The sequence below is a fragment of the Cetorhinus maximus genome, chromosome 12 (assembly GCF_964194155.1).
Source record: "Cetorhinus maximus chromosome 12, sCetMax3.hap1.1, whole genome shotgun sequence".
In the NCBI taxonomy this organism is placed as follows: Eukaryota; Metazoa; Chordata; class Chondrichthyes; order Lamniformes; family Cetorhinidae; genus Cetorhinus; species Cetorhinus maximus.
Genome location: NC_135890.1, coordinates 33,503,519 through 33,647,697, shown reverse-complemented (window position 1 = coordinate 33,647,697; position 144,179 = coordinate 33,503,519).

Sequence of the window (144,179 nt, the reverse complement as noted above, 5' to 3'; positions counted from 1 at the left end):
ATGCTGCAGTCATAATATCCTATTATCCATTTTGAAGATTAATCCACATATTGTTGCAAATAACAACTGGTAAAATGTTAGCTAAACTTCCAATAGAATTCCATTTTTATACTGAATTTATGTTATGACAGGATAGTCTTTAATCTTTCCAGAATTCACATTGAGTGACATTTCATCTCAAATTACTGTACATTTTTACTAAACAGGGTTAATTCCAACAACATAAAAATTTGAAACATGGGGATGGCTGACCAGGAGTTGCCTCTCTTCGCACCATATAATGTGCAAACATATTACCATCCCGCAAGGATATGGAAATGTTGAAAAAGCTCAGATGGCACAGCCCAAGCAGGTTGCAATGAGAACAGTATTATCCAGAGAGTGTTTAGAATATGGAACTTGCTATCACAAGGAGTAGCATAGCATAGATGCATTTAAGGGGATGCTAGATAAGGATGAGAGAGAAAGGATGAGAATATTATGCTGATAGGGTTTAATGAAGATGCTCATGTTGAGCATAAACACTGGCTTGGAACTGTTGGGCCAAATGGTTTGCTTCCATGCTGTTCATTCAATGTAGTCTATATTGGTTAGAGGTATTTGTTGCTGGAGATATTAACTATTGTCTCTAATCTACTCTCTATGCACTGTGTTGCCATGTTACTATAGCTGAAGAGGAAAGGTTAGTGCCTACATGTAATAAAAACTCAGTACATTTGGTTTTGAGCACTGATTGATTTGATTATGCTGCCCTTTAATTTGCCTCTGCTTTAGCAGTTTGATGCCAGCTGTCTTCTGAAACCTCACTCTTGCTTGGCACTGCTTTCATTAGACTAATGTTACAGCCTAAAAAGTTGTCTATGTGACTGATTTCCTTTTTCCCTTTCAGCTATCTTATTTCCACTAAGTCTCTTGGGCTGGACAACCTTTCTTAGAAAGCTACAGTCTCACACAAAAGTTGCTTGGCGTGTGGCAAAGAAAAGCAAACAAGTCGAGTTTCAGGAGCGAGGGATCCTGTGAAAATGACTCATTGTAAGAAATAAAATACCCCTAAGCGGATGTCTTGAACTTTCACTGCATACTACAGCACGTGGGGCTTCCAGGCATCTAGTAACGCACCATGGCAACAGCACATGTTTGTCCACACTACCCAATGTTGTTACATGCTGTGTCACCATGAGTACCCATGTTAAATTGTTTTCAAAGCTTGAAATAACACTTTCTACCATTTTCATGAGATAAATTGAATGTAGCATATTTGGTTCATAAAGAAAAATCAATTACTGATCTTTTACTATAGATGTGGGTTGATCACTGCTGTGCTGTTTACAGCACTACATGAAACTTTAGCACAAGCATCCCAGTAGCACATTTGCTCACAGGATCTCACAAGAGCATCCTTGCTCACAACAGCTGCCAGCTTTCAATACAGTTAAAAAAAAACTATTTAAAAATAATTTTCTAACTGAAACCCTTTGCAAGAATAGAATATCTACAACCAATGGATTCATTTGGAGATTCATCCGAGACTCCTGGATAAGGGAAAAGATTACCCGACACGCCCCATCACAATTCAGCCCAAAAGCAATATGATATTCAGGGCAGGCCACCTGTTTATCTGTTGCTATGGTTTAAAATACAGGCAAGTGACCCATTTATAGGATTAGCATAACGTTAGTGTGATATGTCTTTCCTTTTGCTTTTACAGTGGCTGTTCAGATGAACAAAATTATATTTCAATCATAATTCTTCAATTAAAAATCAGTATCAAAGACATTATCAGGACAATATAGCTTTGTCATCTGTCGGCTCAATTTTTCCAATGTCCATTTGTCTCCCATCCTGCTATCCTTTTCTTATTACACACAGTAAGACCCACCAAATGATCCCTTCCATCCTTTCTATTTCCTAAATTGAATATAGAATCTTTTCCTTCAGCTTAATTGCCCATGATTTTCTGCACATCACACACCATACTTGCTCCCCACCCCCCACACCTCATGGTGAGTGACAGTATCTTCAGTCTATCCTAATGTCTGGAATTCCCTGCCTGAGTCCACATATCTCTAGCTTTAAATCCTGCTGCGGCCATGAAGGACACAGAATTCGATATTGCTTCTCCTGTTTTTGTGCGCACATCAAGTCTGCAACATACTTCATTCGAATGTTGATATAGTTGCTATGATGACAAAGCTGTAAAAACTGCCGCCTTAGGCTGCGGGCTCCCCTGAATTGTTCAAAGAGCTGACTACTTGTTCCATGGTTAACTGCAGTGTTGTAACGATCCACGCCAGGACCCCTTACCACTTGGAAATGGATTTGTCCATAATCTGTGCCAGCATGCAGAGGCAACTCAGTGCACCTAGAAGTTCCTGGCATATAACCGTCAGTCTTCTTCTACATACTCGTCCAACAATGTCATGAGCATTCTCCTATGCAGCAGATGTATGCACTCTCTCCAGTGATCTGCTTCTTGGATTGTCCAATCACCCTGCCCTTCGTCCACTGCATTACTGCTTGGTGAATCTCCCTGGCCCCCCTCCTCTCACTCTGAATTGTACAAGGTGTCAGTATCTGAGCTTGTGCCTTCAAGGATAAGGTCAAGTGGTGCTTTGGTTGCATTGTGCTGCCCTCCTCTTCCTTTGATCACGTAAGGCCCTTTACAGCTTTCGCACCTGAAATGGAAGAGATGGATAGTTAATATCAAGCGTAAGCAAGAGATAGATGAATGGCTGCTGAAAGCAGCTGTCCTAGGTGATGCCGACTGTGTATGGTGATATTGGATAGGAAGAGAATGAGACAATAAGGTGCACAAAAACCCCGAGGGGAGGTGTCCTCCAGTCTGACCAGAGGCCGTGGGCCTGACTTACCCCTGTCCACAATGTCCATGATCTCCTTCTTGAGTGGGGACATGACATGTAAGTAGACTCACTCTCCTGTGAGAGACTACTCAATTTTATTATGCATCAGCCTACCCTGCAAGGAAGAAGGGAATGTGTTAGCATTAGCACAGGGAATGTTTATGTCATGTTCAAGTGATGAGGATGTTATGTGAAAAGTGGCAGAGCTGTGGCAAAGTGGGCAAAGAAATAATGAACAGAGTCACAGATGTGGAGTGCATGCGTAGTAACAGAAGCAGGTAGCGGAGTGAAGTTTGATGCAGTGATTTTAGGTAATTGAATGGAACCATGAGAGGGAAAGCTTGTGAGTAGTGGGGCTACTGGTTGTGGTGTAAAAATGAGAGAATAATGTGAGATCTGAATTAGGAATCTTAGCAATCCTGCTCAGGTGATTAATCTTCTGTCAGCATCATAGCCATGTCTTGGGTGCAACGTTTCTGGCAGTGACCTCCTCTGTCACATCATGCTACCGCTGCCTGGCCACTTGTCTGAAGACTATTTGTCCCTCCCCATCAGGAACAGCAAATCACTCCTCCAGTTGATTACCTCAACCAAGACCACCAGTGCAACATCTGAGAGTCTGGGGGCCCTTCTAGCAGTTGTTTTACATATGGCTGGAAAAATCCACAGTAGATTCCAGTGTTTGGGAGGCAAAGTGCAGCTCTCTTTTACAAGGTGCAGGCAGCCTTTATCATGGTCAGGTCATTTTTTGGATGCCAATTATGTGACCTGCCAATGAATGGCACTGGTAAAGCTGACAGTTTGCCTATTCAGTGTAAATGAGGCACAGGATTCAATTTCTCTACTTAATAGCACCCATGTGTTGAGGTGCACCCTGCAAGTGCAGTGTCGATGCAGTGCCCAGAAAATGATACAGGCCAATTTCTGCCCCACCTTTTTAACAACATTTTTGGTCACCCCTCTTAAGTTTCCCATTGTGTCCCATTATTCATTCATTTATGGCTTTCACCATCCCAAGTTTTGAAATTAAAGCCCATATTGCCTATGATTTTCTGGATATCAAAATTATTGGCCAGGCTATTGTGGATGACACATGAATGAAATATCTAATACACACCAATAGTGGATGATGTTCCTTGTCAGTTATGTACACTCATAAAATTACGCCCTTTATAGCTGGAATAAAATTCCACGTGTGATGTATAAGCACTGGGAAGATTTTAACAATGTTTTAAAACTGTCCCTAATTGGTGAGATTGTGATTATTGAGGTAATGTGCTTTGTCAGGGATCTGTATTAATACCCTATGTTTTTTTCGGAGGGGGGATATTGCTTACAAAGTTAGTGTTTCCAATTAAAGCTTCTGTCAGATGATGGTGTACGTTTACATTCAACAAGGGGTCTCTATTAAAAGCCAATTCAATTCACTGCACATGACATCAAGAAACAGCTGAGTTCACTGGGTACAGCAAAGGCTGTGCGCCCAAAAGCAACTCGGCTGTAGTGTTGAAATGTGCTCCAGAACTAGTCGCACTAGCTAAGCTGTTCCAGTACAGCTACAGCACTGGTATCTACCCAACTAAGGGGAAAGTGCCTAGGTATGTCCCATCCACAGAAACTAGGAAATATGGAACCTGGCAAGTTACAGCCCTATCAGGCTACACCCAGAAGCTGGGAATTCTGCAGTGATTAATTCACCATCTACAAGGCTCAAGTCATCGTTGTGATGGAATATTGTCCACTTGCCTGAATGAGTACAGCTGCAACAACAGTCAAGAAGCTCAATACCATTCAGGACAAAGCAGCCCACTTGATGAGCATCCCATCTGTCACCTTGAATACTCAATTCCTACACGACCAGCACACCATGGCAGCAACGGGTACTGTCTACAAGATGCACTTCAGCAACTTGGCAGGGCTCATTCAACAGCATCTTCTAAACCTGCAACCTTTACCACTTAAAAGAACAAGAGCGGCAGGTGCATGGGAACACCACCACCCCCAAATTTCCCTCCAAGTCACACATGATCCTGACTTGGAACTATGTCACCATTCATTCAATGATCCTGGGTCAGAATCCTGGAACTCCCTCCCTAACAGCACTGTGGATGTACCTACACCACATGGTACTGCAGCGATTCAAGAAGGCGACTCATGACCAACTTCTTAATGGCAATTAAGAATTGGCAATAAATGCTGGGCTTGCCAGCGACACTCACATCTAATGGACAACCTAAAGAAAATCAGCAGCAAAGTGATAAAAGGGGTAGTTAACAATGCACAACAGGCATTTGCTCACCAATAACATACTCATCAAAATTGCTTTGCTCCAGATCTTATTGCAGCCTTGGTCTGAACATAGGCACACGAGGTGAATTCCAAAAGTGAGGCAAGAGTGACTGCCCTTGACATCAATGCAGCATTTGACTGAGTGAGACACCAAGGAACCCTTGTAAAATTGAAGTCAATCAGCATCAAGGGCTCTAGTGGCTGGAATCATGTCTGATACAAAAGAAAATCATGTGATTGTTCAAAGCCAATCATCTCAACTCCTGGATATTGCTGTAGGAGTTATTTCGGGCAGTATCCTAAGCACAGCCATTTTCGGCTGCCTCATACATAACCTTCTATTTGTTATAAGGTCTATGGGGCTATTTGCTGATGATTCGTGTCATTGATACCAAGTATGGGGTGAGGACCTTAGAGGGTAGTTACACTCCCGGTTAAGAGTCTTACACTACAGAAGTTGCAAAGTGAGATCAAGTTGTCCATAGGAAGCTTCAGACTTATTAACTGCAGGATATGGTGAATAGAATTTTATGAGAGACAGCAGTGAGACAGACATTATTGGGCCAAGATCTGATGGATTAGGAATAGGGAGGTAAGAAGCTTTCCATGTTCACTAGAGTAACTTCACTGGCAGATATAAGGATTAAAAGCAATGGTTGGCCAGGTGGTCAAGAATTCCGCAGCACTGTTCCAGTTGACAGATTAATAAGGGTTGCTTTTCTGATTTTCTGTACACAAGCATTGAAGGGATGAACAGAAAATCAAGTAGGAATTCTGTCGGGATAAAAACAGAAAATCTTTAAAATACTCAGCAGATCAGACACCTTTGGTGTTAAATTTCAGGCTGATGACCTTTCATCAGAACCTCTGCGCCACCCCCCCCCCCTCCCCCCCCAACCCAGATGTTGAACTCCACTTGGAGGAAGCACTAAGAGTGGCAAGGGCGCAGAGTGTACTCTGGGTGGGGGATGTCAATGTCCATTACCAAGAGTGGTTTGGTAGCACCACCACATTACAATCTGGCCAAGTCCTAAAGGAACATACCTGCTAGACTGGGTCTGCGGCAGGTGGTGAGGGAACCAACAAGATGGACAAGCATACTTGATCTCACCCTCACCAATCTGCCTGCCACAGATGCATCTGTCCATGACAGTATCCGTAGAAGTGACCACTGCACAGTCCTTGTGGAGATGAAGTCCCGCCTTCAAAATGAGGATACCCTCCATCATGTTGTATGGCACTACCACCATGACAAATGAGATAGATTTCGAACAGCATCCATGAGATGCTGTGGGGCCATCAGCAGCAGCAGAATTGTACTCAACCACAATCTGTAACCTAATGGCCTGGCATATCCCCCACTCTACCATTACCACCAAGCCAGGCATCAACCTTGGCTCAATGAAGAGTGCAGGAGGGCATGCCAGGAGCAGCACCAGCCATACCTGAAAATGAGGTGTCAACCTTGGGATACTACAACACAGGACTATTTGCATGCCAAAAAACATAAGCAGCAAATGATAGACAGAGCTAAGCGATTCCACAACCAGCGGATCAGATCTAAGCTCTGCAATCCTGCCACATCCAGTTGTGAATGGTGGTGGACAATTAAACAACTCGCTGGAGGAGGAGGCTCCACAAAAATCCCCATCCTCGATGAGGGAGGAGCCTGAACTTAAGAGCAAAAGATAAGGCTAAAGCATTCGCAACAATCTTCAGCCAGGAGTGCCGAATAGATGATCCATCTCATCCAGAGAACCCTACCATCACAGATGTCAGTCATTAGCCAATTTGATTCGCTCCACAAGAAATGGCTGAAGGCACTGGATACTGCAAAGGCTATGAGCCTTGACAATATTCCGGCAATAGTACTGAAGATTTGTGCTCCAGGACTTGCCATGCCCCTAGCCAAGCTGTTCTAGTCCAGCTACAATGCCGACATCTACCTGGCTATGTGGGAAATTGCCCAGGTATGTCCTGTACACAAAAAGCAGGACCAATGAAACCTGGCTGAATACTGACCTATCAGTCTACTCTCAATCATCAGTAAAAGGGTCATCAACAATGCTATCAAGCGGCACTTGCTTAGCAATAACCTGCTCACTGACACTCAGTTTGGGCTCCGCCAGGGTCACTCAGTTTCTGACCTCATTACAGCCTTGAGTCAAACATGGACAAAAGAGCTGAACTCCAGAGGTGAGGTGAGGTTGAGTGCCCCTGAAATTAAGGCAGCATATGACTGAGTGTGGCATCAAGGAGCCCTAGCAAAACGGAGGTCAATGGGGATCAGAGGGAAAACTGTCTTCTGATTGGAGTCATGCCTAGCACAAAGGAAGATAGTTGTAGTTGTTGGAGGCCAATCAACTCAGTTCCAGGACATCGTTGCAGGAGTTCCTCAGGATAGTGTCCTCAGCCCAACCACCTTCAGCTGCTTCACCAATGACCATCCTTCCATCGCTGATGATTGCACAATGTCCTGCACCATTCACAACTCCTCAGATACTGAAGCAGACTATGTCCAAATGCAGCAAGACCTGGATATTATCCAGGCTTGGGCTCACAATTGGCAAGTAACATTCTCACCACACAAGTGCTAGGCAATTAGCATCTCCAACAAGAGAGAATCTAGCCACCGCCCCTTGGCATTCAATGGACTTGCCATCACTGAATCCCCCACTATCAACATCCTGGGGGTTACCATTGACCAGAAACTGAACTGGATTAGCCATATAAATACTGTGCCTACAAGAACAGTTCAGAGGCTAGGAATCCTGCGGTGAGTAACTCACCTCCTAATCCCCCAAAGCCTGTTCACGATCCACAAAGCACAAGTCAGGAGTGTGGTGGAATATTCTCCACTTGCCTGGCTGAGTGCAGCTCCGACTCAAGAAGCTTGACACCATTCAGGACAAAGGAGCCCACTTGATTGGCATCCCTTCCACAAATATTCACTCCCTCCACCACTGATGAAAAGTAGTGGCAGTGTATACCATCTGCAAGATGCGCTGAAGAAACACACCAAAGCTCCATAGGCAGCACCTTCAAAACCTACGACCACTACCATCTAGCAGGACAAGGGCAGGAGATATATGGAACAACACCACCTGCAAGTTCCCCTCCAAGCCTCACATCATCCTGACTTGGAAATATACTTCCTTTCCCTCACTGTCGCTGGATCAAAATCCTGGAACTCCCTCCCTAACCATACTGTGGGCGTACCTACACCACAGGGACTGCAGCGGTTCAAGAAGGCAACTCAACCCCACCTTCTCAAGGGCAATTAGGGATGGGCAATAAATGCTGGCCCAGCCAGAGATGCCCACATCCCATAAATGAATAAAAAAATAAAATCTGTTGAGATTTATAGTATTTTCTGTTTTAATTTCAGATTTCCAACATCTGCAGTATTTTGGTTTATCATTAAGAATTCTGTAGGTGTGATTGTCACTGGCTTTGGAAAATTTCCCAGCAGAATACGCTCACAATGTGTACAGTAGCCTTATCAAAGCCATGGTTTAAATGTAATTTATTGTAAGTAGCTGTCAGCCATAGTTGCCCATGTTTTTCAATGGATATATCAAGCTATTAGTGTTTTGCTTTCTGTGGCATGAGTTTTATGCTTTTATTTGGCCCTTGTTACACTTCTTAAACTTTTTCCCATTGGTTTTGCCACCCGCTTATTGCTGCCAGCTGCATTTTTCAGGACTAAAACCGAATATCTGAGATTGGGTTTCCTCTTGTACTCGAGAGATTTGAAGGAGGCAGCGGGATTTCTGAGGGGCATTCAAATACTTACAGGCATCCTCCCCCCCCTTACACCAGAAACCAAGTGAGTACACTAACAAAGAAAGAATCTTCCCACATTCTCAGGTCATCCCAAAGCACATTATGGTGAGTGGAGTGCTTTTGAAGCTCAGTCAATGTTATGTGGCAACCAATTTGCACACAGCAAAGTCCCACTAACCGAGTGAAATACTGAATGAAATTTTCAAGAGGGAGGCAATAGCTAATCTAATATCTCAATTTCTCCTTCAATATCCCACTCAACAACAGAAAGAAGCAAAGTGTTGACAGTGAAATGTTCTATTGCTTCACTCCCTAACCTCTGTTTTCCTCCCCATGCCACATTAGGACTTCCCCATTGGATGGCATGGATTTCACGGCAGGCTTCCTCTTGGTGATGTGAATCTCGGTGCCTAGCATGCATATATCAGATGAAGCTGACCAAGGGAAAAACAAAACTACATAAATGAAGAAATAAAATGCAACAATATAAGGTGGAAAGAAATAAACCCATGCAGATAAAGGAAAGATCAATAAAATTAGCATGAATAATATGAAGGCATAGGCTGACCTCAATAAATAATGTTTTTGGACCAGTAATTAAGCAAAGAGAAATGCTTGAAGATAAATGTTTCACCTCTCCAGCTATCTTACTTTTCAACAAAGATTGCTGTGAGGTGTTCTTGCACAGTTTGGTGTGATCGTGACTTACAGTACATCACACACCATTTGGAGAGAGTGATAGACAGTGTAGGAGAGAGGTAGCAAGTACCATTAGTGGGTGTGTGGTGTTGCGATGACAGGATAAAGAAACAAATGGGCCAGAGAACAAGCTGTAGGGAAAACAGACTGCAAAATATAAAACACAACTATTTAATCATACATTAGAGGCACTGGGGAAAATTGACTTGTTCTGGCACCTGGGCATACTGGCTTGCCTGAGTGAAACACATAAGAAAATCATGTTGGGAAGAATAACACACCCAAAAGGGTGTTTTTGATTTTGACCTTTGATTTGACCCTTGATTCATGGATGGCAAAGCTGGAGGACTTAAAGCATTCAATCCACCACCCCTGCCACCCAAAATCTTCCCATACTGTTCAGTTTTCCATTATGCTGGGAACCCAATCCAAAATGCTCAAGCACAAGAAAATTGTTGTCTTCGTCAAAAAGTACTGACAAACAATCGGTTAGAAAGGGAAATGATCCATTTTGACAAGATAATTATGGATGAGGAAAATCATTTGGCCTTTTTTAGTTCATACATTTAGACGCAAGCTAGAAGCCACTCTTTGTAGTATTCAATTACTTCTTGAATGATTGCAGGGTTTTGCCTCCACTAAACTTCTAGGAAGTCCATTCTAGGTGTTGATCACTCTCTATGTGGAGGATTTTATAAGTTCAAAAATTATACCTCTTACTGGTTTGAATCTCGTGCCCTAATTCCACCATCTAGTTTAAAATAATATTTCAAATTTACTGTTATTATTAAATCATTTTCTTAGATATTTCCCTTTCAGACTGAAAAGCCCAGGTTTTGCCAGCTTTTTATCATAACTCCAATCCCTGTTACTAGGAAATGGATTTTCGCAGCCCATTTGGGATCAGAATGGAGGCAGACAGCCTAAAAATTGGTGGCGACATCACACAGCTGGATGTCCCACCACCATTTCCGGCATCCCGGATTTTCCCAAGAGTAGAGGGGAACATGGGCTTCTGACTCACCCATGATCCTAGGCAGGCCAATTAAAGTAGTTAAAGGTTTGTTAAAAGACCAACTCTGCAAATGTTTTGTATCTTCCCAGGGGCAACCTGTGTTCAGCAGCTGACTGAATCTGATCAGCTGCAGGTAGGTCAGGGGTGAGATACAGAGGTGAGAAAATTTTAAAAAGGTAAGCGCACACACTTATCATAGGCTAAAGGGATTATTCTCTTGAGGTAAGAGTTGCAGTATCCCTAACAGGTCATGGGAGCAGTAAGCATTAATAACTTTGCCAGTTCAGGGAGTTGTCACGCTCCTGGCATTGCGTGGGCTTCGGAGCAGTAGGCAAGGCTGTTTGGACTCCATCTGAGCATTAGAAAGGGATCATCTGGTAGTACATGCTCCACCCTCAGAAAGCAAGGCCATTGGAGATGAGCAGCAGCCTGCACAGGAAGGTCGGAGCATTGGGCACCAGGATGCCAGGTGAGAGGGAGGAGGGGCATGAAGGAGAAGGAGACGCTGCCCACAGCACAGGAACTACAAGCAAAGGTGAAGAGACTTGAACATGACGTGGCAAAAGAGATTAGAACTCCCTAGCAAATGATCACAGATATCTGTGTCCTTGTCAGTTTGGAACTCTGCAGTATCTCACAAGCAGCTGCACACCGGTTCATCATCCAGGTTACAGATGCCTTTTTCAACAAGGCTGGACAATACATCAGATTTACATCTGATGGGGCACTTCAGGCTTAGCGGGCACTGTGTTCAGTGCTTAGACTGGTCAGATGGTGCCTTGCAATATCCTTCTGTAAGGGGCTCAGTCATTATGGTGCTCTTCTGAGCTTTCCATAACATGGCCGTCTTGAGAGGTGTGGGCCTTAAGGATGGTGAGGCTCTGGAAGGGGAAAACTCATTGGGAGAGGATCAGGAGGAAGAATTGGAGGCAGAGGGAGATAACGCTGACAGAGAGGTGCCCCTGCTGCATGATGAGGTAGCCTTCTCTTGCCACCTTTCAGGAAGAGGACCGCCCTCCTCTTCCTCATGAGTGCCGGTCCTCCGGCTGCTCTGTGATATCTCACTTTCCTGCGGTGAAGCGGCGGGCATTGGCACAACTTCTCTCCCTCAGGAAAACCAGCGACCTCAGTGTTAGTTGCCTTGGATGTCTGAAACCGACCTCCATTCCTGTCCCAATAGCTTTAATTGGACAGGAAACTGTCTCCATATCAATTAAGGACTCGCCCCGGAGAATATCCAAACTCTAGCCAGATTCCCACCGGAGGCAGGTTTCTGAGATTGAAACAGACCCAGCTCCCGTTTCCAACCTCCTGAACAAAAATCTGGTCCTAGTGCTCAGCTTCATGGCTCCTCCCTGTGCAGCCTCCCATGCTTCAATATCTCTTTTTTTGCTTCAGCCACCAGAACTAGTCACAGTATTCAAGTGTTATCTGACCAGAGCACTAAACGCTTGGATGAGGATTTCTACTATTCAACTCCTTTAGAAACAGAGGAACAGCAGTAGTCCATTCCAACCCCAAAAGCCGTATGCTATTCAATTATGTCACGGCTGATCTATATCTCAATTTCATTTAACTGTATGGTTCATAACCCTTATTACCCTCACCTAACTAAACTCTATCATTCTCACTCTTGAAATTTTTATCTGGCCTCAACAGATTTTTGGGGGATAAAAACAGAAAATGCTGCAAAGCTCAGCAGACCTGGCAGCCTCTGCCGGGAAAGAAACCGAGTTAACGTTTCGAGTCTGTACAATTCTTCTTCAGAGCTTCTCTTCTGTTTCTCTTTCTACAGATGCTGCCAGGCCTGCTAAGTTTTACCAGCTTTTCCCATTTTTATTTCAGACTTCCAGCATCCGCAGTATTTTGCTTTTATTTTAGTTTAGATCTTTGGGGAGAAGAGAGTCCCAATGTTCACTACCCTTTGTGTGAAGGAGTGCTTTCTGATATCACCCCTGAAATGCCCAGCTGTAATTTTAAGGTTAGGCTTCCTTGTTCTTGACTCTTCCACCAGAGGAAAGTTTCCCTCTATCTAACATTATCAAATCCTTTAATCATCATAACCACTTCAATTAGACCACCCCTTAATCTTCGATACTCAAAGGAATTCAAGCTTAGCAAATTGTCCTCATAATTTAACCCTTTATTCCCCCATATTATTCTGGTTTCAGTTCTATTGTTCAACATAATACACTGTATTTGTTGATTGTTGCTCTGAAATTTTGGACATGTTTCTAATCAAGTCCGTGAAGGCCGCTTAGTCTGTTTTAGTTTCGGCTTTTCATCATACCGATGATGCACGATTTGAGATTTTGGCTCATTTGTTTGAAAACAAAAGCCGGGATTTTCCAGCACTGCTACAACGGGTTCCCCCACGGTGGATACAGTGAGCCATTCAAATGTCCCTTGACTGCGGCGAACCGGAAATTCCTGCTGGGGGAGGGGCCAGGAAATTCCGGCCAAAGACTTTTTTTCAGAAAGAAAGCGCCTCTTTAAGTGGCACAGCATGGATTCATAATCTCTTCCACATCTTCCCTGTGGCAGTCACCCATTAGGTGTCCTGATTTTGTTTCAAATTCTTGATGACCCAAGTTTTATTCTAAGCCATACTGAAAACAAAGAAAGTCCCGAGCAAGAACTTTATATGAAAAAAAATGGCATGAATATCATTTGATTTCTGCCTAGGTTCCTTACTACCCACACCTAACCTTCTTTCCTGCACCATTTTCTTCTCTTACCTATTTAACAGAATATTAACAGAGATATTTCTCAGAGCAGAGACAAGGTGCTATAAATATCAAAATCTTCCATTCTTTCCTTTCAGGCATCCAGTCCAGGCCAGCACGTTACCTTCAGCTATTATATATGGTTCTGATGACCTTTTTTCTACCGAAGACAGGGAAACATTAGGGGCCAGAATGTGATGCCAATCTTAACTTACAGTTGTGGCTTTGTTAACTGCTTCAGGCTAGAATAGAATCAAAGTGGAATCATAAAGCGTACACCACCAGCACATCAATGCTAAATGATACATCCTTAACAATAAATACACAGAACTACTTCCAAATTGAAGTAGAAATGTTTAATTTTATGAAAATAATTTTGACTGTTTCCTGTCTGCTGCAGTCAAGGCTTTTCAGCATTTAAAACAGTTTTAATACTTTTAAAGTTCTTTTTAAGAATAGTGTTGACTTCTAAAGTTCATGCACTTTCATACTAGTGGTCTGCATTAGGATATCTATCAATAATTGATGGAAATCCAAAGGATGCGTACACAATGGTGTCAAAAAAAAGTTTCAATATGTTGGTCATTGTATTAATCAAGATAGGCGTCAGGCATCATGGCGGGCTGGGAGGGCAGGTAAATATGACGAGAAGGCCAAAAATCAGTTTTTTGCCGTTGTGAAACCAGTTTACGATCATCTACTCCACCCGTCAATGGCAGGTTGCACTTCCCAAAGCTGCACGTCAGGAATGTCATTTTAATACATTTGCATCTAATTATAAGCCCTGCTTACCTGAGTCGTCCCTCCACATCAAACCTACCGCCCACATCAGCGTGACTTCAGAACGGCATGCTTCACGACTGCCTTTAAAATGTGTGCACCCAGCAGCCTAAACTTCGAGGGGAACTGGGAGGTGAGTGCACACAACCTTGTGCAGCGCTCGCGAGCATCACCCATAGGATATCAAGGAAAAGAGGCTGCGCACTTGCTGGGGGCACAGGCAAGCCACTTTTTCCCAGCTGGCTTTCAGTCCAGTGCTAGAGCAAGGGCTCCAGTGCAGTTCAGACTGGGGGAGGTGGGGTTTGGGAGTCAAGGCAGCACAGACAGACTGAAGGAAATACTCAAGAACATGCTGGGGGGTGGGGGGTGATGAGGGAAGTGGCCACGCTCTTGGAAAAGCTTGTCAAAAGTGAGCATTCTTCCACAGCTGAGACCGTTCAGCAGCAGCTCCATTGACATGCTTGGAGTCAGGTAACTTTTCTGCCCACTCAAGCAATGCAAAAGCATGAAAGTGCCACCAAATGCTCCAGAACTTTTTACCCCTCAGGTGCAGACTGCAAATTAATGTGTGTTTTAGGGGGCAGCAGAGCAATTAGCTGACTGGGCAAGATGTACAATCCGTTTGTGAAAGGTGGCCATGGCGCAGTCACTGGTGGAGGTGCACACAGCCCCTTGCAATGTCTTTATTAAGGTGTGGACCAGTATCCATTATGGTTCAAGTTAACAGCGCAGACTTGCAGTGCGTGTTAGGAGAATTCCTGTGCCTGAGCTGAGAGCACAGCATGCAGTCCAATGGCCGAAGCTGCTGCCAAGTGGTCAAGTGGAGTGGGGCGGAGGTGGGTGGGGCTTTGGACAGCCAATGAGCGCACTACACACTGGCCATCCAAGCAGTGTCCAGCACTCTCCTGCATGTGTGAAGGGGCCTTCAGACTTAACCAAGAGAGGTCCTGAGTACATCCATGCTAGCCCACACGTCTCTCGCTTTGATCCTACAGGAGGAGAACATCAGGATCAAGGAGCTTGGTGATTTAGTGGTATGCCTCATGGCTTACAGAGATCAGAGAAGAAGAAGGAGAGAGCGGCAGAATTGGCTGCCTTGCAAAGGGAGGAGCACCTCCCTCAAGATGAGGGGGGGGCAGCAGAGCCTGTTGCGCATGGAGCAGAAAATCTACAGTCAGCCATCGCTTGTATGTGTCCCACTTGACCCGGGGTCTACAGGCATTGCCTGTCATTCCTGCAGATGACTGAGAACCAGTGTCACCGAAGACTGCGCATGTCTAGGGTACTGATCGGTCACATATGCTGCCTGCAGCAGGATTTGGAGCCCTGGGGTCATGGAAGGCATCCACTGCCACCAGCTGTGAAAATGACCACGGCGCTCAATTTTTACACCAGTGGCTCCTTCCAGGGCTCCACAGGTGACCTGTGTGGGATCTTGCAAGCCTTCATGCACAAATGTATCCAGGTACTCATGGACGCCATCTTCGCGAAGGCACAAAACTTTGTACTTTTCGCCTGGTAGCATGAATGCAGGAAGCAAGAGCGCTGGGATTTGCACAGATCTCAGGTTTTCCACAAGTGCAGGGTGCCATTGACTGTACTCATGTGGTGCATAGATCTCAATGCCAACAAGCAGTCAACCACAAGGGCTTCCACTCTCTGAATGTTCAGCTGTTGTGCGACCACTGCAAACACAACCTGCAGGCCTGCGTTTGATCCCAGGGATCGTCCAAGACTCCTACGTCCTTAGCAGGTCTCAGATCCCTGACATCTTCCAGAGTCCACAGAGGCTGCAGGGATGGCTCCTGGAGGTCAAGGGCTACCCACAGAGGACATGGCTGATGACACCAATGCGGTGGCCTCAGACTGCAGCAGAGCGACAGTACAACGAGGCTCATGCCGCGACCTGGACTTTGGCGGAGCAAACGATAGGTGTTTTGAGAATGAGGTTCTGGGTGCTTCAACAGGTCTGGTGGAGCGCTGCAATACAATCCCCAGAGGGTGTCGCACATCATCATTGCATACTGCGTGCTCCACAATCTGGTGCTGCAAAGTGGGGGGAGGGCCTGGCTGAGAAGGAGATGAAGGAGCTGCTCATATTCTCCTATGAGGAAGGCATTGAAGGGGATGATAATGATGAGGTCCTTGAAGGTAAGGATGCCAGCGATGAGGCCATTGCACTGGCCAGACAAGGCAGGCACGCTCGGGAGGCCCTCATAGCCGCAAGATTCATGGAGGATGATGATGAGATGCAGCGAGGATAGTCCTGACATCCTCACCTTGCATCTCTGAACGTTTGACTCCTATGTGGCTGATGGCAGCGCACATACCCTGAGTGCTCAGGCTCTTGTCATGGAGACGGAACGGATGCCCTAATAGTTGCTAGGGTGCAGGAGGATGATGATGATATGCAGTGAATATTTGCCTCTGTGAATGTCTGACTCCTAACTGGCTGAGGACAGCTCATTTGCAGTCTGTGATCAGGGTCATATCATGGAGACGCAGCCATGAAACTTTAAATGCACCTGATCCTTTGTCAGCTTTCAGCACCTGACCCCTTCAGGAGCACCGCGTCACCAGTCACAGATGCTGATGAGATGGGGGCCAGTCCCACCTCAAATGTGCTGAGAGCACACAGAGAGAATGACAGAACTCTGTGATGCCTGCCCACGACATTCTGGCAACTATGACCAGCACTGTCAAGGTGCAGGCATAGTAATATGTCCAGAGAATGTGAGGCCGGACCATCGCTTTGATCTGAAATTTACACACTGCACAGGGAAGAGGCCCTGGACTGAGACACCCGCATTTATCTTGTGCAGGAACCAAAGTTTCACTTCTGAGTGACACAAACACTGCTCATCATAACAGTGAGCCATAGGCAAGGAGATATTCTTGGGACTTCATTTACAATAGTGAACATGAAGCATAAGTGATTAACACCCATGCCCAGGCTGTGCAACTACACCTTCTTAACCTTCCTAACCCTGCCACTATATCTTGGTGCTTCCCTGTCATCCACAGAGGTGATGGAGGCAGCCTGCTGACTGCTACGCCCTGTCTGTGATGACTTTGGTGGGCATCCTAAAGAGGACCAAGACCTGGAGGACCCCGGCCTGCTTTTGGGGTCCTGCTGTGTGGCAGTGGCACTTCCTTGACTTGTGGAGCTGGAGCTACTGGGGTCACAGGAAGACGGGATTCGGATGGGCCAGACGCTCCCCGAGTCACCTGGATGGATGGTCTCGGGGTGTGCATCTGCTGATCCTCCTCCCTATGGGTGCACAGGGGCCCTGGCTGACTCCTTGAGGAGAAGGGGAAGTGGGAGTGAGATCAAGCTGCCCTGCATGCCTCTCGCATTGACAATGCTGGAGGCCAGCTATGGCCTCAGTGATGGTGTTCAGCCCATGCAACAGTTCAGGAGTGACGTCCTGAACCAAGGTCTACATGGCAAGGGCCATCCTACCAGTCTTGACCTATTAGAAAATCACTGTTAGAGACATTGAAAGGCAGGTGCTGAACCAAAAGCTCTGGAAGACCACCTTATATCATCAACAAGAACTGAAAGGAATTTGGAAGACATCGTCCAAAATCAACCCATCAAATCCTGTACTCAGGAATTAATGCTATTGAACTGTTTTATCCCATCCTTAAAATCAATGTTTTTGTGTGTCTTATATGTCTTGTGTGAGTGTAGGGATTTAAGAAATGAGTAGAGTTTAAGTTATAGTGTTAGAAATTAGCAGTTTGTTGTTCTTTCTTTTGCCACTGGTTAACAATGGTTTGTTCAACAAATAGTTATTTACTTATTAAGTTTACAAACCTGGTGCTCACATTCTGTTAACCTAAGTTAAACATTTAGGTAAAATTGGGACAGTCTAATGATTTGGTTAAGCTTTTTCACATTTGTCACGGCTCAGGGAACAGTGGGGCTTGATATTACAGTGCACTATCCCCAGTGCGTCATGACAATGGTTGTCTGATGGATGTTGTACTGCTGGATCCTCATGTGGTGGAGCACCACCGACCTCACCGTTAGCACAGGAACAGTCCAGATCATCACCGCCCAACTGGATGACACTATTTTCAAAGTCTGTGAGGACCTTGACATTGGGCATTTCTCCACCAGTCTGCGACCTCTCCCTTTTGTTGTGTAGCAGCTTGTCCTGCATGAATACAGATGGAGAGAGGGAAAGCAGGATGCCTGCCAGGCCAGATGATAAGGATGCCTGGCACGTGTGGGTGGTGAGTGGTGCCATGGATGGGATGAGGATACGATCTGCAGGGCAGATGAAGGTATGTGTGAGAGTTTGAATGGTGATGTGTCTTGAACTGGCAATGAGTGAGATCCCTGTGGATGTGTGATGCGATTGTGAGTGTGTGAGTTGAGAGTGATGAAAAGAGTGACTTAACATGGTGGAACAGAAGAGGTCATTCATCCTCTTTTGGCACTTGGTGGCTGTCTGGTTTTGCAGGGCATTGGCGTTGACCACCATTGCCACCACCTCCCATGCTGGATGGTGACCTTGCTTGCTCCTCTTCACCAGAGCAGGAGTGGAGGACTTCACGGCAGCCCTCCACTGCATCCAGTAGGCGACCGAGGGAGGCATCACTAAATTTGGGGGCAGCATGTTTCCTCCTTTTGCAGCAGCTTCCAATGCCTTGGAGAGTGCTAGCTCTATGCAGGGGCACACCTTAAATATAATGCCCGGATTAATGAAGGCCTGAGGTGACAGCGAGGCAGGAAAATCAGAGGCCACCACGTCAGCGATCCAGCTTGTTTCCCGGGAATGCATTATTAATGAGCTGGGAATGGGACGATATGTCATACGTCATGAAAATCCACCGTTGCAGCCAGCGGGTAAAATGTCCTTTTTCCTGCCTGAATTTAATACACTTAATCAAATACACTTTGTGAAAATCTGGGACAGTTCCTCCCAAGGGGCAGGATTTTTAGATCGATGGGTCCTCAGTGGCCGGGGAACAGACTGCCGACTGCGATCGGCCGCCGACTGCAATTTCACTCTGGCCGGCCAATTAGTGAAGGGCACACTGAAATGTTCAGCGCTGCTGAGGCGGGGGTGGGAGGAGGGCGAGCGCTCAAGCCAGTGCAGGCACGGGGGAGCACGAAATGAAAGCTCCTTGAAGGCAGAGAGCTGCCTCAGGGAATCCAAAAGCTATAAATAAAGATTTTGAAGTGCTAAAAAAAATGTCCATGCATCAGAATCAGTCACCTGTGCACTTATGGATAATGAAAATTCTGTCCAAACATTGTTACATATTTAAAATTAATATCGGAAACCTCACCCGCCCTTGGATGAGGTTTCCTCAAAAAGGCAAAGGCCACTTGGCTGATCCATTCGCCCGCCAACCGTAACATTGGACAGGCAACAAAAAATCTCCATCAATTACAACGCTGATGGCCTTAATGGGCCTCTTAATTGTCAGCGGGCGCACTGCCGACTCTCGTGCATGCCCACCAACCGAAATATCGCACGAGTGCACGATGACGTTGGGATGCTCGCCCAACATCATCACGCGCTATTTCACACTCGAGTGGTTGGGCGTGCGCCTGCACACCAAGCTAAAGGTTCTGCCCAAGGAATTTTCACATGCTAAAAAAATAAAGAGAAATGGTACTTTACACCTATCAGGTTGTGTCTCAGTCAGGAGCATGTGGGTTGAACTTCCTTTTACTCTATCTCAAGAAAAGTATGAACGCAATACACTGCGGCACCAGCGCCACCATTTGCTATTGTCCAAAACACCTTTGTAGCACCCTTTGGATGAGAATACTAATTTAAGACCAACTATATTTGAGAAATTACTTCAGAAAATATTGGAAGCAATTCCCCCTCCAGTTGAATGTCGTAAAGCAGTGATCCCAATCATGGAATTACATTCACATACAAAATCAACATTATAATTGAATCATTGCAATTATGACTGTTTCCTTGCACGGAAACAAGATTGCACATTGGAACTGATCCATTATATATGCATATATATAATATTTATACATATGTGTGTATATATACATATTTTGCTCTGTGTCTCCTGCCAACATAAGTTGCCCGCAAAGATGGCCACCATCTGAACTTGTGCAATGACCCATGCATGCACAGAAAACCAACGATGTCAGCCTGATTAAAAACATTTGGAGAGTAAAACCACACATTTCATCGGCAAGAAAAAATCTGTGGTTTTACTCTCCAAACCACACATTTCAGCGGCAAGAAGAAATGTGTGGAAGTTATTCTGTGGCAAGAATGAATGTTTGCAAGTTAGAACCACTGCGCAGGGGATTTATTGTGCATTGTAAGGGAACAACCATAGGAATATGAATAGGCTTTCATTCATTTATATGTTTCAGTGCTATAAGCACTTTTGAGGCTGTAATGAATAAAAGGTGCTTACATATGATCCAAGTGTCAAAAGCGCTAAAGATTTAAATCCTCCCATGACTTCCACCTGAATTGGCAGCATTAAATATGGAAAGGTGTCTGATAGGAAATTGGTGAAGGGGTTACAGATCATTTGTGTGTTTATTTAACAGGGTAAATGGGCCAGAGGTGTGGCCTTGTTTTTCTCTATACAAGTATCCCACTGAGTTTGGGGGAGTTCTGATCACCTTCACTTGCAATGGTGTCACAGAGTGAAGCAATACAACTGCGCATGCATCGCGTTAGCAGCAAACGCAGTCATTTATGTCTTATGTGTGTGTGTAAAATTATAAAAGCTGCTACTACAGTTAACCATGTCCAGCCCATCCTCCGCGCATCTGCCCTCACACCTTCCTCTCCCTCCCAGAACCAAGATAGGGTCCTCCTTGTCCTCACTTATCACCCCACCAGCCTCCGCATTCAATGGATCATCCTCCGCCATTTCTACCAACTCCAGCATGATGCCACCACCAAACACATCTTCCCTTCACGCCCCTGATGGCATTCCGCAGGGATCGTTCCCTCCGGGACACCCTGATCCACTCCTCCTGGTCTACACCTCAACCCCTCCCACAGCACCTTCCCATGCAACCACAGAAGGTGCAACACCTGCCCCTTTACTTCCCCCATCCTCACCGTCCAAGGGCCCAAGCACTCCTTTCAAGTGAAGCAGCATTTCACTTGCACTCCTTCAATTTAGTCTACTGCATTTGCTGCTCCCAATGTGGTCTCCTCTACATTGGAGAGACCAAACGCAGACTGGGTGACCATTTTGCGGAACACCTTCGGTCTGTCCGCAAGCATGACCCAGACCTCCCTGTCGCTTGCCATTTCAACACACCACTCTGCTCTCATGCCCACATGTCATTCTTGGCCTGTTGCAATGTTCCAGCGAAGCTCAACGCAAACTGGAGGAACAGCACCTCATCTTCCGACTAGGCACTTTACAGCCTTCCGGACTTAATATTGAGTTCAACAACTTCAGATCATGAGCTCTCTCCTCCATCCCCACCCCCTTTCCGATGCCCCCTTTTCCAATAATTTATAATTTTTTATTTTATATATATTTTTCTTTTCCCACCTATTTCCATTATTTTTAAATGTATTTCCATCCATTGTTTTATCTCTACCTTTTAGCTTATTTCAATCCCTTCCCCCCACCCCACCCCCACTAGAGCTATCTGTACCTTGCTCATCCTGCTTTCTACCCTTAATGTCATCATTAGCACATTCCTTAGATAATATCACCACTGTCAACACCCTTTGTCTTTTTGTCTATGACATCTTTGGCAATCTCTTCTTTGCCTCCACCTATCACTGGCCCTCTGTTCAGCTCTACCTGTCCCACCCCCCTCAACCAGCTTATATTTCACCTAATTTCTATATTTCTTAGTTCTGATGAAGAGTCATACGGACTCAAAACGTTAACAGTGTTCCTCTCCGCAGATGCTGTCAGACCTGCTGAGTTTTTCCAGCTATTTTTGTTTTTGTTTCAGATTTCCAGCATCCGCAGTATTTTGCTTTTACTCCAGTTAAATGTTCACAGAATTATGGAGTTTACGATTTTGCTGATGTGCTGCAACTTTTCACATTGTACAGCCAGATTTGTTGTATATAATTGGTATATATTCTTAAATACTATTAGGATCACAAGTATTTCATAACTTCATCTAAGTTCAGCATAGCTTCCTGGGTTAAACCATAGTCCCGAGAGAATAGAGATCCCTGCTCATTAGAGAAACAGACAGGATTTGTTTCAAACTGTATTAAATAACCAGGTGCTAATTGTTCAGATGCATAGATCACAATATGTTCAACCAGAACTTTAATTTGACAATCTTGCCTGCACAATAATCTACTATACTACACTATGAAGTGTTTGAAATAGGCATGCTTCGTTCTTCAAAAGTCCACTATTCTGACATAAGATACAGTAATGTTATCATTAAACCATTAACAGATGAGACAAAAGCAGGCATGAGTCAATATAAATGGTTAAAGAACTTAACATAGCGGAACTTTTGATCTGCTAAGCCTTTTTCAAGCATGCAGCCTTTTCTTATGCATTAAATGTCTATTCTGTTGGCCAGTCAGATTGACTGATTACAGTGAATTATCCACTAATGTATAGCAATTTAATTAGCATAAAAATGCACTTCACTCAGTGAAATATATATTTTAAGATCTGGTAACTTTTCAAGTAGCATGTCACTATGAAGATGTGTCTGTCAATGCTGATTAGCTTGCACAAAGCACTGGTCAACCAACCCCCCACCCATCACCAAAGCAATCCCCTTGCCCCTTGCCTTGAATATAGTGTACAGTTCTGGATACCATACTGTTGGGATGGTGTTAGTTGCAGAACATGTCTGTTAAAGAAATCTTTGTAGTCTTCTGTATGTTGACAGCAAGTCTTCATTGACTATTTGTAACTCCATACAACTATACAGTAAAGGCTACAGGTATTGCGTTATCTCTATCCTAGGCCTTATCACGTCTCTGGCCAACACCACACTGACCCTAGGTCTAGGTCATATACCTTCTTACATCACCGTGTGGGCGGTAATGTACTCAGTCCCACATTAACCCTGTATGTACCAGACCCTTGTACTACACCACCCCCAAAGTCTTTATCCCATAGATATAGAGTTACTTTGGTTTACTTCAAATCTTACATTGTTATGCATTTACCTTATTGTTACAAATTTAATGCTATTCTAATATTATTGCTATTACAATATTAGCATTAACTACATTCTCACTACCCCATCTCCCCCCTTCAAGTCCTTGAAGTTAGAGGTTCAGGCAGTCTTGAGGTCTTATAATCTTTCCACATCTCGCTTGCTGCTCTGTTAGGAGAGCAGCAGTCTCTATTTGTTCTGGTTCTTGTTGTTGACTTGGAGGTTGGACTGACATTTGGGTTAGCTTTCATCCTTTTCTTCCATTGCTTTATGTTGACCCATGCCTGGTCGGTCTGGCTGTTATGTCAATGTATGTTTGCTGTTGATCTTAATCATTTCTTGCGGGGTGGATGGAGATAGTATTCATCTCCTTGACTGCTTTCTCCTCTTTTTCTGTGTGGACCGTCGAAGAGTGTTCCTGTGGTGAGAAGAAAATTTAATGGTACGCTCACCTCTGCCTTCAGCTGTTGATGTACACCAGCTCAAAGATCTGTTTGCTGCCGTTCCTCAGTGGTTTGAGAATCACACCAATAACCAGGAGTCAGACTTCCCCTGCTCCATAAAGTGGAGTGTCTTGTTAAAAGCCAGAGACCTTTGAGTCAGGGTTCCCTGACTGACAGAATTGTCACACTGGCACCTGAACCTAATTTAAAATTTGTTAGATGACCATTTACCACGATTCCAAAATGAAGAACCTTAATCTTTGACCTCAACCTAGAAGCATGGCGTGTCTCTTCTGAGATTTTGGTTTACACTTGTGGATTACCTTTGGGCTGAGTGACGCTGAGGTTTTGACTTGCACAGTTTACCATAGTGTCCCTGTCTGTTGCAGTGGAAGCATTGGGCTGTACTCGCAGGATACTGATCTCTCCTATGAGGGCGTTTCGCACCCCAGCTCTGGCAAGGCCATTCTCTGGCCAGTTTGGGAATTGCTTTCCCTGACTTGAATTGTCCCTGTGTCTTTGTGACCTGATGAGCTGCACTGAAGGTTGGCTTCTGCCTCATGTTGTATTCTCTCCCCGTAGGATTCTCCTGTGTTGCTGGCATGACTCAGACCGTCTAAATAACTGGATTAACTTGTCTTGAGTAAGATAGCCTCTAGTTTGCCGGTCTGCAGAACTTTTGCTGAAGTCTGTAGCAACGCTATCCCGTAAAAATATTTCCCTCCAAAAACTCAAATTTTGTAGGCGGTCTGGGCCTTTGGTGAGTCCCAGTAGAGTTGGAAGTGTGGAACTGTGATCCATGTTGAAGATTTTAAAAGTGTGGGTACAGCTTTAAGCGTCAAGGCTTCCAAGGTGACGTCGTCGTTCACTGCAGAACAATGGATTTCCCACGCTTACTGGTTTTGACAGTCTTCACAAAATGGCGGCAGAGCACTTCAGGAAGAAGAATCCTCAACAATGGCTGCATGGGTCAGCTGGCTGCCAACTCGACTTAACCGGCAATGTAATGTTGCAAGTAACGGAGTGCTTAAAAGAACCGCAGGCTTGCTGTTTAAGGAATCAAATGGTTGCGAGGTTCCCAAGAGTTGAGTAAATTAATTATTAATTTGATTTTTTTCTGTTCAACTCGGAGGCCGTGTGTTGAGGCTCAGAGTCGGGGAATCAGGATTAGCGACAGGTTTTGTTCAATCGCTGCTTGTGGCTGTGTTAGTAAAAGGGCTGCTCAGGACCGACTGCAGCCTGGGAGTGAAAATGATTTAGCTCACCCTTGCAGACTATGAATTCTGCTTGCTGAAGCTGGACTTCCAAGGGAGATTCATGGAGTCAGCTGCTTAAGTAAAACTTCTGCCTTTTAGCTTCCTGGCTCTTCTCTCTGCAGCTTTGCCTGGAGAACTTTCTCAGCGTCTGTAGCTTCAGTTGGGAGCTTCTTTCAGTTCAGAATTCATTGAAGATGTCATTTTTCTTAGTCTTTCATCATTTTGTGAGGATGAGGGGTTTTGATCCCGGAGCTACCACCATGTTGAGATGATGTTGGTTTCAGGATGTGTCTGTTAAAGAAGTCTTTGTAATGTTCTGTATGTTAACAGCAAGTCTTTATTTACTACTTGTAACTATATACAACTATATTGAACTGCAAGGGCAATGAAGACTTTTCAATGAAAGTCTGATCTAAGACAGAAGACTGAAGAGAATCAACCTTTGGGTCCTCTAGAAGAACTCAGCAGACTCTGGAGAACTTGTTGCTCCCTCGAAGGACTCCAAGAAGAAGTTTCAGAAGAGCAATGATCTCCAATTCCAGGGGAGACTATCACAGATGCATCATCCACTGCTGTAACAAAGACTGAAAAGGCATTGAAGACCTGAGATTTCAATGAATGTAGGCCACAAAGGAAAAAAATGACCAACTTCCTGTAAGACTGTCAGGAAAAAAAGAAGAGACAATTTCCCAATGATATTTCAGGAGGCCCGTCTACTTTCTGTAGGCCGTGGTAAGAGAGCCACATTTCTCTTTGTACGAAGTTGCTCTACTATGGGCAATGGGAAGAATTGCTTAGGCTATGGAGACAAGACAGCCTCATCTCTGTAGTGAGATGTATTTCCTGTAGACAATCAACTCTGGGACATATATTGCTGTACAGGATCCTGCAGCTTCAGAAGTGATAAAGATTCTGCTGCTGCTTCTGTGCTGACCTCCAGCTCTGAAGGGAAGAAGACTTTCAGCAGGAACTGAAGTATGGGTGCCAGTTGACTTTCACCCTTGGCAGGTACCAAGTCTTTAGCAGTGTGATCCTCTATGGATTCTGACCTGGACTCAGGCAAAATATCCTCTGTGGAACACTCTACACGGACAACAGGTGATAAGGTAGGCAATGCTTTGGTAGATGCAATGGAACTAAGCTCAGAATGCTGCTCAGCCACCAAAAACACAACTGAAACTTCAAAAAAGACAACAGTGACTTCATAAGGTGCATCCATCAACTGAAAAGGTGAATCATTCTCTGGGATCCTAATGTCTAAGAGATCACTCAGCACTGCAAGAGATTCTGCCTTATCACTCTCTAGGAAGAGCTAATTCAGGTCCAGCAGGTCTTCCTCGGGATGGTCACCATCTGCTGTAGTGCCTTCTGCATCTGCCATCTCTGACCTTGCTTCATGAAGAACTGAAAGATTCATAACTTCAGTCTCTGCCCCAGGTCTAGTGGATGGTGTCTCTGTGAAAGAAAGGAACTTACTGCTGAGTGTATAAACTTACATAGCCCCTGAAGGCTGAATTTCCACGGCTTCTAAATAAAAGGTTGAAGGTTGTTGCATGAAAGACAGTAAGTCATTCAAATGATGACTGCCATCTGTTTTTTTTAGGGTTCCTAGAAGTAAGCCAACGACGCCACTCAGTAGGGATGTAGATTGATTGTTAAGAACATAGAGAGAATCAATGACCTGTCACCTCTTGTAGCTAAGAGGAGCAATAATACTGCCTTTGATTGGAAGGTCTCTGTTGCCTGGACCTTGTAACTTGATGTCTGATGGATGAAGGATCATTAGCTGAAGCCAGTCAAGGTCATCTGCTAAGATGCTAACAGCAGCCCCAGTATCAATTGGAAAAGTAGTATTGAAGCCTTGAGCTTGGACTGTACCTGACCAATAGTTTGGATTAAGACTATCTACTTCCTATCTGTATTCTGTAATATCATCTTCTTCTTGACTTTCCATTTCTTGGAAGGAAGGTGTTTCATAAATACTTGCTGGTCTTCAATTTTGAATATAATTACTGGATTTGCAGCTCCTAATGCCCATTTCAGGCCTTTGTCCAGTTTGTACCTAGAATTTCTTTAACAACAGCATGCCCAACAAATTGTACTGTGTGCTTTGCTGCTCCATTTGAAGCAGGATGATATGGTGGAACTTTAGTGTGTTTTACCCAGTTCATTCTCAAGAAATTTGAAACATTTTCTGATCAAAACTGTGGTTCATTGTCAGAAAAATGTCCTCTGGGAACCCATAAGCAGCAAAATATTCAGTTTTCCAATTGTTGTTCAATTCATCAGAAACCCCTGAAGCCAGTTGGAATGTTTACCCATCACAATGAATAGTTGATGCCCTTCAGATTCTGCAAAATCTATGTGCGTCCTCTGCCACACTCTAGCTGGCAATTTCTAAGGTTGCAAAGGTACTGATGGTGGCTTCTTTTTACTGCTTGACATGCTCCACACTGTTTCACTGATGAGATGGTGGCATAGTGGTAATGTCACTGGACTTATAATCCAGATGCCCAAACTAATGTTCCGAGGACAAGGGTTCAAATCTCACCATAGCATCTGGTGGAATTTAAATTCAGATTAATAACCTGGAATTGAAAAATTAGTCTCAGTAATGGTGACCATGAAACCATTATTGATTGCCTTAAAAACCAATCTGGTTCACTAATGTCCTTTGGAGAAGGAAATCTGCTGTCCTTACCTGGTCTGGCCAACATGTGACTCCAGACCTACAGCGATGTGGTTGACTCTTAATTACCTTCAGAAATGGTGTGGCAAGCCACTCAGTTCAAGGACAATTAGGGATGGGCAACAAATGCCAGCCTTTGTCAGTGATGCCTCATCTCAATGAAGAATAAATGAAAAAAAAAACTGTCTTCTATGTCCTTATTTAACTCTGGCCACAAAAGATAGCTTATTGCCAAGCTCATCCCTAAGTTTTGATCATGTAAATCACATTGTAACTGCCATCTGTACCTTGCGGGAATTACAACCCTAGCTTCCCAAATAACAAAACATTTATCAACTGACAACTCATTCTAACACATAAAAAATGGCCTGATTCCTAAATTCAGCATCTGTGTTGGCCAGTCATTTGCGATACAGCCTTAAACCTTGCCAATACAGGGTCCCTGTGAGTTGTTCTACCAATGTCATCTGTTGTGACTGGCACATAATCTACATGTGAAAAGAAAAATACATCTTCCCTGTTGAGCTCAACCTCTGATGGGGATGGTAATCTAGACATTGCATCTGCATTAGAATGATCTTCCGATCATCTGTACAACGTCGTACTGAGAAGCAGGCAAAATCAAAGCCCGCTTCTGCATTTGGGCTGCAGCTAAAGTGGGTACTGGAGACTTTGGATTCAAAATAGTCACCAGTGGCTTATGATCAGTTTTGATCGTGAAACTAGGACCATACAAGTATTTACGAAATCATCATACGCCAAAAGTCAAAGCCAATACTTCACATTCTGAGCATAGTTTCACTCACTGGCACTAAGGGTGCATGAGACAAATGCATTTGGTCTCTCCTCACCATTATTGATCACATGAGAGATCACAGCACCTACTCCATATGGAGAAGTATCACATGCTGGCTTAATCTTTTTGACACATTGTAATGTACAAACATTGTACCACGTACCAATTGACTTTTACACAACTTGAGTGCTTTGTCACACTCCTTTGTCCAATTCCATGGAATACTCATCCTCAGGATTTCATTCAATGGGTGCAATAAGGTTGCCAAATTTGCTATGAATTTACCGTAGTAATTCACTAGGCCCTAAAAAGATCTGAGCTCAAAGATATTCTGAGAACGTGGCACATTTCTGATTGTTTGAACTTTACTCTTGGTAGGATGTAACCCACCCTTGTCTATCTTGTGACACAAATACTCTACAGAGTTTTGAAATATTTCACATTCATGTGCCTTCACCCAAATTCCATGCTTTTCCAAACGTTAGGATACCTTTCTCAGTCTGTCATCATGGTCCTGCCTGTCTAGGGCTGAAATATCTAAATAGCACACTACTCCCTCAATTCTTTGCAAAATTTGGTTCATTACCCCTTGAAGGCTTGTAAGAGCTGAAGAAGCACCGAATGTCAGCTTATGTGAAACTGAAATAAACCCATGTAGTGTATTAATAAACAAATATGACTTAGGATCATCGTCTAATTCAAGTTGCAGATGGACATTTCTCAGATATAATTTTGAAAAAGTCTGGCCTCCTGACAACATTGTGAATACATCCTTCACATTTGGCAAAGTATCGGGTGGATCAGATTCTGGTACCTGGTTTACGGTTACCTTATAATTCCCACATATTCTTACACTACCATCTGATTTTGGTACTACCACTATGGCAGTAGCCCAATTATTCTATTCTATCTGAGAAATAATGTTTTCAATCTCAAATCTTTTCAGTTCTTGCTCTATTTTCTCCTGTAGAGCATAGGGCACTGGGCGAGTATCATCTCTAATATGTTAGTTGAGGGTTTCAGTTGTCTCAGGTTGAAAGGATTGCCATCTGTTCTAAATTGGATGCATATTCCATCAACATTCCTATCAAATGCTCCAGAAAGCATGGCAGCAAAGAATATACTGAAGATCATTGGGGCCATGACACACCCATGCTTCACACCATTGGTTACATCAAAGGAGTCAGTGTATACGCTACATTTAGCGGCTTTGGCCATAATTCCATCATGAAACTGCTGTATCAGATTTACAGCTCTAACAGGACATCCAAGTTTGGCTTGGACTTTCCATCAGGCCTCACTATTTTCTGTATCAGGTCAACGACGGCACAGTAGAATCCCATCTTTCGTTTGCGGCATTTTTCTTGTATTTGCCAAAGGATGAGGATCACGTCGTAAATGCCTCTGCCTTTTCTGAACTCACTTTGATTTTCTGGCAGTGCACGTTCTGCCATGAGGCTTACCAGCCTGTTAAGTAGAACTTTTGCTAGAATCACATGCGGTACAATTTATCAACAGCAAAGATTTCATTTGAATTCTTGCTTCTTTCAAAGCAACCATATGTTTAAATTATCAAGTACACTGGCCTGACATCATAACCAGTAGACCACTGAGGTCATAACCTGAACGCTCATAATCAGTAGACCGCTGAGGTCATAACCTGAACGCTCAAATTCAAACAACATCCTCAACTGACATTCCAACATATTTTCCTTGTGGAACTATGCAGGAACTTAATGGAAAATAGGGATAGGTAGCAAGATAAATTCAGACTTCTAATTTACATCGTATTTACAGGACAGAAACTGAACAGGCCATTCGGTCCAACTAGTTTATGCCCCACATGAGCCTTCTCCCACCCTGCTGCATCTAACTCTATCAGTATTTTCTTTCATTTCTTTCTCTTTTATGTACTTATCCAACTTCTCCTTAAATGCATCTATGCAATTTTCCTCAACTACTGTACTTCTCATGATAGCAAGTTCATTCAGATTTACATTTAGATCTGGCTGATAAAGGAAGAAGAAGCCCTGGTTGAGATACTTGGAAGCATAATATATTAAGCACCAGGGAATTAAAAACACACCCACTTCTGGATTGAAAGGTTTGCCAATCTTGAGGAAGTGCTGCTGACATTGCCCTTCCTCCATTTGCAGATCTAAATGTCCCATTGTCCAGAATTCCAGCAGTTTCACAAAACCAGATCTTCATTGGCTTTGAATTCTTCTTTCATATTAGGCACTTACGCTGGTACACTAAATCTGCAGAGTAGTTCTGCACATGTTTGCATCTGGATGCAAGTGCGTAGGCTCAGTGAAACAGACCTGTGCAAATTCAAAGGTCATGCTGTTTCTACAAATTTGAATTGGCAAGTGAATTTTGCATGCAGTTCAATCAGGAGAAATAGGAAAGGCTAAATGAAAAGTTCAGCCTGTAAATAAAGTGTTGCTGTCATGAGATCGCCTTCCCTCTCCTCTCAACTCCATTTCCAAAACACACGGAAAGGCCGAAAGCACAAATCCATATTTTAAAAAAAGGCCTATCCAGGACAAACATCACCTTCTCCTCATTTAGCTTGGATTAGACGAATACATTCCCCCCTGAGAATCACTGGATTGACATGTACTTCACTATCCCAAAGGTAGCATGCATTAACATGCCCTTTACTAATCTAATACACATCTAATACTGGGCCTTACATCAGAGCATGCATTAATATCTATATTTTCTTCATGAAGTAATTACAAGAGGCCTTTAACATTGGCTCAGTTATAAAAGAGAAGCACGTGGAAGTTGCGTAACTGTGTTTATACACCATTCTCCCTAGGCCTTATCTCAAGTGTTAAAGTATTTTAAGGGCTAACCTCATTCAATCATGAGGGAATTAAACCCTCACTATCTATTGCTATTCAAGTAAAAACCCGACAGGATTTCACATAAGTAAAACCAACATTAGACCAGCAAGGATTGCATACCTAATTCTTACTAGCTTAGGTCAGCAGTAGTGGATCTGTGGATCTCCCTCCTATAGGCCAAGAGGGACAGGACACAGATGTTTACTTTTCTGGTAATTAGTTTTGAATTTGTAGTCCTTTGAGAGTAAAGACATAGTATATTGCGATTAAATTACTTTCCTTATTAGAATACTTGCTATTCAACATGTATTTAGTAAAAAGTTGTTAAGGCTTTTTCTTAAATCTGATATAGAGTCTGATAGGCTTTAGGGATTAAAACTTAGATTTGTGCACTCATCCACAGATACAGACTCACTAGACCTTTATTATTCATGTTGCCTTGCGTCAAAGCCACTTTTGGTAAGTGAAGCTTCTCTTATCCTGGTATTATTGTCTAATTTAAAGTTTGCATCCTTAATGTAATCAGAGCTATTCTAGCCTCATAAAACTGGCTTCAAATTTCAAAACTACATGTGTCATGAATCTAAGTAGTTGTCATGGCTACCAAAAATGGTATCTATGCATGGAGTGCAGCTGGTACAGGTTTTCTATTTTTTTTAATCCTTTGCTGCTTATGCCAAGTTGACATTTGTTGCGAAGGCTTCCGCAGATAGATTTGCACTTACTCTGGGGCAGCCCTGTCAGCTAAAAATTGCCCATGTAAACAGAAACTCTTTCAGGGTAAAACCTGAGTCAGCAGCTGGTGAGCAGCAAGGCTTACATAGGCCTAGAGTTAAAAGTGACAGACAAGCCCCCAAATCCCAGGCAGGGTGATCCCATGACAAGCTTAAAGTCATTGGACTGCAAAACTGAACTTGCAAGAAAAGTAATCTCCCCCATAAAAAAGTAATCCGCTATCAGTTTGAATCATTTTGTGAATTTGTTGTATTAGAAGAGAGAAAAAGGAACATTTATTTTCAATTAAGTTCTTTTCCTTCATATTATTAAAAGCTGTAATTGGGCTGTAAGATAGCATTAAAAAATCAATACAACTAAGGGCAGAGTTTTTTTTGGAGGTGACGGGGAGTTTCAGCCATCGGCTGGAGAGCCAGCAAGAGACCTGCATTGCCTCCTTTGGGGAAGCCCCACCTAATTATGAGCCAATGATCAGGCAATTAACAGGCCACTGGTGGGCCTTCCATGGAAGCAGGACCTTGGGCGGCAAGCCTACCCACCAGAGCTACCGGTCAATCTGAGGCTGGCAGCTCTTTTGCTCAGCGCTGCTAACAGGGGACAGTGGCTATTACCAGAATGACAGCTACCAGAGGCCCAGCATTGTGGAGCAAAGCAAGCCAGAGATAAATGATGGCGGGAGGGGTTTCACAGGATGGGGTTGCGAGGGAAGGGGATGTAGGGGGATGTAGTTCGCAGCAAGGGCAGTGGATGACTCTTAGCAGTGCCCTCCCCTCCCCCCAGCGATGCCAGGGAACATTGCCCAGGGATCACAAGAAACCGGTACAATTTTTCTTGTCTGCTTCCTGCAGACCCGCCTGCTGCTGGAATAATATCAGCAGTGGTGGGATGAGGCGCTTAAGTGAGCATTAATTACCCACTTAAGGGCCTCAATTGGCAGCAGGGCAGGAGGGCCATTCATGGGCCTTTTCTGCTATGGGCTTAATCAGAGTGAAGGCAAGAAGGTGGTGGAGTCTCCACCTACCACCATCCCTCTCACCATGGCAAATTATGAAATAAAAATACCTACCACCATCCCACCTGATCAAATGTCCTCCCCACCTCCAAACTCACCATAGGAAGGGAATAAAATGCCACCCTAAATATATGGAACATTGCAGAGGTGGAAAAATAGCCAACATATGTACTGTATAAACTACCTAACGATTAAGCTGAAAGAGATTGGCTAGCGTTAATAGCTATGGAGCAGCAAGCAAAGAGCAAAAAGAATGCTGAACCATATTGTTGTCAGTAGGGTATTAGACATAGGATGCCAGGCTGAAACTGTAGAGATCTTTGATCCAGACAATGCCTTATCAAATGTTAATCACTGGGATTCAAGGGTAATCCAAGCCCTAAAGGACAGAGAAGAGCTACGGGGCTGACCTCTTATGTCAGAAAATTGAGTTATGATGACAGACAGGAAAATCTTCATCTCTTTAACTTTGAAAAGAGACAGCTGAGAGGGGATTTCATAAGATAGTTCAGGATATAGAAAAGGTAAATCCAGAGCACTACTTCAAGGTAAACCTTCGCAGTGGGATCGGGAGGCATATGTTCAAACTAGTGAAAGGTAAAAATAGCACCAATCTTAGAAATGCTTCATGCAAAGAATACGGATTGGAGTTTGAATAGTATTTTTGTGGGTTTCTTTATTCACGCATGAAATAGGAGCATTGCTAGCAAAGCCAGCATTTATTGCACATCTCTAATTCTCCTCGAGAAGGCCATGGTGAGCTGTATTCTTGACAAATTGATGGTTTGCTAGGCCATTAACGAGAGCAGTCAAAAGCTAACCACATTCCTGTGGGTCTGGACTCTTATGTAGGTCCGGTAAGAGTGGCAGATTTCCTTTCCTAAAGGATATTAGTGAATTAGATGGATTTTATGAAAATCTTGTAGTTACAATGGTCACCACCACTGATACAATCCTTTTATTCCAAGTTTATTTAATTAACTGAATTTAAATTCCCCTGCTCCTATGGTGGGATTTGAACTCAAGTCAGCAGATTTAGTTCAGTCCCCTAGACTATTAGCCCAGTCATATTACCACTTTGCTACTGTTTCCAATAAATTGGAGGTGAAAGCTATGGAGTCCTTTAAGAGATGGCTTATGAGGCTGTGGGCTTTATGACACAGATGAGGCAAGATGGGCTGAATGGCTTTTCTGATCTGTTTGGTTTGTGATCTTGTGACCAGAGAAAGCTGGGAAACTTTACACATTACCTTCAAATGTTCAAATGAAATGAAACCTAAAATGTATAATTCATGTAATTGTGCACTTATGTTTAGTTGGCATTTTTCAGCCGTTGTATTTCTTAACATTGCCTATACAGGAAGATATGTGATGTAGAGTACCAGTGCACTGTGCTTCAGCAAAATTATTTACTTCCAGAAGCATTCTGAGTCACGTTTGTGGGAAAATTTATATCATTAATGACAGCTTCTGAGTTTTTTGTGAGTTCCTATGTATTTATGTATTTATAAAGAGGCCGCTGAAGTCTGCATACATTCTTTTTCCAGGGTGCTTAGAAAACCCCTAAATGAGTGAATAGAAATTCCCATCAAATTCAGCTGTCAATACCTTAATTTCTTCATGCAGGCAAAAGAAAAATCCCTTTCAGATTAACTATGAAGCATTGTATAAAAACGAATCAACCGTTGAACATTTTGGTTATAAGTAATGGTCAAATGTAGATGCTACAAATTTAATCACAAAAAATAGCTCTAGAGAAATAAATATAGGCTAGGAAATTTCCCATGGCCTTCCTCATGGTGAATCAGAGGATTTGCTGTTTTGCAACAATCACAGAAATTGTCTTATGCAGGGAATAACATTGGGCCTTGGATTTACAGTGACTGAGTAAATCAAATTCCATTTTTAATAAATGGTATTCTGCAGCTTTTACTAGTGCCTTGGGGATTCAATTCCACAACTTTGTTCATTATTTTGTGGAAACCCTACATACATGTAAGTGCAAGTGGAAAAAAATCTCAGGAAACAGTTCACACCCCAAGGGCCAGTTCATGTCCTATCTCTGAGGTCCCTCATGGTTGTTCAGTGGGTTGGGGCATATTATGTGCCATTGATGTCATGCTACAGAAAACAGTGCAGAGATTTTTATGTCACAGCTGAAAATACCATCTCCACAAAATACATTGAGAATTAAACAGAAAGCAGGTGGAAATTTTGTTTCTCAGTGACATTGCTGGAACCAAAAGTTAATATGTTGATACATAAGAAAATTAAGAAAACAGGTGGTATTTATTGCAATGAAGTTGGAGTAAGGGAGTAAGGAAGTCTTGCTGCAATAAGGAGTTAGTGAGACCACAACTGGAGTACTATGTACAGTTTGGTCCCCTTACCTAAGGAAAGATATACTAGCCTTAGAGGGAGTGCAATGAAAGTTCACTAGATTGATGAATCCTGTGAGGCAAGTTTGAATAGAATGGGCCTATATTATCTGCAGTTTAGAAGAATGAGAGGTGATCTCATCAAAATGCATAAAATTCTTAGAGGGTTTGACAGGGCAGATGCTCTGAGAGTCTAGGACTAGGGGTTGGCCATTTAGGGCTGAGATGAGATTTCCTTACTCAAAATGTCATGAATCTTTGGAATTCTCTACCTCAGAATTCTCCACTATAGGTGCTCAGTCATTGAGCATATTCAAAACTGAGATGGATAGATTTTTGGGCACTAAATGATCAAGGGATATGAGGAAAACATGGGAAAGGAGAGTTGTGGTAGAAGTTCTTGCTGAATGATAGAGCATGTTTGAGGGGCTGAATGGCCTACCCCTGTTTTTATTTCTTATGCTATGTTCTAACATATTCCACACATACAACAATAACAACTTATATTTATATAGCACCTTTAACGTAATGAAACATCCCAAGGCGTTTCACAGGAGCATTATAAAACAAAGTATGACACCAAGCCACATAAGGAGATATTAGGACAGATGTCCAAAAGCCTGGTCAAAGAGGTCAATTTTAAGAAGTGTCTTAGAAGAGGAAAATGAGGTAGAGAGGTGGGGAGGTGGAACCGGGATTCCAGAGTTTAGGGCCCAGACAACTGAAGGCACGGCCACCAATGATGGAGTAATTATAATTGGAAATGCACAAGAGGCCAGAATTAGGGGAGCGCAGATATCTCAGAGGGTTATGGGGTTGGAAGACATTAATTCAGTTATAATTTAAAAATAAAATTTCTTTGTCAGCTTTTCACATTTGATTACTTACCTACATGTAACACAAATGGAATAAATAATCCAGTAGTAAAATGTTAGTTGGACTTTAACACTGAATACAATAGCAATCAGGTTACTCTATGTGTGTTTTTTAACTTGTGTATTAACTTAGTTTTCAAATACCCTTTCTTTATACCATCAATTGAATTATATAATTTTGAAATAATACAAGGAGCTGCATCTTCCGGTCGGTGAGCGGGGGGACGGGGCCCGCTTGCCGACATGTAAAATGACGCGGGGTGAAGTCGGGTGTGTGTCCCGACGTCACCCAGCGTCATTTGGATTTTCAGTTTGACGGGCACTCAGCCGACTTGGCTGCATGCCCGCTGAACTGTCAACGGCCACTTAAGGCCTTTAAAAAAGTAATTAAGCTAATTAAAGGACGTGCCCGTCCAACTTTAAGGTTGGCGGGCAGACGAGGAGGCCAGGCGGCCTTTAGAAACAACATGAAACCTCATCCACGGGCGGGATGAGGTTTCATTAGGGCTTTAAAATGTTTATGAAATGTTGAAATAAAAGAAATTGACATGTCCCCTCATGTGACAGTGTCATTAACTCACCAGACATGAGGACCTAAACCAGTCAATTAAAATGGTCCATTCAAATAGTGCCAAAGCAACATTGTACAATTTCACATCAATGTGCACATATTTAACCACCAATGATTATAATAATTTATGCTTGTAGTGTACTCATATGTACCATTGTGCATTGATTTAGTATTTCTCGTATGAAGAACAGCATCTCAGAGTGTAAAAGTTTTAAAAGAATGGTATGTGACCATTAGAGCTAGAAATCCATCTCAGGCATGATGCAAAACAGAGATGTTTGATCAGCTGCCCCTTCTACACAGCGCTTGATATTTAATTCAATTGATTTCAATGGAGCTGAATATTAGGCACTATGTATACTAGGTGGCCGATCCAATAATGCCTGTTTTGTGCAACTGCCCAAAGTGAACTTCTAGACCAATGAGTGTAAGTTGGAAACATCAACTGCTGGGGCTGAATTTTCTGCCAGGCAAGTTGTTTCTAACCACAGCACAGAAACATAGAAAATAGGAGCAGGAGTAGGCCATTTGGCCCTTCAAGCCTGCTCCACCATTCATTATGATCCAGCTCAATAGCCTGCTCCCGCTTTCTCCTCATATCCTTTGACCCCTTTCGCCCCAAGAGCTATATCTAACTCCATCTTGAAAACAAACAATGTTTTGCCCTCAACTACTTTCTGTGGGAGTGAATTCCATAGGCTCACCACTCTCTGGGTGAAGAAATTTATCCTCATCTCAGTCCTAAATGGTCTACCCCGTATCCTCAGGCTGTGACCCCTGGTTCTGGACTCCTCCACCTTTGGGAACATCCTTTCTGCATCTACCCTGTCTAGTCCTGTTAGAATTTTATAGGTTTCTATGAGATCCCCCCTCATTCTTCTGAACTCCAGCGAATATAATCCTAAATGACTTAATCTCTCCTTATATGTCAGTCCCACCATCCCAGGAATCAGTCGGGTAAATCTTTGATGCACTCCCTCTATAGCAAGAACATCCTTCCTCAGATAAAGAGATCAAAACTGCACACAATATTCCAAGTGTGGTCTCACCAATGCCCTGTATAATTGCAGCAAGTCGTCCCTGCTCCTGTACTCGAATCCTCTCGCTATGAAGGCCAACATACCATTTGCCTTCTTTACTGCCTGCTGCACCTGTGTGCTTACCTTCAGCGACTGGTGCACGAGGATACCCAGGTCTCGTTGCACATTCCCCTCTCTCAATTTATAGCCATTTATACATATACCATGTTGGCAATGTTGTGCTTACTGTCAATGTCTCACTGCCCAGAAAATATGTAGGGCCTTCTCAACTATAACAGAAACGATAACTTGCATTTGAAGTGGGAAAATGTTGCAAGTCACCTCACAGGAGAATAATTGGACAAAGGTTGGCACCCAGCCAAAGAAGGAATTATTAGGAGGGGTGACTAAAAGCTTGGCCAAAGTTATAGGCTTTAAGGAGAATCGTAACTGATTAGATTAACTGTGAAAAGGGGAATTTAGGGAGGGAATTCCCAAGAAAGCACAATCACCCATGGTGATGTTGTGATCCTCTGGCTACAATTAGATAGTGAAGAGTGGAGCCAAGTGTAGCAGTTCCACTCAGCTGGTCGACAGCATTACATTGGAGGGGGATTCATTGTGAACCTTGTCAAAAGTTGCAGAGAGGTTGAAAAATATGTCAAATGTCATTTGCGACTTTGCTGAAGGCTGCTTCACACAGAAGGATCCCACCACTGCTGACCAGGGATAACACAAAGCATTGGAGTGAACCATTCATGACAGCAACACAAGGATAGAAGCCACTATTAAAGAGGCAGCAGGACACTAAAAATCTTATGCTGGGGCTCATGACTGAGAGACAGAAGAAGGGGTGCGCCATACATAGGCCCCCGCTTCCTCCAAAGTCAAACACTTTCTACCACTGCCAAAGGTTCTACTATCACCGTGTCTTCTTGTGGACCCTAGGGTCAGCAGTGGTTGAGGCATGTTATGACCTCTGTAGAGACTGATAACTTTCAAAAAGAAATCTGAACTTCTAGTTAATAACTGAAAGGGTGACACAGCAAGATTTCATGTTTTAAGACTTTTAGTGTAACAAAAGACTAAAATCACTATTGAATAAACAGCAACTGTGTTGCCAATTTATACTTTAAACCATAAAACAGAACATCCTACTTTTCCTTTTAGCACAACCAAAACACCCTTTACAGGTATACTTTACATCTGTTAAGTAGACATTAAATTCTCCAAGAACCAGTCGAAGGTAATTCTTAGCCCCTTAGAGTTTACTTCTATTCTTTTCCTTTCTCAGCCTGGGGACTTTTAATCTTAGAACTGTCTTTCACAGTGAGGTTACCCCCTGCCCCCCGCCACCACCCCCCCCCCCCACCCCCTCCTCACCCCCCCACCTAGTGATTCTTCATCTAGCGCAAGCTAGGCAAATCTTCTAGCCTTGTTTTAACTCCACATAAGTTTGATCTTTTCAATCTGAGTGTGAGCTCCCACCTGTATTACTGCATCTTTCTGCCTCCAGCTGCTCTTCCTCTCCCAGGTCCTGGCAGACTAGCCTTGTCTGTGAGTTTTAAAATTATAATAAATGTTTCCACTTTCAAAACCCATCTCTGTAGCAATGTGAATTATGTGGACCCCATGTTTAGGTAGAAGTGCTGAACAGCTATCCATGAGAACCCAACTCTTTTTTATCTTAGAAGTAAATGGATAGTTTAAAGCATGACTATTTACAACCCAATATTCTCAATATTCTTCTGGAACTTCGGAGACTCTCAGTCTTTCCAGTGTAAACATGCAGACTGCTGCCATTGTCTCCAAGTGTAAACACCTTGCATCTTCTTCCCAGCAAAGCCATCTGTCCCCCTTTTATCCCTAACAATTAAACCACCCAGGCTTGCTGTCAGGAAGACTGCAGAACAGGTCATATGACCCACTCTATTTTACCTTAAATTAAAGAAACAGTCCCAAACATAATAATTTTATAAACCTCATAATTGTAACAGGCAAGAGTCTACCTGGGTTCCCATCCTTAACCAGAAGATATTTCTATCCAATTTCAGGCAGCAATGCAGAGAAAAATAATGTTTACATGTGATGAGCACAGTGGGAAAATTTCCTGCCGCTGTAATTTCACATGGGTTCTGCTAATTTCCCACTATAATTCTGACAGAAGCCTCAAGAAAATGGGGGAGAGCAAGTTGTGTCATGTTCCAAGCACTGGATTGAAGTTCCATCCCTTACAAGGGTCAGGAATGAAGATTCCCTAGGCTGCAAGGCTATGTGTTCCATAGGTGCGGTAGCAACCAATATGGCAAGTGAAGTGAGGTGAAAAAAGCAAGCCTGGATCCCTGAAGGATAACATTTTTAAAAAAAATCCAGGCAGGCCAGTGCTCAGCGAATGTGAGTGACTGACCATTGCATTTGGGCAGAGGGCTGTCCTGGGGTTACCACCTCAACAAGAATGCTAAAGGTTGGAGTTTCTGGCAGCCTATGGCAAGTGGATATCACAGATGTATTTGAAGTAGTTCTTGTGCTTGCTTGTACCATGTTCCCAGGGTTTCTGCAAACTCTGGCCAGGTCAGAGCTGGGGAAAGCACCAGTGCATGCAATCCTCGTATAACCTTCGTAAATATGACTCAAGTAAATTTGGGGACCTTCTGTTCTCAATTTTGTAGCAAAATTACGGTTCTAAAAGAATAGATTTATAATTTTACCAAGAACAGTTATCAGAGAAAATAATGTTTATAATGTTGTAAACATATAGAGACCAGACGAAATCTTCCTAGACTGTGTCATAATACATGAGTGACATGGTTAGTCATATATTATTTGGTTGATTTGGCCTGTTGTGCAAATCTTGTATCCAGGGAATGATAAACTAAAATCTGTTGTTTAAGCCCTCCCTATTTATTGTTAATTAGAGGTAATGCACACATTTTAAAAATAGGTCCTTACAACTCCTGCTGGAGAAATGTATGTATGGTTTTGTGACATTTAACTTCTTTATAAATCAATTCCTAATTTATTGTCAATTTCCATAGAAATAGTGATTAAAACTCGAGATGCTCGTCCAGGATTCTGCTGATTGATACATTGGTCCAATTTAGCATAGGCTGAATTTTAAAGGTGCATTGGGAAATACCAGAAGGTAAAGGAATCAATTCTTATTGGAGCTGATGAGTTTTTAGATTGTTTCTGAATCTGACCAACGTTAGCAAAGAATTTCCGATTAAAGTTAATGAAATTGGTGATGATAGGTACAACTTGCGGTTGGTGCAATTACTTCATACTTCTTGTGCATATGTCTGTAGTATTCTGTGCACAAATGGAAATTGCCCACTTCAACCAGCTGTAGATAAACACTGTGTGCTGGGGATGTCCCAGACCCTTAACTCGATGTAAAAAAAATTATATGCAAATCAAGGGAAACTGAAGGATTGATGCTACATTCTGGAGCCCTATTAAAAAACTGAAAGAAACATTATCATTGAAAGGAACTAGAAACAAAATCTCTTTCTGTTATCAAAATGCAGAAGTTAATTCAGAGTTGAACTATCTGTATTACATCAGCGGGCTGTTTTGCCATCTGTCGCAGAACAATGGAGATTTTTTAAAAAAAATGTCAAACACTAAATAAGGATTGAAGGGTAAATTTTCTTAGCAGGTTACCTGACTTCCAGGTCATAACTTTGGCATAACCCTTCAAAAATTCCCTGAACCACCAATTAGGGTTTCCGACAGTTATGGCAGGTGACTGGGAGAACTCTCATTCAGGGAGATATATTAAACTTGATCAATCTAGTCACATCAGTACAGTGACATATTTCACACTGTCCACCTAAATTACATAATGGAAAGAATTACCAGAAACAAATAGGGTTAATAGAGGAAAACTATTTCGGCTGGCTGGGGAGTCAACAACAAGAGGGCATAGTCTAAATATCACTGCCAGACCTTTGAGGAGTGAAGTTAGGAAACTGTTCTACACACAAAGGGCGGCAGAAGTTTGGAACTCTTCCACAACTGACAATTGATGCAGTGTCAATTGTTAATTTTAAACCTGAGATTGATGGATTTTTGTCATCCAAAGATAAAAGGAATATGGGGAAATAGACATGGGTATGTGGAGTTAGGTTGTAAATAAACCATGATCTCATTGAATGGCACAACAGGCTTGAACAGGCTAAATGGCCTACTCCTGTTCCTGTGTTCCTAAGATCCTAAAGGTTGATTTTTCCTCATCAGCAGATTTACCCAGAAATGCTCTATAATTGTTTATGCCCACTTAAGAGCTTCATTCTACTGCCACTGGTATTAATCAAATGGTGGGAAGAGGGCTTGCCATGTGGAGAGCACAACAAGCAAACCCTGGTGTGTTTACTTGCGAGCTCCCGGGGTTCCTCGTTCGAAGGCAATCAGTGCCTGATCAAGGGGCCTGGCATTGGGAAGTAGGAGGGCATGCTGAGAGCCATCCCCTGTCCTTGCTGCTGACTCCCTTTACTCCTCTCCCACCGATCCCCTTCCTGCAATCATTCACCTGTGCCTGTGGCCCTCCTCGATCCTCAACCTTGGGTGGGTGTCATACTGGCAGCAGCCACTATCTCTCGGTGGCATTGCCGAGTATAGAAAAATCTGCTATTCTGTTTGGCCAGCAGCTCTAGAGAGGCAGGACTTCTGTCCCTGGAGTCCTTGCTCCTGAGGGAAGTCCCGCCACTGGCGCATCAAGTGCCTGAGTGGCAGAAGACATGGTGGACCACACCGTAAAGAGCGAAACGAGGGTCTAACTGGCTCTCCAGCCAGCGGTCGAGACCTATACCACCTCCATAAGATTCTGAAGTGCATCTTGTGCCACTGAAGCACTTAACAGATCGGCAACATGCCTTCCCCCCAGGATCAGAGACCCCAGGGGCAGAAGTCCTGCCCACCGAGAGCTGCCAGCCAATCAGAGGCCAACAGCTCTTCCATACTTTGGGGAAGGAAATCTGCTCTGGTCTGGCCTACATGTGACTCCAGAACCACAGCAATGCAGTTGACTCTTAAATGCTCTCTGAACAAGGGCAATTAAGGATGGGCAATAAATGCTGGCCTAGCCAGCGACGCTCTCATCCCATGAACAAATAAGAAAAAAGATGGTGGCTCCTGTCGGTACTACACCCACCCAAGGCCTCGGATTAAAGAGGGTCCCAGGCGCAGGTGAGTGATGTTGGGAAGGGGAGTCGCAAATTAGAAGTCGTGGAGGAGAGGGGGTCAGCAGCAGGGATGGCTTTCAGGGGACAACCTGTTCCCAATGCCTGGTACCTTGATCAGGCGCTGAGTGCCTTTAACCAAGGGACACCCACACCCCCCATCCCAGGACCCCACAAATAAACACAGCCAAGGTTAACTTGTCGTACTCACTGCATGGTGAGTCCCCTGCTTGACACTGGATTAATACCAGTGACGGGGGGAAGGGGAGGTGGGTTTAGGCCCTTAAGTAGGTATTAATTGCCCACTTAAGGACCTCAATTGGTGGTGGGGCAGGAAGGCTGTCCAGAGGCCTTCCTGCCATGGACTTAATCAGGGTGGACAGATGGGGAGATGGCAGGGTCTTCACCCGTCACAATACCGGCCAATTAAATACCCCCTGCCACCAAACTCACCACAGCGGGGCAATGGTGGATTAAAGTTAGTGATGCCCTGTGTGCAGCTTCATTTTCAGGGCCCCCCACCTTGGGATCCAGCCAAGAAAAAGAACATTCTCTCTTATCTCCCCTCCCACCCCATTTTTTATTCTTTACAAATGTTGTAGTGCACTTATGTCGGTAACTTGGCATTTACACTCAGGAGAGGCTAGTGGCTGTGATGTTTTAACTTATCACATATGCAAGCCATCAGGGAAAGAATATTCAATCCAGTTTGCTTGCGTAAAGTAGGGCAGTTGAAAGATACAGAAAGAAAAGGGTTAACTTCCACTATGTCGTAAATCGTGAATTGCGGATTTTCTACTCCCTGATAAACTGGATCAAATTGTCGCCAAATACAGGACAATCATAATTCAACAAAATAATTCCAACAGACACACGATGTATGATTATTAAAAGTGTTTCTTGTAAAATGCAGGTGAATGGTACACATGGAAGAGGCGGTGTGAGTTCCAACAACTCAATTATCCTTTCAGAGAACAACAGTGGCTGGATGGACTGAATGGCCTCCTCCAGTACTCTGTAACCATCCAATAACTGGCCGATCGATTAAAAAAAACAAACCCGAGCAAGGGAATTTAAATGTTGGAGAAGTAACAACCACCATAAAAATGTCTTAAAAGGAATTGTTAGCGGATTATTAAAGGTTTAATTCTAACTAAATTGTCAAGTAGCGCCTGCCTCCTTTCCTACTTCAGCTGAATGGCTGTTTAGTGTGTTGGCAGCTTTGGAGTTTGGCGTGCGGATCCCATCTTGTCAGTGAGCAGGGGGGAGGGGGTCCTAGGGCCTTGGGGGGGAGGGGAGTCCTATGGCCTTGAGAGGGGGGGAAGGGTCTTGGGACTGTTGATGGGGGGGGAGGGTCCCAGGGCCTTGAGGGGGGGTTCCCCAGGCATTTGGGGGTGGGGGGGGAAGGATTGGGTGGGGGGGGTCCTGGGCCTTGCGGGGAGGGGAGTGGGGTACAGACTGATTGTGGCAAAGTTGTTGTAAAGCTGAGAGGAGCGGATGGTGGCCATTTCCCGCTTGCGCTCAGCGAACGCCCAACGTCTTCAGTGCTCGTGCTCCTTCTCACCCTGTGACTTCGCTCCCCCTCCCCCGGACCACGTGCTGCACTCGCAAGGATCCGACCCGTGCGTGTGCACAAACACACACCTAGAAACGTTTTGCAACACAAAAAGGGGCAATCTCAGACCATGCCCAACTCACATTCCACTGTCTATCTTTGTAAAGTAAACCAGTTAATGTCATCTTGACTTAGACCATCACTCCCTTGCGCACGCATTATGCAGCAGACAAAGTGATTTTGCTTTTTCGTTGGCAGGCTGCACTCCATTTGTTGGATTTGTCCTGCATTTTGGGTCCCCCATGTCATTTGGGAGCCCTGTGCCACCGCACGGTTTGTTTCACAGCAAAATCTGCCATAGCGGAGAGGGTACAAAGATTCCACCCTTCAAAATTTTCAACACAGCAATGAAAAATGTTTTAAACAAGATGAACTGAAATGCTTGAAAAACTATTTGTATATATTTTAAACCTACGCTAACAATGCAGATCGATAGTAGGGATTTCTTCACTGATCATTTTTGAACAAGGTGTCCAAATTTAAAAATAAACATTTTGTGGGTAGTACAAAAAGCATCATAGTTCCTTAGGCCTTCAAGGAATTATTGTGCCATCCTCCTGGTTTCCCAGTACATAATGTTACTGTTAAATTTGCACAAGTGTTAGGAATATTGACAGACATCAGTTCCAGAACACATGAAATATGTTCTATTTTGTCCAGCCTTGTGGTAATTTTAAACTTCCTTTGTGATGAAAACCTGTGTTGCTGGCACTTGCTGTGCGTCAGACAATTGCTGCAATGGAAGATGAGGAAACATTTCACAAAAGGTTTCGGGGAAGAGGCAGGGGTGGGAGAAGCTGTAAGTCACCTGACTCTTGCATAAGAGAAACCTATTTTTTCACCGGATACAAATGAAAACAGGAAGTTTTCCATTGAGAAAGCTGAAGGCAGCTTCAGCAACAAGTTGTTCTTCTTTTAACCTCCTGTAAATGAGGTCACATTAACCAGAAAGTTAACAGTCGTAGTAAATAATTGGCAAAACGTTGTTTGAAACTAAGGTCAGATTTTCAAAAGAGAACTGGGGCAATCAGACAGCACACTGGAACTCAGACACACTGCACAATGGAGAGATTCTCCTTTCCCCATTCACAATCTGAATTGTGTTGCTGTCGGGAAACTTTGATTACAACCGAGTTGTTTCTTCAGAAGAAGGGAAGGTTAATCAGAGAGTGAATTACCCCGGAACATTCCTCTGTGCTATCAGACAACCGCATATATGACTGCTAGAGAATGGGAAGGTATAACGCGAAGGGGAATCCACAAAGTGTACAGGTTGTGCTTGGCCCCAGAAGACATTAATATAAAAATAAAGGAAATTTTCAAAGAAAAAAATTCTAAAAGACAGAGATGAATAAAATTGCAATTATGATTGACAATACTATCAAGAGGGTTGCGTTTGCTGCTAATGCAGAACATGCACAGCTGTACCGCTTCACTCAGTGATATCATTGCGAGCAAACAGAGATCAGAACTCTGCTCACCACCCACCCCAACCTCAGTGTGATATTTATCCTCTCCATTTAGTTTCTCATTTTTTTTAGGGTTTTGGAACCAGAAAGGGCTATTTAATGCAGAACAAAATACAATACGCAGAGCGGAATTTTACGCCGGCGCCATTTTACAAAGTCGATGGACTTTTGAAAGGCTTGCCGCATTTTAAGGCCCTGCCCCTGCCACAACGGTGCAGTAAAACTCTGCCACCATTTTTGCCTACATAATTTCCTTTAGCTTTATCTTTTCCTATTCAAACAAGCGAGCATGTAGGTTGAGGCTGGAGACTTCAAACTCCATTTAAAATACAATACAGCAGATTTTCATATTCCTGTATCCGAAGCTATGGAAACAGCTGGAGACACCCACAAAGATTAAATATGGGTTGGGAAATTGGCTGGCTACCCTTATGGGTATGTGATCCTCCTCACCTGATTTTTTCTCAATGCTTTGTACCTGGATGATTCAATGTGCCCAAGTTAGGAACAAAAAAAATCCGCACCGATTTTTAAAAAAATTCAATGAGAATACCAAATACATAGATCATGTTTAATTAAACCTCAAATTCCGAATGGCAATAAATTTCTGCATATGTTTTCCATTGTCAGCAAGATTCAGCTTTAGGTTTTCTGCGCATGCACGGACAAGTGCACACATGCAGATGCGTGTCGGCCGCCATCTTGCGTTGGCAAGAGACAAAGTGTATCGAGCAAGCACTTAATGCTGTTTGTATGAAATCTATTATCTGACCATTTAGTAGTTGTATTCAAAAGAGAATTGTATATATACTTTAAAGCAGAAACACTTGTCAGGTTATGATGAAAGAGCAGAGGAGTTGAACCAATTGGATAACACTTTCAAGGGGCCAACACAGGCACAGTGGGCTGAATGGCACCCCCCTCTGTGTGGTAAGGTTCTATGCTGTTACGTTATTATCCTGTTTAAAATAAATTGTTTAATGCCTGTATCAAGGTAACAGACAGAGGAATATCATCCATAGTACTTGCCTGCTAATATCACCAACAGTAATTGCAGGGCTCATGAGCCCAATCATTTTGCATTCGACCAAACCAAGTTTATGTAATTCTTCAAAAATGCAACAGTAAAAACAATGATTTGCATTTATGCTGAATTAAGTTATAGCAGTTTATATAATTAGATGTAAATAGAACATGCTGCAGGATCTCTATCATTTGCTTTATAAGCAATAAATTGATACAGTGAGTAGAATATTCTAGACATGGGGTTTTAAACAGCTTCAATATTATTGGGTACGCACACCATAAACATTTGTGTCCTGTCATGATAATTCAGAGACTGTTAGAGTAAAGGGGATACACAATTTTACTAAGTAAATTTTGTAGATAAAAATGTCAGAAAAGATGCTCCTGTAAACTGAAGCAATTTATAGATCAGTGAACTGAAATGTTCTATCAAGTTGATATATAAAACATAATTTCATTATGGCTTTTAAATAATTGATCTGTGACATATCTAATTAATTCTCTGCTTCTTTTTGGCAGTGATTTATAAGACTAGTTGCTTATCTTTTTCCCAGTATCCTTCATGCATTGTTAGATCATTAATCTGCCACAACTATATAAGTGTACTCACATTCTCAAACACATGTTGTGCTGTATTTAAACCATAATTTTTTAGTGTACTTAACATTTGTTCTACTTATTCAAGTTATTAAATGTCACGCTATCACTCTTATCCACTTTTCCTGTCAGATGATGCATTGCAGAAAATAACTCTGCTTCACTTTCTCTTCCTGTCATATGATACCATCCAACAAGCAAACAATGTCCATAGTGATTCAAATATTGTGAAAACCAGACTTGAGAATTGTTATATAGTTGATCTTCAGACAACTTTTCTTAGTGGAAACATTTAACTTTATTTACAAAACAGCAGCAGCAACTACACGTGTGCATCAAAGTCCATAACCAAAGAACAGAATCTCCTAGAGATCCCCCGTGCTGCTAACACATTGGTTTACACAGATGATGTGATCTTACAACACAGGATTATTCTTAAAGCTATATCTTACCTTTATCCAAACTTTAATTGCTACATTCCTCCCCCTTTAACTTTTCTGTACATTTTGTATTTACAAGGATATTTATCTCATGACATTACACAGGTCATGAAATTATAAGTTCAGTCTTTCAGGTAGTTTCCTGATCATGTGGAACATCATAGATCCACGACTTCCGAGTCTATCATGAAGTATCGCCCATGCACATATTGGTGGAATTTTTTTACACCAAAAATAATCGCCAGACCTTCCTTTTCGATCTGAGAATGTCCATTTTCAATAGTGGTAAGTGTCCTGGATACATAGCCTATCAGCCTCTCTTGTGCTGTCGTCCATTTTGTGAGATAGTACCACTCCCATTCCATAGGGGGACGCATCGCAGGTTAGCACCAATTCCTTCGTCTGGTCATAATCCACTAACAAATTTGAAGAGTGTAAGAGCTGTTTGACTTTCATGAAGGTTTCTTTTTGGGGTGCCTCCTGAAACCAATGCTGTTTTTTTCTTAGCAGTGAATTTAGAGGGGTTAGAACTGTGAATAAATTTGGCTGAAATCACCCATCATAACTTATCATCGCTAAAAATGATTTAAGTCCAGAGGTGTTCTTAGGTGCAGGTGCCTCTCTTATTGCTTTAATCTTCTCTTCAACAGGTTGTAACCCTTGGGTATCCACCCGGTGGCCCAAATAAATGACTTAATTTGCTTGAAAAGTGCATTTTTCCTTCTTCAGGCGCATTCCTGCTTCTAAAAAATCCTTTCAGGACTTCCTCTACATTAGCCAAGTGTTCCTTTTCTGTGATTCCAGTTATCAGTACATCGTCTAGGTAGACCACAACATGAGGTAGTCCCTGTAGTAAGCTCTTCATTGTCCTCTGAAATATGGGACAGGTTGAGGAAACACCGAACGGCAGGCGTGTATATCGGTATAACCCTTTGTGGGTATTTATGGTTACAAATTCCCAGGAGGCATCATCCACCTCCAGTTGCTGATATGCGTGATTCATGCCAACCTTTGTATACGTTGCCCCTCCTGCTAGTTTGGCATATGGGTCTTCAGTCTTGGGACTAGCATAACTGTCCAATTTGGCTGCTCTGTTGACCATTAGTTTATAGTCCCCACAGATCCAGATGGTCTGATACAGTTTTAGGACAGACATTATGGGTGCTGCCCACTCTTGAGAACTGAACCGCTTTTATGACACCCAGCCTCTCTAGCTGGTTCAACTCAGTGTCAATCTTCTCCCTCAGGATGTATGGGCACTGGTCTTGCTTTCAAAAGGGAGGGGTTGCTTCTGGGTCCACGTATATCTTGGCCTGTAGGCCTTGAATTTTTCCCAGTTCATCCTTGAAGATGGTGTCATTTTTTTTTAGCAGCTCTGGCAGTCCACCTGCTCACAACCGGAAGATTACGGACCAATTTAGTTTAATATCCTTTAACCATTCACACCCTCAAAGGCTTGGCCCTTCATCTTCCACCACCATCACTGGTAGCTGTGCCAATTGGTATCAATAATGACCAGTTGCTCTGGTGTTACCTTTTACTTGGATTTCTTCACCTGTATACGTTTTCAGATGTTTGTTCCAAATTTATTTGTTGATTACCTTTATTTGAATATCTGAAAAAGTGTGTTCTCCTATTACAGTGGTAGAAGCACTCGTGTCTACTTCCATTTTTAATGATTTACCATCCGCTTGCACTGTAACAAATATTAGCTCTGTCTTCTCAACTTTCATGTTGAATAATGAATAAATGTCAGAAATGTCAGAATTATTTCTGGCTCTTCTACACTATAGACTTCATTGGACTTCATCTGCTGTTTGGAGGCCTGTTTAAATCTTGCTTTGCACTGTCTCATTATGTGTCCACTTCTGTGTCAAAAATAACATTCTATTTTTTTAAAATTGCAATCGCTAGATGAATGATTGTTTTCACATCGATAAAAGTAGTTTCTGATTTAGTTGCTAAGCTGTTTCCTCTCTTCGTTGGTTAGCAGGGGCTGTTTCCCACTTTGCAGCGGAGTCCCGGCTTTTCGGGCCAATTTCGGCTGACTGTTCCCGCCCAACTAGGTGAATGGCACCATTTTGCGCCCCTTGAATTGCTCGTGAATCCCTTTCGGCACTTTCCATTGCCAGCCTATTTCTAACACTTTCTTAAAATCAAGATTTACTTCGGCCAGCAGTCTTCACTGAATAGTATCTTCATGTATGCTATATACTAAATGATCCCTGAGTTTCAAAGTTTCACTGAAATCACAATATGCCATTAATTGTTTTAATTTTGCCACATAGGTAACAATGCTCTCCCCTGGGGCTCTAATCTGTGAATTGAACCTGAACCTCTGCATTGTGACTGAGGGCTTGGGTTGAAAATGTCCCTTAACGAGGTCTACTAATTCACTGAAAGTCTTCAAATCAGGGGCACTGGGGGCCATCAAGCTTCAAATTAAACTGTAGGTCTTGCTCCCACAAATACTTAGGAGGATTGCTCTCCTCTTTCCTTCCCCTTTGATTTCATTTGCTTGAAAGAAAGACACAAGATGTTCTATATTGAGACCAATCATCTGTGGCTGGCTCACAGGGATCAATTCTGCCAAACTGTCGCATTTCAGATGAGCATATCTTCTTTTATTTTTAACAAACTTAGATACTCACAATCACTGGGCGAGGTACAGCACCGATTCTGATTTATCCTTGTCGCCAGTTTGTTATAGAGTTGAACTTCAGGCAACTTTTCTTAGTGGAAACATTTAACTTTATTTACAAGACAGCAGCAACTACACGTGTGAATCAAACTCCATAACTAAAGAAGAACCCTCTCCAAGAGGTTCCCCGTGCTGCTAACACATTGGTTTACACAGATCATGTGATCTTACAATACAGGGTTATTCTTAAAGCTACAGCCCTACGTTTATCCAAACCATATTTACTATTAGAATAAAAGCTATTGTCAGCCATGTTGTAGGAGGGAAATTTAACATGAGCATGTCAAGCACATGGTGCATTCTGCTTATAATGTTTCAATGAGGAAGCTCACCAAGTCAATAACAGAAGAAAATGACTTCCGTACTGAAACAACAATTGCTTAATTAGCTATAAAAAAAAGTTACATCCCCTATATATTCCCTGTTCATCACACTGCTCTGTCACTCATGATCAGCTTTCTGTGTCACAAATAAAAGTACAGTATAAAAAGTCAAAAATGCTAATTACTGAAAGCAAGGTGTCTAACATGTAGCCTTAAAGAGACACATACACTGGTATAATGTATGGCTTAGAGGAGAGTCCCAACATTGTAACTGGTGTGTTTGCACAGAGAAAAATTCACCATGTGGATTCATAGCAGACAGCCATTATTGAGCAGCTTTATTTGCAATCCCCAATAGAAGAACACTGAGCCTGAAATTCTGAATCCTCTGCCTTCGGGTCATGGCACTAACTCTACCATAAATTGTAGGATTGCTCTGTTTAAACACTGAGTTGTGCCTGCAGGCTGTGTAATCTAGTCTACACCGTCATTATTGTACAGCCTAAGGGGACATTTTAACTGTCGCCGAAAGTGTAAAGGAGATCAGCCATCTGTAGAGTAAAGGGCTAACATCAGAAGCACATCATGCTGATGTAATGATGCTATAACATCACATGATTGAGTAACAGAGAGCTGGAGGGCTGAGAAGTTCCAATCTCGTACAGAGTTCCCAATATGTACATAGTAGCTGTAAATGAAGAGTAATGGTTTTTCCAAACTACAGTCTCGAACAGCTTACTTTGGAAGGACAGACAAGCCCCAACGAATCCCATCTAGACCTGGAACATATGATGAAACATGGTGGCAGCAGACAGTGTGCAAAAGAGCCAGAAAACTTTAAGAAGCAGCTACAGACTTGGCAAGTCAAGAAATCCTTGAAAGTGGAATGAAAGGAACAGATTCAAGACTCACCAAAAAGTTGGAGCATCGCAGGTGAAGCAGGTGCAAGCTGAGACACAGACCCAGGGCCTGGACAGCAGTGAGCACAGACCTGAAGCAACAAGCAGCACAGTGAAGCAGCAACAAACCAATGCTCCATAGGAGCATGGAATCCATACTACCACTCCCAGAACCATTTCAGAATTCTGAAGGGTTTCAACAGGCCCAGAATGGGGTTAACTGGAAAAAGACGTTCACAAGATATAGAACTGTTTCTGGATTACACAAAAAAAATCAAAAAGACCAGGTCAGCACAATACTTTATGCAGTTAGATCTATTGCTCATAACATGATAGAAAGGCAGGGGGTTGATGAGACTTCTTACGAAGAAATCCTGAAAGCATTTGTTTCATATTTCAGTATCTACAGAAACTTAATTATAGAAAGGACAACATTTAATAAGAGAAAGCAAAGCCCAGGTGAAAGCATGGATTCATTCACCAACAATCTATAAATTCCAGGGAACTGCGATAATGGAATCCTAAGGGATGAACTGATTTGTGATAGAATCGTAGTTGGGGCCCTAGATGAAGCATTATCAGATCTCTTACAGACAAGGGATGATTTAGCACATGTGCAAACTGCGAGGCAAACTAAGCTTAGAAAACTAAATCGGCGTTTGCTCACGGAGAAGGTGAGGTCCCGTGGAGAAGATTAAGTGAGACCATTCAGTTTGTAGGCCATAAGAGAGAAACTGTGCCTAAGCCTAAGCCTGCCAAAACAGAATAAAGTGCATCAACTACCATCTTGAAATGTCATAAGTGTGGCGGGAACAAACCGCATAAGCAAGAAGAATATCAAGCAAGGGGTGCAGTATACCACAACTGTGGAAAAATAGGCCACTTCAAAACTTTCTGTCACTTGAAAATGCTGACAACTGGTAAAAGGAGGGAGAAAATATGAAAGCAAAGCCACATACAAGAAATGGAAGAAACACAGAAAAAAGGAAGTCACCTTCCTAGGAGAGGTAAATAATACTGAAAACAAATACTAGAGCATTAAACTTGAAGAGGATGGACACCTCGCACAGTTTAAATTAGACATAGGAGCAGGAGTTTCTGTTTTATCAGACAAAGTCAAATGACTCAAGTAGATAACATTGCAACCCTATCACATTACAGGGTCCTGGTGGGAGTACAATGAAAGTAAAAGGCCAACTCACGGCAAAGTCGAAGTATAAAGATAGAGAAATTTTCAACCCTCTCTCTGCATTCAAAATCAAGGATGCTGTCTACTAAGCAGAAAGGCATGCTTAAAATTGAAGCTAATCTATAACATGGATGAAGTTGCTGATGAGCATTACAGCAGTACATTCAGGAATGAATTTCCAAAATTATTTACAGGCCTAGAGAGACTAAAGACAGAGTACCATATCACCCTACGAGCTAATGCTAAAACAATTTGCTTTTTACACTGAGGAAAGTCCCTCACCCACTCTTGGACAAAGTCAAGGGTGAAATTGAGAAGATGCAACAGAAAGGTTGCATCGCCGGTCACCATGGCACAAAATGGTCTTCAGGGATGGTCAGAGTCCCAAAGCAAGGTGGCTCTATAAGTATCTGCAAGGATTTAATGCGACTAAACAAATCAGTGGAACGTGAGACCCATCTGATGGCCTCAGTGGATGACAAACTAGCCAAACTAGCCATGAGTACTCTATTTACCAAATTGGATGCAAACAATGGATTTTTGCAGTTTCCTCTGGACAAAGAATCCAGATTGCTAACCACACATATAACACCATCTGCTCGTTATTATTTCAATAGGTTACCATTTGAAATTGTGTCTGCTCCAGAAATTTTACAGAGAACAATGGTTGAAATTTTCCCTGAATTGTACAAAGTGCGATGGTGGACATCAAAAAAAGGCGTTTTTCCTGCCAGCCGCAAGGGTGGTTTTTGCGCTGCATCATCCGCTTCCCGCTTCATTAATTATGCAGTCGCATGAAACACGCTGTATTGCTGGTGGGTGGCCTTGGGATCATCTGCCACGCCATTACCTCACTGTTTCCTCACTCCAGGCGCCATATCTAAACTGCAGCTGGGCACATAGTTCTCAATGCTTGCAGCCCAGGACTGCTCCAGTGAAGGCATGGCTTTGAAAGCCAAGAAGAGTTCAGTGACCCGTCACTGGAATACTTTTTGGAGCCTCATTGTGACAACCTCTAACTCCGCCTGACCGCAGAAGGCCCAGCAATCTCACCACTCTGGCTTGGGAAGTGGTGGCAGTGGTCAGTGCCAACACTGCACATGAGAGGTTGGCCATCCAGTGCAGAAAAAGGATGAATGATCTCATCCGTGGCACCAAGGTAAGTTATCCATCTCATCAGTCTAAACTCACACATGCACGAGTCCATCACACATTCACTGGCATCTCACTCACTGCCAGCTCAAGGGATACCACCAGTCATTCTCTCACACACCCCCTCGCAGCTCTATCCGGCCTCAGCTTCTCTGGAGACTGCCTCTTCAACCCTCACCACCTTGAGGCCACTTGCGCAGATCAACATGTGCCCCCACCACACCTTGGGAGACCACACCCCCCCGACCTTCTCCAGTACAGCCCTCACCATGCAGCCTCTTCCCTTGCCTGAGACCACTTCTACCCCTTCCCCAGGCAAGCTGTGTAGCCTACAGCTGTTGAAAAGCCACCCCTGCCTTACCACTGGTCTGATAGGTAGAGACTTGCCCGTGAGCCCCCTAATAGCGAAGCCTGGCACTGATGACTGCAAGTGCTGCCCGAAGCGAGGTAGGCAAACAAACCTCAAAGTCCCGGGCAAAGTGCAGCTGCACGTCACTTATGTACAGTTGTGCAACATGTCGCCGTGATGAGTTCATGATCCAGTGTGGGGGGATGATTCTGGCAAGCAGGACTTATTATGAGATTCTAATGCACTGAAATTAGCTTCTCGATGTGCGCCAATGATGAGTGGAGTGGATGATCACAAACTGGTTTTATGATGACGAGAAGCCGATTTTTGCCATCTTCTGATATGTTCCGCTCCCAACGGCTATGACGCCTGCTGCAAACGGGAACAGAAAATCCTGGCTAATATCTCAAGCCCTAGAAGGCATGGAAGGAGTAATATGCCATATGGACAACATACTTGTACATGGTTCAATGAGAGAAGAGCATGACCGTAGAGTTAGAGCAGTCCTGAGAGTCTTACAGGATACAGGCCTAACGTTGAATGAAAAATGTGAGTTCACCAACCCTATAATCAAATTTCTAAGTCACATAGTACAAGCCACTGGAATCATAGTTTATCCACAAAAAGCAAAAGAAATCAGAATTTCCACAACCTAGAAACATTACTGAGCTTCAGAGATTCCTTGGGATGGTCAACCAAGGAGGCAAGTTCCTACCAAATTGGAAAAAGTCAATGAGTCTTTGACACAGCTGTTGAGACAGGGTCAACAGTGGTACTGGAACGTGGAGCAGCAAAATGCTTTTGAAAAGGTTAAACAGCTGTAAATCTCCTCAGAAATTTTCGCACATTATGACCCATATATACCAAGCATAGTAACAGCAGATGTATTTTCAACAGGTCTTGGGGTAGTATTGTTCTAAATGCAGAGAGATGGCAAGCATAGACCAGTTTACAAACCTCAAGGCCATTATCAGAAACAGAACAAAGATACACCGCAATCAAAAAAGAAGTGTGGACATGTGGAAAATTCTCAGACTACATTATGGGATCGTGGTTCAAAATTGAAACAAACCATAAACCACTAGTCACTCTTCTCAACATGAAAGTAAACAGCCAAGAGCAAAAAGAACAGCTATCACTTTTTGCTTTTCCATCAAGGCCATGGGAGCACCTGAGAATGGACTTATTTATTTTTTAGGGAAAGACATTCCTTATTGCTATTGATTTCTGCTCAAAGTGGATTGAAGCAAACAGATTGCATAGCATCACAGTGGAAGCAGTCATTCAAGCACTAAGAAAATTTATGCACCACATTGCATTCTGGACATAGAAGTGTCAGACAATGTGCTGCAATTTGCTAATGAGCTACTCCAAAGTTTTGCAAAGGAAAATGGATTTATTCATGTAACCAGTTCACCTCATTATCCTTTAGCAAATGGAGAAGCTGAGAGAGGTGTACAAACCAAAGATTTGCTGAAGAAGAATGAAGACCATAATCTAGCTGTTCTGAATTACTGAACCTCACCACTACTAAATCGTTTCTCAGCAGTAGAGATATTGATGGGAAGAAGATTGAGAAAACAACTTCCATCTCTGTCACACAAACTTAAACCCAATATCACCACAAATGACCACGAGAGGGTAAAACAGCGTGAGGAAGAACAGAGAGACAAATAGGCTTGAAACTTTAACCACAGGAACAGAGCACTTGAGTTACCGGTGCTGAAGCCCAGGGAGAGAGTATGCGTATGAGACCAACAAAGAGAAAGTACAATCATCAAAAGAACTCCACAACTGAGATCGTACAAGATTGAGACAGACCAGGGTACCAAATGGAGTAACCACAGCTCCTAGATATCCTTGAAAAGAAAGTCAGTAGAAACTTGGGCTTAGAACTCAGATCCTGAAGAGAAAGAAGAAGAAGTAAGACAAAGTTCTACAGTCCCCCAGAGAAGAACACTCACACCAACAGAAGGGAGAGTACAAAATATCCTCAACCTTAGAAAGAGATAAGAACAAAATCAGGTAGATTGATCACGGCACCTCAGAGGCTATCCAGTTGCAATCTGAGACTTTGGGAGGAGATGTAGAACAGTGTAACTATGTCATAGAGTCATAGACGTCTACAGCACAGAAAAAGGCCCTTCAGCCCATCAAGTCTGAGGCAGTCAAGCAAGTACCTAACTATGCTAATCCTATTTTCCAGCACTAGGCCCATAGCCTTGTATGCCATGGCATCACAAGTGCACATCCAAATACTACTTAAATGTTATGAGGGTTTCTGCCTGTACCACCCGCTCAGGCAGTGAGTTCCAAGTTCCCACCGCCCTCTGGGTGAAAAAGTTCTTCCTCACATTTCCTCTAAACCTCCTGCCCCTTACCTTAAATCTATGCCCCCTGGTTATTGATCCCTCCACCAAGGGGAAAAGTCCCTTCCTGTCTACCCTTTCTATGCCCCTCATAATTTTATACACCTCAATCATGTCCCCCCTCATTCTCCTCTGCTCCAGAGAAAATAACCCCAGACTATCCAGTCTCTCCTCATAACTAAATCTCACCAGTCCAGGCAACATCCTGGTAAATCTCCTCTGCACTCTCGCTAGTGTAATTACATCCTTCCTATAATGTGGATTCCAGAACTGCACGCAATACTCTAGCTGTGGCCTAACCAGCATTTTATACAGTTCCAGCATAACCTCCCTGCTGTTATATTCTATGTCTCGGCTAATAAAGGCAAGTATCTCATATGCCGCCTTAACCACCTTATCTACTTGTCCTGCTACCTTAAGGGACCGGTGGGCATGCACACCAAGGTCCCTCTGATCCTCGTTCCTTCCCAGGGTCCTACCATTCATCGTGTATTCCTGTGTCTTGTTCATCCTGCCCAAGTGCATCAACTCACATTTATCCAGATTAAATTCCATTTGCCACTAATCAGCCCATCTGACCAGCCCGTCAACATCCCCCTGTAATCTAAGGCTATCCTCCTCACTATTTACCACCCTACCAATTTTTGTGTCATCCGCGAACATACTGATCAACCCTCCTGCATTCAAGTCTAAATCATTTATCTATACCACAAACAGCAAGGGACCCAACACCGATCCCTGTGGAACCCCACTGGACACAGGCATCCAGTCACAAAAACACCCCTCGACCATCACCCTCTGCCTCCTGCCACTCAACCAATTCTGGATCCAATTTGCCAAATTGCCTTGGATCCCGTGGGCTCTTACCTTCGTTATCAGTCTCCCATGTGGGACCTTATTAAAAGCCTTGCTGAAGTCCAAGTAGACTATGTCAAATGCATTGCCCTCATCTACACACCTGGTCACCTCTTCGAAAAATTCAATCAAATCGGTCAGATATGACCTCCCCTTAACAAAACCATGCTGACTGTCCTTGATTAATCCCTGCCCCTCCAAGTGTAGATTAATTCTGTCCCTCAGAATTATTTCCAATAGTTTCCCCACCACTGAGATTAGACTGGCCTGTAGTTCCCTGGTTTATCCCTTCTTCCGTTCTTGAATAATGGTACCACATTGGTTGTCCTCCAGTCCTCTGGCACCTCTCTTGTGGCCAGAGAGGTATTGAAAATTATTGCCAGCGCCTCTGTTATCTCCTCCCTCGCCTCACTCAACAGCCTGGGATACATTTTATCTGGGCCTGGAGATTTAACTACTTTTAAGCCTGCCAGACCACTTAGAACCTCTTCCCTTTCTATGCTAATTTCTTGAATTATATCACAGTCCTTCTGCCTGATTTCCATACCCATGTCGTCCCTCTCACTTGTGAACACCGACACAAAGTATTCATTTAGAACCCTACCTATGTCTTCCGGCTCCATACACAAATTACCACTATGGTTCTTAATGGGCCTTACTCTTTCCCTAGTTATCCTCTTACTCTGAATGTACTTGTAAAATAACATTGGATTTTCCTTTATTTTATCTACCAATGTTTTTTCATGCCCCCTTTTTGCTCTCCTAATTTCCTTTTTAAATTCTCCCCTACACATCCTATACTCCGCTAGGGCTTCTGCTGTTTTGAGCCCTCGGCATCTGTTATAAGCCTCCCTTCTTCTCTTTATCCAATCCTTTATATCTCTTGACATCCAGGATTCCCTGGTCCCACCCTTTATCTTTACTGGAATATATTGGTCCTGTACTCTCCCTTTTTCCTTCTTGAATGAGTCCCACTGCTCTGACACAGATGTCTAAAAGTATCTGCTCCCAGTCCACTCTGCCCAAATCATATCTGATATTATTAAAATTGGTCTTCCCCCAATTTAGAACTCTGATTTCTGGCCCATCTTTGTCCTTTTCCATAACCGCCTTGAATCTAACGGAGTTATGATCACTATTTGCAAAATGCTCCCCCTCTGATACCTCTACCACCTGGTCGGCTTCATTCCCTAAAATTAAGTCCAAGACTCTCTTGTAGGACCTGCTACATACTGGCTTTAAAAGCTCTCCTGGGTGCATTTTAAGAATTCCACTCCCTCTAAACCTATCACACTATGACTAACCCGGTTAATGTTGAGGAAGTTGAAATCTCCCACTTTTACTACCCTATTATTTTTACACTTCTCTGGAATTTTTCTACATACTTGCCCTTCTATTTCTTTCTGACTGTTTGGGCACCTATCGTACACTCCCAGCAATGTGATTGCACTTTTTTTGTTTTTAAGTTCTACCCATGTGGCTTCATTTGAGGAGACATTTAAGATGTCATCCCTCCTTACTGCTGTAATTGATTCCTTGATCAATATTGCAATACCCCCTCCTCTTTTACCTCCTTCCCTGTCTCGCTTGAAGACCCTATATCCAGGAATATTGAGCTGCCAATCCTGCCCCTCTCTCAACCATGTCTCTGTGACAGCAATGACATCATACTTCCATGTGTTAATTTGTGCTCTCAACTCATCTGCCTTATTCGTCAGACTTCTTGCATTAAAATAAATACCATCCAACCTTGCCAAACTCCCTTGTGCCTTAACTGGCCTATCATTTCTATACCTTTCAGACTCACTTGCTCTCTCTTCTAATTTTGGCTGTGCATCTCCCCCTGTTGAACCTCCTCTCAGGATCCCATCCCCTTGCCAAGTTAGTTTAAACCCTCCCCAATAGCACTAGCAAACCTCCCCACAAGGATGTTGGTCCCATTCCGGTTCAGGTGCAACCAGTCTGCCTTGTACAGGTCCCACCGCCCCTAGAAATGATCCCAATGTCCCAGAAATCTAAAGCCCTCCCTCCTGCACCATCTCTCCAGCCATGCATTCATCTGGACTAACCTCCTAGTTCTATACTCACTAGCGTGTGGCACCGGGAGTAATCCAGAGATTACTACCTTTGAGGTCCTGTTTTTTAATCTGCTTCCTAGCTCCCTAAATTCTGCTTGCAGGACCTCATCCCTCTTTCCACCCACGTTGTTGGTACCAATATATACCACGATCTCTGTCTGTTTGCCCTCCCCTTTTAGAATGACCTGCAGCTGTTCAGTGACATTCTTGACCCTGGCACCAGGGAGGCAACATACCATCCTGGCGTCACATCTACGGCCACAGAAACACCTGTCTGTTTCCCTTGCTATCAAGTCTCCTACCACTATTGCTCCTCCACTCTATTTCCTCCCCACCCTGTGCAGCTGAGCCACTCGCAGTGCCATGAGCGTGGCTGCACTCCCCAGAGAAACCGTCACTCTCACCATTTTCCAACACAGAAAAATGGTTCTCGAGCGAGATGCACCCTGGGGATTTCCTGACTACCTGCCTGACGTCTTTCTTCTGACTGATGGTCACCCATTCATTCTCCATAAGCTGTGGGGTGATCGCGTCTAAAAACGTGCTATCCACGAAATTCTCAGCCTTGTGGATGCACCTCAGTGCCTCCAGCTGCTGCTCAAGCTCCAAAACCCAGAGCTCAAGTAACTGCAGCTGGCGGCACTTCCTGCACACGTAGTCGGTCAGAGCACAAGGAGTGTCTAGGACTTCCCACATGTTGCAGGCGGTACATAACACAAGACTGGGTTGCCCTGCCATGCCTCTAGTTGAAAAAAAAAACCTTACTTTGTGTTAAGTACAGTAAAAAAAAAGCGTTAAATGTACTTTATGTACTTTAAATAAAAACTAGAACTCTTGCCCTTCCTTAACTTAATCTATTTTAAACTGGATAAAAAAACTGGAGAAAAACACTCACCCACTACTCAGCTCTCACCTTTGTGCTGACGTCACTTTTTGAATCTTCACCGGACTCACGCTGGTTCTGATCTCTCCCCAACTCTCTCGCACTGTCTTGTGATGTCACTCTTGTTATTTTCAACAAGAACTGACTGCAGGACACTCTTCCCAGGCTGCTTCACCGCGATGCTGACTGCAGGGCACTCTTCCCAGGCTGCTTCACCGTGATGCTGACTGCAGGGCACTCTTCCCAGACTGCTTCACTGCAATGCTGACTGCAGGACACTCTTCCCAGACTACTTCACCGCGATGCTGACTGCAGGACACTCTTCCTTATGATGGGGGTAAAGGCTTGCAGGGAGATGTAGAGTAAAGAGGTAACATCAGAAGCAGATGATGCTAATATAATAATGATGTAATATAACATGACTGAGTAACAGAAATCTGGAGGAAGGAGAAGTTTCAACCTCATGCAGAGTTCCCATTATGTACATAATAGCTGTAAATAAAGAGTAATGGTTTTAACAATCTCGAGCAGCTTACTTTGGGATAATAGACAAGCCCCGAAGAACCACATGTAGATCCCAAACACACAACAAAACGCCATCCATTACATAACTCTCTCAACTTTTGCTTCCATTGAAGTTGCATCTACTTGATACTACGAAGTCTGCACTTCAATCTTCTTGGGCAGAATTTTGCCCTTGTCGGGCGGGCTCAGCGGGGATGGACAGGGGCAGTCAGGAAGCCAACTGTCACCTGTGATCAAGGCCGGAAGGCGATTTCATGCTGGCGGGCCAACTAAGGCCCACCCAGCGTGAAACACGAGTGGAAGCGCTCAGCACTGCCTGTGCGGGTGGGGGCGGGGCGGGAGTGCGAGCGGGGCAAGCACGAACTTTGCGCATGCGCGTGAGTGTGCGCTTGATAATCTCCCTAAGGCACAGAGCTGCTTCAGGGAGATGAAGAGTTCTGAAAAAAAGAAATATAAAATGCTATAAAACATGTCCCCTCATGTGACTCTGTCACATGAGCAGGGACATGTCATTAATTAATTTTTAAAATTTTTATTTTATTTTATTTTTATTTGCTTTAGGAAACCTCATCCCGCCCGTAGATGAGATTTCCTGAAAAGTGCAAAGTCCGCCTGGCCTTCTCGCCTGCCCGCCATCCATATGGTTGGACGGGCAGCAAAAACTTTCTTTTAATAACCTTGTTAATGGCTTTACTAGGACTTTTAATTGTTGGCAGGTGCGCGCCCGCCGATCGAAATATCATGCGACTGTGGGTTGATGTTGGGACTCTCGCCCGATGTCAACGTGCATCATTTATGCTCGAGCGGGTCAGGCACGCCCCCACCCGCAGAGGTAACAATTTTGCCTCTAGAGTTGGGCTTCCCATGAAATTGAAATTGAAAATGAAATTGCAAATTCTTCCTCTGTTTCCTCCTTGAATTATTCTTGTGCAGTTATGATTTGAATCATCCAGGTCAGCTAGCTAGCATTGAATCTGTTACTGTAAACTTTTTCCTAATTATTTGCAGCTGCCCTAACCTTCTCCTGCAAACTTCAGCCAGAATTGCTATGTTAAAGGCTGCACACTAACTTCCAAGCACAGGATTAAGGCTAAAGATCCTTCAGTGGAAATGCAAATGAGTTGATCCGGGAACTTATGACTGATTTACCTCTGAAGAACATCAGTTGGTGCAACATTGGCACAAATCCGGTACAATTCATTGTGTGGCATGTAAGAATGTTAGAATGTATGTAGCCTCTTATTTAAACTGACGAGTCATACTTTTAAAGTGGAACAAAGTCAGGATTCTTAACTATAGCAAATAGCAATTAAACTCTTAAAATTTTCCCCAGTATTCATTTAACGATTGGAATTTTCCAAGCCTTTTGGAAATGCGCTGGGAGGTGAAAAATCTGGCAAAACGGCACAAGAAGGTGTTGGGGCATGCCCGACTTCTTTCCACCACCATGCCATATTCCAGTGGCAGGAATGTTGACAGCTTGGGTGCCTACTGGGTGGCCAATTAGGACTGCTGCCTTCCTCTGCATGCATTTTCCCCAGGCTGGGTGGACACCCCTCTGCATGGGGAGACAGCCGGGTGAAACCTGCTGCCTGTCACCAGCATTCCCCAACACCACTTACCCTTCTGCAAGGGTGCTGCGCCTTTACCTGGTGCTTGTCTGGTGTGATTGTTTCTTGCCACTTCTCAGCCCAAGCCTGAACATTGTACGGGTCTTGCTGCATGTGGGCACAGACTGCTTCAGTATCTGAGTAATTGTCAATGGTACTAAACACCTTGCAATCATCAATCACTGTCCCCACTTTTATTGCAGGGTTCTGGCCAAGAGGACACTGTGATGGGACGTTGCAGGTGAATAGGAAGTTGGTGTATGGTGGAGCAATGTTGGTGAATGTCGTCCTAAGGAACCCAGAGTCTGCATAGTGCTCATGTGTAACCTGTCCAGTGCCTTTTCCCTGCTTCCCCCTCCTCCTTCCTCTACACAGAGCTTCCCCACTCCACACTTTCTCTTGCACCTGACACCACGACTATAGCCCCCATAACAAGACAGGTCACCAAATCCTGTGTCCTCCCTGTAAGAAAGAAGCAACAACCCTTGCCAAACCCAGCAACCTACCACAGCACCTCCAGAAACACTCCACAGTACTTCCACAAACTTTGCAATAGCAGAAATTAGTCAAATTACCGTACCTGTAAGTTGGTGTCTGAACATTTAAATAATGCTAGTGGGTGTATCTCTTGCAGCTGAACGCTTGTTCTTTGGTGAGCGACAAGGAAATGTAGTGAGTGGACCTGCCCAGTCTAATTTGGGAATTTGTGGGCCAAATTAGCCAGAACGGCTGTTTGACAGTATTATCTGATCTATTTGGAAACTTCCAGTCCACACATGGCTGCTTGTGTGAGCACACTTCCCAAACTGAGGTGAACCATGCAGCTCTGCTGGAAGGGACTGGGAGTGCTGCATTCTCCACTCAGAGAACCTGGGGCCTCACACTACAGAGTCAAATTTCCAGCCCAGAATGTCTACGTAACCCTTGCAATCCAACTTCTGAGAAAAAAAAGAGAATGCCAGATATTTCATTCTGGGCTCTTACTTGTAGCCAAAAGAGGGATGAAATCTGCACTGTTAAACTCAAAATGATCTTGGGAGCAGCTGCCAAAGTACAAAGAAAGACTTAAGGTTGGATTTTCTCTTGCAATCGTGGCCAAAATCACATGGAATATTTGGCAGAACATGAGGTAAAATTAGGTAGTGAGGCCTATTGCTCCATTCCCACCTGAGTCAATTTTCCATTCGCCTGTAAGACACACCTTTCCACCTGCTACGTGCGAATGCCTTGGGTGGGCAGATACAAGGGCCACAGGCCCTAGCATATGTTCCTCCAAAAGCCCCTCTTCCTTTTAGCAAGGAATACTTGCTAAAATATGGCAGTAGACATGGATATCAGAAAAAATGACTTGTATTGTAGGCGCTGGAGTTGGTTACAAACATAGGGATGTTTGTAGGGGCTAGGGGAGGTTGCAGAGATAGGGAGGTTGTAGGGGCTGGAGGAGATGACAGAGATAGACAGTTGTAGGGTCTGGAGGATGTTACAGACATAGGGATAGGGGCTGGAAGAGGTGACAGAGATAAGAAGAGTTGTAGAGACTGGAGTAGATTACAGGGATAGGGAGGGTTGTAGAGGCTGGAGGAGATTACAGAGATAGGGAGAGTTGTAGGGGCTGGAGGAGGTTACAACGATAGTGAGGGTTGTAAGGATATCAGAAATAATGACTTGTATTTCTGGAAATGGAAGGGCAGGACCTCGTAAAGGCTGCTTCTTCCTCAAAATTGACTCCCAGATCTTACCTTGGTAGGCCACAATTTCTGCCACAACACACAAAGCCAAGTGTTTTCTTCACCTACAGGGCTTTTGGTTCCTTGCCGTTCCTTCTAGCACTCCAGTAGCAGTTTCTTTGTTTTTACAGAGATTTTGGCTCCTCTGGAAATAAATGACCCTTAAGCCAGGAAAATAGATCAGGGGTCAGCTGTCATGTGCAGCAAACAGAAGTACCGCTCCACTGTGATGCCACTACAAAGAAGATTGATTTATTGAAACATGTAAGATCCTGAGGGGACTTGACAGAGTGGATGTGGAGAGGATGTTTCCTCTTGTGGGAGAATCTAGAACTAAGGGCCACTGTTTACAAATAAGGAGTCACCCATTGGAGCCATAGATGAGGTAAAGATTTTCTCTCAGAGGATTGAGAGGTTTTGGAATTCTCTTCTTCAAAAGCTGGTTGAAGCAGAGTTTTGGAATATCTTTAAGACAGAGGTAGATAGATGCTAGTTAAGAAAGGGGGTGAAAGATCATTGGGGGGTAGGCAGGAATGTGAAGTTGATGTTAAAATTAGATCAGCCATGATCTTGTTGAATGGTGGAGCAGGCTTGAGGGGCCGAGTGGCCTACTCCTGCTCCTAATTTGTATGTTTGTATGTTCATACATATGTTTGTATGTAAAAAAAATCCAAACCCTTAATCTCAAATTGGTCTCAGGATGACACCACTTAACGATTAAGCATTGGTACAAAATGGCGCATTTCTGAAATTACCTGGCTTCCCACTGATTGAACGCAATGTACTGTTTTCTGTACCTAATTGACTGCCAACATTAATCACTCTTACACCAAATGTGTGCAAGCTTCATTTAAATGCTCAATTTTATGCAAATATGATTATAATGAATTCCTTCATGAAACACTAATTTTCCTTGCAGTAGTTCTACTCACCTCACCTATATTGCAATGGGTGTGAAAATCCAGTCACATGCTGTTCTGTCAGGAAGTGCTTCCTTAAAGGTGAACCACTTTATCTTGGTTACAGTCAACAAAATTGAAAATAATTGACAGATCTTTGAGTGTTCCTCTCTCTGATTATTGTGGGGGGAAAGCAAAAAAGAATGAAAGAAAAGCTGCAAGGGAGATTCACTTGCAGAAGAGGCAGATTGACAGTAGTTCACCTTTAAGGAAGCACTTCCTGGCAGAACAGCATGCGACTGTTTTTTCATACCTGTGGTAAAGTGGAGGGCTATGTACCTTTAAGAGAATGTAGTTAATTGACCACGTGACTGCATTGACCAATCGCTTTACAGCATGGGCCGCTTTGGTAACTGTAAGCCTAGAGCTGGAGGTGTTTGACGAAGCACACATGGTGTTAGTTCTCTGAACTTAGTTCCAATAAACCACCAGTGTTTGTTCAGTTAATCGGTCTCTATGCCTATATTGTTTCAAGCACCAACTAATATATTAATATCAAGGGAGCAGATAGCGTTCGCCAGACAAAGCAAACCTGGTAACCAAAAACATAAAAATACCCATTGCAATATAGGCGAGGTGAGTGCACGGTGCAACATCTGCATGGAAAATTAGTATTTCTTGAGGGAATTAATTTGTACCCACTGAGTGTGGATATGGATGCAGGTGCATTTTACCTGGAGACAAAATACCTCCATAGGCTCAAGCTCACCGTGGAGACAATAAGGAAGATGTGACAGTCACCTGCAAGCAATCTCAATCAGAAGGTCTAGCTAGATCACCACTGAACTTTTATAGAGCTAGCTCCTTCCAGGAGAAATCAACAATTTAAGTTAATATGCAATAGTGCATCAAGTAAAGTCACTAGTGTTTTATTCCTGGGAAGGAATAGGGTTAGGAACATAACAGCATAGGAAAAAGAGTAAGTCATTTAGTCCTGAGTGAGTACGTTCCACCATTCAAAGAAATCATGGCTGATCTGTGACCTAATTCTACATACACGCCTTTGCCCTATTTCCCTGGATATCAACGTTTTAATTAGTTTTTTGTTGGAAAAGCAACAGCAGAATCTTGTTATTCTTTTGAAGATGTAAGTTGTAGCAGTGAAGAGTACTGTACAGTAATATGACCTTGCATGCCAAACAAAAAGGTTATCAGAGTGCTTTACATGGGGCAGTGGTCAAAACACTTTGCATAATGCATATTCTGCATCTTTACTTGATATAAGGGATATTGTAGGTGGTTTTCAGCTCAGCAAACTGTTCCCTCATCTGCTCACATGTTCTCTGGGTGTTAGAGACAGCGTTTGTTCTTTCTGTCACCTCCTTTCACACGTTCTGTATCTACTGTAGGAAGCATGCATTGAATACCAAACACCATACTCCTCTTCTGACCACTTGCTGCAGCATCACCTCCAGTGCTGAATTTGTGATGTGGGATGTTTTTTGTGAGTGCCGTTGCATAAATTTAGTAGAAATGGTTTTCAGACTGCCCACAGTCCTGTGCTGGTCTTTAAATTGCTGCAGTAGCACAGGAAATTCTGCTTCCATAATGTCTGGAATAACAATCAACCCTGGAGATTTTGACAGGAACTATCATGTGGAGCATATGAGAGGGTGTGCTATTTCCGCTGTCAGAGGACCAACAATGTAAAACGCATCCTCTCGTTGCCTTAAAGCATTGACCAATTTCATGAACTCCACTTTCGCAGAAGAATAATACATTGTACATTACATGATATCCTGGCCTGGTCCTTTATGACTTACCATAAATATACCATAGGGGTTCTGTTCATTAATTATAAAAATAATGGGGTTGATTACAACAAGATAGTCCTATCACCACTGTTAAACTTTTCAAACATTCCTTTCACATATATCTTAAGTCCCACAAAGATACAATTTTGTTGTCATCACTCTCATGCATTTGGTACTGTCCATTTCTTGTTCAGTAGAGGACAGCCAGTCCATAGCCAGGTTTCACCAAATTTCAGCATTTTACAAGTTCATTCACTATTTTTTCTTAAATGAAATGGACTCCTTATTAATAAATGTTAAGCATTTTCTTTTGCCCTTGTAGTCCCAATAGATTATTTTCCTATTGACTGACGTTATATTGAGTTTCCAATTTAAATTATACTTGTGAAATAAGAAAAGACCATTCAGTCCATTAAACCTAATTCCCTTATTCAACAGGTACAATTTGCTCAATCATGGATTCTGTCCAACCCTTTCAATCACCTGATGTAGGCAACTAACTGTGGGTAAATATCCAAATGTAAATATCTAAATATCCTTCTAGCCGATTTGAGCGGTTTTCCTTTTTATAAATATCTTCAGTGGAATGAAAAGGGAGAAATTGAGGATCAATTTTACATTTTGTTTACTGGTTCCATTAATCACCACCTGAAGCTCTACTCTCTAAGTGCTGGCTGTAGGCAAATAAAGAACCTCAAACACTCAAAGTCGATTGTACCTGGTTTTGACACATTGCCTGTAGCATCACCATCACTTTAGAAGGTAAGTACTGCTCAATTGTTCAGACCTTACCTTCAAACTTAAGCAGTCAGGTCCCCACTCCCGGTTCCTGTATCTCCCACCCCATTGCTCCTCATCCCATGACCAGCCCTCAGGCAACTAAACATGAACCCAGGCAATAGTTTTTTCATTGCTAGCATGTTACAATTCAACAAAACAAGAACTCATTGGTCCAGTTTTGCAGCCAGTGCCGAAAAACTATTTGCCGCTGACCTTGAAGAAAGTTGCCCACAAAGATCTAGTGATCTCTATAGCATGAGTTTCACTTTTTCCAACATAAATTTAATTCCACCATCAGCATTTTGGGCACGATTCGAAAAGACTCACATTAAGGGAAGATTTAAGAGCATGTAACTGGCATTTTTATGTTAGGTTATCAGGGCAGTCGGAAGTGCAGCCTACTGAAGTCAAGTCTGATCACCTTGGGTCTGCAGGAAACCAGGTTGCATGAATTTATTATATAACTACTACTTTTTTTCTGTGTGAATAATAAACTTGCATTGGGCAACACTCTCGAGTCTGAAACTTGAGGATTCATTCACGGGATGTGGCCGTCACTGGCTAGGCCAGCATGTATTGCCCATTCCTAATTATTCTTGGGAACGTGGTGATGAGCTGCCTTCTTGAACCGCTGCAGTCCATGTGTTGTTGGAACACCCAAAGTGCTGTTAGGAAAGGAGTGCCAGGATTTTGACCCAGTGACAGTGAAGGAACGGTGTTATATTCCCAAGTCAGGATGGTGAGTGACTTGGAGGGGAAATTTCAGGTGGTGGTGTTCCCATGTGTCTGCTGCCCTTGTCCTTCTAGATGGTAGTGGTCGTGGATTTGGATGGTGCCTAAGGAACATTGGTGAGTTCCTGCAGTGCATCTTGTAGATGGTACACACTGCTGTCATTGTGCGTCAGTCATGGAGAAAGTGCATGTTTGTGGAAGGGGTGCCAATCAAGCAGGCTGCTTTGTCCTGGATGGTGTCAATATCCGGGATGGTGTCAAGTTTCTTGAGTGTTGTTGGAGCTGCACTCATCCAGGCAAGTGAAAAATAATCCATCACACTCCAGACTTTTGCCTTGCAGGTGGTGGACATGCTTTGGGGAGTCAGCAAGTGAGTTACTCACAGCAGGATTCCTAACCTCTAACCTGCTCTTGCAGCTACAGTATTTATATGGCTAGTCCAGTTCAGTTTCTGGTCAATGGTAACCCCCAGGATGTTGATAGTGGGGAATTCAGTGATGGTATTACCATTGAATGTCAAGGGGTGATGGTAAGATTCTCTCTTTTTGGAGATGGTCATTGCCTGGCACTTGTGTGGCACGAATGTTAGTTGCCACTTGTCAGCCAAGCCTGGATATTGTCCAGGTCTTGCTGCATTTGGATACAGACTGCTTCAGTATCTGAGGAGTCCTGAATGGTGCTGAACATTGTGCAATCATCAATGAACATCCCCACTTCTGACCTTATGATGGAAGGAAGGTCATTGATGAAGCAGCAGAAGGTGGCTGGGCTGAGGACACTATGCTGAGGAACTCCTGCAGTGATGTCCTGAAACTGAGATGATTGACCTCCAACACCAGACCCATCTTCCTTTGTGCTACATATTATTCCAACCAGCAGTTTTCCCCCTGATTCCCATTGACTCCAGTTTTGCTAGGGCTCCTTGATGCCATATTCGGTCAAATGCTGCCTTGATGTCAAGGGCAGTCATTCTCACCTCACTTCTGGAGTTCAGTTATTTTGTCCATGTTTAAACTAAAGCTATAATGAGGTCAGGAGCTGAGTGGCCCTGGCCAGCCCCAAAATGAGTGTCAATGAGCAGGTTATTACTAAACAAGTGCCGCTTGATAGCACTGTTGATGATTCCTTTCATCACTTTACTGATGATCGAGAGTAGGCTGATGGGGCGGTAATTGGCCATGTTGGATTTGTCCTGCTATTTGTGTACAGGACATATTTGGGCAATTTTCCACATAACCGGGTATATGCCAGTGTTGTAGCTGTAGTGGAACAGCTTGGCTATGGGTGCGGCAAGTTCTGGAGCAGAAGTCTTCAGTACTATTGTTGGAATATTGTCAGAGTCAATAGATTTTGTGGTATCCAATACCTTCAGCCATTTCTTGATATCACGCGAAGTGAATCAAACTGGCTAAAGACTAGCATCTGTGATGCACCTCTGGAGGAGGCCGAGATGGATCATCTACTTGGCACTTCTGGCTGAATATTGTTGCAAATGCTTCAGCCTTATCTTTTGCACTGATGTGCTGGGCTCCTCCATCATTGAGGATGGGGATATTTGTGGAGGCTCCTCCTCCAGTGAGTTGTTTAATTTTTCACTATTGTTTCCGACTGGAAGTGGCAGGACTGCAGAGCTTAGATCTGATCCGTTCATTGTGGGATTGCTTAGCTCTGTCTATCACTTGCTGCTTATGATATTTGGCAAGCAAGTAGTCCTGTGTTGTAGTCCTGGGTTGACACTTCATTTTTAGGTATGCCTGCTGTTGCTCCTGGCAGGCCCTCCTGCACTTTTCATTGGACCAGGGTTGATCCCCCAGCTTGGTGGTAATGGCAGAGTGGGGGATATGCCAGGCCATGAGGTTACAGATTGTGGTTGAGTACAATTCTGCTGCTGCTGGTGGCCCACAGCACTTCATTGTTGCCTAGTCTTGAGTTTCTAGATCTGTTTGAAATCTATCCCATTTAGCAGGGTGGTAGTGCCACACAACATGATGGATGATATCCTCAATGTGAAGGCAGGTCCTAGTCTCCAGAAGGACTGCACGTTGGTCACTCCTACTGATACTGTTATGGACAGATGCATCTGCAGTGGACAGGTTGGTGAGAATGAGATCAAGTATGTTTTTCCCTCTTGTTGATTCCCTCACCACCTGCTGCAGTCCAGCAGCTATGTCTTTTACAAATCAGTTCAGTCAGTGGTGATGCCACTACTGGAGATGGACATTCTGCACCCTTTCTGCCTTCAGTGCTCCCTCCAAGTGGTGTTCAACCTGGAGGAGTACCGACTCATAAAAGTTCATCACTATAGAGACCCTCACAGTCATTGGCAGTACGCTACTCTCCCTGCTCTGAAGTTGCAGTTTTGGCTGCAGCAAAGTAGCAGATTTTAGTGAGAATGTCCTTATTGAAGCAATGATCTCAAAAATGGTTCCTTGCTGGGGTAGACATAGGAGAATTTGCTCTCTGAACATCCTGGAAAGATATGGCCATCTGGTGAGAGCCCTTTCTCCCACCTTATCCTCCCTCTCCCAGCAGCTTGTCCTGCTCTGCATTGCCTCTGCTCATTCTCCTGTCATGCTGTATTCTAACATGCACCCATGTTGATAGGAAGCAGTTTGTGGGGTGTTATGCTACATGTGTACATATGAATTAGGAGCAGGAGTAGGCCACTCAGCCCCTCTAGCCTGCTCCTCCATTTAATAAGATCATGGCTGATCTGATTGTAACCTCAACCCCACATTTCCACCTACCCCCTATAAACTTTCACCCCCTTGCTTACCAAGAATCCAGCTACCTCTGCCTTAAAATTATTCAAAGACTCTGCTTCCACTGCCTTTAGAAGAAGAAAGTTCCAAAGTCTCACGACCCTCTGAAAGAAAAAAATTTCCTCATCACTGTATTAAATGGACGTCCCCTTATTTTTAAACAGAGACCCCTATTTCTAGATTCTCCCACAAGAGGAAACAACTTCTTCACATCCACCTTGTCAAGACCCCTCAGGATTTTACATGTTTCAATCAAGTCGCCTCTTACTCTTCTAATCTCCAGGGAATACAAGCCTAGCCTGTCTAACCTTTCCTCATAAGGCAATCTGCCCATTCCAGGTATTAGTCTAGTAAACCTTCTCTGAACTGCTTCCAATGCAATTCCATCCCTCCTTAAATAAGGAGACCAATACTGTACACAGTACTCCAGATGTGGTCTCACCAATGCCATATATAATTGTAGCATAACCTCCCTACTTTTGTATACACTTCTCCTTGCAATAAATGATAACATTCTATTAGCTTTCCTAATTACTTGCTGTATTTGCATACTAACCTTTTGTGGTTCTTGTTCTTCTTCCCTTCAATATAAACATGCCAATCATACACAAAGATTCGTAAAACAATCCAATAATGTGGGCTCTTTCTTTGAAGGTAAGCTTTTTTATTCTTTCATGGGATGTAGGCATCACTGGCTAGGCCAGCATATATTGCTCATTCCTAATTGCCCTTGAGAAGGTGGTGGTGAGACACCATATACATGCAGATAGAGTTAACTGGGAGAGTAAGTATAATACATCTGATTCCTACTCCTGCTGCTCACCGAATGACTATAAGTCATGGGAATACATAAGTCATGCTTACACATCACATCATAACAAGATAGGTAATGATTGACAGCAATTGAAATATGCACCCTTAAAGGTAAATGCACATCATATCACCACATGCAGAGTCTCCATGTAGGCCGAAGTCTTTCAACACCTGCCAGGCTGATCCCTGTAGACTTTAGCAATTTTAAACAACTCTGGGAAATACCAAAAACTTCCATAAACACTGCAAGATCCAGCAGAAATCAACCAGCAGCTAACCTGAAACTAGCGATTATACCTTAATATTCCACTGGTTAGGGGGCCTTTCCTTCTGCTGAACACATGTTCAGCTGTGTGAGGTTAAGACAGGGTATTAACTGGAGCTTAGAGCTCCAAAATGGTGGCATTAGCTGATTGGCACCATGATCTGACGCTCACTGCATATGTTCCAACGCCCTCACCAAAATGGCATCCAACGTGGCTCACTTTAGAAGCGTGCTTGTGTGTTGACGTCTTCTTGAGGATAAATGGCACTCATGATGCCAAAAAAGCTGGGAACGAAGGAGCCAAATTTCATGACAGCTATTTTTTAATTGTGGTTTATGGAATTTAAGAGGATAACTAGGGAAAGAGTAGGGCCCATTAAGGACCGTAGTAGTAATTTGTGTGTGGAGCCGGAAGACGTAGGTAGGGATCTAAATTTGTGTCGGTGTTCACAAGTGAGAGGGACGATGTGGGTATGGAAATCAGGCAGAAGGACTGTGATATAATTCAAGAAATTAGCATAGAAAGGGAAGAGGTTCTAAGTGGTCTGGCAGGCTTAAAAGTAGATAAATCTCCAGGCCCAGGTGAAATGTATCCCAGGCTGTTGAGTGAGGCAAGGGAGGAGATAACAAGGGCACTGGCAATAATTTTCAATACCTCTCTGGCCACATGAGAGGTGCCTGAGGACTGGAGGACAACCAATGTGGTACCGTTATTCAAGAAGGGAGGAAGGGATAAACCAAGGTACTGCAGGCCAGTCAGTCTAATCTCAGTGGTGAGGAAACTATTGGAAGCAATTCTGAGGGACAGAATTAATCTACACTTGGAGAGGCAGGGATTAATCAAGGACAGTCAGCATGGTTTTGTTAAGGGGAGGTCATGCCTGGCCAATTTGATTGAATTTTTCGAAGAGATGACCAGGTGTGTAGATGAGGGCAATGCATTTGACATAGTCTACTTGGACTTCAGCAAGGCTTTTGATAAGGTCCCGCATGGGAGACTGATAACGAAGGTAAGAGCCCATGGATCCAAGACAATTTGGCAAATTGGATCCAGAATTGGCTGAATGGCAGGAAGCAGAGGGTGACGGTTGAGGGGTGTTTTTGTGACTGGATGCCTGTGTCTAGTGGGGTCCCTTGCTGTTTGTGGTATAAATAAATGATTTAGGCTTGAATGTAGGAGGGTTGATCAGTATGTTCACGGATAACATGAAAATTGGTGGGGTGGTAAATAGTAAGGAGGATAGCCTTAGATTACAGGAGGATACAGATGGGCTGGTCAGATGGGCTGATCAGTGGCAAATGGAATTTAATCCAGATAAGTGTGAGGTGATGCACTTGGGCAGGACAAACAAGGCATGGGAATACACGATGAATGTTAGGACCCTGGGAAGTACCGAGGATCAGAGGGACCTTGGTGTGCATGTCCACCGGTCCCTTAAGGTAGCTGGACAGGTAGATAAGGTGGTTAAAAAGGCATATGGGATACTTGCCTTTATTAGCCAAGGCATAGAATATAAGAGCAGGAAGGTTATGCTGGAACTGTATAAAACGCTGGTTAGGCCACAGCTAGAGTATTGCGTGCAGTTCTGGAATCCATGTTGTAGGAAGGATGTGATTGCAAAAGAGAGCGCAGAGGAGATTTACCAGGATGTTTCCTGGGCTGGAGAGTTTTAGTTATGAGGAGAGATTGGATTGACTGGGGTTATTTTCCCTGGAGCAGAGGAGATTGAAGGGGGACATGATTGAGGTGTATAAAATTATGAGAGGCATAGATAGGGTAGACAGGAAGGAACTTTTCCCCTTGGCGGAGGGATCAATAACCAAGGGGCATAGACTTAAGGTAAGGTGCAGGAGGTTTAGAGGGTATGTGAGGAAGAATTTTTTCACCCAGTGGGTGGTGGGAATCTGGAACTCACTGCCTGAAAGGGTGATAGAGGCAGATGCCCTCAAAACATTTAAGAAGTATTTGGATGTGCGCTTGCGATGCCATGGCATATAAGGCTATGGGCCTAGTGCTGGAAAATGGGATTAGAATAGTTAGGTACTTATTTGACTGTTGCAGACTCGATGGGCCGAATGGCCTTTTTCTGTGCTGTAGACCTCTATGACTCTATGAATTCTTGATTAAAACCAGATATCTGACACAAGCATAATATTTCCAGCCACTCTATTCACGTATTCGTCATAATTAGACTGTATTAAACACGACACTGGCAACATCTAAATAGCATCCTCCTCACTGTTGCTTGGAAACACTCATTTGCATCACGATACACACACTAACGGTGACATTTGCCTCAATGGAACTCATCCAGCATGATTAGTGTAAATAACATAGCTCAGATCCTTACATCTACACTCTAAGTCTAAATATAACAATAAACTTTCCCTGATTTCAATCCTATGATACTTTTGGCAGAAGTGCATGAAGAAGCACATAAACACTAGATAATAAGGTGTTCAACTTCTTCCAGTTAAAGTTTATAACCTAGAACATGGCGTGATTCCGAATGAAATTGTAGAAAGGAAGCAGAAGTAATCATGTTGGCCGATATGTTATTGGAAGGATGTGATCACCTCAGATGGAGCAGCTTACCCAGTCTAGTAATGCTCTTCTCATGCCTTAGCTTACTGACATCAGACAGATCACCGGTGTACCACAGTTAGAAAAGTGCCCACAAGCCCGTTAGTGTGGCCGCAGACTTCTTTTAGATTGTCAGTGTCAAGGATTCCAGTGGGAGTTTTCATGCACCTGTTAGTCTTTTTATGGAGGTTTATGAGGGGAGAATATGTAGCAGGCCTGGCAAGGTGGTGTTTGCTTCGAAGCTGACCCAGAGGTTTCTGAGCAAAGCCCTGGACTTGCGCTGTGCTGTCATTGTGCTTGAAGTTTGGAAGATCAAATCGCCTTTATTCTTTGAAGAAGGGGAGCCAAATTAGCATATCCTTAGCCAGTTTCCTGCCCAGCAAAATCTGATAATCTGCTTGTCTGGATCCCAAACCTGTTGAGTTGGATTGCAGACATGAAGGCTGGGATTTTCCAGCCCTGTCATCACGGGATCCACCCGCAGGAGATTCGACGGTCCAGCCAAAAGCCCATTGACTTTCAGCAGGACCAGACGATGCAGGCAGCAAGAGGGGCTGGAGAATCCCGCCTGAAGAATCTGAAACTTCCAGAGGAAGTGGAGGAAAACATGCATGTTTATGGTGCTAGCTTCCTCCAGCAGCAAGATAAGCTTTTCCAGTCAGCAAATAGTCTGTTTTATCCTGTAAAGGGCTAAGACTTGGGGTGTAACTGATAAGTTTAAGAACATAAACCAGCCTTCATCTAGGCAAGAGATAGATCTCTTGTATTTCACAGGATCCAGGAGTGAATTTTATGTGGCTGTGTATCCCTGGCCCATGACTCCACCCATCTCCCTTGCTCCCCGCCCCACACCTGATCACAAAGTTATTCCCCACCTCGCCGACTTTAAAACAGACTGCCCTATAGTGACAATACACTGGAGCCAGCCTTAAAAATGTTTAGTGGGACTTCTGCCCTTCAGGCACAGGAAGTCCCACCTTTGAGAGCTGCCAACCAATCTGATTGACCGGCAGTTGCATAGTCCAGTGGTGGCTGTTGCTTGGACTGCAAGGAGTCCCAATTAAAAGGAAGATGGAAGCCGGACTTCAAAGTAATTCGATGAGTTTGGTCGGGATGGGATTGGCCCCGTAGCGAAGAGGGGAGGGGGGTGGGGGTGTGTCAGGTTTTAGAGACTGGGGCAGGGGAAGGCACAAAGTGAGTGCACCACCTTTGAGGGGTGTGCCCCTGATGAGCTGAGGGAAACCCCCAAAAGAGGAACCCTTCCTTCGTGCCTTTTATGCCAAGCTGTTAAAGTGGAAGGCAGGCTACCTTCCTTCTGTCTTCCTCCACTCAACATGGTCCTTAAATGGCCTTTAATTGGCAACTTAAGAGCCTTGATAGGCCTAAAGGCATGCGGGCCGGTGCCTTACCCATCTGCTATAATTTGTGGGTCAGCTCAGGGGTGGCCAGGACAGTGGTGGGCTGGCCACCTGCTTTATCTTACATGCCCTCCGCTTTCAAATGCGCCGGCAGGGACCATACTGCCCCCCCCCCACCCAACCACCCCGCGCCCCCCCCCACCCACCCCCCACAAGATTTTTACAGGTGAGGAAAGCCATTTGGCTCATCTTAGTTCCTCAACCTAGAAAATCTTAATGCTTTCCCATTTCAGCATCCAACTGTTTCTTAAAAATTGCAGGGTTTTCATCCCCACTAGGCATCCATGCATTGCTCATTATTTATGCTACAGGTATCCTAATCCACGCCAGTTTCTAACACCACTGTTCCTGCTGGCCCCCTATGGTTTAAATCATTCCATGGCTTCACCCCTCTTAATCCCTCTATCCTCCTCCAGTGTTACCAACTGCTCCACCCTCAAACTCTCCATTCTTCTAACTCTGCCTCTTGTGTGTTTATCTTTCTTCCTTTACCGTATCATTGCAATAACTTCAGGACCTGCAGTCTAGGATTCCCTCCCTAAACATGTCTACCTCTTCTGAAATAGCTCCTTAAAACCCTTTTTGGTCAAGCTTTGGGTGACTCCTGCTAATATTTCCTCCATTAGCTCAGCATCCATTTTGTTTCCATACACTTCTTTGCGGTACCTTGGAACCTTTCTCTGCATTAAACGTACCATGTAAATTAAATGTTATTGTTCTTATCTTCAGAAATTGAAATACTGGCCATACCTTGCAACTGGCTACAAGGTATTACATGTAGAATAAATCTACATTTTCTATATCCTGACAAGTGTGGATATGTGAAAGTATTTCCCAGTTCCCAGGCTGTGCATATGGTTTGACTTAGAATTGAGTTAGTAGTTTTTAAATGATGAAGCACTTTGTTTAGCTTACACCACTCCTACAGAAGATAATGGATGCCATATATCTGTACTTGGTGAACATGAATTTAATAACGTTACATCCTTTTGAAGACATAGTGCAATATTTACTTCCATGACTAGCTTTCCAATAGATGCTCTGCTTGCTTGATAAAAAATTTTCTGACTAAACATGTTGGCTATTATTTTTCTCTTGAGATAGAATTTCCATTACTGCATTCATAACATTATTTTCCACTGTAAAATGGACAAAATTACATTACATTTGTTTTAGGGCAAAAGTATTTTTGCGTTTCGTTTCACTACACAACTCAATTTGTTGAAAAGCAAACAATTTTAATTTCTCGGCACCCCTCTGGTTGCTGTGGTGCACTCACTTTGCTAAGTGATGTGAAATATCTGACAGCAACTGATTTAATTTGGTGCTGAAAAGTAGGTCCCATAATAAATCTTTTCTCTGTCATGGATATCCAATTGCAATTTATTATATTATGACGCCGTTAACTAAACAATAATCAGCTCATTTAAATGTACTTATGCCGCAGTTTGTGTTGTTGCTTTGGAATTTTAGTGGTATGTTGTAACAGAAAATGGTTCCATATGGCACAGCACATATCCCACGGCTGTTTCTTCCCTAAAGTCCTACTGGATTGTGGCGCATGGATATGATTGCATTTAGTGTCTGGAAGTCCACTTAAATTAGCTTCTTCCTGTTTGTTTGGCAAATGCCACTTTTCATCACCAACTACAATAAGTCAAATTAATTCTTAAGGCACTGAAAGGCACTTTTGTGTCCATTCTTGTATATTATCATTAAATATGTTTTATTATTAAATTTTAATATCTTGTTAAATATTAACAAAAGTTAATTCTAATCCTGGAAATACTGAATTTCAATGGACTAAAAAATCTACACCTTCACTCTCAACTGTGCAGAAGTCATTGTCCAAAAAAATGTAAAACTGAATTTAATTTCTGTTCTCATAAATGGCCAGTACAGGTGGTGAACAGATACTAGGTTTTGGGGAATTTGCTGTATTCCTCTCAAATTATAGGCAGCAGCTTAATTTTGCTGATTTGTGTGACACCCAGTGGTCAATTTTAACTCAAAGTGGCTTTTGGGTAGGTGAGGACTGGGACAGGCAAGTGCAAAGCCTAAATTTCAGGCCCAGGATAATGCAGCTTTTGAGGCTCATTGACATTTGATTGTCCCTTTTCCACTTGACTGCATTGGGAAGATGGAGCCATGATTTCTGATGGATATCAGAGGCCTATTTAAAACAGGATGCAATTCATGAAGGAAAGTTGTTTTCACTTTCCTGACATTGCTTTCTCTTAGCGCTGTCAACTGAAAGCAGAGTCAATAGTAAGCCCCAAGATTTCGTGAAGTCTCGGTGGAGGTCCTGGTTAAAGGGAGAAAGGTGAGGAGAGGCTTCTTTCCCATCACTGATGGTAAAATGCCAAAATGGACATTCACCAGACCTGAACGGACCTGGCTGAGCTCATCTGTCCAGAAGCATCATCCTGAGGACTTGTGTTGAATGCAGGAAACATTTCAAATGACATGACAATGACATGACAAGGGCAGCTAGGGTGAGTGCAATTCTTCATTTCTCCATCTCTTTCAATCACCTACAACAGATCTCCCAGCTGCTCCCAGCACACTGACAATTACATCCTTTGCATCACATCCTTCACTATCCACCACATGAGCAGAATAGAACACTTTTCAACCTCTGCTCAAACACGGGGGAGAATTTTCCTTCCTGTTGGGGGGTTGTACGGGGACAGGTGTGAACCCGGCCGGCGCCCCCGATCAGGTCCATGCCATCATTTTATGTGGGTGGGCAAATTAAGGCCCGCCCAGAAGCGCTGAGTGTTCCCTGTGCGGGCAGGAGGGGGGTGGGGGGGGGGGGGGGGTGGTTCCCTGAGTCAGGGCCTGCGCTCATTTGCGCATGTGCACAAAAGAGCGCAGAAATCTCCCTGAGGCTCAGAGGTACCTCAGGGAGATTAGTTTAAGTTTTAAACGTGTAAATAAAGAAATTAAAACATTTTAAAACATGTCCCCTTATGTGACAGTGTCACATGAGCTGGGACATGTCAATGAATTTTTAAAAAAAAAATGATTCAATTTTTAAACACTTCATGAAACCACATCCCACCCATGGATGAGATTCCATGAAAAATGCGAAGGCCGCCTGGGCTCTTTGCCTGCCCACCAACCTTAAGGTTGGACGGGCAGCATTCTAAACTGCTTTAATTGATTTCTTAATGGCCTTTATTGGCCATTGGCATTTCGGTGGGCGTGCAGCTGGCTCCGGCGCACGCCCACTGAACGAAATATCGTGATGACGTCAGGACGCACGCCCAACGTCATCGCGCGTCATTTTATGCATCGGCAAGCGGCTGACCCGAAAATTCTGCCCATGGACTTACATATTACTAGTTGTCTTCACAGCAGCCACTAACAGCATTGTCTTCTCGTGTGGTAACTGTAGCACAATAAGAAATTCCTTTGGTGACTTCTTTTTCACTACACATTTCAGGCACTTTGTTTCCCATCAACACCTCCCATCCCACTTACATCTTTCTTCATCTCCCTTGTAACACCTGCACAACAAACAAAAGCTCCACACATGTGTACTCTCTGTCAGTAGCCAGTCATCAAACTCTTGCCTTCTCACTATGCAGGAGAAAATGTTACATGACACAAGGGAGAGGGTCACACGATCCACTCACTGGTGGAGTTAGAATTTCAAGGCTGGGGGCTTTTCTGAAGAGGGATTATTACTTGAACCCATTCAAGTAGCTGAAAAAATGTACATTTAATAATCTTGATGGTATTGTGAGGACTGCCAGCTGCTGGTATCCAGCCTGTCAGTGCTAGGCTAACTCTTGTCCCTGTTCTCTTTCCACTAGGTCCTTTTCAACAGCAAGACCCGTAAGAAGACACCTCGTGAAAGGACAAGAGAGGCACCATCATGCTTTCCATTCCTCCAAAGCATCAGCTCAGAGATTGGTACCCCAAAAGGGTTAGACAGGGACAGCTCAGGAGGTACCTTGCCATTGGGTGAATTCCTCAGCTCTGCTGAGGGAGAAAAGTAATGCAGACTTCAGATGCCCAGCTACAAAGAGAAAACTGCTTGCCTCACACAAGTAGCTATTGGAAGGACTGCCAAAATGTTTCAGCATCATGAGTGTAAGAGTGGAGGAGTCTGCTTGTTGTTCATGTCAAACAACATTAGCGCTCTGCATTCTACTGTGGAGCAGCTGATTTCTCTTCACAGAAGCCAATGTTTTGTGGAAGCTCAAACAGCTGCCATCCAGACTCTGTGTCAACCTCGGACAGGCTGGGGCACCCAATAGATTGGAACTTTCAAGGCAAAAGCCATGTACCTGCCAAGATTATATGCATTAGCTGTGCCCAATATCCTAGCAGCAACTAGAACTCTTTTATCTTAACCAATTCCAGGCTAGGCAGAAGGGAAAAGAATTGACTTGTAGTTCCTGCTGAGCAATATATTAATTGACACATATCAGTACGTGCACTTTGTTATGACCAGTCCCTGGGTGAGGTTCCCTCAATTTGTTGTGGACAAGATATCCCAAATTGTTATGCTCACGGGTGAGGAGGGATGAACTGGCTTCCATTCTTTATTCAACTGCCTCAGTTGTTCCCAGCAAGGTTAATTTAGAAAGGATCTCTTCCCTTGTGGATATCTTTTCCCCGCCCAAATGTATTTATGGGCAGCATTTTCCCGTCGGCGAGCAGGGGGGCGGGGCCCTCTCGCCGACGCGTAAAATGACGCATGGTGACATCGGGCGGGCGTCCCAATATCACCGTGCGTCATTTAGATTTTCAGTTTGGCAGGCACACAGCTGGTCAAAGGCCTATTAAGCCCTGTTAAAAACTAATTAAAACAATTAAATGAGCTGCCTGTCCAACCTTAAGGTTGGCGGGCAGGCGAAGAGCCCAGGCGGCCTTCGCATATTTCATGGAACTTCATCCACAGGCAGGATGAGATTTCATGAAGTGTTTAAAAAATCAGTAAAAATGTTTCCAAAATTTCATTAACATGTCCCAGCTCATGTGACACTGTCACATGAGGGGACATGTTTCAAAGGTTTAAAAATCCTTTATTTAAAAGTTTAACACTGAAACAAATCTCCCCGAGGCACCTCCATGCCTCAGGGAGATCTTTGTGCTCTTTCGCGTGCATGCACGAAAGAGTGCAGGGAGCCACTCAGGGAATCCTCCCCCATCCGCACAGGGACCGCACAGCGCTTCCGGGCAAACATCACGATGGGTGAGCCTTAATTGGCCCGCCCACGTAAAATGGTGGCGCGGACCCGATCAGGAGCGCTGATCATGTTCGTGCCTGCCCTCGCACAACCCGGGAAATTTCTGGCCTATGTTTCAAAAGGACCCAATTTAACCAGGCTTTCTTGAGTCAAAAAAAGAGTGAGTTTATTCATTACTAAAACGCAAGAAAAAAATAATAAAAATTCAACACACATGCACACAGATTAGAAATGAGAAGCGAGTCCAGGAATAAAGGTTTAAAAATATATACAAAGCAGTCTTTGGCTTGTCCATGAGAAGTAGATGGTGAAACGTTGCAGCCGTTAAGTTGGGTGATTCCGTTGGAGCTGACTTTGGCAGTTGAGCAGTGGGTTTGGAGGTTCTTGGTTCTGCAGGTTAGCTGAGAGGAGTTGTCTTGTTTCCTTTTCAACTGTGGCATTGTTGACTTGTGACTTGCCATTAGCAATCAGAGAGAGAGGACTTTTTTTACCTGTAAGTGCAGGGATGCCTAGTTGATGTTCTTCAGCTGTGACCTTCACAGCACACCCTCGCACACCAGGCCTGGAACACCAAACTAGCACACAGAACTAGGGTTACAGTTGGCTTTTTGACCCCTTTTCTTGTGTATTACTGGAAGGGAAAAAGCAAATATGTATTTCGCCCAAATCTGCTTTCTTTTCAATTCACGTAATGTCCACAGTCTGGGATATAACTCACAGGAGATGGTTTCTGCTGAGATTTTAATCAGCCTTCATTATCTCCGCAGGAGATTACAGTTCAGTTTTTGCATTGCATCTTTTCCTTTGAAGTCTCTGTCTGAAGTGGGCCTTGAAACCTTTTTAGGTGCAACATGCATTCTTTGGAGCAGTTGGTCAAGTGTAACCCACATAGGAATTTTCCAGCAAGTGGCTACTTTACAGTCTCAGCCAGCTTTTGCTTGAAGGTCCTGTTTAAAAAAACAAATGTCTTACTTAAAAAAGTTCAATATACCTGTAACTAATTCGGGTCTATGATCCATTGTCATGACAACTTTCTAAGCAATATGGAGATGGGGACTGTGTTGCTGTTGGTTCTCTCATTTGTTTGATCTGTTCAACAATGGTTTGTAAAAGTATGCATTTAATTTAGGATAATGTTTTCCCACTCTGCTCGAACAAGTTGCATAAGTTGATTCACATCTCTGTCCTCACAAGCTCCATTGTGACAACTTACTTGCACCAGCCCAGGTACAATTACTTAGGAGGAAGTGCCTAGACAATTAGAAGAGTTTTCACAGGGTGATTCAAGATTCACTGAACACTAGTGAGCATGAATAGATGGAAGTGGGAGGAGGTGGGGGGAATTGTGTTCCTCCACAGGGGGTGGAGAAACAACTTCCTTCAGCTAAGAAGCCTAGGGATCCAGATCTCAGGAGTCTAGTCTTCAAAAGAACAATGGGTGGAATTTTCTGGCCCTGACACCAGCGGGCACCATTACGGGTGGGACACCCATTAAACGGCTCTCCAAATTCTCCCATCCTGCCTTCGATGATGCCCACTGGTATCAGGACCAGGAAATCCTGGAAATTGATTTTGAAGTATAGATCTCATGTACAGACAGTGGAGACAGTTTCTATGGGCAGGATTTTCCCCTCGGTGATTTGGGGGCAGGGCCCACTCGCCGAGGGGAAAATGATGCGGAATGACGTCAGGAGGAATCCCCGACGTCGTTCCGGGCCATTAAAATTTTTAGGAAGGCGGGCGAACAGCTGATTCCGCTGCCCGACCGCCGACCTGTCAATGGCCAATTGAGGCCACTGACAGGCTAATTAAGATAATTAAAGACCTGCCCGTCCAGCTTAAGGCTGGATGAAGTTTCATGTCCGTTTTTAAAAATGTAATAAATTTTATGTGTTTATTATTAACATGTCCCATCTCGTGTGACATTGTCACATGAGGGGGACATGTTAATAATTTTAATATTGATCTATTTTTAGACTTTTCTTACCTGTCACTAATCTCCCTGAGACAGGACTTTGTCTCAGGGAGCATGTGCGCGAAAGAGCGCACTTTAACAGGTGGGTTTCCCTCCCCCCGCCCCGCACAGGAAGCGCATAGCGCTTCCTGTTGGGCAGGCTGCTGGGCGGGTCTTATTTGGCCCGCCCACTCAAAATGGTGGTGGGCCCCGTTTCGGTGGCGGGGGTCGGCTGTCTGCCTGCCGCTGAGCCGGTGGGGCCCGCACGCCATCCGAGGGCAAAACTCTGCCCTATGTGTGCGACTGAGATTATGATGTAGGAGTAGTCCAATATCTCCAACACATTGCAGGCAGTTACTCCTAATGAGTCAAGGAGACAGTGATAGCCTAGGAGGTTTATCGAGCAGCATGGTGCTAGGAACAAATAAGAGACAAAGGTGCCTTCCCAAGTATCTTCCTAACAGATAGTTCAGGCACAGTCAAGTTATAATGCTTTAATAGATGCTTTGAGGTCAGCCTAAACACAACACTTCCACAAGGTTTCCAAGACTAGTTTGTATCTATTTAGTCCATAATGACACTGATCAGGAGCATATCTGAGCCTCTACCTTGCACTAGGGGGCTACAGGGAGTGGTAACAAATGTTTCTGTCTGTCATGATGGTGACAGTGCACAAACTTCTTTATGGTTCCCTTAATGCCAGCACCTCAGGGAATTTTAGTCTTGGTCCCAGTTCCTTGTTACAATGCAATGGCAACTGGAAGTGGGTCTCTCAGGCACACCAGCTACACTCAGAAGGGAATCTTAGTCCTCCAGGCTCATGAGGAATCTTCTCAGCCACCCACATCTTCACCTCATATCACTCAGGGACTACCTTATAGAAGCGGTCAATCAGGAGCTAGTGCAAGTAAGGTATCTGGAAACAAGGTCGAAATGATGATAAGAAATAGTTAGAATATTTGCAAGATAGTTGAATGGTGACATGTATGACATCTTTAATGGCGACTGGATACAGAAACCTTTTAGAATACAGGGCTTTCTAAGGAAGTTGGAAATGGAGGAGGAACAGGTAGCATTTATTTTCCTCCATTTCTCTCTTTTGATTTACTGGAAGCGCTCAGTCATAAGTATGTTGCTAGCTTTCTTTATCTGGAATGTGATGGTTTAACTTCTCTACCTCCTCTCCTCCTGATATGGGGATGAAGGGCCCTTTCCATCTTTAGCTTTATCACTATCCCGTTTAACATCAGGAAAGTCACCCTTTCATCAAAATAGTGATTCTGGGGACATGTGATGTAGTGCAGGGCTCCACCAGCTTTAATTCAGGTGTCAAAAATGAAACTTCAAGATGCCTATTGTCTGCTCCACTAAAATTGTTGTTCTCCCCCTCTGTCTGCAGATGGCTGGAGCCATAAGCTGTATTCATAAGGTATATCCCTGATCACAAATCAACCATCCTAATACATGGATGGTAATTTGAATAATGAAAGCATCATGACATCTTCCTGAGTATCAGGCATTTTGTGTACATGATGAGATGATTAACATTATACAAAAGCTAGATAGTTATTCAACGTATTTTGTATTAATAAAATTTAGGGGCTTGTCATAATAGGTTTTCAATGCTCCATATGTTCTATCAATTAGTCCCTTTGTACTTATGGGAACAATGTCACTCTATAGAACTGAACTGCTCACTTGCTTTGTTTCATAGGAGAAACTGTGGGGCCTGCCTGCATAGAGCAACAGCAAGCTCTTTTATACAATGGTGAGCTGCTGTCTGGCAAATGTGACAAAGATCACCCAAGGCCATTTGGAAGGACCCAGTCACAAAATAATTCAACACAGTGGTCATTTTGAAGGGTGCTGACAATACTGTTCTTCTGAACGAAATGGCCTACAGGTCTTCAAGCACCAACAGAAATAACTCCGCAACAGGTTCTGGGGAAAACACAACCTTCTGAGGCCTTGACTGGCAGAGAAGCCTAAATAAGACCTGTTAATGTCTGTAAACACTTTGGAATGGGTATCGACTTGCAAGTGATAGTTCACACAGTCAAGGTATATTCGCCTGAAAGGGAAAGGTCAAGCAAACAAATCAGATCTCTCTGGATGACAAGAGAGATAGAAATGATGATAAAAAGAAAAAGTGTGCTTATGGATAGATGTCAGGTAGAAAATACATCGAGAGCCAAGCTGAGTATAGAAGGTTCAGAGAGGAGGTGAAAATGCAACTAACAGAAACAAAGAGGGAGTATGAAAAGAGACTGGCAGCCAACATTAAGGGACTCCCAAAGTCTCCCATAGACATGCAAATAGTAAAAGGGTGGTAAAAGGAGTAGTAGGGCCAATTAGGGAGCAGAAACAGGGTTTGTACATGGAGGCAGAGGGCATAGCTAAGGTATTAAATGAATACTTTGCAAATGCCCTTACCAAGGAAGAAGATGTTACCCAGGCAATGGTGAAAGAGGAGTTAATTGAGAAACTAGAAGGGTTTAAAATTAATAAGGAGGCAGTATTGGATAGGTTGTCTAAAGTTAATAGGGCACCAGGATCAGATGAGATGCAAAATCAGAAAATGCTCGAAAAACTTAGCAGGTCGGACAGCAGAGAGAGAAACAAGTTTTGGCCCTTCTTCAGAGACTCGAAACATCAACTCTGTTTCTCTCTCCACAGATGTTGTCAGACCTGCTGAGTTATTCCAGCATTTTCTGTTTTTGTTTCAGATTTCCAGCATCTGCACTATTTTGCTTTTATCAGATGAGCTGCATCCAGGTATACTGAGGGAAGTGAAAGTGGAAATTGCAGAGGCACTGGCCCTGATTTTTCAGTCTCCCTTAGACTCAGCGGTGATGCCAGAGAACTGGAGAATTGCAAATGTTACATCCTTGTTCAAAAGTGGGGGCGGGAGGTTGGGGGGTGGAGGGGGGGGGTGGTGGGGGACGGGTAAAGATAAGCCCAGCAACTACAGGTCAGTCAATTTAACTTTGGTGGTGGAGAAATTTCTGGAAACAATCTGGGACAAAGTGAATAGTCACATGGACAAATGTGGGTTAATTGACAAAAGCAAAAGCCAGCATGGATTTCTTAAGGGAAGATCATGTTTAACTAACTGCTGGAGTTTTTTGAAGAGGTAACAGAGAGGATCGATGAGGGCACTGCTGTTGATGTGGTGTACTTGGACTTCCAAAAGGCATTTGATGCAGTGTCAAACAACAGACTTGTGAACAAAGTTATAGCTCATAGAATGAAAGGGGCAGTAGCAACATGGAAATGAAATTGGCTGAGTGACAGGAAATGGGGAATAGTGGCTAATGGATCTTTTTTGGGATTGAGGAAGGTTTGTAGTGGAGTTCCCCTGGGGTCAGTGTTGGGACCCTAGCTTTTCCTGATATATATTAATGACCTAGACCTTGGTGTAGCGGGCACAATTTCAAAGTACAAAACTTGGAAGCATTGTGAACTGTGAGGAGATTAGTGTAGAACTTCAAAAGGACAAGACAAGTTGGTAGAATGGATGGCCATGTGGCAGATGAAATTCAATGCAGAAAAATGTGAAGTGATTCACTTTGGCAGGAAGAACATGGAAAGACAATATAAATTAAGGGTATAATTCTAAAGGGAGTGCAGGAGCAAAGGGACCTGGGTGTATATGTGCATAGGTCATTGAAGGTGGCAGGCCAGGTTGTGAGAGCAGTTAATAAATTCACAGTATCCTAGGCTTTATTACTAGTGGCATAGAGTACTTAAGAAAAGGGGTTATGCCGAACTTATATAAGACACTTGTTCAGCCTTAGTTGGAGTATTGCGTCCAGTTCTAGGCAACACACTTTGGAAAGGACATGAAGGTTTTGGACAGAGTGCAGAAAAGATTCTCAAGAATGGTGCCAGGGATGAGAAACTTCAGTTATGAAGATAGATTGGAGAAATTAGGACTGTTTACACTGGAGAAAAGAAGGCTAAGAGGAGATTTGATAGAGCTTTAAAAATCATAAGGGGCCTGGATAGAGTAGGTAGGAAGAAACTGTTCCCACTCATGAAAGGATTGAGAATGAGAGGGCACAGATTTAAAATAATTGACAAAAGAGGCAAAAGCGATATGAGAAAAAATGTTTTCATGCAGTGATAGTTAAGGTCTGGAATGCACTGCCTGAGAGTGTGACGGAGGCAGGTTCAACTGAAGCATTCAAAAGGGAGTTCGATTGTTATCTGAAAAGGAAGAATGTACAGGGTTACGGGGAAGTCGGGAGAATGGCACTAAGGGAATTGCTCCTTTGGAGAGCAGATACACAGACACGAGGGGCTGAATGGCCTCCTGCACTGTAAAAATTTTGTGATTCAGTGATAAGAAATATCTATGATGATGCCTCAGTCTAAGAGCCTCCAATCTCTCCTCCTCCATATATCACCCTTGCCTCTCGCTTGAGATAGGGATGTCAGAGATGGAGAATTTTATCTATTAGCACATCCATTTCCCCAATCCAGGAAGATGCTTTCTCAAATACTCACAAAAACTATCAGCTGGTGTTCCAGAGCAAGAACCAAACATAAAGCACTGTGTAAGCAAGGTTCCTGCAAGCTTTAGTCAGGAAATCAAACTGGGCTCCTCTGTTTGGGATTAACCAGCTATGTTGCTCAGAGCACACTTTATATAGTGACCATGTTCCCAGAGGTTTTGTTGGAAACAATCAGTGGGAAAATTGATAGAGACCTAGACCATAATCACTTGTCTTCACATACATGTCATGGGTAGGTATAAATATCCAAAATGTGTTATGATACATACAACCATAGACTGACAGATTTAAAGAATTTTATGGCTCAGAAACAGACAACTTGGCTTATCAAGTCAGAATTAATGGTTTTATTCATATGAGCCACTCTTCTGCTCACTTCCCATATCATTTAACTTAATTTATTTAACTTCTCACACTCTCTTCATACCTATAACCTCAGGCCCCTGATAACACGTTCATGCAGCAGTGACAGACTATTGCCAGAAAATCATATTTTTATTGGAGATGGGCCCCCAAATTTGGTCATTCATTGGAAGGAAATTTTACAATCAGTCACATGGTGAGGGACGAAACTACTGTCCATGACTAATTACAGTTATGTCCTAATTAGACCAATTTTTAAAAGAATTGATGTCACATATGTTAATAAGCAGGTTACTTGGTGGAGAACTGTGAAATGTACAAATCACTCCACATGAAAATAGCCTTGAAACCTCATTCAAATTGTTATGGGTTTTCCTTCACAAGTGGAATAAATGCCATATTTCTCAGTTTCTCCGTTGAGTGTTTTGTATTTCTCCCATGTTGCACATTTGAACCTTCGTTCTGCTGAGTAATCAGAAAATCCAAAGGATTAACACAACAAATGTTACGGCTAGCATTGTATCCAATTAGAATACATTTGGTAGCACATTTTACTAAGTTTAATTGACTTGTTTGATGTTAAAATTAAAATCAAACTGGGACCATTTAATGAGCAAAGGTACCAGAGCCATGCCTGCCTGATTGTACCTTGTGTATCTTATAATCAGTCAAAATATACTTTCTTGGTTAAATTAGAAGGTCTTGTTGCCTGGTCATTCTACACTGGAAAATCAAAGAAAATCAAAGTGTCATCAGGGCAGTTTTTTTTTAAATATAAGTGAGATTTGCTTGCTAGGAATTCATACATGAAATCTGACATTCATTGACTAAATAATCTGCTTAGAATCAAATGTTGCACACAAATGTACATAGCCTAGCCAAGACAATTACCAGATACAACAAAAACAAAAAATGCTGGAAAAGAGCTCTGAAGAAGTCATGCAGACTCAAAACGTTAACTCTGTTTTTCTCTCCACAGAAGCTGTTAGACCTGCTGAGTTTTTCCAGCATTTTCTGTGTTAGTTTCAGATTTCCAGCATCCGCGGTATTTTGCTTTTACAATTACTATATACTTTCTTCTGCAAACATAGCTGAAGAGCTAATAATAGCACTGAAGACTCAGATTAAAACTCAGGTTTCTTTAATTGCTCTCTAATTACAACTTTCTTTCAGTGCTGAGGTAACTTATACAAACTAACCAACAAGGTGAAAAGTCCTTGTTATAGCGAACGTTTTGAGAAAAGAGACGTCTAATTGTATGTCAGAACTAAAATTGTCAGCTGTCTGACTGCTTTTAATTCTTACTTGTGTGCATGCTTCTGCACATCTCTGTGGCTCCAGACACTGAACATCATAGGTGATTAATGCTCCAGTTCAAACACTTCAATTTCAAAACATGTTTACTCCTGCTTGAGTTGCCCTTAAAAGACTACTAAAGGGGCATCTCACGAGTCCTGCTGGAAGCAGCTCTCTCCCTATTCAACAACACCACAACCAGGCTTTGTGTTTATGCTGTACGGCACCTCACATGGCACGCCATGCACTTCCTGACAATGATTGATGTCTCTGGAACACAGTGTTCTAGGGTACTGTACGCACAGAGAAGCATTACTAAGTATCTAAGTGGAGACAGTGGCCCTGAAATTCAATGGTTTCATAAGAATTTATCAGACAGGGGTGTTTGTCAGAATTTGGGGAGGAGAGGTGTGGCTTTATTCCCCATTTAAGGTCTACTTTAAATTCAGCCAGAAGTGAGGGTTAATGTAAGATGTGCCCACCCTAACAAGAGTGTAGTCGTGTAAGCAATGGAGTTTAATTTCATGGGGATTTTCACAATTGTCTATCATATCTCGGTGGAAAATCTCCAGAAACCCTGGACAAACGGCTTAAACCTTGGTTCAGCTCTAATGAGGATATAAGGAGAAAACAGTAAGATCACAGACAGCCACTGGGAGAGAGCTGCAAGACTCCAGAGACATTTTTAGTAATGTCCGATCATATTATAGCTTTGTGGCAGCTGTAATAACTGGTATCATTTAAATATCCAACTCTTCAGAACATTCTATTCATTAACATTAAAAACTAAAGTTCTATGAAGATACTCTGTCCAACAAACATTTTTTTCAGTTGCTGTGCAACTTTAGATTTTCATCCCAAAAAAATCATGAACACCATTTTACTATTTGACAGCAACAGCATACAAGAATTCTAGAACTTTTTTAGGTTCACCACTGTGCACTTCCTTAGTAAGTTTTCTTCAGTTCTATGCTAACTTCGAAGGGCTGCCTGAGGGCCTATGTTTTGAGAAGGGGACAGCTGCTCTAGGACTATGAATCTCTTGGGGATAGAGACAGCCCTTGTCTCCTGGGGGATGGTAGAATCCATGGAGCCATCTCCTGCTCTCCCACTAGACATGGGATCAGGATATTGGTTGTCACTCATCTGTTGGGAAACAGACCTCATGTAATTACTGCTAACATTTAATCCCTGAGAGAGAGTATTTCAAAAACCCTGCAAACACAGAGATATAATGAACTGGAGTGTCTAGTAGATATGGGGCTAAAAATTGGTCCTGCCATTATTTGGGCACAGAAGACCCGCTTTGTGACCTGGCCACGTCCATTCCAGCAGAGGTAGGGGTAGAACACATATTTGATGCTGCCACTCATTTACCTGTGTGTAATGTAGGGCCAAGCATCTGTCGTGCTACTGGCTACTTATACTCTCAGCAGGGTGCCGAGCTCGGTGCTAATAACACATGGAGCAACAAAGTTTCGGATCTTAAAGCAGTCTGTCCCTCTTAAATGGAAGCTCCACTGAATGTCAGGAGCCTGCTGCTGAATACTATTGCCGTACTTCTAAACAAGGAATAAGAAACCAGGGCAGGGAGAGGGCTGCATGGTCAGCGGTGTGATGCTGGAAGCCTTAGTGGTGGAATTGAGGGGAGATGTATGGTTCCACAGGGAGCCAAGAGACCCTCAAGCACCACCCTGAGAAAGTTGACAAGGACATCAATTTCCACCCCTGGATCTGAGGACCTGGCATCAGTGCTAGAGAAGTTCAATGACCTCACACGTAGTCAAGGTTAGTGAATACATCTTCACATGAAACCTCCTAGCCACCAAACTGCCAACCATCCTCACTACTGAATGCATCATACCACCGTCACTCATACCACCCATCAGCAGTCTGGCACCAAGGACTCCACATACTTTGTCTCACTCTAACACACTATAGAGGTGCCATGGGTGATCTGAGAAGGCATGGAGGATACATGGTGGCATAGAGGTGGCATGCACGATCTGAGGGGACATGAGCTGCAATGGGAGGAGGGTTGGAAGGTGATGGAGGTGAGGTTTATGGGGCCTTTAAACACTGTTGGAAGCTGGGATACTGTGTTGGAGAACTGAGGTGACCCTTCGAACCCTGGCCCGCCTCTGCATCCACACCCTTCCCACACTGGTTCGTGACTCGCAAACTACGCTGCAATCTTGACATTTTTAAAATTCATTTAAGGATGTGGGCCTTGCTGACTAGGTCAGCATTTATTTCCCATCCATATTTGCCCTTGAGAAAGTGGTGGTGAGCTGCCTTCTTGAACCGCTGCAGTCCTTGTTGTATCGGTACACCCACAGTGCTGTTAAGGAGAGATTCCAGGACTTTGACCCAGCAATAGTGAAGGAATAATATTTCCAAGTCAGGTTGGTGAGTGGCTTGGAGGGGAACTTCCAGGTGGTGGTGTTCCCATGTACCTGCTGCCCTTGTCATTCTAGATGGTAGTGGTCATGGGTTTGGAAGGTGCTGTCTAAGGAGCCTTGGTGAGTTCCTGCAGTGCATCTTATAAATGGTACACACTGCTGCCAATGTTCGTCGGTGGTGAAGGGAATGAATATTTGTGGAAGGGGTGCCAATCAAGTGGGCTGCTTTGTCCTGGATGGTGTCAAGTTCCTTGAGTGTTGTTGGAGCTGCACTCATCCGGGCAAGTGGGGAGTATTCCATCACACTCCTGACTTGTGCCTTGTAGATGGTGGACGGGCTTTGGGGAGTCAGGAGGTGAGTTACTCATCGCAGGATTCCTAGCCACTGGCCTGCTCTTGTAGCCACAGTATTTATATTGCTAGTCCAGTTCAGTTTCTGGTCAATGGTAACCCCCAGGATATTGACAGTGGGGGATTCAGCGATGGTAATGCCATTGATTGTCAAGGGGCGATGGTTAGATTCTCTCTTGGTGGAGATGGTCATTGCCTGACACTTGTGCAGCGTGAATATTACTTGCCACTTGTCAGCCCAAGCCTGGATATTGTCCAGGTCTTGCTACATTTGGGCATGGACTGCTTCAGTATCTGAGGAGTCGCGAATGGTGCTGAACACTGTACAATCATCAGCGAACATCCCCACTTCTGACCTTATGATGGAAGGAAGGTCATTGATGAAGCAGCTGAAGATGGTTGGGCCAAGGACACTACCATGAGGAACTCTGGTGTGAAAGCACAAAAATAGTGTGTGAAATCAGACATGGGTCAGGTATGTGGTATTGCAGAAGTGCACAGGTCAGGTTTTCTCAAACCCAGAGGAAGGTTTGACCCATTGTTACTTGGACCTGACTAAATTGTGGCATCTGGATGTACATTCTCACAACAATTCGTTCCTACTTCTTTACGAATAATATAAAAATATAGCACACTAAATAAACAATCTAGAGTGCTTCCAGAGACCTTGCAAAAGCAAACGTTATCCAAAATGACCTTACCTGCAAGTTGGGTGCCTGGCTCTTTCATAAATGCTAGTGCTGGATCCATCTTGCAGCTTTGTGTTTGATGTTTGATGAGTGACAAGCGAATTCATCCAATGAACCTACATGGTTCAAATTTGGCATTTGAATATCATCTCAGCTGGGAAATCTGTGTAACATCATAATAGGATAGGTCCAGAAGCTTCTGGCGTATGCAGGGGGAGCCTACGCGAGGATACTTCCCAAGATGGTGCGCTGCACAGACCATGCCAGAAGCAATTGGTGGGGCAACACGCCCATCCAGGAGGGCATTTGACTTCCATAGTGCCATCTCCAGCAGTGCTGCCAGTCTAAATAATATTCCTACTGTTTTCACCCACCTTCTATCCAATTACCAAAGGTCTAAACTGTCAAATCCTCGGTGGTAATGACCTGCCTCCAGACCTTTGTTTGATGGGAGACCATCTTATTCCCATCAAGCTGTGATTTCTGGCAAGCTCAACATTAGGCCATTGGATAGGTTGCAGTTCCAATCCGTTGCCTTCTAGCAGCAAATCCTGGTATTTGGAATTCCCGGACCAACACCCATTATATACCGCCAATTGACAAAGATTTATTTGAAAAATGATAACGTTTTTAAAGGCGACAAGTATCTTGGCACTTTTACTGAAGAAATTTTTGAATTCGTTGCTGTACGGTTTATATTAAATTGTTCAAGTGACTGAGTGTTTTTAGCTGAAGAATGTCTATTTTTAATCTTTGATCTGAACACAATGTCAGTGTTTGGGCCTTCTGCTAGCACTTTAATCTGGTGTTCATATAAGAAGACTGAATGGCTTCATAAACTGAAGTTTACATTCTTTTACAAGTGGGCCGGGAGGGGATTAGAACTACACAATCTGTTCAATAGTCCAAGACCCTAGGCAATCAAGGCCCCAAGTGTGCATATAAATATAAAATATATACACATCCTAATAAATTTCATTAACTCTATTAAAATATATATCAAAATATGAATTATTTTATTTTCATTCAGTTGGAATATACATTTTAATTTGTGTTTAAAATCAGCAAAATAAGTCTAAGCAAATTTCTTTTTCCCTAACTACTTAACTTTAAACCAGAGCTCTCAATTTTGTTAATTGCCATCCTGTTGATGTTTTGGGGTCTTATTTCCATAACCTGCCACCAATTCCAAGCTCTCCACTTCCTCAGGCTGAACCAGACTGCTTGCACTCTCCGCAACTAATTTAATCCCAAGCTGTAGTTTTGAGCCCATACTCTCTCCATCACAAAGACTGGCTACTCCCACCTCCGCAACATCACCATCCTCACCCCATCTCATCCCATCTGCTGTTGAAATTCTCACCTTCAGACCCAACTATTCCAGCCCATTCTTTCCCAGCCATCCAGCCTGCATTCTTCATAAATCTCAGCACATCCAAAACTCAGCTGTCCATATTCGATTTTACACCAAATCCTGTTTTCATTGAATTTAACTACCTTTTCTGCACCAAAAACCTTAAATTTATCATTCCCATCCTTTTTTTTTGCATCTTTTCAGAGCCTTTCTGCTCCCTAATCCTGTAACCTCCTCTTCCCACGAGCTCTCAATTTCTTTGACTCTGATCTCCAATGTTCCCCTATCATCCCTTTGCATCACCATTGCTGGTTGCACCTTCAGTCATCTATACCACCGGCACTGGGATTCCCTCCCTGCACCTCTTCAGCTCACTGCTGTCCTCTCCTTCTTTAAGGCCCCCACTAAATCCAACTCTTTCCCCTCCTAATATCGACATTCTCGACTTGGTTTCCAGTTATTGATCATACCTTTATAAAGCACCTTTGAATTTGTTGCTGTACGGTTTATATTAAATTGTTCAAGTGACTGAGTGTTTTTAGCTGAAGAATGTCTATTTTTAATCAATGTCAGTGTTTGGGCCTTCTGCTAGCACTTTAATCTACCTCAAGATTATGTAAGATGGAATTGAAAAGTATGTTACCAGAGAACTGCAGAGGTTATTTTATATTATATTTGTATGAATGAGCAAATCATAAGTTTCAGCAATCTGTAGTATGGAGGTACTGTATGTTTCTAATGGGTTATGCTACTTTGTATGAATAATTAATAGTCCAGGCTTTCACCATAAAATGCATTTTACCTGCCAAAAACTTTGGCACTGAGATAACTAAGCATTTAAAATTTATTTGACTCCGTCCTCTCTTTTTAGTTCTTTACAGGATGTGCATCATTCTTCATTTGAGAATTAAGGTGAGTTCTTGTTGAGCACCTTACGAGGAGCTGAATTAGAAAAAGCAAGCAGCATTTTGCCCTTCCTATTTCCTCTGGCATAAAGCACCTAGCTTCTAGTTAATTTTACCTAAAAGTCACCGTATTTTACAGCATGGGTGAATTAAGGAGCCTGCCATGTGTAGAATAATGGGCATGCACCTGCAGGATAGTTTCTTTCTGGCACAACGTTTTAGAATAGCACTGAGCCATCAATATATTAACCTGGCAATTTCTCAGTGGGCAAACTCAGGAAGTTAGACCGGGAAGGTTTTCCAATTGCCATGCCCAATCTGGTGATGTCAAGTTATGCTCAAATTTCACGTAAATTTCATTAGAATACATATGATTGTAAAATAGATGAATTCCAGGGTCATCAATCAGAGCCCTAGGAAAATGCAGAACTCACACCATGACTGGAATTTACTGGCCCCATTGGCATCAGGCGTCAGGGCAGGCCAGGGTTGGGGGGGTTGGGGGGTGAGAAGACAAAACCGGTTTTACGCCGTTGCGGAACCAGTTTGCAATCATCTGCTCCGCCAGTCAATGGCGGGCCAAGTTCCCCGCCGCCACACCTCGGGGACATCATTTTAATACATTTGCATCTAATTATGAGCCCTGCTAATCAGAATCATCCCCTACGTCGGGGAATTTACCACCCACGTTGGCATGACTGCAGAACGGAGTGATTCACAACTGCCTTTAAAACTTGGAGGGGAACTCAGAGGTGAGTGCACACAGCCTTGCACAGCGATTGCAAGCATTGCCCATAGGACAACAAGAATGAGATGCTGCACATTCGCGGGGGCACAGGCAAGTCGTTTTATCTTGCTGTCTTTCAGTGCGGTTCTGGGGCAAGGGGTCCAGTGCAAGTGAGGCTAGGGAGAGCATGGGGTGAGGCAGCACAGACTGAAGGAAGTACATAAGCACATGCAGGGTGTGGGGGGGTGGTGGGGTATGGAGATTGGTTGAAGTGGGGGGGCGGGTGAGGGAAGCTTTTCAAAAGTGAGACCATTCAGCAACAACTCCATTGACATTCTTGGAGTTGGGCCTCTGAAGCTTTTCTGCCCATTCAAGCAATGCAAATACATGAAAGTGCCACCAAATGCTGCAGAAACTTTTAGCCTCGGGTGCAGACTGCAAATTGATGTGAGTTTTAGGGAGCTGGGGAACAATTGGATGACAGGGCAAGTTGTAGAATCCCTTTACAAAAGGTGGCCTTGGTGCAGTCACTGGTAGTGGCACTCAGGACCCCTTGCAATGTTTTTATTAAGATTTGGACTAGTATCCCTCATGGTTCAAGCTAACAGTGCAGCCTTGCAGTGCAGGTTAGGAGAATGCCTGAGCCTGAGCTGAGAGCACAACTCACAGTCCAGTGGCCGAAGCTGTTGTCAATCAGTCAAGTGGGGTGGGGCGGAGATGGGTAGGGTTTCAGACAGTCAAGAAGTGCACTCTCCTGCATGCATGAAGGGGCCTTCAGATTTAACCAAAAGAGGTTCTTAGGGCACATAAGCTAACCCACTCTCTCTTTGATCCTGCAGGAGGAGAGCATCAAGATCATGGAGTCTGGTGATTTAGCGGTATGCCTCCTGGCTTACAGAGAGCAAAGAAAAAGAAGAGTGCGCCGGAGGCACCTGGCTCAGCAAAGGGAGGAGCACCTCCCTCAACATGAAGGGGCAGCAGGACTTGCTGTGCACACAGCTGAAGATCCACAGTGAGCTGTCGCTCATAGGTGCTTCACCAAACCCAGGGTCTATAGGCAGCGCTTGTCATTTCTGCAGATGACTGAGAACCAGTGTCGTCGGAGGCTGCACATCTAGGGAACTGGTCAGTCACATATGCCACAAGCTGCATGATTCAGCACCACGGGGTCATGGAGGGCGTCCACTGCCAGTGGCCGTGAAAGTGATTGTGGCGCTCAATTTTTATGCCAGTGGCTCCTCCCAGGGCTCCACAGGTGACCTGTGTGGGATCTTGCAAGCCTCCACGTACAAGTGTATACAGGAGGTCACAAATGCCAGATTTGCGAAGGCACAGAACTTTGTGCATTTTGACTGGGGTCGGACAACCCAGGAAGCAAGAACGCTGGGATTTGCGCAGATCTCTGTTTTTCCACTGGTGCAGGGTGCCATCACCTGCACTTATGTGGCATTTAGACCTCGGTGGCAACAAGCGGTCAACTATGTCAATCACAAGGGCTTCCACTTGCAGAATGTTCAGCTGATGTGCGACCACCACAAACACATCCTACATGTCTGTGCACGATTCCCAGGGTGTGTCCAAGACTCCTATATCCTTAGCAGGTCTCAGATCCCTGACATCTTCCAGGGCCCACAGAGGCTGCAGGGTTGGCTCCTCGGGGACAAGGACTACCCACAGAGGACTTGGCTGGTGACATCTGTGCGGCGGCCTCAGGCTGCAGCAGAACAACGTTATAACGTGACTCATGCCGCAACCTGAACTTTGGTGGGGCACACAATCGGCATCTTGAAAATGAGGTTCTATTACCTCCACAGGTCTGGTGGAGCACTGCAATACAGTTCACTGAGGATGTTGCGCATCATCGTATCTTGCTGCACGATACACAGCCTGGTACTGCAACAGTCGGTGTGCCTGGCTGACGGGGAGATGGAAGAGCTACACATCTCCTCCAATGAGGAGGAGATCGAAGTGGATGACGGTGATGAGGTCCCAAAGGCGAGGATGCAGGCGATGAGGCCATCGCGCTGGCCAGGCAAGACAGGCGTGCTCAGGAAGCCCTTTTGGCTGCAAGATTTATGATGGATGATACAGTGAGGACAGTCCTGACATCCTCACCTTGCATCTGTGAACATTGACTTCTGTGTGGCTGATGGCAGCGCACATATCCTCAGTGCTCAGGCTCATGTCATGGAGATGCAGCGGAGGCCCTAATAATCGCTAGATTCCATGAGGATGATGATGACATGCAGTGAGGACACTCCATAAATCTTCACATTGCCTCTGTGAATGTCTGATTCCTGTCTGGCCGAGGGCAGCTCGCTTGCACTCTGTGATCAGGGTCATATTTGGCAACGCAGCCATGAAACTTTATCAGCCTTCAGCACCTGCCCCCTTCAGCAGCACATCGTCACCGGTCATAGACGCTGAAGAGATGGGGGCCAGCCCCAGCTTAAAGGTGCTGAGAGCACACAAAGAGAATGATGGGTCCCTGTGACTCCTGTCCACGACATTCTGGCAATAGTGACAGGCATCATCGAGGTTCAGGCATCACTAATGTGTCCAGTGAGCGTGAGGCCAGACCATCACTTTGGTCTGAACGTTACACACTGCACAGGGAAGGGGCCCTGGACTGAGACACCTGCCTTCATCTTGTGCAGGAACCAAGGTTTCACATCTGAGTGACACGAACACTGCTCATCAGAACAAGGAGCCATAGACAAGGAGACATGCTTGGGAGTTTATTTACAACAGGGAATATTATGTGTAAGTGATTAACGCCCATGCCTTGGCTGTGCAACTATATCTTCTTAACCCTCCTAACCCTGTCACTACATCTTGATGCTCCCCCATCATCCACAACAGAGGGTGGAGGCAGCCTGCTGACTGCGATACCCTGCCTGTGATGAACTTGTTGGGTGTCCTCTAGAGGGCCAAAACCTGAAGGCCTCGGCCTGTTTTGGGTGTCCTGCTGTGGGCCAGCTGCACACGCCTCGGCCTGTGGAGCTGGAGCTGTAGGAGTCACATGAAGAGGGGATTTGGATTGGCCGGATATTTCCGGAGTCACGTGGGTGGATGACCCCAGGGTGTGTACCTGTTGATCCTCCTCCCTCTGGATGCCCAGTGCCCCTGACTGAGACCTTGAGGAGAAAGGGAAGCTGGAGTGAGATCGAGCTGCCCGCACCACTCTCATGTTGACTTTGTTGGAGGCCAACAATGGCATCAGCGATGGAATTCAGCCCGTGCAGCAGTGCAGGACTAATGTCCTGGACCAAGGTCTCCATAACAGCTGCCATCCTGCTAGTGTTGACATCGATGCATTGGCATGCTGGCGCTATCACCTTGGACTGAAGGCGGACAGACTCCTCCATTGTCCCTCGCAATCTGAGGAGTGCACCAGACATCCCTTCCTGATATTTCTGTGACTGTCTTTGCAGCTCCACCAACTGATTGAGGACCGAGTCCAGAGGCTCTTCAGATAACTTGGACTTAACAGATTCCTTGCCACCAGCAGTCCTCCAAGTGCCAACGACCAAGGATGTCCCTGCCACTGTAGAACAGATTGTGTAGTGTGCTCAGCAGTTTGTGATCCTGAGGCTACTCTACATCTTGGTCCCACCGAGGCGCTCTTGGAGCAGAGGTTGGGCTCAGGGTTGCCTGACAGCAACGTGCTTTGGAGAGAAAGTGGAGGCTACTCATGCTTGACAGCTAAGTTAAACACAGAACAGTAGACAGTAGCATTGAGAGAGGCAAGACATGGTGCAAGATCCTCATGTGGGTGTTTGCCGCCAACCTCACAGTCACCGCAGGAACGGTCAACATTCTCTCCGGCCAGCCCCAATGCATGACTCTTGAAGGGAGTGAGGACCTTGATGTCCGGCACTCCACCCCCAGTCTGGAACCTCTCCCGGTGATTGTGCGCGATGTTGTCCTGCATAAAGACAGATGGAGAGTGTGTGAGCAAGGCGCATGTCAAGCCAAATGAGAAAGATGCCAGGTGTGGGTGTGTGTAGAGTGGAGCCATGGATGGGATGAGGAGGCAGTCTCCAGGGCAGATGTGAGGATGTGTGTGGGAGAGTGAGTGGTGATGCCCCTTGAGCTGGCAGTGAGGGAGATGCCCAACAAAATGTGATGGGCTTGAGAGTGTGTGAGTTTAGAATGATGACATGGTTGACTTACCCTGGTGGCATGGATGAGATCACGTATCTGTTTCCTGCACTGGATGGCCGACCTCTTGCGTGCAGTGTTGGCACTGACCACCTCTGCCACCGCTTCCCAAGCTGGAGTGATGAGACTGGTGAGCCTCCTGTGGCCAGATCAGGCGGGCCTCCATGGTGTCTGGGAGGGATGCGTCACTGCAATTTTCCTGGCTTTTGAGCCCATGTTTTCAGCGGAGCAATCCTGGGCTGCAAACATTGAGAAACGTGTGCGGCGGCTGCATTTTAAATATGGCGCCTGGCTTGAGGACGCAGCGAGGGGCCAATTGGAGGCTTGCTGCCAGCGACCCAGCAATTTTCCCGTGACTGCATAATTTATGAGGTGGGAAGGAGACGATACAATGCGAAGGCCGCCGTTGCAGCTGATGGGTAAAATGTCATTTTTCATGCCCCCTAGCACAATTAGTGCAAATCTGGGATCATTCCACCCATAGTCTCAGGTTAAGAGGTTGACCATTAGGACTGAGATAAGAAATTTCTTCACTCAGAAGGTTGGGAGAATATTTGGAATTCTCTATCCCAGAGGGCTGTAGCTGCTCAGTCTTTGAGTATATTCAAGACTAAAATTGATAGATATTTGGACACTATGGGAATCACGGCTTATTGGGATAAGGTGGGAAAGCGGAGTTAGGTAAAGATCAGCCATTATCTCATTGCAGGGCAGAGAAGGCTGAAAGGGCCATATAGTCTACTCCTGCTCCTATTTCTTATATTCTCACATTCTAATGTTCCAAATACACAGGAAATTCCAGGTCTCTGTGTTTAATGAGAGAACTTCAGATCTGATTAATCCATCGTCTAATTCAATTGTTTTATGAATAGAAATGAAACAAAATCTGCTGCTGTCCCCAGTGTGTTAACTAATTAAGTGTCAGGGTGAAATTGAAACAATAATGAAATGTATCATTATATTGCAGTACAATGTGTCCTATTCATTTTCTGATTAATAGCGTTGTTTGTACTTGAGCTTTTTCTTTTGTCTATAGCAAACAGGCCAGGACACCGAGTTCATGTGTCATAGTGAAGTAAATAACATCAAGTATTCAAGGAGGTCATAAATCTTGTCTTCATTAACTTTGGTGAAAAGGAGCACATGAGCAGTGCTAAAACTTTTTTTTGAAATGTGTCTATATTTTCCCCCTTACATTAATGTAAAGGGAATTACAGCCCCAGCAGCTACGATTTGAACATAAATATGTGCCACCTTTGCTCAATAGCAGCACTCCAGATTCAAAGAAAGAAAAATTGTCGATCTGAGCCTCATTGTAGAACGTAGACTCGTAATACAGGTGCAAAATAACAATTAAGTGTAATAGTGAGGGAATGCATAGTCAGAGGTTCTGTCTTTTAGATAAGATGCTAAATTGAGACCCTGCATTTCTGGCAGTCTAGGTGGCTGTTAAAGATCTCATGCTAAGTTAACCAACATTCTTCCATCACCATCGAATACAAATCAACTGGTCATTCATCCCCTGCTGTGTGCAAAATGGCTGCTTCATTTGCACCAGTCGCTGCAAAATGATTTTAAATAACTCACTTCTTCAAACACAACTTCTGGGGCTTATTCCAGAATTAGAGCAGTTTGTCCTCTTTAAATGTGGACACTAACATGACCTCATTTGTTTTTAATACCAGTCAGTTATCTGAGCACAGTGCATAAATAATAGATATAAATTTCCACAACACAATGCGCATGATAGTGGTTTATTTGCTCATTATTCAAATGCATCATATTTGCTTTCATGCAACTTACCTGGAAATTCTGACTATAAACCGGTATATAGCTAGAATGTAAGGTACATTCAATACATTTAGCTGAGTAATTGATGCTTGTGTACAAGTTGCTACTTACATTTAGAAGCCTAGGAATAGGTTTGAAATATAATAGGCCACTTGACAATATTGAGAGCAAGGACAGGTTGCTAGTTTGGAACTGAGTGCAGTAGGCCCATCTGTGATCTGCCCAAAATACTAACTGTGTTAATATTTTCATAACACACTTTTTATTTTACACACTACAAAGTTCTTAGCATACCCCCTGAGGGGGAAAAAAACTAAGAACTATTTTATCTGTAAGGTAATTTTATTGAATAGTTGATATGCAACTGTCTAATGTGGCTCAGTGGTAGCACTTCTGCCTTTGGGTCAGAAAGTTCCAGGGACTTCAGCACATTATCTAGGCTGACTGTCTAGCTGCCAGAGGTGTTGAGGTTATTTTAGTGAAAGGGTGAAAATAGACACACCTGCTGAAAAGTCTAGCACCTCACGCCTACTTTTACTGAAGGTGTGGAGGGTGCTGGCTGACACTCAGCAATAGGTTTCAGGATGGCGCAAGGACCAGCTGAGAGGGTGCACGGGTTCTTGGATGTGGCACTGAAGGTTCTGGTGAAAGAAGTCCAGAGGAGAAAGGGATGTCCTGTACCCACAAGAGAAAGGAATCCACCTGCACTTCTCTCTTCTCCAGTGAGTGAAGTTGTTCTGCCTGGTCTCAACTTCTCCTTCCATTCCTTCTGCAGACCAAAGGAGATCCATAGCAAATTGCTGGTGACCAAGTATTCCCTTTCTTCTGGGACTTCTATAAGATGTCCAGTAAGGTAGAGTAACACAGTGCTTACTCTTATTAAGTGAAGTCCTCAGAGAATTTCCAGAATAAATGTTGCTAGAGTGTTGATGTAGTCTTGTCAAAGTGTCCCAGAAAGTCTCCCGATGTATTTCAAAAATTCTCTTCAAACCTCAAGCAGCAAGTAAACAGAAAAAAATTATATACCTTTAAGTAGCACTCAAAATGCTCAGCAATGTCTTCTTTACTCCTGGTTGCTATTAGTTAAATGAAGTGTAATTCACTAAGGTAGAGTACAGATTCTTTAATGAACACCAGCAGAAATGTAATTGTTAATCAGACCCAAATGATCTTCTGGGTGGCAAGTGACTGTGTTGGCTTCAACTCCTTTACCAAGACAGTGCCTTGTACTAAACACAGACTAAACCAGCATTACAATTTAAAGCTCCATATTGGCCACCTCTTTGTCTCTTTACTGCCTAAAGCATTTGGCCAAAATCGTTCCTTGTCTAAATCAAAGCCGCATCATCCCTCTCAAGGTGGACCTGAAAAATCATGTGGCACTATTTTGAAGAAGAGCAGGGAGTTCGCCCTATCAGCCAATATTTATCCCACAGCCAACAGTTAAAGGCAGGTTACCTGGTCATTAACACATTGCTGTTTGTGGGAGCTTACTATACATAAATTAGTCACTGCACTACCTACATTACATCAGTGATTACACTTCAAACAGAAAATTACTTCATTGGCTATAAAACACTTTGGAACGTTCTGAGGTTGTGAAAGGCACTATATAAACGGAAGTCTCTTTTTTCTTCTTAAGTGGCAGCAATGGAACACTTATATTAATACTTTTTTCTGCCATTGGAAACAACAGCATCTCAAGTGTACATAAAAAGGTCAACCTGCTTGAGGCAAGGTGCGCATTTCCTATGCTCTCATCCTCACTGTCAGATGGAGAGCACACAAAAAGATATTCATAAAGACATATGGCGAATTATACATTGTGTATATCTGCCAAGCTTAGAGGCTACACTTGCATTGTAATCTGATATCTGCAGAGCAGAGTGGCCATCTGAGTTGTATTCCAAGCTTGTAAGACAGTTTAAATTCAACACCAAATATGGTTGCAACAAAACTAATCCATTTATGTGTTTCAGCAAGTCCAGACATACTCAATATATTTGAGCAGTAGGTATACAGAGAAATAAACAATATTATTCGTGTTCCTCAGGAAGACCCAAAAACTTTAGCAATCCTTTCCTGACTCTATCTGCAAATTGTTAAAAAAAAACCTGAAGCTCTTTAAAGACCATCTCTCACAAAAAATGTCCTTGCTGATTCATTATGGACATGACAAGTATTATATTCCCCCCGCCCCCCCAACTTAAACCAGCTTATATTTCACCCCTCTCCTACCTATACTCAATTCTGTTGAAGGGTCATGTGGACTCGAAACGTCGACTCTTTTCTTCTCCACCGATGCTGCCAGACCTGCTGAGTTTTTCCAGGTAATTCTGTTTTTGTTTTGGATTTCCAGCATCCACAGTAGTTTTTTGTTTTTATGACAAGTATTATCGTGAACATGAACCCCAGAAATGAGGTATTACCTTGAGAACACCAGATGCCAACTTGTTTACTGCGATGTAGCTAATTATCTTGAGCTACATTGGCCCACTTCCTATCTCAAGGATTGCCTTGGCTATCTCTTTTCATAAAAATAAGTCAATTGGCATGAATTACACATCCTGCACTTGCAGTAGAAGTTAAACAACACACTCATATAAATTGCACCCTGACACATTAAAGCACTTTGGGAATGAACAACTTTAATCATTTCATTATTTCTAGCTATAGTACAAATCCACAAGCCATTTATAAGTAAAAATAAAGTTGACATCTTAATCATGTGAGATTTAACCAACTCCCAACTTTATGTCTGTGTGTATATGCAATTAGGGTATCTTATAACCTGTTTGTCAAATTAAACTTAGTAAACAGATATGTGTGCATGTGTGTTTGGACTCATGTTCAAAGCTTTATCTCCTGGTGAGATCATTTGGGCACTTATAAAATGTAGCTTGGCACTGGGCTAAAGCCAGCGAAAGTGCAGGCAATGCGAGCACTAATAGTCTGTTCCAGAACATTACTGGTGACTGGTGACTGCATGACTCTCACTGTAGGCATGCTCTGCATCTGTGCTTGTGTTCCTGACCAGTCATAAGCCATGTCCAAAGGGGATAACTCTTGTTGCCAACCTGTGAATTAACTACCTGGTAGAAAGAAAGTAGCACAATGGACTGGTGCAGGATGGATGAATGAATCTTGGCTGCTGCCAGAAGCAAGGCACAGGCTGTCTGATCCAGTCACTACCTGTAGTCACAAATAAGTTGCACATTCAGAAAATGGTATCCCCTTCTATGGACAAAGTTGTCATATTGGTGATGGGGAACACACGGGTCAATGCAGTTAATGGCACCTTGGAGCCTGGGAAGCCTACAATGAAGGTGAAGCCTAGTGCTCTATCATCTTGCTTTGCTCTGTTCATGGGGAATGTGATGTATGTGTCCTTCCTGATGTAGAAAGTCTCAGTGACTTTCATGATATATCAGTGCACAGCAAACTGCAAGATGTTGCACCAGAATTAGAAGCACCTTAGCCACGTTTTTCTTGTGCAGCTATGAGACTAGCATCTACCCAACCATGTCAAAAATGGCCCAGGTAGATCCTAGCTACAAAATGTAGGGCAAATCTAGCCCAATTATTTTATCAATCTCCCCACAATCATCGGCAAAGTGATAGAAGGAGTCATCAATAGTGCCATCACCATTTCAACACAATTTCATTAAAAATAACTACTTACGGTCATGGCTAGTAAAGCCTTTATAATAGACCCTCGGTAGAAACCTAAGCCATTTTCTGCTTATTGGCATGAATATAGCATGCATTGCACCAATCGTGCTGAAATTATTTTAAGGACAGGATGCCAAGGTACTGAAGCAGTTTAAACTGGTAGAATAATGGGGGAGAGGTTTGGTTATGCTTGAAGACTTTGAGCAGGGAATATGCTGGGAGATAATTTAAAAAGTCCAGTCTGGTATTTATCTATTAGATAAATAGGACCTATCTCAGTTCAACAGTAATAGAGCTAATAACATGGGACATCCGCTGGCAGTACAGAGTGCCGAACATACCAGCGTGCAGAGATCCCCAACATGTTTTCCCTCTTGAGTCACCGGCGACTCTTTGGCTGGGTCATGTGCACTGAATAGATGATGGTTGCATTCCCAAAGACATTCAGTATGGTGAGTTTGCTATCAGCACAAGACCAACAGGTCACCCACGCCTGCATTACAAGGACATTGGTAAGAGAGATGTCAAGTTGACCGTGATTGGAGTCGATGAAAGGGAAGTCCTTGCTGCTGATCAGACTGCTTGGAGACAAGCAGTCAGGGAGAATGTGGAGAATGCAGAGGACAAAAGAAATGACCAGATGGAGGAAAAGAGAGCCCAGTGGAAGGAAAGGTGTCATTCAACCTTGGGCCAACACTGTTCATCTATCTGTGGAAGGGACTGTGACACACAAGTCAGTCTCTACAGCCACAACGGACAATGTTCAATCCAGAAGTGACAAAAGCCCTGGGTGCATCTCCTGAGACTACTATTAGAACCAGTCAAAAATAATGCTCAGCATTACAGTCCTTCTTCACAATACTCTGTACCTTGAATCTCTTTCATCTATCCTCTTGACCAGAGAACTCTGCAGTTTCAGGTTGACATCCTTATTTTCTACTAAATTGACTACATAACTTATCCTTCTATTTGTCTTATTGATTGCTATGATACAGTGACTGGAGATATTAGACTCTTTAGTATACTGGAACCGCCTAGATCTCTTTAAATCTTTTTCAGCATCTGCCTATTTCAAAACCATTCACGAATTATGTATATTGCCCATTTTTTCTTTTCTTTTCTGCGTAGTTTCATATTCTCATCATATTTTGCATCATAATTTCTTGGTGAAATTTCATCTGTCACAGGTCTGTCCCTTTACATACCTCATCCAATTCTCTTCAGATCATTAGCTGCATGTTTAGATTCAACTGTCCTTCCCCTGGCTGATGGCATGTTCAAAATTGTAACACCCAGTTGGGATTTCTAAGATTCAAAAAGACTCATTTGGTGTTCTCGAAGCTTAACTTAAGGGTTCTATAGTCTTGCAATTAATATCTTAACATTAGTTGTTATTCAGTGTGCTTTATTTAGCAGAAAATAAAATTCCATTACAATCAGTGTTAAGGAGTGTTTAATAGACACAAAATACATCCTCCTTTATGGCAATAACATTGCTTAAAATATAATGGTCGTCACTATTTTTTTTATATAATGCCAACTGCAGTTTCACTTCCTAAAGCAACATTTATCAATCAGTAGAAATGACTGTAACTAATTGGTAACTGCACAAATAGTTGGTCATACTAGTTATTAAAAGAACGGTCACTATTTTCTATGCTCCACAAACTGGCAGAGAAGGACCGCAAAACGTTCCCCAGAAATGATGGAGAAAGTATTCCCAGAATAAAGATACAGATTAGATCCTTGAAGAAGTGCTGAGGGTATAAGGAGGTTTTTAGTGCCAAAGCTAGTATTGACATAACTGTGCAGGCATGTCTGGCTCGAATGATATGCTACCACTCTTGCTGATGTGTTGGTTTACATCCAGGATATTTGGAATGCAAATTTTGCAGAATTCCATCAGTACAAATGCCAAGTATCTCCTGAGGACATCCTAGGATTTCAATTGAGGAGAGACTTTGCGCTGGGTGTAAGTTTGCCAGCATCTTGATCACATGCTGAGCTTTCAGGCCAGCCACTAACTCAAAGAGGCAGAAGTCTGCTTATGCTTATTGCAGAAGCCAAACACAGCCTCCACAATCTCTTCCAAAAAAAATGCGAGGTTGGCATTAGAAATATTTTAATCTATTAGTTCTTCACATACCTTTCTCTAATGTTTAAATTCAGAAAGTAAGAAGGGAAACAAGTATTTCTTATCAATTTCAGAGGTTGTAGGCATTTAAAAAGAACAAAAATGAATCAAAGGGAAACTCATGAGACAACCTCCCTGATTCAAATTGTAAATAAAGTAAAATTTACACTACAGCCATCGAATCTAAGGTTTAAAAAATTAAATTAGAAACCCAAAGCTTTTCAATTACAAGTATGCATTAAAGAACTTCAGTTTAAGAAAAAGTGTTAATTAATTATTTTAGCTATAACCTTAACTAAATCATTTGAATCTCAGAGGTCTTCGCAATGACCAAAGTTGATACCGTGGGATATCAATCTTTCACAGTTGTTTCACACTACAATCTGTTGTTAAAATACCAGATACGGAACATTAAAAAATTAATATCCAGTAACAACTCAGGCTCCAGATTTTTTTAATAGTGGTGGCTGCCGCAATTGACCGTTTGATTTGAATGGTGTACTCTAAACTAAAAGATAAAAGTTTGAGGCCAGCACATCTCAAGTAAAACTAGAAATTAGAATAGGGATTCTTTTTCTCCAGTATTATGAATAAAGAAAAAGCAGAATGCCACAACATCAGCAATGCACTTCAACCTCTTCAAAAAGGCATGGCATATACATTTAGTTGGGAAATGAATTGGAGGTTATCGGAGTAAATATTGAATGAGATCATCAAATAATCTTTGGGCCTGGTGTCTCGCTGTTTCTAGTTGGGAGTGGAGGGCTTTTGTTATGCAACTAAATCAAAAGAGGAAGTATGTCATGGAGTGCTGGGTGTGGACCCAGGATTGAAGGCCTACAGGTCAGGGACCAAGGCAGGGGTAAGCCTCGAGCTTTGCTGATCTTCAATGGAACACCAGGGAGCCTAAGGTCAGATAGATATAGGGCAGGATTTTCCTGTCGGCAAGCGGGCCCCGCCCCCCCTCCCCCCATCTCACTGACGCGTAAAATAGCACGCGATGACGTTGGGTGGAACTCCCGATGTCACCGCGCCCCATTTAAATTTTCAGGTAGGTGGGGGTCTCAGCAAAATCAGCTGTGCGCCCGCCGACCTGTCAATGGCCAATTGAGGCCATTGACAGAGTCATTGAACTAATTAATTGACCTGCCCGTCCAACCTTAAGGTTGGCGGGCAGGCCAGGAGCCCTGGTGGGCTTCAGAAAAAGCATGAAATCTCACCCACGGGCGGGATGAGGTTTCATTTAGGTTTTTAAAAATTTAATTAAAGTCTTTTAAAAAGTTATGGGCATGTCCCAATTCATGTGACAGTGTTACGTGAGGGGACATGTCAGGGACTTTTTTTTTCTACTTTTAATATTTTTTATTGTAGAGGCGATCTCCCTGAGGCAACACTTAGCCTCAGGGAGATGAGTGCTCTCTTTCATGCGCATGCGTGAAAGAGCACACTCTCGGGTTTAGGGATCCCCACCCCAGCCAGCACAGGGAGCACATAGTGCTTCGTGGCGGGCATCACGCTGGGTGGGCCTTAATTGGCCCACTGACACAAAATGGCGGGGCACCCCCAATTGAGGCCGCCGATCAAAGGTGTGCCTCTTGCGTGCCCGCATGTTAACTTCCCCCCAAATGGGGGAAAATCCTGTCCATAAGTGTTGTTGGCATCCTACAATACTACAATAAAGCTTAATGCAAACTTGAGGAACAGCTCCTCTTCTTCCCACTAGACACTTAACAATTTTAGATCTTAACTGCTGCTCCCAGTTTCTCTTGAATATTTTGGACCCACCTTTTGTTTCTATAGAGGTCCCATTTTCTCCTCTTATGTTTTGCATCATCATCCCTTATCATAAGTTTTAAAAGGGTATTTTGATAAATTTAGATTTAGTTTAACTTAGCTTTGCATGGCCTAATACTGATCCCAAATTAACCCATTAAACTATTTTAGTTGGACAGAGGTATAGCCACCAAGCAAAGACTCAGACATTGATGGTGGAATCATCTCAGATTTGCACTAATTGTGGTAGCAGGCGTGAAAAAAGATGTTTTACCAGCCGGTCACAATGGCAGATTTTTGCGCAGTATTGTCCTCTTCCCACCTCATAAACTATCCAGTCACAGGAAACATGCTGGTATGCTGGCAGCGAGCCTCCGATTTGCCCATCATGTCCTTACTTTGCTGCTTCCTCACTCCGGGTGCCATAATTAAATTGCAGCCATGCGCACTGTTCTCAATACTTGCAGTCCAGGGCTGCTCCAGTGAAGACATGGCCCCAAAAGCCAAGAAGAGGGCAGGCCCGCTATTCAGTGATGTATCCCTGGGATGCCTTTAGGATGCCATGGAGGCTCTCTGCGATGTCCTCTACCCCCGCTGTGGTTGCAGGAAGCCCATCAGTGTCACCAGTTGAGCTTGACATGTGGTGGCAGAGGAGGTCAGTGCCCACACTGCACACAAGAGGTTGGCCATCCAGTGCAGTAAAAAGATGAATGATCTCATCCGTGTCACCAAGTCAACCTTCTCATCACTCTCAATTCACACACTCACAAGCCCTTCATATATTCTCTAATATCTCTCTTACTGCCAGCTCAAGAGACATCACCACTCACTCTCCCACACGCACCCTCACATCTCCATCTAGCCTCATCTCCTCTGGAGTTCGCCTTCCCATTCTGTCTATGACTCCACTCAGCACACACACATGCCTGCCATCCTTCTCATCTGGCCTGGCATGCACCTTGCTCACACTCTCCCCATCTGTCTTTATGCAGGACAAGATTGGGTACAATCTACAGGAGAGGTCCTGAGTGCTGGACATCAAGGTCTTCGCTCCATTCGAGAGCCGTGTGTTGAAGCTGGCCGGAAAGGATGTGGATCATTCCTGCTGCAGCGGTGAGGTCAGCAGCAAACATCCACATCAGGATCCTGCACTACATCATCCCTCTGTCAGTGTTGCTCTAAGTCCACAGTTGTGTGTGTAACGCAGCTGCTAAACACTAATAATCTCCATTTTCCCTCTGAGGCACATCTGCCACGTCGCTCTCAGGCAACCTTGACCCTAACCCCAGCACCAAGAGCACCTCAGATGAGGACCCTGAGGCAGCACCATTGAAGGCCTGTCACAGCGCTCATCCACACCCTCCATCAACGCAATGACACACACCTCGGTGCGATCTAAATGTAGAGCAGCCTCGGGATCACAACCTGGTGAGCACAGCATACAATCTGTTCCACAACAGGTGGAGGCAGGGACATCCAAGGTCGCTGGCACTCAGAGGACTGCTGGAGGCAAGGAATCTGCTGAGTCCAAGTCAGGTGATGAGCCTCTGGACTCATCCTCAATCAGATGTTGAAGCTGCAAAGACAATCACGGGAACATCAGGAAGGGATGTCTGGTGCATTCCTCAGATTGCAAGGGATGATGGAGTCCGTTTGCCTTTGGGCTCAGGTGATAGTGCCGACATGCCAACGCACCAAGGTCAACGCTGGCAGGATTTCAGCTGCCTTAGACACCTTGGTCCAGGGCATCGGTGCTGCACTGCTGTGCAGACTGAACTCCATCATTAACGCCATAGGGTCAATGTGAGAGGGGTGCAGGACAGCTCAATCTCACCCCAGCTTCATCTTCTCCTCAAGGACTCAATCAAGGGCCGTCGGGCACCCATAGGGAGGAGGACCAGCAGCTCGACACCCCAGGCCGTCCACTCAGGTGACTCTGGGAGTGTCCGATGTATCCAAATTCCCTCTTCCTGTGACCCCATCATCTCCAGCTCCACAGGCTGAGGAGGGTACACCTGGCCTACAGCAGGATACCCAAAGCAGGCTGAGGCCCTCTAGGTCTCGGCCCTCTAGAGGATGTCCACCAAAGTCATCACAGACAACAGACAATAGCAGTCAGCAAACTGCCTCCACCTCAGCTGCTCCAATTTTAATCTCTCTGCCCCTTTACTTTACCTGCCCTACCCTTTTACTGACTTACCTTGCCCAACCTACCCCTACCCACCAGAGAAGCTTTGGGACATCTAAACTCCACTTACCAGAATATGCCAGCTAGTGTCATAAGGGGGTGTGGTACCTTTTACCCCCGATGATCCAGCGCCACAAAGAGCAATTCCATTTCAGGTACAGTCTCTGCATTTCGGGAGAAGCCGGGATGGGGAGTCCTGGCCAGAAATGTGGAGATCTGGCATAGCACAGAAAAGTAGGAGCAGAGTGGCAATTCATTGTGGAATGCCACTCCTTGGAAAATTCAGGCTATCATATTTTGTGCTAATTTCAACAAAGTGTCTATGAATAAATTGGATCACTGTTGTTAATTATATTGGGCAATATATAATCTGCAAAAATTTCCTGATGGAATATTGCAGGTATCAAAAATGCACAAACTGGAGAAAGAAATTTGATCCTATACTCTTTTTTTAATTCAATTGACAAGAGGAAAATTGTACAAAACATTTGAAAACATCTCTGTCAATGTTGATTGTCCTCACATACAAGTATTAGAAAAATGATTTGCTACATTCTGTTCATGACACACAATACTCAAGGAAGGAACACAGTTGTAAAAATTCAATTGATGGTTGTTAAAAACAGTAAGGAAATGTTCTATAAGCTTTATTACATTTGGTAATAAGATCTGAAGGAAGTCTTTGAAAATAGGACAAATTAAACAAAGAACGGCTATTCAGATGAGTGCTTATTCATTTCATATGTCCTTTTTCAGCTCAACTCAACCTGTTCTCCTTGAAACATGATATGCAGGTGCATAGACACCACATTAGAGCCTGCCTCATGGAAAAAATAGCCAAACTTGTAAACAGAATGTCAGAGAAAGTAATCCCAACATTGTTGTGATCAGACCAGGCCTTAGCATAACATAGTACAACAGGAGATTTATTTGGGGATAATTTCCTCTGATCACTACATGTCATAACATGGTAAACGACTGTGAAAAAGTCATTGACTTCCAGCAAAATTATATATATTATTTTTGAGCAAATATACAAACTAAAAATATCAAACCAAGGGATATCTTCTTGCATTTGATGTTACTAATCACAGTGATCAGAGGAAATCATCTCCATTTAAATACATCAAAAGATGTTTACAAGACTGTCTATTCAATCACTGCATATGTCAAGAATACTTTGCAAAACATTCTCATTTCTAAACAAAGAGTTTGTTTGATGTCAACAAAGAGGATGGTAGAATTGTAAACTAACCACCAGTTTTGTAATGAAATGTTGTTAAAGTTCAATCTTAAAATAGTTCTTTTTTAAAAGTCATGCCTTTGGCTTCATTGTTGCACAATGCCAAACTAATGGACTGAAATTGTAAATCAGAATAACTAGCAATGATAAATATGCACCTGTTGCTCCCAAGGGTAGCCCTGACTAAATTAAACTGTTTTCCTTATTCCCCCCCTAATTTTTCAAATTGAACACTTAACTTCTGCTGCATTCAACAAGACAAGTGTTAGGAATCTTAGCATTCAAACTGATGAAGTGTAACTTAACGGTATAGTCGCCCTTAATTGATTAAGCACTTAAGCGACACCCAAGTTCCATTACCAACTTAGTAAGTGATCAGTCTTCAAGGGATGGTTAAGATTCAAACTACTCCAGAAATAGGATTGATATTCACTCAAAGATTGATTGAACATATAATGCGGATATATTATGGGGGAAGGGGATGAAAGGAGAAAGAAAAACATAATTTATGACTGTGAGAAAAATTTCTTGTCAAAATGCCACAAAAATATTTCTGCTACATTCTATTTCATGTTTATTTTCTAGATGTATGGACATAACACTCTTATGTTATTATAAGACATTATTCACCAAGTTAGTACAGAACACAATGCGTGTAAAATATCATTACTATGGTTATCCATTAGATGTGTTATAACTCACACTCCCTATTTTCCCATTTCTTTTGACTGACAAATAAGTCTAAGAATTAGTGATTGAATCTTTACCTTAGGTTTTGATAAAGACTACTATTTGCAGATCTTTAAGTCTGAACTTGAGATTTCTTCACATAATGCTGATACTGAAATTGTGACAGGTTTCTCCCAAACCATCCATTTATTCAGCTTGTTATTTGGAAGGGTGATGGCATCCATGATATTACAAAATTGCATGTAACTATCCTCTTGCTGGGTTCAGCACAGTTTATCAGTGTTAGGTGTGAGCTCAATTTGTAGCTGACAAGTTAACTGGCCCTTCAAGTGACTGGAAACTACTATGTGGCTCATTTTAGTTGGATCTACACCCACTTAATGAGCTTAATTGATGGTTTTACAATAGTCCTTCCAACAGTTGAAATCTATGTTGGAAACTCATGACCTCCACCCACAATGGACAATTAATCATTGCATTAGTCAATGTGAAGCAAATTCGTAAAAAGGTGGAATTCCACAGTGAAAGAACAAGTTTATCTAGGGATTTCCCATTACTAACTATGCATTCTAATAAAAACCTGATTAGCTGGATTGATGCTTTGAATGTCAAGAAAATCTAAAATCAAATAAAGTTTGATTTATAGACACTTCACATTTACTGGCTGAATTCAAACTACCTCACACTATAACCAATACTGTACATTCATGTAAACTGTTTACATTCATTCCGCCTTCACTAATTCGGGCCTTTTTTCTGTCTGTTGTACCATGTTTTTGAAATAAATTGCATACTTTTTAGTCTTAAGCTTTGTGGAGTGACTTTACACAAATTATTAACAATTCATTGCAGTTTACATTTATCTGAAAGATGCCCCCAAGCATTGGTGATAGGAGACCCATATGTCCTTCTTCACCAATACGGGAAACCAGATGCCCCCACCGCCCCCACAACAAAGATATTCCATCTCCTGAGACATGAGACCTGGAATTAGTATCTTTATAATGATACAGGGAATGGAAATTAATCTGAAATAAAGCAGGATATTGACTTTCAGACAAACAGGCAACATAAGTTCTATCCTCTTTGCCAGTTGCATGAAAGGAATATGGCAGTCCTTGTACGTTAAACTAGCAACAATTTGGGTATCCATCTGTTTCAGGAAAGTTAACCTGAACTGAAGACAACCTTCAGGTGGATGGTTGCTATTTCCAATGTTATTGTCTTGATCATATTCAGTAAAAAAGTGCAATATGTAACATTTATATTTATAACATTTATATTGGACCTTTCACATTCTTAGAATGTCCCAAAACGCTTCACGGCATTTTATTTAAAAAAACAGTAACTGTTATTGTGGAGTCAAACTTAACAGCCAACTTCCATACACAAGGTGTCATAAACAAAAGTGAGATAAATGACCAAACTGATCTTGTGGTATTGTTTGAATGAGGAATGTTGGCCATAGCACCCAAATTCCCCTTGCTGTTCTCCAAATAGTGCCATAAGATACTTTATGTCTACGTTTGTAATAGATAAAACCTGGGTTTAAAGTGGGCCGAGAGCCAAAGAATCTGGACCCTGGGCGGGCAGGATTTGAGAATAGCGTCCCTGGAGATTGTCTCGGGATCCCGATGCCTTTGGGACAGTTTGCAATTTTCAAAAAGCCAGCATGGGGAGCTGGTGGGTGGTGTGAAGGCAATGAAAAACCTGCTCACTGCCAATTAAGAGGCTCTTATGCTCCTTAAGAATCTTGTTAAGGATTATGTCAGATGCAGGATGGGATTTTTAAACTTTATTTGAAGTTTTTTTAAAAATCAGGGATGAGGAACTTCAGTTACATGGATAGATTGGAGAAGTTGGGACCATTTTCCTTGGAGAAGAGAAGATTGAGGGGAGATTTGATAGGGGTGTTCAAAATTATGAGAGGCCTGGACAGAATAGATAGGAAGAAACTGTTCCCATTGGTGGAAGGATTAGGAAAGAGAGGACACAGAGTTAAAGTAATTGACAAAGGAGGCAATGGAGACATGAGGAGAAATTTATTCATGCAGCAAGTGGTTAAGACCTGGAAGGCACTGCCTGAGAGTGTGGAGGTAGAATCAATTGAGGCATTCAAGAGGGAATTGAATTATTGGATTATTATCTGAAAAGGAAGAAGGAGGGGAGTGGCACAAGGTAAATTGATCATTCGGCGAGCTGGTGTAAACACGACAGGCAGAATGGCCTCGTTCTCGGCTGTAACAATTCTGTGATTTTATTTCGACAAACCCGAAAACTATCTGGTGCATGGCCAAAATAAAATGTATCTGTCTTTGTTTTTTTACCTATTTTCTCTTGGATCAACTTGCACTGGTAGGAATTCTGAACTTTCATCTTCCCTTCAAGGCCCCTTCTAGCCCCATTGATGCTGTTGGCCCTCTGAGGAATTGCCTGCCCGCTTCAGCAAGATCAAAGCTATGGGCTCACGATTCTCTTCAGCTTGGTCAGAATTGGACCCAACGTCCCGGGTTCAGGGATCTAACCTGTGGCTTCTTCTGGACTGGTACCTGCCTGACTGGAAACCAAGCTTGCTCAATCAGGCTGATGTCTGTTGTGTGTGTTATGATATAAAAAGCACCAATCACTCATAGAGGATTGTGCAAACACATTGTGAGTACATTTATTAAGAACAGGCACATGTGAACAGATATACATGGATAGAAAGCTTGAGAACATCAGCAGCAGAGCTGTGTGTGCGTGTGTGCTCTGCTCAAGGCCGAAGAGAAACTGAGGTTGAATCACATGACACACTTCCCTTAAAGTGATGGCGTGCTGCTATCCCTTAAAGGCATGTTACAACAGCGCCCAGGTGGGAAATTTTCCAGGGCTAGAAATTGCACTCTGTAAAGTTAAAATTTTACAGCATTATGAGAAATACCACCTTCCCTTCAAAGGTAATTCATTGGCTGTAAAACACCTTCAAACCTTCAGAGGCCATGCAAGGGTTGATACAAATGTAAATCTTTTCCTTTTTAAAATCTTCTGCAGTTCAATTTTCTGTAAAATTACAATTTGAAAATTAACTGAATTGCACATGAATATGAATATACAAGACCCTGTCTTCGTTTGCTTGTGTAATTCTTCAAAAATTCAGAACAAGCTGTTACTTCTTTGGTTTCACAGTTTATGAGTAAAGTGTATCTGTAAAGGAAAGAAACCCAGAAATGTTTTCCAGTAAGTAACTATTTTAATGCACCAATTGAGCCATGAAAATGGCTGGACAATAACCATGCAATTTTTAGGTTCCACTTGCCAACTAATAAATATATAACCAAACCAAGCATTATTCTTGGTGTAGCACAAAATTCCAAAACAGTAACTCAATTCCTATTCACTCCTAGACAACACATGATATTTAAATGTTAAGTCGCAATCAAAACAAAACTTATTCTACAATTAACTTGAGAAAGTTAAATACTGTCCATCATAGATTTAACCTACAGAATGAAATATATTTTATATGTACTACATTGGTAGACAATCTATTTTTGTTATATGTTTTGTAATTTTATATAGCATGTCATAAAAACACAAACTATTTTAACCTAAGTTTATAGCAAAGCCTGACCCATTTCTGGGAAAGTAGCTGCACTTTTATTAGAATTTAATTATATTGTTTTTACACATTTTTTCCATTGTTTACATTACTCAAGATGTTCTGTGCAAATGTAATCAAAGATAATGCCAACAACAATTCAGATACCTGCCAGTATCTCTACATATAGGTGAGTCAATGTGTTTTCAATTATTAAATATTAGAACGCAAGCTGAATTTTTACAAAAATAGAAATGAATGTTTTAGAAAGTGATAAAAAGTGAATGAAGTAATTTCATTTTGATAAGTCCATTGGCTAAGTTTTATTTTGACATGACATGATGCCAAAAAGGGTCCTGCAATGTTTATATTGAAGCAATGTCCATGTTTAGGAGGAAAGTTTTTCCAGTTGATCAGGCTTAGAAAGTGTAATATACTCTGCTTTAAGCTGATATTTTGGTTTGAATGAAACAGTCACAATAAATAATTACTCCTGGAAAAACTATGTGGCAGGTGTTAATTGTATATTATTATATTAATTCTGTCTAATTATGTGCAGGCAGTGGGCATTAACTGGGGATTCACTTGTGCCCTTGCAAATAGACACTGACTGAAACTGTGGTTGTTGGGTTAGGAGACGCAGGTTTGTAATGGGTAACTCTGTAAATAAATGGTTGTAAAATTGTATAAAGATTGTCTCCAGTTCCATCCTTTGCCAGTTGACTTTCTGGAGTATAACAGAAGAAATTTCTGGAACAGTGTCATTGATGTAAATTCAGTACAAGGAAATGAATAAGACAATAGCCTGCAGCGTCCACTCGCTTATGTTGGATTATTCAAGAGTTTAAGGGCGGAATTTTCCCAAATTTGCATTAAGCGCAGTAGCTGGTGAGTAAAATGATGTTTTACCTGCCGGCCGCGATGGCGGGTTTTCACGCTGCATCATCCAGAACCTGCCTCATTATTTATGCACTCCCGGGAAACACGCCATTTCCATGGCGGGCGGGCTCTCATTCCTCCGTCAGCCATCACCCCACCGCTGCATCACGTTGGGCGCTGTGTTTAAAGTCCAGCAGCAAGCACACAGCTCAGTGCTTCCAGCCCACCACTGCTGAACAGAAGAGATGACCCTAAAACTGAAGAAGGCTGCAGCCCCCAAGTTCAGCAATGCATCGCTTGAGTGAGTTTTGGATGCCGTGGAGGCCCGCCGGGATGTCCTCTACCCCCGCTCTGGCTGCAGGATTGGCAAGTCAGAGTATTAGCCTGGTTTGGGAGGCGGTAGCAGCGATGGTCTGTGCCAACCCCCTGCAAAAGAGGACAGCCACCCAGTGCCACAAGAGGATGAATAATCTCTTCCGTTCTGCCAGGGTAAGTCACTCATCCCATCACTCAACTCACACACTCACAAACCCATCACACATCCACAGGGCCCCACTCACTGTCGGTTCAAGGGACATCACCATTCATTCTCTCACACTCACCGTCATTGTCCTCATCCAATCCATGGGATCACTCAACACCCACACAGGCCAGGCACATCTATCATCTGGCCTGGCAGACACCCTGCTTACACTTTATTCATCTCTATCCATGCAGGACAAGCTGGTAACAACAGGAGAGGGAAGCCGCAGACCAGTGGCGGAATGCCTGAAATCAAGGTCCTCACAAACTTTGAAAACAGAACCATCCAGGTGGCCGGCAAGGATCTGGACCGGTCCTGTGCTGATGGTGAGGTCGGTGCTGCTCTACCAAGTGAGGAACCAACAGTGCATCAGACCACCATGCCGTGAGTGATGTGTCCTCTTTCACAGGCCACTGCTATGCACTAATTGTCTCTCTTTGCTTTCGCAGGCACATCTGCTAAACAGCTAACGGAGTCTATGACCCAGGGACTCCAATCAAGCCCCGAAGAAACTTCAGAAGAGGAATCTGGAGGCACCCTCCCTGAAATCCCATCACAGCGCTCACCCACACCCTCCACCAGTAACCTCAGAGGTAGGGCTGCACTTTCCCCCTGATTCCACCCCCCCACCCCCCCTACCCCACCACCAGTTGGGCAGGGCGGCACTTAACTCCAACCCCCCAGGTACTCCTGAAGCCTGCAAAGCAACAGGCGAGCTCTGCAGGACATTGTTGTGCACTCACCTCCAGTTCACCCAAAGAGCAGGCCGCCAAGCAAACGTCACTTCTGTGCTTTTGTGAAACACATCAGCGTGCTTTTCCGCTGATGTGGACGGACAATCTAGCGGGGGTGCAAGAGCCTGGTGGGATGGCCTGATAATGATATGCTGATGTATTACAATGAGGTTCCTGACGACTGATGGTGGGAAATGCAGCGGGCTGAGCAGACAATTGCGACCTGCCTTTCTTCCGTCATGAAACCGATCACACCATATTGTCCTCTCATGCCACCTATCACGCCCGCCGCCAGTGGGCATGGAAAATTCCACCCTAAGTGTTAGTTTAGAAACATCTTACTGGAAACAGACCTTGTCCACAAAACTAGCAATACTCTAGGATGAATTAATCATCATTGGGAGTTTCTGCTTATTGTGTTCATTTTCAAGCCTTCGAGGAGGCTGTTTTTTTTGGGCACCAGCAAGTTTTAAAAGTATTTGAATTTAAGTTTTTTTTAAATTTATGAATACCTCAATATAATGAGAAAATTGTTTATATACTTTCTAAAAGTGAATCTCAGCAATTTAAAATTGGGTTACTCAGGGCTGGTGGGGGGGTGGTTTGACACTGATTAAGAATGCATTTTTTTTGTAATATCCGATTCACCAGATTATTACCCAGCAGTAAAAATGAACATCAACTCCTATAAAAGTGCAAAAAAAAATGGAATGAGAAAAAGTAATTTGTCACATCAGACACTTTTGTTCCATAGATCATAGGCCATCACTTCCATTATGACCTTCATCTAATCTATTTGATTTCTAGAAGGAAGATACCCTAAATTGTCCCCATTCCCCCAGTGGAAAATTAAACACAATTTTAAAAATGTATTATTCTAACCTTGCATCCTGCATTAATCCACCTCATGCTTTATCGGTTACTTACCCAATCATTACATTTGCAAGGCCCCAGCAATTTAAATATAAGAATGTTCTGCATCCAATCATCTGTATCTTCTAATAATCTTCCAGCTCATTTCTAACCAGATCTATACCATTTTTAATAGGTTAATCAGTGTTAACTGCTTAGTAGGAAGCTTATTTAACACAGGTTAACTGGAATGATTTCTAAGAGTAAGAGGTTTGTCCTATGAGGAGAGATTCTCTAGAGTTTAGAAGAATGAGAGATAATATGATTGAAACATAGAAGATTCTCACAGGGCTTGAGCTGTTGTTTCCCCTGGCTGGAGAGTCTAGAGCTGGGGGCAGAGTTTCATGATAAGGGGTCTGCCATCTGGGACTGAAATCAAGGTAAATTTCAGGAGTTGTGAATCTCTAGAATTCGCTACCTCAGAGTCCTGTGAATGCTCAATCTTTACCTTGATTTCAGTCCCAAATGGCAGACCCCTTATCATGAGACTCTGCCCCCAGTTCTAGACTCTCCAGCCAGGGGAAACAACAGCTCAAGCCCTGTGAGAATCTTCTATGTTTCAATCATATTATCTCTCATTCTTCTAAACTCTAGAGAATCTCTCCTCATAGGACAAACCTCTTACTCTTGACCAATATGGATAGATTAAGGGATATAAGGATAGGTTGGAAAATTGGAGTTGATGTAGAAAACCAGCCATGATCTTATTGAATGGAGGAGAAGAGTGCTCAAGGTGCCATATGATCTACTCCTGCTCCTATTTCATGGGGAAAATTTTCCCGCTGTCGGGGGGAAGTGCAGAAGCAGGCGCAGGCTGGCGTGCCTCCGATCAGCGCCCCTGACCGGGGGTGCGCCGCCATTTTATGTGGGCGGGCCAATTAAGGCCCGCCCAGCGTGACGTCCATGAGGAAGTGCTATGTGCCTCCTGTGTGGGAGGGGGGATTCCCTCAGACGAGAGTGCGATCTTTTGCATGTGTGCGAAAGAGCGCACTCATCTCCCTGAAGCTAAGTGCTGCCTCAGGGAGATCGGCGCCAAATTTAAAAATGGTAAAGGTGCACAAACAAAAGTTCCCTGACATGTCCCCTCATGTGACACTGTCACATGAGTTGGGACATGTCCATCACTTTAAATCAAACATTTATTAAATTTTTTAAAACCCTCATGAAACCTCATCCCGCCTGTGGATGAGGTTTCATGCTTTTTCTGAAGCCCACCAGGGCTCCCGGCCTGCCCTCCAACCTTAAGGTTGGACGGGTGGGTCCATTAATTATGTCAATTACTTTTTAAATGGCCTCAGCTGGCTGTTGACAGGTTGACAGGCGCACAGCTGATTCGGCTGCAGCCCCGCCGACCTGAAAATTGAAATGAGGCGGGGTGACGTCAGGAGTTCCACCCGACATCATCCCGCATCATTTTACGTGTCAGCGAGTGGGCCCCGCCCCCCACTCGCTGACCTAAAGATCCTGGCCCATATGTTCTGAAAATGTGTATGCACTAAACCATTTTTTCTTCAAGCTCTTTCATGGGGCATATTAATTTTGTACCATGTGTTGTCTGTTCCTGCATTCAGGCTGACTTATTTAATACTCTTCCATACTCATTTTCCACTCATTTCAGTATTACAGAAACCTGCATCATGTATTCTATCAACCAGTTATCCGATTAAATTAATTTAGAGCCATAAAGTTGGAATCATTCTCATAGAATTTCTCTAAATCTTCACCATTCATCGTTGCCCTTTTAAAGATGAAGTGCCAAAAACTGTGCAAAACATCCCAAATATGGCTTCTATGATCCAAACAAAATTAGAATAACTTGTTCCAATGTATAGTCAAGTATCCTTGAGATGTATCATCGTATTGATTAGTCTTGTTGATAAAACTTTCTTTATACTTTAAATGAGTGACAAAAACTCACACCAAAACAAGACACTCTATTATGCTGGGGTGGGGCTGTGGGGGGCGGGGGCCGGGGTGGGGCTGGTAGTTGGGGAGTGACTAGTGGGGGAGGAAAGGGTGGAGGAAAAAAGTGAAAGACTTGCATTTATATAGTGCTTTTTATGACCACCAACATCTCAAAGCATTTTGCAGACAAATAAAAACATATTAAGTGACCAAAATCATCATGCGTTACACCTTGTTTCTTCTGCTAAATTCATACCAGAGTAAGTTTCTAACAGCATATGCTATTAAACCTGTTTGGAACACACTCCACTAATAAATTGTGCATAAGGCCACTATAAGTGTTGCCTGACATCAGATAGAGCACTCATTATTGTTGCTGGCCCACAAAATGAGGGCAATTTTTACTTTCACCATTTGGGCAGCAAACTGGCAAAGCCAGTCCCAATAGAAATAAAAATTGTGAGGGTTCTGTAATGGGTGTTGAAGGCATTCTGCCAATTCACTGCCCAAGCAGTGAAGGTGAAAATAATCCCCAATAGGCTCATAAAGCCCAACCTATTATTGGAGTAAAAAAAAAACCTCCAATGTTACTTCACCTCATTTAAATTTCTAAAATTATTAGTCACACCCTGACCAAGTGAGCAGGCAGGTAACCTAATGTCAAGCCACTAAATACTAATGTTTTCCTTTACTTCTCAATTTACTGCAGTGAAATGTATCCAATTAATATATATTTTTCAATAATCAAATTGTGTTCAGCATGAACAAGATTATTTGATTATCTATTTTCTAATGGCCAACATAACCCAGTGATGGTGAAGAATCACAAACATCAAGATGGAGATCTCATTACTAGGGTACCAATAAATCATTGTACACTGAGATATCTTAGACTCCTTCATCAACATTTCTGGGTATGTCTTGTTCCACTGACAGGACAGAGCCACTAGAGGTGGCGGTATACAATCAGGAAGGAATGACTCGAGAGTGCTTAATGTTGGCTCCAGGTCACATTAAGTCTCCTGACATCAAGTCAAATATGGACAAGGAAATCTGCTAATTAACACTCCTGCCCTCCCTCAGCCGATGATTTGATACTCCTGCAAATTGAGCACCACTTGGAAGAAGCAAGGGCACAGAGTGTACTCTGGGTAGGATAGATGGAATATATTCAGAAAAGAACTAGCAGATCTAGGCAATCATGAGGTACATTGGACCATCAGCAGCAGCAGAACTGTATTCCAACATAATCTGTTACCTCATGGCCCAGCATATCCCGCATTCTGCCATTACCATCAAGCAAGGGTGGTAGGACTGGTTCAATAAGGAGTGTAGATGAGAATGCCAGGAGTGGCATCAGGCATACCTAAAAATCAGGTGCCAGCCTGGTGAAGCTACAGCACATGACTACATGCATGCTAACCAGCAGAAACAACATGTTTTGGACTGAACTAAGCATTCCACAATTTGGGATCAGATCAAAGGTAAACAGTTCTGCTGCATCCAGTCATGAACAGCTGTGGACAATTAACCAGCTAACTGGCAGAGGAGGCTCAACATCCCCACTCTCAATGGTGGGTGAGCCCTAGTAAGATTGATGTCAATGGGTATAAAAGGGGTAAACTCTTCACTGGTTAGAGTACCTAAAGTAATGGAAGGTGGATTTGTTTGTTGTAGGCCAATCATAGTCTCCAGAAATTGCTGAAGGAGTTACTTTGGCCCAAACATCTTCAGTTGCTTCATCAATGAATGTCCTTACATCATAAGGTCAGAAGTGGGGATGTTCACTGACGATTGCACAGTTTGCATCACTTTAGATAACGTGAAGCAGTCTGTGCTCGTATGTGGCAAGATCTGAACAACATTCAGACACTGATAAGTGGCGAGTAACATTCGCACTATACAAGTGCCAGGCATCTCCAACAAGAGAGAGCCTGCCCATTTTCCCTTGACATTCTATGGCATTATCATCATTGAATCTCCAATATAGACATCCTGGAGATCATTTTTGACCAGAAACTTAATTAGACCAGCCATATAAATACTGTAGCTAAAAGAACAAGTCGGAGGCTAGGAATTATACAGCAAGTGTCTTAATTTCTGACTCCTCAAAGCCTTTCCACTGGATGCTCACATCACATGAACAATTATAAATAAATAAATACATACATTCATACATAAATACATGCATAAATAAATAAATGGTTCACCTAGATCCTAAAGGCCAAAGAAGATTAGGGACTTCTCTTGGTTTTCTCGCCAAGGGCCTTGCCTCAGCCAACAGCATCAAAAATAAATTCATGAATTATTCACTTGTTGTATATGGGATTTTGTTGTGTGTAAAATAACTGCTCTGATTACCTACATAACAATAATAGCGTTTTAAAGTTGACCTTTATATAGGATGTGCTTTGAAATGTTTGAGAGATGAAGACTTATATAAATGCAGCTATTTCCTTAGAAAAATTAAATTGACAATTAAAATCAATAATAGATTCCCACTGTTGTACATTTTTATTTGTTGGCTTTATGGTGGGAGTGGAAATAACGTTTGCTTGGGGTTGAGAGTCATTGGGCTGGTCTGCAAGGGCTGAGGCACCTTCTAGAAAAATGTAAGCTCTTCCTCTGATCCGTGCAGGTCAAGGTTCACTGAAATTGAAAAGAAGCAGCCACACTATTGTATTGTCCCTTTACATTTCAGCCTGTGTTTTCTCATAAATCATTAAAACAACTCTGATCACATACATCAGTGAATACCCAAACCAAGCATGTAAGAGGGTCTTCTCTCTTTAGAAGAGCTTTGATCTGTTATGCTGACAACTCAGTCCAATCCACATTATGTGAAAACTGAAATGTTTCTTACTGTTGTCATGATGCATCAGTTCATGTCTGGGTGAAGTGTCACTAGATGTGTTTCCAAGGCCCTTTGATATGAATTTAACTCAAGTCCCCACTTTGCATACTCAGTGCTTTTCATTTAAAGCATTGACACAATTTCTGTCCAAAATTATGATAGACAACAGTAAAACAACAGCTTGATGATCCAGGCATGACAGTCTGACTGCTTATCAAATCCACATTTAGTTTTATTAATAAATGGGATATGTATGGTAGATAGTAAGTTTGATGAATGAGGAAGATGTCATAAGAATATAAGAACATAAGAAATAAGAGCAGGAGTAGGTCATTTGGCCCCTCAAGCCTACCCTGCCATTCAATAAGATTATGGCTGATCTGTCCCAGGCCTCAACTCCTCTTTCGTGCCAGATCCTCATAGCCCTCAACTACCCGATATTTCAAAAATCTATCTGGCTCCTCTTTAAATACTTACGGTGATCTAGCCTCCACAACTCTCTGAGGCAGAGAATTCCAGACATTCACTACCTTCTGAGAGAAGAAATTTCTTCACATCTCAGTTTTAAATGAGTGTCCCCTTATTCTGTAACTGTCCCCTAGTTTGAAAGTCCCCCATTAGTGGAAACATCTTTTCAACATCTACCCTGTCAAGCCCCCTCAGAAACTTGTATATTTCAATAAGATCAACCCTCATTCTTCTAAACTCTAAGACCTAACCTGTTTAAGTCATTCTTGATAAGTCAACCCCTTCATCCCAGGAGTCAGCCCAGTTAATTTCTTTTGAACTGCCTCCAATGCCAGTATATCCTTTCTTAAATATGAGGACCAGAACTGTACGCAGTACTCCAAGTGCAGCCTCACCAACACCCTGTACAATTGTAACAAGACTTCCCTATTTTTAACCTCCAACCCCCCAGCAATACAGGCCAAAATTCCATTTGCCTTCTTAATTACTTGCTGCACCTGCATGCTAACTTTTTGTGATTCATACACAAGAACCCCCAGATCCCCTTGTCCTGCACTTTTTTGGAGTCTCTCTCCATTTAGATAATAGTCTGCCTTTTGATTTTTCCTACCAAAGTGCATGACCTCACACTTTCCTACATTAAACTCCACCTGCTAAGTTATTGCCCACTCACTCAACCTGTCTCTATCCTCTCTCAGATTCCTTATGTTCTCATCACAACATGCCCTCCCGCCTATTTTTGTATCATCAGCAAATTTGGATACATTACACTCTGCCCCCTCCCCCAAGCCATTAATATAGATAGTAAATAATTGAGGCCTTAGGACTGACCCTTGTGGCATTCCACCAGTTACATCTTTCCAATCTGAAAAAGACTCATTAATCCTAACTCTCTGTGTGTTAACCAATGCTCAATCCATGCTCATACATTACCCTCAATACCGGGAGCTCTTATGCAATAACCTTTTATGTGGCATCTTATTGAATGCCTTCTGGAAATCCAAATACACTATATCTACCTGTTCCTCTTTATCAACTCTGCTTGTTATGTCCTCAAAGAACTCTAGCAAATTTGTCAAACATGATTTCCCTTTCACAAAACCACGTTGACTCTGTTTGATTGACATTTTCTAAATGTCCTGCTATTTCTTCCTTAATAATGGACTCTAGCATTTTCCCAATGACGGAAGTTAGGCTGACTGGCCCATAGTTTCCTGATTTTGTCTTCCTCCCTTCTTGAACAGCGGCGCCACATTAGTGCTTTTCCAATCTTCTGGGACCGTCCCGGAATCCAGTGAATTCTGGAATATTTCGACCAATGCCTCCACTATCTCTTTAAAACCCTTGGATGCAGGCCATCAGATCCTGGTAACTTGTTTGCCTTTAGTCCCATTAGCTTCTCAAATACTTTGTCCCTCGTAACAGAGACTGTTGCAAGATCTTTCCCCCCATTAGCTCCATGCTTAACTGATATCTTTGGAATGTTTATAGTGTCCTCCACCGTGAAGACCGATGCAAATATTGGTTTATATTATCTGCCATTTCCCTGTTCCCCATTATCAATTCTCCAGTTGCATCCTCCAAGAGTCCCACACTCACTTTAGCTACTCACTTCCTTTTTATATACCCGTAGAAGCTCTTGCTGTTTGTTTTTATATTTCTTGCCAATTTGCTTTCATAATCAATTTTCTCCTTCTTTGTTAGCTTTTTAGTCATTCGCTGCTGGTCCCTAAAAAATTCCAAACCCTCTGGCATACCACTAGTTTTCACCGCTTTGTATGCCTTAGTTTTTGATTGGTAGGCTCCTTGACCACCTTTGTTAACCACGGGCGGTTCATCCTTCTCATCGAGTCCTTCTTTTTGACTGGGATAAATTTTTGCTGAGTGTTATGAAATATCTGCTTAAATGTCTGCCAATGCTCATCCATCGACCTTCCCCTTAGTTTATTTTCCCAGCCTGTTTTAGCTAACTCTTTCTTCACATCTCTATGCTCCATGAATTATGTCAGGTATCAATTTCTGGGTCACAGTGCCAGAGTTATTTCTTCACTCTCTTTTGTTATTTGAAATATTTCATCCAAGCATGCATTGAAGGTATCCCCGCTAGTAATCCTGGTTTTTTAGATATCGGCCAGAATTTTACCTTGATCAGGCAGACGCGCGCCCAATCCGAACACATGAAATTGCGTAAAATAATGTCAGGCATGCATCCTGACATTGTCGCGCATGCAAGCAATATTGAGATTGGCAGGTGCGCTAAGGAGTCAGAGCTGTGCCCGCTGACAATTAAAGGGCCAATTAAAGCCATTAAAAACCCTATTGTCCGTGATTTTACGTTGCCCGTGTGATTTCGCACTCATTGCATGAGCAAAACAGGCAGGCGGGCAGCCCATTTTTAATAAAACCTCATCCAAGGGTGGGATAAAATGTCCGGCTTGAAATATAACAAAAAATGATATCTGGGGACTGATGTTTTTTGAGTTCTGCTATTAGGCGCTTGAATGTGTTGCATCGACACAGTTTGGTACATTTTTTTCTTGTCATTGAATCTGTCCAGGTCTGCAGCTCCATGAGGCAGCTCCACAACAGCTCGGTAGAAATGCCCACCTGCATGCTCACTTTTGATGACACCCGCTCTCTTCCCGCCCCTCCTTGGCAGTGCTAAGGCTTTCTTAGCATGCCTTTCACACTGGCTGGCTGTTAATTGGCCAGCCAGCATGAAAATACGTTTGGGGGCCAATCACAGGTGGAAGTGCATTTTGCATCCACTTCTGAGCCTGCCAGCTTGGTGTGCACTCCAAGTGTGAAATTCAGGCCATAGTCTGTTGTTATATTAGTAGACATGGCAAAAAAGAACAAGATTAACTGAATATATACTTTAAATGAAATGAAAAACTGTAACTTGTCAGGAAGATATAATAATTTTCATAATGTTATTGGAATTTATTGTAAAGCAGAGTAATAGTGGGGTTTGTGTCTATGGGTGTGTGTGTGTGTGTGTGTGTGTGACTTAACTGAATTAATGACAGCTGGCCTGAAGGCTTGATGTGAGAAGAGAAGCTTGGGTTGAAATGCTAAATAGGTAAACATGGGTGAAGTTTTAGAATGTGAGGTGTAAAGGGAATATTTGCATTTTTAAGTAAACCATGGTAGCTTGAATTCAAAAGAGGGAATGAAATGTTACACCTAGCCAGAAGAAGGTAAGAAACAGTGTATTTATTTTTCCCAAAGATTGCTGGTAAAATTAGTACTATGATAAATATTTATTATTAGAGAGGTAAAGTCTAAATATGTAGTGAAACAATGGGAATATGCATTCAATGGGGAAAATATGTATAAAGGAGAAAAGGCTGTGTGTAAGGGTAGGAATTTTAAGGTTTAACTTAAGTATGAAAAGCCTCCAGCATCTAAACCTCAAGCTGCTGTCTACAAGGAACTGAAGCTGAGAAAATCTCATTTTGGATTCAACTGCCCAGGGTGTGTGCTTTACATGGGTCTGCTTTACTGTTTTACTGTTGCCTTAACGGAGGTGTAACTGGGTGTTAGATTAACCATCAGAGCTAGGAGTTTTCATAGTAGTAATTTGTAAACCTGTGTGTGTGCTTGAAATCATTTGTTTATTAATAAAGGTTTAATTTAGTTTTTTAAGAAACCTATAAGACTCAGTGGTCTTATTACTATTGAATTCAAGGCACATATTTTGAAATAAATACAAATTGTAAGATAGTTGTGGCAGTTGTTTCAAGTTTCCCTCTGGGATTTGAACAGCTCAGCATTTACCATCTGCTGTGCCATAACAAACTGTAAAGCAGTCTCATGGATTATAGGTTTCCCAAATATTTACTTAACAGTTTTCATTGTACAACTGAATTCAGCCAAATTACCTCATTATAAAATGTGTAATTAGAGTGTTGTGATTCTTTAGGAATAAATACAGTTCTGATTGATAATTCAACGGTGTTTTATTTACTTTAACATAAGATCCTTAGCTGCACATTAATTCAGTTATGATAATGTAGTGTAGTGGTTGTGGAGCTGAACTAAAACCACAAGGTGTGTGAGCTTCAATTCCTCCTTAGTAAATAGGTAATTTGTGGATTAGCACTAAAAATGATGGCTCACACATGCTCTTTGGACAACGGAACCTGCCTTGCTCTGGCCTACATGTGACTAGTCCACACTACATGATAAACTCATTTTGCCCTCTTAGGTGGTCGAGAAAGTGATTCTGCTGTGCAAATAATTACTATGAACCATCATTATACATACTACCTTAAGGAATGCAGCAGTCCAAGAAACAGACCACCACCACCACTCTGGGCAATTAATGAGGGGCGAGCAAGAAATAAGATCTTGCCAGTATCACCCACATTCTGTGGGAAAAACTACAACAACAGAAAATGAAATGCTTTTTATTGTGACTGGCTAATCTGAAAATTTTCTTTAGTGTTTACAAGGAGTTGCACAAGATGCAACCTTTACCTTTCTGGATGGGAACATTCCCATTCCCTCTTATGAAAAGTGATTTACAAATGAATCAGTTCTGTAAAACTAAAACTCAAGATGGATAGGCCACTGGGCACTGGAGGCATAACCTACAATACTGAAATAAGTTAGAAAGGAGATAGTAAGGGTTCTGGCCACAATTTTTCCATTCTCCTTGAATATGTACATTCCAGAAATGGTTAGCAACCAATGCAATTTACCCTTGTTCAAGAAAGATAAAATTGCTGACTATGGACAGTATAACTGAACATTAGTTCTAGACAAACATAAAAATACATATTTCAAGATGAAATTAATTAGAGTTTAGAAATCTACCCAAGACAAATAACATGGATTTGTTAACATATTTAAGAGAATTCTTTCAAAGAAATGGCCCAATGTACCGGTAAAGTACTAGATATACTGGGCAGAATCATCCCAAATTTGGACTAAGTGCAGTATCAGGTGGGAAAAGAACATTGTACCTGTCAGCCGCAATGGCAGTTTTTCACATTGTATCATCCCCAAACCTGCCTCACTAATCATGCATTCGTGGGAAACACACCATTTTGATGGCAGGCAGCCTCCGATTTGCCCGCCACACCTCAATGCTTCCTCACGCCAGGTGTCAGGTTTAAAGTGCAGCTGTGTGCACACATCTCAGTGCTTCCAGCCCAGGACTGCTGCGCACAAGACATGGCCTTGAAAGGCTTGAAGACTGCAGCCCCCTGAATCAGTGACGCATCCCTGGGACACCTTCTGGACACCAGGGGAGCCCACTGTGATGTCCTCTTCCCCCACTCTGGCTGCAGGAGGCCCACCAGTGTCACCACTCTGGCTTGGGAGGCGGAGGTGATCAGTGCCAACGCTGCACATAAGAGGTTCACCGCCCAGTGCAGGAAGGGGATGAATGATCTCACCCGTGCCGCCAGGGTTGGGCAACCATCTCATCACTCTAAACTCACACACTCACAAGGCCACCACATATTGACTGGCATCTCACTCACTGTCAGCTCAAGGGACATCACTCACTTTCTCACACGTATCCTCACATCTCCATCTGGCCTCATCTCCTCTGGAGACTGCCTCCTCAGCCCTCACCATCTTGAGGCCACTTGCACAGATCAACATGTGTCCCCACACACACCCTGGGATTCCCCCCTTCCAGGGGTTTTCCCTCGCCCTGCAGCCTCTTCCCTTGTCTGAGGCCACTTCCCCCCCTTCCCCAAGCAAGCCACAGCCCTGCAGCCTTTGAAAAACCACCCCCGCCTCCCGGCTGGTCTCGTAAGTAGAGACCTGCCCATGAGGACCCTAAAAGTGATGTGGTGCTGCCTGCGAAGCCTGGTGCTGATGACCACAAGTGCTGCCCGAAGCAAGGTAGGCAAAAAAACCTCAAGGTCCCGAGTGAAGTGCAGCCCGCCAGGGGCATGTCACTTATGTTCAGTTGTGAGATGCCGATGTGCTCAGATGATCCAGCAAGGGGGGGGTGATTTCAGTGAGCTGGGCTTATAATGATTTGCAGATGTATTATAGTGAGGTTCCCAACGTCCAACGGCAGGAAACGCGGCCCACCATTGACAAGCAGAGCAGACGATTGCAAACTTTTTCACGAGGTCGTGAAACCAACTTTTAGCCTTCTCACCATATTGTCTGCTTACGCTGCCAAACACGCCCACTGCCAACAGACACAGCCTTCAGAAAGCAATTGATGAGGCATCTTACAGAGACTTGTTAGAAACGTTCAGATGTATGGTATAAGAGGAAATTTAGAAGCATAGATATAAAGCCGGTTAATGAACAGCAGGCAAAGTGCTTTGGTAAATGGGCATTGTTCAGACAGAGAATGGTTGGAAGTCTTATAGCCTAGAGGTCAGTGCTGGGTCTACTTTTATTCTTGGTATGTATAAATGATTTGAACATAGACACAAGGAGCACAACTTTGAATTTTTCTGATCACACAGAAGTAGGAGATTTTTTAATTAGTGAGGATAGTTGGAAAAAATACCACGACCACATAGACAGGTCAGCAGAATGAGCAGACAGGTAGCAGATGCAATTTAATGTGAGTAAGTGTGATGTAATAATTTTGGGAGAAAGAAACAGGAATGGGAATGTGCATTCAAAGTCTGAAGGATAAGGATGATCAGAGGGATGTAGGACTTGAAATACATAGACATAAAAGGCCAATGTTTTTTTTTTAAATTAGGGACGTTGAGTATAAGAGTAAAATAGTAATGATGAATTTATACAAAAGATTGTTTAGGCCACAGATGCAGTTTTTTAGACATGCCACAAACATTAAAACAATAGTGAGCGTATAGTATAAATTCACTGGGATAATGTGAGGAATGGAAGATGATAACTTGAGATATTGGAACTATTTTCACTGAAGTAGAGAAGATTGAGAGGAACTTTAACATATATTTCAAATGACAAAGGATTTTGATAGTAGGGATATGGAAAGACTATTTTATCGATTGAAATATCAGTATTAAAGGATCATCAATTCAAATCATCATTAAAGGAGAGTGGTTAGGAGAAATTCTTTACACCATGGGTTGTTGGACTATGGATTCTTTTAGACAAAAATGATTGAGGGAGAAGCCATTGCAAATTATAAAGGCAAGTTGAATAAATATTTGAAACACAATGCCATGAGATTTGGGCTGCTGAATGGCCTCATTCTGTGCTACAAATTTCTGTGGCTTTAAATGTTCGTGACAACGAGATGATTTTGTTTCTACATATTCCTCAGACATTTCATTCCACTATCATTCCATTGTTGTCATCAGATAGTTCAAGTATAATACTAAGAAGTGACATACAATAACATAACCTGGTGGCCTCCTGAAGTGTTCAGGGGGGGCCCACTCCTGTATGGGCAATGGAGGGGCCTCCCATGGCTGTATGGTTGCTCTCATGGCAATGATATCACCAGCACTCAGAGACCGCCCCACCGTACCCTGCCGATCGCTTGGGTCCTGCCTACCTGGCTCCGGCAACCCGAGCCCCACTTTGCTGTTTTCTAAGGCACTCGGCCACTGAGGTGTCCTCTCCTTGCAGCTGGTGCCTCAGCAACGGCAGTAGCGCTGCCGAGGCTGTGGAGCTTCTGGTCCTCTGACTGGGCTGACAGCTCTTGGCTGGGCCGCCGTCCCTTAATTGGATGACGGCCCCAGTGGCAGCCGCTTAATCGGCCACTGCCAGCAAAATACAGGCCCAGGTTCTACTGCACTCTGAGCGCAGTCACCTCCCGCTTTCAGCCCCAGCAGCAAGATTTCTGCTCTTTCCACAAAATTCAGCCCTGAGTGTCATCTACAGATCCAGGAGTCAGCAAAAATATATCATTTTGCATCTCCGGCAGCTATACAATCATTGGGAAATTAAAATTATGACAGGCCCTCCTTGGCAAAGCAGCAATGACTGAAAGATAAACTTCCTGGGCACTGTTGTGGGGCAGTTGCTGTGGTTCCACAGGATGGGGGTCTAAAAGATAGCAACAGCATAGAAGGTGAGTGCAGTGATCACTTTCAATGGCATCATCCTGGCATAGTTGATGTCAGTATGACACTGCAAAATCCACTTTCAACTTGTTAACCAGCATTTTCTTGTTAAATCTGAATTTCAAGGAACAGTGGGTGTCAAGTCAATCAATAAAGCTCGTGTCTATAAATCCTGCAGGATCTCTTGCTCCACATTTCAGAAATGCTCGTACCATCATCAGCAAAGCCACTTTGAAAGCAACAAGGAATAAAATGACTGAACTGCCATTTTATCCTCTGGGCTATCATTTGCTTAATTGAGTAAAGACTAACTGTAAATGCAATCACCTTTTTCTTTGTGAATGGATCAATACCTTAATTATATTGACTCAAATGTCCAAGGAGCACAAAAATAAGCTTATCTGCAAACAAAAAAATTCCAATCAAAATTGTGGAACAATGCATAGCCCAAGATATGGGGCAGAATATTGTGATCATTGGGGGGGCGCGCGCCCAACCCGAACGAGCGTAAAATGATGCGCGATGATGGCGGGTGAGCATCCCGATGTCATCGCACATTCGCGCAATATTTCAGTCGGCGGACGGGCGTGAAAGTCAGAAGCGCGCCCGCCGAAAATTAAGCAGCCTATTAAGGCCCTTAATCAACTAATTGTTTGGAATTTTCGCCAACCGTCCAACCATTCGGTTGGCGGGTGGGCGAAAAGGCCAAATGGCCTTTGCATTTTTGACGAAACCTCATCCATGGGTGGGATGAGGTTTCATCCAGTGATTTAAAAAAATAAAAGCTTTTTGCAGAGTCGCAAGAGGGGACATGTTTTCATTATTTTAAAATTCTTTGTTTATATTGATAAAATTCTTCAGCTCCCTGAGGCAGCTCTGTGCCTCAGGGAGCTTTTACTGCGCGCACCCCCCACGCATGCACAGACTTTAGTGCTCGTGCTCCTCTCGCCCCCATCCCGGCAGCACTGAAGCGCGTGTTTCACACTGGCTGGTCGTTAATTGGCTAGCGTGAAATCCATACCGGGGACTGATTGCTGGTGGCAGTCGGCTTCCCGACCACTCCCGAGCCCTCACACCCAACGAGGGCAAAATTCTGCCCATGGTGCACAATCCAAGGCATATTAGTCTACAATTCAAACCACAGTAAACAGTGGGTAATTCCGCCGCATTCTAATTCTGCAGCATGAACTGCCTCAGTTGACTAAATTTACATTGCAAATAAGTAGCTATCTAAGGTAAAGTGCATTACACTATCAATATTTGTCAGATTGAATTAATAATGGTCTGTTTAATGGGAAAATCACATTTTTTTATTTTACAGAGCTAGTGCTGGAATAAATTTAAAAATTGAATAAAGCACTTCAGATGAGTAGATGAACAGTTTCATGATACCTATTCTAAAAGTATAACGTATTTGCTAACCTAGATCAACTATTACAGTCTTGAGGTCAATTTCAACTCAGTGTGGGTTTCCAGTGGGACAGGCCACTCCGGCAAATTAATTTCTTACCCGCCAGACCAGAGGTGACAAGAGGCCATGCCGATTTTAAATGCTGGGCCTCCATTAAATGCCTCCAGGGCACATATATCACCCAGAACAGGCACAGAGCAGTTGTTAGCAAGGGAAGATGAGGTTGGTCATTATTGCCCTTTACGTATCTCAGCTCCATCAACCTTTGGAAGGCAGGGGCTTGCATTAGGATTTTGACTCACAGTAAGAAACCAACAAAAGATGTCAGCCCTCCGAAGGCTCATTAATTGATCTTCTGTAGCAAGTGAAGGGTGCTGACTCTGTAGATATTTTTATATGGTTGATTTATTAACAACCTATTAACCGTTCTTGTTCCATTAACGTACCTCTCTTATATACATGCATACCATCTTCTGGGCCAACTGATCCGTTTTATTTTTTCAAGGTTCCATCACCTGTTTGCTGATATTAGTCACATTGCAGCATTTGCTTAAGTAATAGCTTATCAATTAGTAAATAAGGAAATTTGTTGAAGAATGGGGAAGTATTTTACTGACAATAGTCCTGACTGATTTTATTTCCCCTTGACAGATTATGTGATAATCATTGGAAACATATTTCTGTTCAACTTAAAGAAACAGCTCAGGACACCATACTTGTTACACTTTCATCTGTTGCCAGATTTCACTGCTGTTGTGTGTATTCCAACAATATGAATGAAAGTTATCCAACACATACATAATTATAATGTGCTTTTCTCTCTCAGCTTAGTGCAGCAAAGTCCAAAGCCTATTCTTTATGAATAGGTTTACAATTCAGTTACACATCGTGCACAGTGGAAACCTTCCCTCATGTGCAACAGTAAATTACATATTGGGATCACAGAGTCAAACAGTACAGAAGGAAACTGTTCAACCCATGCCCGAGCTCTGTGAAAGCGCTCCATAATTAGTCCCATGCACTCCCCTGCACTTTCCCCATAGTGCTACATTATTTCCTTTTCAATTACATATCCAATTCACCTTTGAAAGATACTACTGAACCTGCTTTCACTGCACTTTTGGACATTATATTTCAGACTGTAACACCACACTGGGTAAAAAAAACGATTCTCTTCCTCTCTCTTCTGGTTCTTTTGTGGATTATCTTGAATCCGTGTCCTCTGGTCATCAATGCTTTCTTCAGTGCAAAAACCCTCCCCATCTACTCTACCAAGAACAATCATTGCACCTTTAATAAAGCAAAATGTTTCCAGGTATTTCAAAGTTGCGGGGTCAGGTCCAAGTAAGATATGGAAGGAAATCAGGGCTGGTAGTGAAGTTATGATGAACAAGGTAGGTTTTTAGCCAGAATTTGAAAGTGTCCAGAGCATTTAGCAGGGCATGGTGGGGAAGAGAGTTCCAAAGTGTGGAGGCAAGGATTTGTCACATGACACCAGAGTTGGATATGATGGTGCAAAAAAAATGTATGGGTAGATGGTTTAATGTATCACGCAGCCCTCCACAGCCTCTTTTTAGACTGCTTGTCCAAAAGCAAGATATGGATAAAGTACAATTTCCTCCAGTATCTGTCAGACAAATGAATAAGGTCATGAAAGGCTATTACATGAATTTGCACCATACAATGTTATCATAGAAATACTTAACACAGTTGTATGAGATTACTTGATGATTTTAATGGAGACAATAATCATTTATTTCGAACATCTGAACATTACCTTTAAAATTAATGGGTCATGGTGAATTTAATACAATGCCTTAATCATTCCAACACTAAAAATGCAATTCCACCTCATGTATTTTGTTTATAAAATTAGGGCTGAGTTTTGCTGTCGGTGAGCAGGGGGCGGGGCTCGCTCGCCAACACGCAAAATGAGGCAGGATGACGTCAGGGGGAGGCCCTGATGTCACCCCGCCCCATTTAAATCTTCAGGAAGTCGGGAGTGCAGCAAAATCAGCTGCGGGCCCACCGACCTGTCAATGGCCAATTGAGGCCATTGACAAGATCTTTAAAACAATTAAAGGCCCTGCCCGTCCAACCTTAAAGTTGGCGGGCAGGCGAGGAGCCCCGGCAGGCAATAGAAAAATCATGAAACCTCATCCACCGGCAGGATGAGGTTTCATGTAGGGACTTAAAAAGTTGAATAAAGTTTTAATGAAATTTATTAACTTGTCCTATCTCGTGTGACATTGTCACATGAGGGCGACATGTTAAGGATTTTTTTTTCTATTTTTAAAGTTTATACAGCTGTCAGCGATCTCCCTGAGGCAGCACTTAGCCTCAGGGAGATGTGCGCTCTTTCGTGCGCATGTGCAAAAGAGAGCACTCTCGCATTTGGGGAATCCCCCCTGCCCACCCACTTAAAATGGCGGTGGGGCCCGCTTCTCCGGCGGGGATCAGCTCCCCGCCCACCAGAGATTGGGTCGGACCCACCCGCCCGGTAGGCAGAAAATTCTGCCCTTAGTATTTGACCAATAGACCTAAGAGTTAATATCGAAGCCATCTTCTTTAGCTCCCACCACAAACCGAGCACGCTTACTATTCATTACATCTCCCTCCCAACCTGTCATGGGTTGAACCATGTTCTATACAGCCCTGCAGTTGCTGAATCTTTCATTCATGCTTTTGTTCCTTCTATGACTATTCTAGTTCCCCTCCTTCCCATTCCCCCTCTGTGAACTTCAGCTCATCCCAAACTCTGTAGACCATATGCTATCTCACATCAAGTCCCACTCATCCAACAGAAAGGACACAGAGGTTCAGAGATAAAAAAAAGCAAGTGTAAACAATTTTATTCAAATCTGTGATTTGCATTTTGCAAATAATATGAAAATAACACATCGAGGCAAAGTTGCAATTTCTCTCCTCAGAATTTGGAAAATAAGAAACAATATTCTTCTCGGCAAGAATTGGAAAATTTAACAAGCCTGCGACTAAAAATAGCTAACACATGGATTCAAACACATGCAACAGTTGTAAAAACAATCATTCTCTTTAACTCTTAGGCCTATTGGTCAAACATTAATTTTATAAACAAAAACACATGGGGTGGAATTGCATTTTAAGTGTTGGAATGATTAAGGCATTGTACTAAATTCACCGTGACCCACTAATTTTGAAGGTAATGTTCAGATGTTCGAAATAAATGATTATTGCCTCCATTAAAATCGTCAAGTAATCTCATACAACTGTGTTAAGTATTTCTATGATAACATTGTCTGGTGCAAATTCATGCAATAGCCTTTCATCACCTTATTCATTTCTGTCTAACAGTTAAAAACCATCTCTAGTTCCCTTTACAGTTGTTGAGAAACAATCAAGATGAAAAAGAACCTCAGAAGGCATAAGAAATATATGGAAAAACTAAAGTTGTGAAATTATAATTCTTGAAAATCAGGCCAATTGGCTCAGATTGTCAGTCTGCATAACAATTTTCCCCCTGCAGTCATGAAAGTTAAAAAGAAAGCTCTTTATTTTTCAGAGGCTTGAAGTACTAAGCAGCCATCGTGAATCCCCAAGTATTTGGTTAGCCAGCCCCCATCAATAATTTTGCTGAAGAGACAATTTGAATGCAAATCTGATCCATTAGGTAAAATATTGACGAATCGGTCAGCAATTGATCAATGGTGACAATTAAAATTTCAGTGCTTTTTGGCAGCCTGGACTATATGTTGAAAGAATTAAAACACAAATCAATTTAACCTACCATTCAACATTTTCCAGACTTTACAAAAAATTATGTCAGTTGTTGAAAATTAAGAGGGGGAATTCCTCAAAGTGCAAAAGGGATACTTAAAGCCATTTTACTCATCAATAAAGGGATAATGATCTTTTTTATGTTTTAATTACAGTTAAAGGTATTCCAAATAAGGTGCTTCAAAAGACAGATTATAAATATAAAACTTTAGTTCCTGACGCATTTAGCAGTCAAACTATATGCAAAAGGAAAGAATGCAGTTTCGTGATTTATTTCTAAATTTTAACGAAGTCATCCCAATTCATAAGGGTTTCAGGGAGGATAAAGTGTCTGGCCCAACATCTTCAGTAAAATCATTCCTGTGACCAAAATCCTTTGGCTGAGTTACACAATGAGGGCTGTCATAGTGAGATTAATCCACATGACAGCAACTGTCAGTGTGCAGCTGATACCATGACCTTTCCTGTCCCTGTCTACATCCAGTACAACCTATATCCGCAGGATGAAGTCAGGAGCAGAAAGAACACACAAAAGATCAAATAAAACTTAACCCAGGTTGTACAGCGGCACGAGCACCAAAATTCACCACAACTTTCTTTGCACCTCAGTGCAATTACACTTAAGTATTTCTATCAAAAATAAAATGATCTCATGAGAGAAATTGCAACATATCCCCAAAGTATTCCTTTTATTTTTCAAAAGAAAGGAAGAGCACAGAAGTTTCCGATGAACTGTATTGAGATAATGATCAGTTAATCTGTTTTGGTGTTGGAGGATTATTGTTGACCAAGAGACTGCTAAAACTCTCTCAAACAAATATACGTGGTCATGGTTTAGCATCTGATCTGAAATTTTGCAAGTGTCATCACAGATTATGAGTTTAAACCCCTTTTATGGGATGGAGAAGAGAGTGTACAAGTGGCTATTGTGCCAAGGTGGGGGGGGAGTTTTACAGCCCCTCGCTGCCATAAAGGCGGGGCACATAAAATAAAACGGATGGCCCCGCCCCCTGCCCCCCCCACCTGCTCGCTGACTGGGAAATCCTGGTCTAAATGTCTCTGACACACGGGATGCATGCCTGCGTGGCACCCGTACACGCATGTAACTGTGCGGGGTATGGTGGAAGTGGCCAAAAATGGTTTATGTCTATTTTCCAATACCCAGGCTTCCATTGCACTGGTACCAGCAGTGCGACAGAGCCCAATTTTGCAACTGGAGTTTTTAAAGTGGAGTAGAGAATTTTCCTTTAATGAATTGAAAATCCACAACATATTCAATCATAATTTTCTACCGCCAGCTGTCTTTTTGGTTTTCTGAGTGAAATCAGAATTTGGAGCTAAGTTATGGGCAATTTGTGCTGTGAATCTTTGCCTATTTGGAACTGGGGTGCAACTGGCCAATCTCATTTTACTTGGGATCTTTATACAAAAAGACACAACAAAAACTTCCACATCACCAATCAATGAACTCAAGTGAACTATGATTTCATTGATATGTCCTCTTGCTCTGTCTGCAACAGTGATGATATTAATTAATATAAGCTGAAATCAGCACTAAAACTTAGGTGTTTCTGAAACTTCAGGTGGAGTGGCAATTAAATCGAACTGGAGGGCGGTGGAGGAATTTGGTTTGGATCAGGTGGGGCCTTGGGCGGGGGTGGGGGGGAGATACTGTCTGGTTTTGGTGGGGGAGGTCAGGTTGCGTTGGGTCAAGCCTGGGGCGGTGGGGGTGGGGGTGGGGGTGGGGGTGGGAGGTGGGGGCGTCGGATTGTGTTAGGCCAGGTTGAGCCTGGGGTGATTGGTGGCAGTCGGGCCATGCTGGGTTGGTACTTGGGGGTTGGGTAAGGCTGGGTTGGGCAGTGACTGGGCTGGGGGTGCTGCAGGGACTGAGTCGGGTCAGGAGGGGAGGGTAGTTTGGGGCGTGGGGGAGTCCTCTGAGGGGCCGTGAGGTAGTCAGGGTTTGGTAATAGTGTTGGGGGGGAGTCCCATGAGGGATTGGGGTGGGTGATGGTGAGGATGCCTGTGGCTGGGTCTGGGGCTAGGGGTGGGTACCGTGGTGGGGGTCGGGTAGGTCAATGCTACAGCTACCCAGAAGCCAGAAGTGCTTTTAATTCTTTTAACTTTATCTGGATAAATATTGCTGTATAACAATCAGAACCATCCAAAGTTTGCGATTAAAATTACAATTTAGAATGGTTCCCAGTGCAGGCAATTGCCCATCAGAAGTATGAACTTCCTGGGCAATTGCCGTGCAACCCTTACCTGGAAACCTTCTGGGATGGAGGGGAAGGGGGGGTGGTGGAGGGGTGGTGTGGGTTCCCCAGTGCATCTCTGAGGTACCTCCCAGTTACGCCGCCCCATATCTCGGAAGTTACGGGCTTTCGAGTTTCTTAAATCTGTGGGATTTTTGAATGAACATCATGAAATCTATAGAAGAACAATTGAAACTTGGACTTATATAGCACCTTTAATATAATGTACATTCAGGAGCAGCTTAGTAACGAGTTTTATTTAGATATCAGAAAACCTGTGGCAAAGTTCATAAATTTCATAATGCCAGTTTGGAAGAATTTCTAAGCTCTCGTCTGAAAAATACTGTAGATTCCTTTTTGACATTCAACTCAGATTTTGAATGCCAGAAGTATGATTTATTTTTAAACACGTCCTATATCTGGAATGAGGAAACAGCTGTTCCTGACAAACTAACTGTGCTGTTGCGCATGAAATTCTGCCATCCTCACCTGTTTAGCTGTTACTGGAACAGCTCATTTTTCTTCACGCAGCTACTCGACCCCTCATCCCTTCTGAAATGCAAAGTTATGTTAGTTTCTCATCGACTTTGTTGGCTTTTGTACCCATGCTTTAAGATAACTCAAAAGACCATTTCAAGACCAAGAACTTGGTAAACCAGTTCATGCAGGAATGCAGCCATCGGATCTGTTTTAATTATCATCACCAAAGTTTGGATGCAACTTTTTTTTAGAACCTTAGGGGTATTAATGCTTCTGGCAGCATGCATGTGCCATCTCACAAAGTGTTTTGTGTCTCCCCATGATTCTGGAAACACTGCACCAGCAACTCAAATGAAAGCAGTTGTTGCCAGATGTTGCACACTCGGCCACACTTTCTTCCTGCTGTGGACCTTGCTCTCTAGGCCTAGATGAGCTTTTCTGAATGTGCCCACATCCCTGATCCCACACTTCCCTCCCACCCTGAGACATCAAGGTGGACCAGTAGCTGCAAAACTAAAGTCACCAGTGCAAATTTAAATTTTGTATTGTCGTTGGTATTCTGGAATCTGTCATACATTGTAAATGTGGGATGCATTTCAGCATACAGGCAACTGAACCAAACAGGAGAAATGAAAATAGTTCTGTACAATATAAAGGTTATATTTCAAGTTAAAATTCAAACCACTCCTTTAATCTGTATCAACGGTAGATTGCATTGGAGCATAGCTGCCTTTAAACCCATTTAACCTACTGACTGTATAATCAGTTTTTTTTACCATTGTAATACTATGTCATTTTGCGGATATAAGGACATAATGCCATAAATGTTATGCTAAGATTTCAAGCATGTGGGGGCAAGAAATCCACTGAACACCGCATTTAACAACAGTGTAAATGTGTTTATGAAGATTTATTTGTTTGCTTTATCTATCAAAATTGTAAACAAGGTTTAAAATAAATGTTCAAAATTTTGCTTGACATTTCAAACCAAAAAAATCTTTATGAACACATTTATGATGTTGCCACACATACTGACCAGAGGAAAGCTGTTGGATCTAGTACTCTTTGGTTTGTTGGGGCTCAAGGATCCATGCTGCACGCTTAAATCGGGGTGACTGAGTCGGTACAGAGACAGAGAATATCAGGAGATCGCCGTTTGGATAAACTCATGCTGTTTATTTACAAACTAAACTCAGCAGCTACATTTATGTGCTCACAACTAAAAACTCTGTCTTCACTCTTCAGTGTCTAACTCAAGACTCTTCACAGAGATAGCCCGCGCTACTCTGCTATTGTGTATTCAGATCATGTGATCTTACATTACAGCACTTGTCTTAAAGGTGTATTACATATCAGGTTACTACATCCCTCCCCCTTTACTGAAAAATACATTTTACAATGTACAGATTTGATAGAGTCATCTGAGCATCTGGTTCTTCAGTAGGTACCTGTAAATTTGCTTATTCGATTCTTTCAGGTACAGTCGGCCCTTCAAACACATTTGTACTCGGTTGAGTTCTTTCAACAGAAGATGTTGATTCAGTCTCGAACGCTTGTGGAATCATCTCTGAATATTTGGTTTCCCCTCGTCTTATATGATCCACAAGTCTCCTAATTACTCGATCTTCGACTTTCATGTGGTAGGAAAGAGGTCCTGTTACTGCACTTCTCTCACTGAACAACCATGCTGGTCTCTCTCTAAAGTTTTTCACAAATGCTTGCTCTCCTACATTAAATGTTCTGGCTCGACTGTGACAATCATGTCCCATTTTCTGACTTTGCTGCATTCCTTCTACCTTCTCCCCCAAGTTTGGCATAATTGGGCTCCATCTCAATCAGAGATGGTGCTTCATTAACAATTCTGCTGGTGACATCTGTTGTCGAATGAGGGCTGGTTCTATAATGGAATAGAAATCATGCTAATATAGTCACTATCGAATCTCCAGACCATTTCTTCATACCAGATTTGAATGTCTGAACTGCTCTCTCGGTGAGTCTATTTAAAAAAGGGTGGTATGGAGATATTTTCACTTGAGGCTTGTAAATTGGCTATATTCAGCACTTGT